The sequence below is a fragment of the Pogona vitticeps genome, chromosome 3, assembly GCF_051106095.1.
Source record: "Pogona vitticeps strain Pit_001003342236 chromosome 3, PviZW2.1, whole genome shotgun sequence".
In the NCBI taxonomy this organism is placed as follows: Eukaryota; Metazoa; Chordata; class Lepidosauria; order Squamata; family Agamidae; genus Pogona; species Pogona vitticeps.
Window position 1 is genome coordinate 78,857,048 of NC_135785.1, and position 144,179 is coordinate 79,001,226.

The window sequence follows — 144,179 nt, forward strand, 5'->3', positions numbered from 1 at the left end:
GTCATACAAGTCGTTAAAGGCACAGCAATGTTACTTAGAAAAAGGCAGCCAAACAGTCAGCAAAACTGCACTGAAAACAAAATTAATCCACTAATCCACATGTACCCAATGGTTTATATAAAAGTAATTTAAGATTAAGAAGCAAAGAACAAGGAAAAATTAGTCATCAGGGCAGTACACCTGAAATTTCCTTTTGCAGGAGTATTGGTAACAGCTTGCATATAAATTAATTTTTAATATCTGCAGAGGCTGCAGTTGTCAGCCAATAAATCTCATGATGGATTAAGGATTTCAAATCAGGGTTCTCTAGTCCTTGTCCAAAACTCTCATTATTCCACATTGACTGTATGAAGGGACAATCTGGCCTGGTTATTTTACCATGAGGCAGAAAATCCTACAAGCACCTCTTCTTCTCCCTGCCAATAACATTGCAATGACAACAAATAGCTAAGAATTTGCTACATGGCTGGACAGCTCAGTGAATTGCACCAGGATTTGGGAGTTTGATTCTCCCAATTGCATCTTCCTAGAGAAGAGCCTTCAGCAAGCTACACAGACTAGATTGGTAGGATTGGTGAATCACTTCTGAGTAGTTTATATTTAGGGAACTCTGCCAAGAGTCACCATAACTCAGAATCAACTTAAGAACACATAATAATTATTAAGAATTTGCTCCCTTTCATAGTAGTAAAAATGCGTTTCCAAGGGTAGGTGTCTCACTGTCCAATGTGTTAAATTGTATTTAAATACAAAATAGCACTGTTGTGTGCATTGAGGGAAGAAGTGAGAGTCAGACCTATAGCTAAAATATCTTAACTGGGGCTGTGTAAAATGAGTGTGGCCAGCACACTTAGAAGCAGATTATATGATCTACTTGTAAATACTTTATTAAGTACATTGTTAAGCCTCCACCAGGAAATAAATATATACCAACAGGCAGAGCTAGTGCAGCCTTCTGATGTCATTGGCCACTTAGTCTGGAAGAAGTGGCAAGAAGGACTTTTGGGGTGGTCAGGCCTCCATGTCCTCGGTGCTGAGGTAGTTTGTCTTAACAGAATAAGGACATGCTGAAGCAAGAAGGGATACAAAATAAAGCACTGGTGTATTAACCACATTTTCATGGTGTTGAATAACAAAGACATGAGCATTTCCCATTCTTTCTATGAATCCAAGTGGGAGCCCTCTGTGTTCCCCAATAGGGCATCTAAAGTAGTAATTCTTCCAGTAAAATGGGTGCCATTTTCTAGAGAATGTAGCTGTACAGGATGTGAAGAAAACAGTGTGAGGGAACAGGGCATGAAACTGAAAGCTGACAGTGGGGCAGCTATTCTTCCTGAGCATCCTCTTCTGTCCATAGGCAGAGCTGTGGCGCCGCATGACCTTTCTAGCTCCCATAAACTAGGCTGCTGTTCTCAGATGGAGCATCATCAGCAGAGAAGGAAGACGCCACCGTTGACATGGGATTGGGAGTGCGGGTATCTTCTCCTTTGTCCCCGGCAGCAAAACATCTTGAGCCAGCGCTGGGAGGGGGAATGGGGGGGGCGGAGGGTCTGCCAGGAAGTAGAGGCGCCGGATCTACAATGGCTTGACGGAATGGCTGTAACTGTAGAGAGTTACAGCCATTCAGAAATACAGCAGAGAGAAGAAAATGAGAAATGAGAGGTGGGGGTGGGCATTTTCTCTATTCCTTTTCCTTTTTCTGCCTTTTTTGTAAAGTGTTTCAGCGTCCCTGTTTGAAATAAGGCGGCGATGAGGAGAAAACGGCAGATGAAAGCAACTCTGCGCTATGCAAAAGCAGGGGAGAATCAAGATCGGGTTGCCCCGCACGGGGGGGGGGAGAGAGGTCGCCGCTCCCCGCTCCTCCCTCCTCTCTTTTCAGAGGCTGGCGAGGCGCAAGAAGGCCGCCCGCCTCCTGCGCTTCCCGGCAGCTTGAGGGTTGCTATGGCGACCTCGGCAGCTGCTGCTCGCGGCCCGTTTGTTGCATTTTGGTCACGACACAAAGCCAGAGAGAAAAACAGACCCGCGGGTGGGGAGGAGAGGGCCCGGCTGAGCTGCAGTGGAGGGTTGGCTCCCTGTGGTGGCAACCGGGCGTCCCCTCGCAGCAAGCCCGGGGACAAGTTGGCGGAAAGTAAGCTGGCTGGGGCAATAAGAACCGGTGAGGGGAACCCTACTGAGCCATCAGGTCGGGGAAGAGAGAAAGGGGGAAAGGGAGATGGGGTGGGGGAGACGGACAGGATGCTGCCTGCAAAATGTGGAAAATCTAAAAACACTAGCTTCCTTGCTTGTCGAAAAGTAAGACTATTCAAACATTTTAACCATACAGTGTTAAAAACACAGGAAAAGAAAGACTGAAGAACTTCAGGGAGAGAAAGAGGAGTCTCTCCCCCCCCCCTTTCTTCCTAGTGAGTTAAACTTAATTATGGGTGGTTTTAATCCCAATGTGTGTAATTGCATTCTTCATTTCTATCTGTGCCCAAATAAGGATCTCTTCCCAAATTACAGATGCCCTAAACAGACAAAATTGGATTGCAAAGGACAATTTTTGTATAGATTGTTATTTGTTAAGATTGCAACTCTGTGCAGATTGTGCTACTTCTATGTATTGCTGAGCAGGTTGTACATTAATTCTTACATGCTGTTCATGTAGGAATTTTGAACTACTGTACTTGAAGAAATTCACAGCAAAGGGAGCAAGAGTACGCTTAAAGCTCTATGGTCTGGAGTATTGCTAACAGTGTTTGGAGATGTGCAGGAATTATCACTGTATTTGTTTGAGAACTTCTGCACCTTGGAAAGAGGTCCTGGAGGTGGGGATGCTACAGTTTTGGGAGAGATTCCAAACTGTTATTCATTCCTGTTTAATAAAAGTCAGGAGTAAGTGGAGATGTTGCTGCCTTAAGAACTACTTCCAGTTAACCTCATGATTTGCATAAAATCCTCTATATCTTAGTAGATATGTCAACATATGAGGAAAGATCCATTCTGATTGGGGTTTTTTTGCCTCCAGCATCCCTAGATGTCACCTGAAAACTGCGTAATGCTTAATAATTGTGTGCCGTCATAACATTTAATAATCATGTGCCATCAAGTCAATTCTGACTTATGGCAACCCTTTTAAGGGTTTTCTAGGTAGAAAGTACTTAGAACTGGTGTATCATTCCTTCTTCTGGGGGCATCCAGGGACTGTGCAGCTTGCCCAAGGCCACACAGGTTGGCTCTTCTCCCAGGAAGGACAGTGGGGAATTGAACTTTCAATCTCTGGTCTCGCAGTCAGATACCCAACTTACTGAGCTATCCAGCCAGCTGCATAACACTAAGGAAAGCCCACTCCAACTAAGTCTGTAACTTGTTTCTACACTGTAACTTCAGACAACAACTAGGGCACATTTTACAGCTTTTTACATCATACCTTAGTTTAATATGGTGAATAGTGCTGGAGAAACTGAAAACTGTTCACTACTGATATTTTGCTTGGTACTGACAGAGATGTTGTACTCTAGGTTTAGATGTAGATAAATACTGTATGGATATGCTGAGACAGAGAATGTTCATGGTCAAATGGCATGTATTACATTTCTAAAACAAACATGCCTACTTAGAATCTCAATAACAGTTTGTCTTTTTAATTGAATAGATTTCCATGCTAAAAATATGAAAAAATAGTTTGCTGGATCAGAGTGATATTACTTGCTCTCACTGTGAGAATTCCTATAGCTAGCTAAGACTAAGTGATTCCTTGGAAACTGATCACTGGTCCAATATGTTAAGTTGTCACAGTATGCTGCAGTACTATCTGGCTTTCTCCATAATACAGCGATGCTGCAGTGTATACCATCCCTTGTTATATCATGAAGAATGTTCTAAGCTAGTCCACCAATCTGCCTAATGGAGTGTTTGTGGCTACAGTCCTATTCATGCTTACTTGGATGTAACCCCAATTGAATTTAATGAGCCATTACTAACTAGACACATGTAGGATTGTTCTGTGATCTACTTAATTTATCTTTTCAGTCAAAAATTTTGCAGGGCAGAACCTTTTTTAATTCTTTCTTTAGGGTATATACAGAGACAAGAAACAGCAATTCAACATGTTTTGGATGAGACTATTTTCTGTTTAAAGACTAAGGTTCCCAGTTCAAATGTTTTCTTAGAATCAGTCCTAAACCTTGATGCCCAGATTTTTGCAGTGCTGGGTAGTTTGCCAAATCCATCATTCCTGGAAATAGCAAATCTTAATTCAGTAACACATGACTTAGTTACATCCTGGTTGGAGTACTGTAAATACCTGCTGGCTGGAATACAGATAGTCACTACATAATGTAAAGTTATGCAGGTGCATTCCCAGGCACAATTGGTTACATGGGACCAACTGTTCAATGTGCTGGCAAAAGTGCTTTGTGGATAGCCCTTCCACCTTGGTGGTGCTGTAGCCATTGCAGGACGAAATTGGCAACTATAGGCCCATCGCCAATGTTTCTTTCTTAAGCAAGGTAGTCGAGAGGGTGGTGGCCGATCAGCTCCAGGCGTTCCTGGATGAAACAGATGCCCTGGATCCATTCCAGTCGGGCTTCAGGCCGCGCCATGGGACAGAAACGGCATTGGTTGCCCTGTGTGATGACTTATTGAGGGAGGCCGACAGGGGCAAAGTGTCTCTGTTGGTCCTCCTCGATATCTCAGCGGCCTTTGATACCATTGACCATGGTATCCTCCTGGGGAGGCTCGCCGAGTTGGGGATAGGTGGCCGGGCTTTTGCTTGGCTCCGTTCCTACTTGGAGGACCGTCCCCAGAGAGTACAGCTTGGGGAGAATGTTTCGGCCCCGTGGTGCCTTAATTGTGGGGTCCCACAGGGGTCGATCATCTCCCCAATGCTGTTTAATATCTACATGAGGCCGCTGGGAGGGGTCATCAGGAGGTGTGGAGCGCAGTGCCATCAATATGCGGATGACACACAGCTCTACATCTCCTTTTTTCCAACTGCAGGAGATGCCGTTCTGTCCCTTCGGCGTTGCCTGGAGGCTGTACAGGAATGGATGCAGGAGAACGGGCTGAGGCTGAACCCGGACAAGACGGAGGTACTGAGGGTGGGCTCCCCCACACCTGGGGACAAGGGAAACTCCCTCATTTTTGGGGGGGTGACCCTGCCCGCCAAGGATGGGGTCCGTAGCTTGGGTGTCCATCTTGACCCGGCGCTCACCATGGAGACCCAGGTGGCGTCCATGGTCCGTTCCGCTTTTTTCCATCTCAGGCGGATAGCCCAGCTGCGGCCCTACCTTGATGTGGGGTCTCTCACCACTCTGGTGCATGCGCTTGTAGTCTCGAGATTAGACCACTGTAATGCGCTCTACGTGGGGCTACCTTTGAGATTGCTGCGGAAACTACAGGTGGTGCAGAATGCGGCGGCCAGACTACTCAGTGGGCTGAGAAGATACCAACATATCTCCCCCACTCTGGCCGCATTGCATTGGCTGCCCATCCGATTCCGCATTGATTTCAAAGTGTTAACGCTTACTTACAAAGCCCTAAACGGTTTAGGACCTCGATACTTGGCGGAACGCCTTCTCCCACCTAGATCTACCCGTGTCACTCGCGCGAGCCAGGAGATAAGGCTGAGGAGCCTAACGCCGAGAGAGGCCCGAAAGGAAAAGACCAAAAACCGGGCCTTCTCGGCGGTGGCTCCTCGCCTTTGGAACAACTTGCCCCCTGAGATTCGCGCGGCTCCCTCGCTGGGCATTTTTAAGAAACAACTAAAAACATTGATGTATAGGCGGGCCTTCCCAACAGAAAACCCTTGACGATCTTTTTTTCTTATTCTGTTCTTTATTCTTTTTTATTATTTACGTTTCTGCTGTAAAGTCTTAAAATTACATTGTTGTTTTTACTGTAAGCCGCCTAGAGTGGTCTAATATGATCAGATAGGCGGGATAGAAATAAAATAAATAAATAAATAAATAAATAATGTCGAATTAATACCACATAGCTATTCAACAGGATTCCAGCCACTATGTGGAACTGTATTCTCAGATTCTTTGGAAACATTAACTGGTCCAGAAATCTGCAACCATACTGTTAATCAGAGCCAGCTACATGGAGCATCCTCTGTGCTGCAAGGTTGGAAGACCTGCAGTCGTAAGATCAAATCCACATGACGGAGTGAGAGTGAGCTCCCGTCACTTGTCCCAGCTCCTGCCAACCTAGCAGTTCGAAAGCATGTAAAATGTGAGTAGATAAATAGGTACCACCACGGTAGGAAGGTAACGGTGTTCCATGTCTAGTTGCACTGGCTACGTGACCACGGAAACTGTCTGTGGACAAACGCTGGCTCTACGGCTTGGACACAGGGATGAACACCACGCCCTAGAGTCGGACACAACTGGACTAAATGTCAAGGGAAACCTTTACCTTACATGGAGCATATGGCTCCTTTGTTATAAAATTTCCACTAACTAAAGATATGTTTCCAGGCATAATGCAAAATGGCGGTCAGTATACACCGAGCTCCTGAGTTTGGGGCCTGAGATATCTGAAAGGATGTATTCCTCCATATAAAAGCGTGCCCAGCTTGAACCTTCTGGGCTAAGTCTTCGTCTCGGTTCCACCATTACCAGAGCTATGTTTCGTGGTGATGCAAGAGCCCACTCAGTGGCTTCCTGCCAAGGTGGGCTAGATTAGTTACCTCTCTGTTGTCCTTCTATGAGAAACTAGCTCCCCCCCCAGACAGACCTTTAATTTACATTGCTGTTAAAATATGTTTAAATGGTCAGGTGTCATTTACATTTCTGTGTATATTTTTAAAATATGCTTTAAACTTATATATTGTAATTTTTTTGCTTATATATATTTGTTCTGCCAAAGTGCACAGGCCTTCTGAAGGCTAGCCAACCTATCTGCCTCCTGTGCCCTTAAGTAACCACTGCCTGGTTTTGCAGTAATTGTCTCCTATCCTGTGCTGGAGGTGCTCTTGTACTGAGTCTGATGAAGCAACATCCACTGGCCTGGGAAGAGTTGAAGTTACAACCAAGAAACGACTGTTCTCCATGCGCTTAGAGGGAAGTGCTAAGCCCTACCCCTTTCATCATCACTTTATTCACACAACAATCAACTATTCCGAAGAGAAGAAATTAATGCTCATGTGGAGGCTTTTAAAGTGAGACGAATGCTCTGAACCAAGATTCTTGCTCATACCAGCAGGAGCTTCTCCTCTTCAAGTGACTGCATGAAGCAAGTGATGATGGAGGGGGCAGGCCTAGGTATTTCCCTGTTTTGAGAAAGCCAGATTTTTTAGAATTATGGTTTTGCTAGTGGTTCCTTTTCCCCTTCTAAGACCCTTCTGCGTGTTTCTCTGTGGTACAGTGTACACTTGAGCCTGAAGAATAAGTTCTTTTTAAATGTTTCATGAGATCCCTGGTAAACTCTGGAACATTGCCTTGGTGGAGGCACAAGCAACTTCATTCTGATAGGTAGTTATGCAGTGTTGTATAAATGACATGCACATATGTTTAACAGTGTCTGACATAACGGATGATGAGATGCCATTTTTTTCTTCTCCTACCATACATATAGTTTGTTACTGTTTTCTAAAGGTCTTTCTATAAATACTGTACATTCATTTTCAGTTTACTTGAGAGTTACATGCTTTTTTTACCACAGAAATGGTAATTCTTTTTCACTTAGTTCTTTCTGTGATCAGTGTACTTATAGATGATCAGAACTGATCTCTCCCACTAATTTCTTCAAAGGGAAAAAGGATATTATGTAAGTGTCCTAAAACCATTTTGCAAAAAGTTCGCCACTCATCAGTTTCTTGATGCCTCCCACATTTTATACATATATCTCAGTACTGGTGCTACTGTATTTCAGTGCAGGTTTGGTTGATGTCCAGAAGTCAGGAGGAGGGTGCAGGTAGCTCTTACACACACACCCCGCCCCTAAACTATTTCCTGCAAAAAAAAGGGGGGGGGGGAGAATTGCTGAAAAGCTCTGTGCACCCTCTAGTGGTCAATTAAAAAAGATTGTATGTATTGTTCAGTACTCCAGGCGGATTAGGATCCTCGAAACATGACAAAATTACCTCCCACACCCATTAGAGGACACAAGGTGATTATGTTGAGCCATTTAAGAAAAATGTACTAGGGACCCAACGAGTGCTGGCTGATATATTTTGGCCCCCAGGGGCTGCATGAAGTCCACAGGAAAAGTACAGTAACTCTGCTTCTAGCTCTAGTTTCCCCCAGAAACTGGTGTTGGTGGTGATAACTTTCAGAATGTGCAGTCAAAGGATATGTGATTCTGCTTCTGGCTTATCAAGATACACAGGTTGTATTTTCCCCACTCCACCCCACTTTAGTGCAAAGAAGGAAGTCATTCATGTTTGGCTGAAAACATTGTGCAAATGCTGAATGAATTCAGATTGTTGATTTTTATCTGCCTTATTTATTTTCTTGTTGCAACTTGTATGTGGATGTGTTTGATGACATTTTCTTGTTTTATTTATTAAAAATTATTTATTTTTCAGTTTATTACCTTTGGATGAAGAGCTTTCAGATTTCTACCTTAGTCCAAGTGTTTTCGTATTAAATGGAGGAAAAAGGGTCTTCCCCAGAAACGGATGCTGGTGGTGATAACCTTCAGAATGTGCAGAACCAAAGTAAATTTAATTCTGCATCTAGTTCATCAAGATGCATCCGCCAGAGTCTTGAGAACCTTGTGTCTACTTCGTCAGTCTCTTTGGATTTGAGTAGAAAGGATCTGCAACATCTAACAGAGGATATATACAAATTATATAACCTTAAAGTAAGCTCTCTTATAGCAGTTGTTAATATATTTGATTACTAAGTAGTTGCATTATAAAGTAAACAACTAGGTTGTAATATTCATCTACTTTTTAAAAGCTTGAAATGGAATGTACAGATATTTAATTTGATTATTCCTATATCCTTTACAATCCTGAAAAAATTACTTTAATTATTATCAGCTAAAAGTTTATCTATTTTGAATATTTCTCAGGAATTCATGATGCATGAATTGTATGCCAAACATTCAGCCATTACAATGTATTCATCTCTCTCTCTCTCTCTCTCTGTTTGTGTGTGTGTGCGTGCACGCGCACATGTGTGTGTGTATATACACATATATCTCTTCATCGTTTGCTTTAGCATTTGCATCTAGAGGGAAATTCCCTATCAGTAATTCCTGAAGATTTCTTTGAGCGCTTGCCAAATCTTGTTTGGCTGGATCTGCGTTATAACAAATTTAAAGAACTCCCCTCTGGAATTGGATGTCACAAGTAAGTCTTCCACTACATTGCTTGCTTAACCTCTTTTTACTATTATTATGCTGCTCATGGAGCAATTCATGTTAATTATGAACTAGTAAAATTTTGTCCTAATTGAGCTCAGAAATGAAGAAAAGCGTAAGCCAGTGAATTGTAAAAACTAGGCTTGACATAGTTAGCTAAGGGCCAAACTACACATTATATTATTGATTTTTTTAAAAAAGTATGCTTAAGTTGAATAGATTTGTTTAAAAAACACGCTTAAGCTGGTATTTTGAAAAAAGAGCAGCCCAGAGTCTTCAAACTAGAACTGCTCAAGTCCAGCATCTAAAGCACATGTGGGGCTTGCCTTCTCCTCCTGAGTAGACCTGAGGGCAGTGAAACCAGAGTTGCTAGTATCACCAGACCTATAATCAGTACTGGTTCTGAAGTCTCAGACAGTCACTGATTATGGTTTAGAGCAATGATTCCCAAACTTGGGTTCCCAGATGTTATTGGCCTAAAACGCCCAGAAGCCTTCAACATTAGTTGTGCTGGGCAAGATTTCTGGGAATTGTAGTCTAAGAACATATAGGTACCCAAGTTTAGAAGGTATGAAGTTTTTCAGGTTTTCTTTTTTGCTAGTAGCCGTACCAGAGTTTGGCTCCTTCTTCAGAAATGGGTTCATTGTCACAGAAATCTTGAGGATTAGTGCATTTTGACACCTCCTTGCATCATTTGGTCAAACTCTTACATTTTCTGGCTGAGATAGAAAAATTTCAGGCTGGTGAAAAAGTGAACTGTGGGAATCATAGATTTACAGATTAATAGAGTTGGAAGGGGCCTGTGATGCCATTGAATCCAACCACTTGGATTCAAATGGTTGAAGAATACTTTTTTTGTTGCTTTTAGTATCTCTTGCTAACCTCCGCTAGTTCTCAGATTTTGTCTTTGTATCATCATATCCGCAGCTCTTTGCTACTTGTCTGTACTCTTCTTTTGTAGCCTAGCCTTCTTTCCACTACCTATATGTGTCATTTTATATTTTCAGAACCTCGCTGAGCTTTTTGTGAAGCCACATTGGTCTTTTTTGCTGTCTTCCACATTTTTTTCTTGTTGGAATTGTTTGTAGTTGTGCCTTTAGAATTTCTTTTTTAAGAACCTCCCACCCATCTTGGACTACTTTTTTTTGTTAGCATCTCCTGCCATGGGACCTTACTTATCATTGCTCTAATTAAAATTGGCTTTCCTAAAATCTGGTGTACAAGTGCAGCTACACTCTGCTGTTGTTTCCTTTGAAATCAAGAACATGGAAGGAGAGAAATATGCAAAGAATTCTGTTCTCCTTATTCAATTTCTCCTTTTCATATTGCAGTTAGACCTTCCCACTCCTCTACTTTTCCAGATTCACATAGCAACACATGAACAAACATGGATATTCTTGTCACTGTTTAGCTTGACTTTTAGGCTAGTGTGCAACCTGCCCATGAACAAATATGCAATCTTGCACTGAATGAGGTACACTGATCTTTACATTTCACACATATTTACACTTTCCTGATATATATACTGTCTTGTTAAATAATAGCGATAACACAAGGATTCTGTAGACCAAAACTGAGGTACTTAATATGGATTGTCAGGCAAAAACAAAACAAAGAAGACAAAATTGTTGTGGTACCTTGAAGACTAACGGCTCTATTTTAATGTCAGCTTTCGTGGACAAGTCCACTTCAGTCTGACATGCGAGCACAGACTAACACGGTTATCACTTTAAAAACTACAACTTGATATGAGTTAGGAACTATTCGTGGTGATGGGGACTCCTCAAGTGATATGACTCAGTGTGTCTTCTAACTGGTTGTCAAATCAAACATAAATATTTCTCTTATATGTATCAAAATATTGACTGATGATTGGATGGTTGTTGTGTGGCCTGACAACTGAGAGACATGATATTTTTTCACTTCTGGTGACCACATAGCATTAATTCATACTTCATAGCACTAATTTTAGAGTCTAGCTAAAATTCTGCTACCTAGAAATGCTGCTTTTCTTTTTTCTTTTTTTAAAATACTGGTAAAAATGGCTGGATTAACTGTATTTACCACAAGATTTATTTTATACTTAAATTTTTTTTGTTTTCTTTTTGATTGCAAAGCCAGCTGAAAACTCTGCTGTTAGAAAGAAACCCTATTAAAAGACTACCTATTGAGCTTGGTAAGTACAGTATTCCCCCACCCCACCCCATGAACACTTAAGGAAGCCTAGCAATTTTTAGTAATTAACTCTATTTTGAATGTTCTGTTGAACAATAGAGAATTTTAGTCAGGCACAATGTGACATGGCTACAGCTTAATTAATAAATAATGGTAACAGACCAGAAGACTGTGACTTCATACTAATTATAGTGCCCAACATGAGCTCCTGGAGAGACAGAGAAATACTATTTGTTTAAGGTTTCCCTCCTTGTAGAAAGCCATAAAGGCTGAGCAGGGTAGTCTGATCCCAGGTCAAGATAATCTGTAGGGTTCAGATGTGTCTGCTGTGCCAGTAACTTCATCTTTTCTAATATATTAGTAATGGTTGTTGTAGGTTTTTTGGGCTATTTGCCCATTTTTGGAGGTTTTTCTTCCTAACGTTTTGCCAGTCTCTATGCCCAGCATCTTCAGAGAACAGGAGTTAGAACTCTTTCTGGTATAGTGTGTGGGATAGACTATCTGAAGATGAACAGCCTGAAAAATCTACAACAACCATCAGATCCCAGCCATGAAAGCCTTTGAGAATACATCTTAGCAATGAATGGTACATTTTGGAGACCAGCCTATGATTCACCAAAACTAGAGTCAAAGCAAGATTTTTTAATAAAAATCTTAGTACTACTTCTTTAAGCAAGAAGGAAGAGTCCCCTCCTGCAGAGAGATACTAATTTCTGCTTTTAACGAAGCAGTAAGTCCTGCCTTGGCTCATTTAATCATCCAGAAAGGGTAACAACAGACAGGTTTTTCCAGACATATCATTTGCACATCCTTGAGATCTACAACTTGAAAGGTATCCAGAACAATTGGACAATATTGCCAGGTTTACTCAACATGCCCTGCTCCAATAATTTCCCCAAGTCAAAGTGAACCCAAGATACTTTACCTGCAAGTAAATTAAATGTTTATTGGAAGCCTAGGGAAGAAGACTCCATGTAATATGAAGAAGCATCATTAGTCTATTTTATGTGGATAAGTAAATTTTCCTTGTTCATTTCAGCTTTCCTCTTTGCTTATTATAGTTTGTTCCTCAAATCTAGAATCACCTCACCCTAAGTATGTCACACATTACCTCAACACACATTTACTGTATAGTGCTTATAATGTATAAACATAATTTATTATTCATTAAGAAGCATTTTACATTTTTGCTATGCAACACTATAGAAGAGTCATGGAGACCACATGCAAATCAATCTATCAATATTTCATGCTGCTACAGTAGAGACTCCTTCACCTGAAAATCATGGTATCCTAGTTGCTTTGCATCTTCCTAAGAAAGGGCTCCTTATTTCTTCCTAAAAAATGAATAAGGGTGTGTGTGTATGTGTGTGATAGATATTGAGAGAGAATGATCTTCACATTATACAAAAGGAGTAGCGTGCTTATGAGAAGGCAGCTAAGTAAGAAGGAAACAAAGAGGCACAAATGAAAATTACCATTGGAAACAACAAGAGTACTCTTTTTACTGCTAGGGTACCATTCTCTAGAGGAAATTTGTTTTACAACATTCATGATAGCTTTTAATTGCTAGTAATTTAGAATTAAGCAAACCTGATCTAGAAAGATATTTGTCTTCCTCCACTGGTTTCGCAGAAACACTTTATGTGCAAATAAGCAATGTAATACAGTCATGAATAAAGTTCAGACTCATACAGAATATTAACTATTGCACTCTCACGAAATGAAGCAAAAAAGAAAAGATGTTCAGTCAAGCTGTGAATGGACTTTTTAAAATGCCATTTTCAAGGCAGCCTGAGAAGTCTGTTATTGACTGCTTTCAGGATCTCAGTATTTTTAATATTTTTCTCCCCAAATTGATGTTAGCTCTGTTTTCATTAAATATCAAAGTGTTTTGTATAAAGAACATTTCTTACCGGAGAGCATATTTATGTGCAGCAAACGTGCAGTTGACAAAATGCTGGCATGTATTTTTAGTCTAGATGCAATGAAAAACAGGAAGGCTACTTCAACAAACTGACTGCAAACACTTGTGCTAATTTTTATTCATCTAAATGTGATATTTGCTGGGGGTAGGGGAAGAACTATAGGTAAAATAATGGATGTTCATCCTCAAGCCAACATAATAATATGTAGCTGCTTTCTCCCTCCTTTTCCCTCTTCCTCTTCGCTCTGTTTCTCAGTGCTGAACGTAATATATGTATTCATCCTGTTAAAATCATAATGTTTTCATTGATGTTGTTGAGGTAGGGAACACCCATTTGTATAGAGCAGGTTACATAAAAGTTGTATTCCGTGAAGATATTCTGTATTTCTACTAGTGCAATGGAAATTTTCTGGCTTCCAACAGAAGTACCTCAGGAGAACAAGGATGGATATTGGACGGTATGGGCCATTCCTGTTCAGAATTTAGATTCACAAAAGCTGCAGGGAAACTCAATGGAGTTTCAGATGTTTAAGTGCTATTAGACTACATTCTGGCTACCAATTAACACTCCCCGTTTGGTGGCTTTGGGATAGCATGTATGATCCATGTGAACTGCTTCCGTAGTCCTCTGGGTCTTTCTTGAATTACCTGCCATGCTCCTATTGTGTTATTAAGTGGGCTAACAGAATGCCATGGTGTTTCTGCCCAACTTTTCTTTCAGATGGTTTCTGTCCCCTAACAAAATAGAGTATGAACCATGGGTTTTAAAATCTGTTATTTATTTGCTAGTGACCAATAAGACAAAGAAGGCAACCACATTGGCAGAAAGATGTGGGAAATACTATGGGTTTGGAGTAGATTGATTCCCTTCTCCCCCCCCCCCCCCCGATAATCACACAACACAACAGGAAGTGCAAATCAGCCTGGAGTCCCCTCCCCATTGGAGTTTTTCCCCTTCACCAGGGAACCTTCTACTTTTTAAAAATATAAATCTTTTCAGATTGGTTCAGACACTTGAACTGATTCAGAAGGGGAGGATGAGCCAGGTACACACTCATACACACAAATTACTGCTTTGCCAAAACACTGACACTCTCGCCTTTTGTTTCATGAGCCAAGCATATGCACAAACATGCACACAACTCCTAGGGATCAGGGTCTCTTTCCAAAGACACTTTTAAAAAAAAGCTCTCCACCATGGGCAGTACTTCTGGTTTTGGTTTTCCAGGTTAAGAACAGATTTTGTCTCCATGAACAAGATTTTTTTTTTGTTTTTTGTTTTTTTTTGTAAAGATAACAAGATAACTATATGAGGAAATTGAATTCGAAGCCCTTTTACTTTTTATAAGTTCTGGGGGGAAACAAAGAAAGCCATGCAGCTCTTACACAATGCAAATACAGAAGAAGGTGATAGCTTTATTAGGCTACTAAAAAAAAATCAAGCAGAGTTTCTGTGAGTCAAATCCACTTCCTCAAGCCATGCACTGACGTTTTGTGAATAGTGCAGAAATCAGAGTTCTAAAAATTCATGGTGGTTGTGCCAGGCTAGCTTCTTAGAGATGAGTTAGAAAAAAAAATGCAGACTGCATTGGAGGTGCGATTTTCAAACGACACCTCAGGTAGCTGTTGGCTGGATGTCAGCTCAATCTGGCAGGAAAAACCAAGTGAGCAGAATTCTCAACAATTCTGGTTTATCACTGTGTACAAATATGGACATGTTTTATCTTATGCAAGCATCTTTAACTGTATTCTGACTTTTACATGTATAGTAACAACAACAAAAACGTTGTATGGATTGTATGTGCCACTTCCTGAGAGGCATGTCATACAGTAGTCAAGCCGCAAGTTTATATACAAGTGCACATGGTTATAAGAATGGGATTGGGATGAAATGAGATACAATTAATGACACACATACTTTAACATTGGTAACAAGCATCTGATTAGCATAACCAAAGAATGCTTTGGGATAGAAAGACAAGTTTGCTGTAGCAGTATGAATATAGGCAGTTCTGGGATAGGAAACAACTGCTGATAATTGCTGAATTTTAATAGTATTCTTTTTCATTTTAAGGTCTAGGAACGGTGACTTCTCCTCTGTTAAATGTTTCCAAATAGTTGTTCTGGTCCTTAATCTGATCGGTACTCTACTATTTTCAAGTTAACTTTTTTCTCTCCCCCCCCCCCAATTTTTTTACTAAACAGGTAACTTGTCCACACTTACAGCCTTGAACCTTAGGCATTGTCCTTTGGAATTTCCACCACCTGAAGTGATACAGAAAGGTCTGCCAGCTATTTTATCCTTTCTTCGAAATTGCAGTAATCAAAATCCTGATAATGCAGAACCCATTACTTCAGGTAAGAGTAGTAATAATTGTATTTTCCTGAGTAGCTGAAAATAAATACGCATTGTCCATTCTGTATATAGTTATATATAATATGTAACTTACTGTATATCTGAAGTTATTATTTTTATGATATAAGGTTAAAACTTCAATTTGTTGAAGAAACAGTAATTGTTTGAGTGTTTTAGTAATAAGTAATAAGAACAGGAAAAGTCATTTTAATATCTTTTTGTTTTGTTTTTTTATTTGCTTGGAGTCTAATTACACTAGAGACATCCTGGCCATTTTGCTTCTCTGTTATATTTTATTGTTTTGTATGTATTGCAATGGCACAAGAGTGGATTTACTTGCCCTTTTTGTATTCTTCCTTGTATGGCAATTGCCATATATAGTACTTCCAACTGTCTCTAGGTGTCATAATGCATTCACATCGGTTCTGTCTGTGTCAGACTGGGTTTCAAGAATGCTATATAGTTAGTAACACTGCATGCTATTTGTGGGGAATAGAGGCTCTGCTGGAAGATAGGATACCAGTGATTGTTAATCTAAAAAACAACACTGTATTTTAATTTGTTAGTGTATAAATGTGGTGTAGTGGACAGAGTGACAAACTAGGACTCAGGAGACCTTGGTTCAGTTCGCTAGCTCTGCCATGGAAATCGACGGGGGTGGGGGTGGGGGGCAAACCACTCCTTAAATGCCACACTTATTTTGAATACCCTAACAGGGTTGCATTAAGTCAGTTCTGACTTGACGACACAGAACAACAGAAGTGGTACAGGGAGGAGTCCTAGTAAGCCTTTAGGGAGGCATCATCTTCCTTCTTTTCTATGGGGACACACATCCACACTTCATGGTAGATTAGGGAGAGATGGTACCACTTTCCCTGGGTGCTAAAATGGCTTGTTACAGCTCCCCCTAGGCAATGTGGTTCTAAACACCCCATCTTTGGGGCTTGTGGTATCTATAATAATTAAATAAATACATGCATCAAATTAATTCAGACATTCTAGAGTTTCCTGGGCGTAAAATAGGTGGAAATGGTTTACTATTCTCTTCTTATTGAGGCACTCTGGTGCTGTACATCTTGACCAAGTCTGAATGAGTTGGCTGTTCTCTCAGGAGACGCAGTGGGGAATCAAACTCCCAGCCTCTAGATTGGCAACCAGATACCTAAGTATAGGTAAAGGTAAAGGTTCCCCTTGACAATTTTTGTCCAGTGGTGTTCGACTCTAGGGGGCGGTACTCATCCCCGTTTCCAAGCCATAGAGCCAGTGTTTTTGTCCGAAGACAATCTTCCGTGGTCACATGGCCAGTGCGACTTAGACACGGAACGCTGTTACCTTCCCACCGAGGTGGTCCCTATTTATCTACTTGCATTTGCATGCTTTCAAACCGCTAGGTTGGCGGGAGCTGGGACAAGCGACGGGAGCTCACTCCATCGCGTGGATTCGATCTTACGACTGCTTGGTCTTCTGACCCTGCAGCACAAGCTTCTGCGGTTTAGCCCACAGCGCCACCACATCCCCTTGCCTAAGTATACCAACCCATTATTTCAATGTAATTTTCAGGTTTCAGCAGCTTAGTACACTGTAGTTGAATTTTCCATAAGCACATGGAAACTCCCTTTATGTAAAAGGAAAATAGATAAATTCAGCATAAAGCGTAATAAATGGGGAAGCTCAATAATAGAATGAATAGAATTGAATAGAACTGAAAATATAAAAGCTAGTAACAATTCAGTTGCTGCCAAAAGCTGAAGGCAGATGTGAATGTCCCATGAGAAAATATGCAGTTTTTTTTTAAAAAAATAAACACTTGTTGCAACACTGTATCAACTGTTCTAGTGACTAGTCATTTTCTGGGTCCTATTCAAAGTGTGTTGCTGCACACCTTTAAAGGCTTACATTAAATAGGACCAATTTGCCTGAAGAGGTGCCTGGGATACATTCTATATGTTCCTGGCCAATTAATAAGATGATCTTCAGAGATTCTTCTCTGGGTGCTATTATCCAGGTGTGTCAGATAAGGCTCTTCCAGCAGACATTCAGTCCTTGATATTTATTGTTGTTTTTACTGTCTAAGTTTGTTTGTTGCTGATTCTTAAATGTCTTAGCATTCTAACATGTTAACTTTTTCAATATTATTTTGGCGTATTTATTTAATTTGTTTTCAAAATCCATGGAGACTTTGTTTGTTTTTCCTGTTTGTAAACTGCCCTAGCTAGGTGGTCTGTCAACTAGGGAGGTGTACAGGCTCCCCCAATCCAACTTCTGGAGACACTCCAACCCAGTCCTTCTCCTGATCCATAATGTATTTGTGTGCTTATAATTCTTTGTGAAGATCCATTCCTACAAATAAGGTAATGACAACAGAAAGGCTCGGTCACAGACTGAACAGTACAGGCAAGACAGAAGGGCAACATTGAAAATCTGCAGAGTTGGGTGATCTGTATTTTGGTTTGCTTTCCCCTCATTTTTTTTCACCAACCAGAAGAAAGTGTCCAGTTGACTTCCAACAGCAGTCATCAGAAGAGGGATGACTGAAGGACATTTAACGGGTAGTGGCCTCAGTTGTCTTTATTTTTTTTTAAAGGACAATATAGGATTCCTGTACTTCAATATTTTCCGTCTGTTCTTTCTGCCCTTGCCCTTATTCCCTACATCTGAAATTAGCTGTGGTCACATGACTTGGATTAGTTGATCAATGGCTTCTTAGCAGAAAAGAGTATTTCTTTTAAAGTAAAGAGCATATCTACCTTAATCTTCCTTAGTTTTTCTTTCTCTTTCTTCACTTCTGATCATGATAAGTAAATGCTGGATTTAACACAAAGAATCTATAAGGGGCTGCTATAGCCTGTTGATATGTTTGGACTCCTTGCTCCACCCAGGGTCGCCTCAGAAATGCATAAATATCCCATTGCAGTTGATTTTTACACATTTATCCAAAGACAGTGTACATACCTAATATAAAAATCTTAAATAAACAAAATCTTCCCTGTTGGTTTTATAACTCAGAACTAGTGATGAAAGTATCATTTTGAACCATCAAATCAGTGATTGTGATACCTGTTGTACTACGAATGAAAAGGATCTTGGCATTGTTGTTGACCGCAAGCTTGAATTTAAACCAACAACTATGTGATTGCAAAAAAAATCTAATGTTATTTTAGGCAGCATTAACAGAAGTATATCCTCTAGATCACATGAAATACTAGTTCCTCTCAATTTGGCTCTGGTTTGGCCTCATCTTAAGTACTGTGTCCAGTTCAGGACACTGCACTTTGAGAAAGATGCTGACAAACTGGAAGAAGTTCAAAGGAGCACAACGAGGATGATCAGGGTACTGGAAACCAAGCACTATGAGGAAGGACTGAAAAAACTTAGCATATTTAGCCTTGAGAAAGAAAACTGAGGGGAGATATAATGATACTTTTCAAATATATTCGCGAAGGCTTTCACGGCCGGGATCTAATAGTTGTTCTGGGTTTTTTGGGCTCTTTGGCTGTGTTCTGAAGGTTGTTCTTCCTGACGTTTCGCCAGTCTCTGTGGCCGGCATCTTCAGAGGACAGCAACCTGTACTTTTCAAATATTTGAAAGATAGTCATATCTATATAAGGGGCTGATTATCCCAGAGTGCATGGAGATGTAATTATGGGCTCAAGTTACAGGACATCATATTTTGATTGAATATCAAGAGAAATTTCTTAACTTTTATATCAGTAGAACAATTACCTCAGCAGGTGGTGAGTGCTCCATTGCTGGAGGCAGTCAAGAGAAAATTAGACAACTATCTCTCAGATATAGTTTGATTTGGATTCCTGAATTGAGCAAGGTGTTGGACTTGATGACCTTATAGGCCCCTTCCAACTCCATTATTCTAATGAGTCTATGATTCTCCCTGTAATAGACTCCATTAAAAGCTTTTATGAAAGAGATTTATTAAAAGACATACCATTTCAGCTTGCTGCTACTAGTTACGTACAGCTTGCACATGGTTTTGGATGGAGATGTACATCCATTTGAAAATAATACTATGTGGAAGAATGCAGTCTAAACTGAAATGCATAGTAAAATGTCCATCCAATCTACACCCATAATTTCCTGTTTAGAAAGAGATTATTTTTCTTTCTGGACTCTGTTATGTGTTACAATTAGAAGCTAATACTCTGCAGGTATTAGAATAATACTCGTCTTGAAAGATAATAGAAACTGACATGAACAATGTCATGTTTTTTAATATGGTAAAATCTTATTATCCTGTTTTGTTTTTTTTCAAGAGAAAGAAATCTACCTGGGATTATGGTGGTGTTCTGTCCTGAAATTATTACATCTAGAGCAACTGGAAAAAATATTAGCTTTTTCTTTGTACATTGAATGTCAAGGCTTAGAAGCACAGGATGCTTTTGTTTAACTTGTTTTGCTAATGCCCTGAATTCTGTATCTTCCAATATTTATCTTACTTATGATAGAATTCATACATTAGATTCCACGTTCAGGAACCAATAGAAATCCTGTTATGAGCTGTATAGGAAGGCCAGTATGGTGAAGTGCAGAGTCTCTCATTACTGTAAAGTGTAAAGGAAAACATTGCATCTGCCAAATGTCTTCCTTCTGTGCAACCATAACAGACAAGTGAGCACAAGTCTGTTTGAGTTTAGCTTCACTGGGCTGTGTCCAGTTCTGGACTTCTACTTGGTCAAGAGAAGAATCTACTGTAAAGAGATGCATTGCCACATCTCCACTGCAAACACTCTTTAAAAAGTGCATTCCAGAGTTGGGTTTTGAGCAGAGCACTTGGTCCAAGCACTTTAGAGAGGAGGGATCAAAAAGCCTCACACACCATAATATGCAATGGTATCTTCATTACCTTTGATGTCATCATTACTTTTTGGTCTCCAAAAAAATGGAAAATATTGTTGCTGATCTGTGAAAAGATACACTGAAAAATATAGAAGATGATGTTCTGGAAAAGAATGAAGAAGGATCCCCTGATGTTTACTTACACAACAAGCTTTGAGTCCCTGCTTTCAATATTCTGTTCTCCATTCATCAACATATTTATATTGCTTCATTTTTTGCATAAACAAATACTGTACACTTGTGATTTATATCCATAAACCCCTCAGGAAAAAGCACATATTTCGTAAAAGTATAATCACTGCTGGATTCTGATATGTTTTTGAACACCAGCCTGTTGGTAGGTCAAAATAGTCTTCACAGTAGATTCTGTAAAGATTTATCAATTATGCTAGTTGTGAAAATAGCATCTACCTTGAAATTCTGTATTTCACAGACTCACCTTCTCCATTAGAACAAGAAGCAAAGGCCATTGTTAGAGAATACAAGAGAAAATGTGACAGACCACCAGATCGAAGGAAAGCTTTCAACGATTTGTGGAAACAGATGAGCTTCCATAGTGAGTTTAGTAGGATTTCAGAGTTTGAAGACAACATCATTTTTTTCTTCAATTTTTTTTTTACAAATCTTAAACATACCAGTCTACTTCATATTTTACAACCAAAATGCTATTTGCACATGGGGGGGGGGTGCCTTAGAAACATGTGCCTCCTCCATTGTTGTTCAAGTTCCATCCTGTACTTCTTGGATTTTAGAAACTATAGTTTACAGTGACAGCAGTCTCTCTTTGGCACAAACCATATTTTACTTTGAAAACCAAAAGTATGGAACTGTTTGCTTCATTTGGATGTCATGAAAAACAATAGATAGCATGAACTAGGAAGCAAGGAAGGGAATTGGAACATACAAAGGATGCAGGGGGCACATGATCTCAAAGAATAACCTTTTTCCTGTATTTCTTGAGCTACTGGAAAATATGTAAGAAATTGTTCTGTCATATATAAATGTTTGGACAGAATTAGCAAATCTAGTAAGTACTGCCTAGATCAGTGGTCCTCAACCTTGGGCCTCCAGATGTTCTTGGACTAAAACTCCCAGAAGCCTTCGCCACCACCTCTGCTGGCCAGGACTTCTGGGAGTTGAAGTCCAAGAACAGCTGGAGGCCCAAGGTTGGGGATCACTGGCCTAGATTGTTTTGTACAGCTGTTACTTATTTACCAGGCAGAATCCATAAAATATCTCCTGCCTTCCCACAAATGCACACACACATTGAGCACACCCATTGCTGGGAAATTCATTTAACCCTGTTGTCAAACTATATTATCAAGCTTTTTGGGACATGCTAAAAATTCCTAATAAGTGGTAGTTTTGCTAATGTCACTGGAATTAGTGGAAAGTTGTCTGTAATGTCTCAGCCCTTTGATGAGTTCATCCTCCTTCAGCTTGTTCCATTTTCTATGTTTTGAAGTTTAGTCAATCATGCTGTTTGCTTTAGTGTTGCAGTAAGCCACTTCCTCAGCTATGTTATAATCAGATAAAGCAAAATTCTCCCTAAACAAAATTATTCCTACTTCCTTCCATTAGTTGGAAATGATGCTGTTTTATAACTAATTGTAGATCAGAACTAGAGATAATTGGACACATATATGTTTTTGATCCCTGGAAAGGGTTGATTTCATAAATATATATATATTAATTTTGTGATTTATAGGTTTAACACGGTTTAAATCCAGAAGCACTGAGAGAATCCGGTCATATACACACTGAATGTTTGAAGCATTTGCTCAATAGAATGAATAGTGAGATAGAAGATAAGGGTATATGTTATTTTTTAAATTACAGTTAAACTAGATTTTCTGATTTATTAGCACGTATAGATACTATATTTAATGTTTTGTATAATTCTTCAATAATGAAATGTATAAGAAAGACATGTTAAAGTAGGATTGACATCCCTCTCATAAGAGAATCTGGATTCTGGAAACAGTTAATTTTACTGTGATATGCAGTACACGCCCGACATGATTCCCAGACTTTCCTTCTCCAGAAAGAAAAGAATCATTTAGCACAATCCCAAAACATGATTTGAAGCAAACGCAGGGCCAATATTGCACAAGCAGAGGTTTCAAACAATATCATTCATTGCCTGTTATAGATACAGTGGGCTAATCCAACATTGGTTGTGTTTAGAGTAGACTGGCAAAAATGAATAGACAATTGCAGCTCACTGAAAGAATTGAAAATTAAATCTGCAGGACAAAAATTAGATTTAGCCCAATAAGTTCAAACAAAAGAGTTCTTAAGATAAGGAGAGTGCACTGTGGACACTGTTCAAACTGAATATGCAGATAAATGAATGCTCCTTATTATATTAGTAATAATTCATTCCTTGTTTAAATCAAATAATGAGGTCATTTGTATTTGAAGTATATTAATGACAGTTCCAGTGTGTGCCTGAGGTTTCCTATTCATTTGCTTGGAGGAGGTAGCTTTGCCTACACAGAAAATGACACTGGTTTAGCAGTTTCTCCACTGAACTGAATGAGAAGTCCACTTATGCAGGAGCAAAGCACATACTTATAGTTCTGAGGATTATTTCTGTTGTAGGCAAATGGATTCTTAAACCTACAACCTGCCATGTGTGCTTTCTTTCTCCTAAAAAGAATAAAGTCTGTTGAACTTTGTATTTCAAGGTATTATGGCCAGTAGTAGGCATAAAGACTGTTAATCTTTTGGTTTAAAATATGTGTTGCCAATGTAAAATGTTGCCAATGCTGAAGATAATGTTGTAGCATTGTATGAAGAGGAAGAGGGGGGAAAATCTGTGCTGATACATTTCATTTAGCACCTGATTTCCTTTGCCTCTTATTCTTTGTATCATCTCCTCACTGCTATTTCCTTTCCACTGCAGATATGTTTTCTCATATTAGAGGGAGGTCCATGACTATTACTGTTATCTCACTCACATTATAAAATGCTGTAACGTGAAATCAGATGTATTTATATCAGATCATTTATATTTATCCTAAAATAATTGTTTTTGTACAGATGTAACACTAGCATTTGTTTTAGAAGCTATTGTAAACATTCATGAACAAACATGTATGTTTTTTTAAAACTCTTGTAATGGTTATGTGTCTGGAAATCAAACAAGGAGTTATCTATTTAAAAATAAAAGGTGTATGAAAATATGTGGTGTCTGATGGTCTAATTGCCTTCCTTTGCACATATGATATTTGTGATAGTTTTGTACAGGGGTACTTGTAATTCTGCCATCTCACCTACAAGCTATAATGTTTGGGAGGTATTTATATCAGAAAAACAACACAGAGAAATGTGGAAAATACTGACCACAAATTTCTAGCATACTTTACCTGGACGCATTCCTGATGACATACCAGTAGTTCTATTATTTCAGTATGGAATAATGAAGTAAAGGATTTAAAGCCTGAATACACGACAACATTTTTAGGAATATTAAGAATGCACATTCTGTTAATGTATATGAACAAATACCCATATTTATGTTGAAATAAAAAATCAACTACTTCTCTGTTCAGGAAGATAATTAGACTGAAATCCAATCTTTCAAGGCTTCTGTGGTGTATGCATTAAGGATTCTTGCCTTGATGGCATTTCATAAGCCAGAAGATTTTTAAGTCCAGGTTCAGTGTGTCAGGAGACTTTCTCAAGGCTCGAAGCATTTAGTATGCTAGCCATTCAAGGAGCTAAACGTACTGTTCTTTCACCTGTTGTATCTTGCCTCTGGCATTTACGTATTATATGTTATGTTATTTGTACACAGTAATTTCTGATGCTAGGGCCCAACCATGCTCCACTGAAGATAATAATAAAGGAGCATAATTAAGCATGTAAAATTAAAAATATGGCAAATATTACTTGTCCAACTTATGAATGAATAAGGCATATAACTGATTTAAGTACAGTAGCCCAATTAATGTTTCAGGCCCTAGCATCTTTCAGGTCATGAGTACACAGCAGCTAAAAGCAATGGTGGCCTAACAGTCCTCAGCAGGGACTTTGACCTAAAAGGCCTGAGAAAAACAGGAAAGAAGCAGGAGCATCAGGTGCCTCGAGGTAATCTGCACATGGTTGCAGGATCCTAAAAGCCTCTATGTTGCTGGCTTCCTCCATTTCTTTCCCAAACCTCAAAAGTGCGTTGGCAAGTCATGAATCTGTATTGTGGGCAATTGGACCACCATGCCATCTGTGAGATGCCTTGCAGAAGTGCTTGATTCTTCTGGCAGACCCCCATTCATATCTTTGAACTGAGAAGGCATTCTTTAGACCTGAGAGCCAAGAACTATAGGATGGTTGATCATGGCCTTCTGCTTCTGAGTTATGCTCAAGTATGGCATTTATCTAAGGACTGGATTGGGCTAAGTTTTCATTATCCTTCTATCCTGCTTTCACCTTGTCTGTGGAACTTGTAACACTACACTGTATTCACGGTCTGAATTACCTGCATTATAGTCTAGTGTTTCTTTAAAGAATAGTCTGCAATTTTCACACTAGTAAGTGGATTTTAAAGTAGCGCAAGATTACTAGACATTATACTGTTAGCAGTATACTATATAAGTGACAGCAGTATTTGTTAACTGAAACATGTTTCACGTTCAAGATCTTCTGTTGTCAGGCGAAGAGATCAAGACTGGGAAGTCATTGGCAGCTTTTTACTTGTCATTCCCACTTACATTTCTCCTTATACATGAACTAAGTCTTTCATCTCTATGCCTCTCACCCTTATTTTAGAGGTGATCCTCACCTTTTGAACTAAGTGAGTACCAATGCTGCACAACTCAGTAATTCTACTGAATATGTGGACCCACCTCAGAACCTTGAATATTGAACCAAGGTTAACCAAGTGGCACATAAATATTGGAATCAGTGGTGCTAATACAGAATCACAGTCACAGATTGTGCTACTTATATTTACTTTTTATGGGTAAAAATGTGCAAACCACAAAAATACCGTATTTGTTTTATAGAATATCACGTAAACTCAAATTCACATATATGACTATTTCATACATGCTTCTGGCCCAAAGCATATGCATTATAGTTTCGAAATTCATAGGTTATGAAAAGACATAGAGGAAATCTGTAAACCTCTATCCCCTTCTGGTTCAAAGCAATGAAGACATGCAACTGATTGGAAACATTCTGTGTGGTCAAAGTGTGGAAGACACCTGGCCCCCAATTTGGGAGTGAAGCATCCCCCCTCCCCTGCTTGGACTAGGAACAATTCTTAGGTTCTGCAAATCTCAAATTCCCTGAGAAAGCACAACATACTCTGTTCACCCCTTTTGCTGCCATGACTACTTCATATATAGGAGGAATGTGCTATAATGTTTCTCACTATACAGTACATATATGCCAGTTTATTATTTAGAGCTGTATTTTTTCATCCAGATACTTCAGGAAGTGTGACATTTGCTTCTAACAGCAAGGTACTCAAAATAGAAAGAAACAAAAATGTAGATTTATTTAACTAAGAGCAATTGTTTTAAGACAGCAGAGGATGTGGAAGAGTTATGCAGGAACTGTTTTCCAGGCATTCCTCTTAACATTTCTGGAGTTTTCTTTCCCTTCTACCCAGGAGGGGTGATAATTAGGGGGTCCTTCCCACATGCCAGATTGTTGAGAAACCGACAGGTGAGAATCAATGGAGCCCTAGTCTCACGGTGCCAAGAATAGGAACAGATACAGTGGGGTCTTGACTTGAGAACTTAATCCGTATTGGAAGGCGGTTCTCAAGTCAAAAAGTTCTCAGGTCAAATCTGCATTTCCCATAGGAATGCATTGAAAACCATTTGATCTGTATCTGCTCTTTTCCGTCCATAGAAACTAATAGGAAGCTGCTATTCCTCCTTCGACCACTAGAGGGGGATATTTTGTTTCTTTTTTTCTTAGGTCAAGAAAGGTTCAGGGAAGGCAGGGAAAATACAGTCCAGGCAGTCCAGGACCAGGCAGTCTGAAGACTGTCTCCCAATCCACTCTCTAAATGCCGGGAGGAGTGAGGAAGCAGACAGGCACCCTTTTCACTGGCCAACAGTTAACTGAAAGTTCACATTTTGCACTTTCCCTGCCTCCCACGTGGGTTTTTTTCAGTTCTTAACTCAAATCTAAGTACTTAAGTCAAGTCAATATTTTCCTTTGAGAGCAGTTCTTAAGTCAAAATGTTCTTAACTCAAGCCGTTCTTAAGTCAAGACCCCACTGTAGGACTCAGAGATACAGTATGAAAGAGAAATTTATTGGTGGTAGACCATTTTTAAGGAGGAGTGTAAAGAGGATTTTCAGGGAGTCCATTTTTTTTATTAATGACCCTTCTGAGAGCATAAGGCATAGATGAAAAGATATAGGTTCTGATGGCTTTCAAGCAGCAAGGTAAAGGGAATTTCAAAAAATATGTTTTTTCCATGTTTTCTTCATGCTTTGTTCTCTGCTCCACTATAGAAAATGTTTCTATTTAGTATGTCATTTTTGTCTTTTATCCTCCTGCATCTTTTTCAAATGATGGCTGCACTATAATAGTGTGGTAGATGCAGGCTGAGGAAAACAAAGCTGTCTTTCAAGTTTAAAGTCAAATTGGTCGTTGTGTTCAAATACAAAAAGAGGGAGTGTGAAATGTTTTGCAATCTTCCCTTGAAGGTTAGTTCTGCTGATGAATATACAGTGATCTCTTTTTGATTTCAATAGAAATGCCTCCTATTGAAAAGTTAAATTTGACGGACATCACGAAATCCAGTTTGGATTTGTCAGATGGATGGCCTAGTGAGGAGGAAATGATCCGATTTCAGAAGCTGAGGAATGAAATTATCCAAGATGAGAGAGAAGAGTATCTGACTAGCAAAATAGTAGCCAATGAATCTATGCCTACCCTAAGGAGAACCAAGAATAATGAGAACATCTCTCGCAAGTCATCCATGGTTTCATCCAGGTAATAAAATATTTGATGCACGTTGTGATGTTTTCATGTTCTTTATGATGGATAATATATAAGCAGTGCAATCCAAACTCAAAGACATGCTGGCTGTAGTGTGTTTGGAATAGGTGGGAGCCTCTTGTGTAAGCACAAACCTCTTGAGCCAGTCCATCAGCTGGCACAGCTGGATGTGCTAGTAGTCAGAGCCTTTATTGGCATACACAAAAAATCACAAATACAAGATACCAAACTATTAATTAACTGGATCTACAACTTTGTTATATCTTAGTCTGACAATTGAAGATACAAGGAAACTAACTATTGATTTAAACTCTGGAAAAGCTCCTGAACCTAATGCTGTTCCACTGGACTTACTAAAATCTGATCCAGATTACTGGGCCTCACTTCTGGCTCCCCTTTTTACAACAATAGACAATTAGACAAATCATGCCTAAAAAGTTGGACTAAGACAGTAATTCCCCCTATTTATAAAAAGGGAGACCACAGATCACCAGATAATTATATTCCTGTTAGCCTATTATCTGTCATTGGATGTACTAGTACAGCTGCTAAGGGGGGGCTGAGATCAGCATAAAAGCCCCCTCGCCTGCCCCCAAAAGAATGGAAAAGGAGATCAAACTGAATTACAACCTCCTCCAAAACTAATCTCATAGCCACTATGCTGGCACAAAATTAAGCCGGGATCAGGGGAGTCTAAAGTAATTTCTGACATCCCTTGGCTGAGAGGGTTCCAGTTCAGCATAGCTCAGCAATACTGGCCAATTAGGTTTGTGCCCTAGCATGTAATTTTAAAAAACCAAAAAAATCTTCATTCAGTAACAGGAAATACAGTATACATTTATCTCCTGTCTTCATAGTGGGGTTTTTTTCACTGTTGAGAATTTCTGTAATTTTCAACATCCTTAAGCACTCCTTAACCTTTGAAAGTTCTCAACGCATCTTTAGAGTTTGCTGTTTATAAGATAATCCTTATGCCAAAGGATTTGGGCCTTTACCATCTCAAATGGAGCCATATAGCCAGCACCCTGCAAACCTTTTCTTTGTGCGGTCCGATAGGTGTCTTCATCAGTGACTTTCAAACTGCATCTCTCTGGAGAATCTGTTGAGGAACCTTTAAGTATTTGAAACAGACACTACGTACATTAGTAAGAATGTTAAGCATGGTAAAACTGAGAAAAGAGCATCCTATGAGAATCTGAAAGGCCAGACAGGATTGTATTGGTTGAATATGTCCCACCTTTCTATTGTTCTGCACGATGGCCATTAAAACAGGTTGATAAATTATACCTGAAACCACTATAGAAAACCTTGAATAATAACTAATATGTTGGAACATTTCCCTTCATATACATGCTTTGTTATGACATCAAAAGCATACTTAGTTCTTTTTGTGTTTTGAAATATAGGGCCCATAACACATTTCATGTGAAAATAACTGAGGGATAAATAGACACAGAAATTGCTATTGAAAATGCTCCTGTTTTTCAGAGCACTCTAGCTGAATTCTTCAAAAGCCAACAGTGCATTTCAAAGAGCAAAAGATTAATTCTACATAGCTTGCTCTTACGGAACAAATAGTACTCTGTGAACTAACTACTTTTCAGCTTGCTCAGATACATAAATTGCTTGGAGTTGATGGGTTCAACAGCCGCCTACTTTTCTTTTGGTAAAGAAATGGATTATGGCACATTTGAAGCAGCAGACAGTAAAATCAGAGTGTTGTGCAGTTCAAAGTTATGGACCACAGAGTGCTATAGGAAAAGGCACTTAACCTGCAGGTGGCATGTGCTATGTATGAGTATATCCCAGGCATATTCAAGAGAATGTACTTAGGGCAGGGTCATCTGGAATTAAAGTAATTCCTGTTATTTTCTTTTCCCTTTCCTGAAAAAATCCAGAAGGTGGCAGGCTGTTCACATCCACTTCAAAATAAGCAGTCCTGAATTTTTTTTTAGGTTCCCTTCTCCTACTCCCAATGAAATGATACGTTGGCAGTGCTATATGCATATATGCAATATTCTTAGCATACAGAAGTAACAACAAGCAAATGCACATCAAAATGATTTCATGAAGATAACATAAATCCTAACTGTCAAACATGGCTATATGCCAAAATACTTCATGGTTGGCCTTTATAAAATCTTTTGATGCACATTCTCTGGCCATTTGATATTGTTGTTAAATTTTCAAAAAAATTCATTTTACAAAAATGGTCCAGGAGTTAAAATGTCATACAAGTTTGTGAATCTGTGTATGTTTCTCAAACAGCAGTTATCCATCTTACAAAATAAACTACCTTTTATGCTCAGAACGATTTAACAAATTTGAGTGAGATGCCACAACAAAAGCAGACCACCACTTTGGGAAGGTGGCAGGGAGGAGTCAGCACCGCCATGCGCATTCTTCATTGCTGCCCACATGCATACATACATTTATTCCACTGTCTTTTACACTATCTTTCTATCCATGTAGATCCTCAAGGCAGCTAGCACCCAGTCAATTACTTTTTAAAAATCTATAACATGTTTTTAAATGGTAATATTACAAATAAAATTGAGGAGCAGTATTTTAAAAGAGAGAGACTGCCACCACCCAGAAGGCCCTGTGTTCCATAGCCAGCTGCCCTCATTCAACCAGCAGTGAGGTACAAAGAAGAATTCCTAATGACCAAAATAGTGTGCAACAGATCATTCATCAGGAGCATCTGTATATTTAGAAGTATAAAAAATTAACAAGAACATATGTTCCTATATTGAAACATTTTTGTTTCCTACTTTTGCAGCTGAATCCAATTTGAACTTTTGCATGAATCTTACCTCCAGTCTTATTTCCTATTGAACTCATTCTACTTCTGTATCAAAGGGGAAGATGATGTTGCTTGGGGGTGCTCTCCTGTTTGTTGCAGGAGATGGGCGTGCCAAATGTAAATCTGTGTATCGTGACCTATATGTGCAAATATGTGAAAACATGATCATAGGTTCCAGCTAGAATTTGTTTAAAAAAAAAGCAGCTTGGAATGTAGGCAAATTTGTCCTGAAAATTGAAGGCACAAGAAAGGAACTCAGTGGGGCAGAAGGGGTGTTCACCTGGATATTATAGCAGGCAGATCCAAGTATTTCCAGTCCTCCCTTACCACAGCAACAGTAAGTGGGAGTCTGCTATAGCTGGCAAGTTTTAATTAGGCCTGTAGGGAGTACAGTGACTTTGGATTAAGATCCTGTTTTAAACTACTACAATGGGTCAGAAGAGCATCTGGCAGCAGCTATTTGTCCCGCTGAGTGGTGATGAGCCTTTCTTCTAGCACAGATCAGTGCAAAGGGTATCAGTGCATCATCCTCACCACACCCAGACCATCAACTTTTGGAGTAAAGATTGCACTCTTAGGCTGCAACTATACTGCAATTTGATTTGCAGTCTGTATTATGAATGAAATTGCAAGCAGTGGTCACACAGGGGCTACGGGTTGATTCAGAAGTTCACCATTCAGACTGGATGTGATGCAAGTAGTGTTCTAGTCCACAACCCCTCTTCTTTCCTTTGGTCCCACCTTTGCCGATCCTCCTTCCTTCCTTCTCTGGTCCTGCCTCTGCTGATCCTTTTATGCAGCATAAATGTGAGAAATAATGATAGGGTGATCTAGTGTTAATCTCATGCATGTTTTTTTTTTAAAATTGGAGGGTGATCAGAGGAGAAGCAGGAGGTATGTTCCCCCCAATCCTGAACATCATACTCTAACTGCCTACATCACAGAAATATCATCTACAGACATGCCCTCCCAATTTATAGGAACATACCACAACTAAGCACATTCCAGCTTGAAAAAGTAGGAGCCTCCCAGCAGCGGAGGGAGCCCAAAGGCTGGACCAATTCCAGTTAGCATTTACATTATTTATTTATTTATTTATTTATTTATTTATTGGACTTATATACCGCCCCATAGCGCTACAAGCACTCTCCGGGCGGTTTACAATTTAATTATGCAGGCTACACATAATTTACATTATGGGGTCAATTAAAAAATACTTCAAAATCACCTATTTTATAAGTGGAGCAAAACTCGTAGTATTTGATCATGTAGTTGCAGCCTTAGTCAAATTTGATCAAAATCAGGTAAAGATGCTCATGAATGTGATTCTTGTGGAAAAAATGAAGGTACAAAGCTAAATTCTAGGCATCTGCTCTAGGCTCTGTGAATAAGGCTGAGGTCAGCACTGTAATGTTGTAGAAGCTGCTGGTTCTAGAGTACTAAGTACTCTACATTGAAAAGAAGGAAGGTGAAGTGTACTGGGAAACGGGATAGATATTTGCTACTTTTAGACCCCACTTCTAAACCACTGGTTTAAAACATTCATTTTGCTTGTCCTTTATTACAAAATTTGATTGACTGTACCAACACATTTTGTTTCAAAAGGGTCAAGAAAAATTTGCTTCCTGCAGTTTCATCCTATGATTTGATCATTCAGAGTAAAAGGGCTGAAGAATGCAGATTGGCAGCACTAAAAGAAATGAAGGAGAAACAGGCTTTATTTGAACAGAGGAGAAAGTAAGTATTGTTGTTGGTGCTGCTGCTGTTGTTATTCATTGCAAGTGTTGTTTTTCTTGTTCCCATCACATTGGTGTTTGTTACATACAGCACTGATGTTACCTGTCTGTCATGGGTTTGGAGGGAAAGTTCCATCCTATGGGGAGTGGAAGGCGGGACATCAGGAGGAGGGGCTGTACTGTATATAAATGTGAAGCCTGTGTGGTGGAAGGGAGACGCTGGGATGTGACGAAGCAGCAGCTGGGAAGAAGAAGCTGGTGTGAGAGTCTGTGTGTCAGACAGGGTACTACTGTGTGTCAGAGTACCAACCTGATAGGTTCAGGTGTCTGTTGGTCAGCCAGAACTGATAGGTTCAGGGTCTGTGCTTCAAGTTAAGGGTTCTGTGTGAACCAAACTGTGTGTATGTATGAGTGAAACTAAGCCACGTTACTTTATCTTATTCACCTAATTATTTTATTTTCCCTGTGTGTATTTAAATAAACCTTATTCTTTATTTGTTTGAAAATCCATCCCTGGTCTGTGTGACTTCTTATAGGGAATGGTTGGTGGCAGCTTAGTGTAACGTGTGGCAGATCCCAGTAGGTCTGGGTTTGTCACATTGATTGGTGTCCAGCGTGTGGGATACGACTGGTCCAGTTGTCCAGTGGTCCAGCAAAGCCTTGGCAAGTGTGCCCAGAGCAAGGGGGGTCTAGTCAGGGACAATCTGAGGCGCGTAGGTAATCTTCTAGGTGTACCTCACGGGGAGGTGCGCTAGTAGAAGAACGTGCCAACTGGGGAGACTAGATTAGAGTGCTCTGAGGCAGCCTGGTTTTGGCGGGAAAAAAGCTGAGGCAAAACTGTGTAGTAGCAGTGATTTAGCCTGCCAGCTGAGAGGCCCAGCAGAGGGGGGTAGTCTCTAACTCGCTACAGTTGCAAGTAGTGCTGAAGAACAGCAGCAATCTATAGAAAGCTGGTTCTGAGGCAAAAGAGAAAAAAAGTGGTCGTTTTATTTTGAGGCTTGACTTTTTAAAGCAGCCTGTTCTGAGGGGGGATTATGCCCTTGACTCGAAGCCAAATGGCAGAAATGGGTGAAGTGAAAGACCCCCAGGTTGACCAAGGTTCTGAGGATGAATTTGGCTCAGTGCAAGGTGACAGCACAGGAGAGCAAAACCCAGAACTCAGAAAAATACTCATAGCCCAACAGCATGAACTGAGGGTGAGGGAAATGGAGGAAAGGGAAAGAGAGAAACAACGGCAATTTGAATTAGAGAGAGAGAGAGAGAGAATGGAAAAAGAAGAAAGATTAGAGAGACAGAGAATTGAATTGGAATTGCAGAGAGAGAAAATGGCGTTTGAATTAAAAAAATTGGAACTGATGAATCAGAACAATAATAACAATAGGGATTCTGAGGGAGGCCAACTGTCTAAAGCTGACCTGAAGAAATTCCCTGTGTACCACAAGGGAGATTGTCCTGAGGTGTTCTTTTCCTTAGTGGAAAGAGCGTTTGTGGACTTCTCAGTGAGGGAAACTGAGAAGATGACCATCATGCGATCTTTAATCAGTGGTAGCCTGGCTGAGGTTTATGCCGAGATGCCTGAGGAACTGATGAAAGATTTTGCAGAGTTTAAAAAACTGGTGTTTGCCAGACATGGGATAAATGCGGAGCAGCTGAGACAAAGATTCAGGTCCCTCACAAAAAAACCGGAGCAGACTTTTACACAAGTGGGGGCCCAATTGGTGAGGCTGCTTGAGAAATGGCTATCGCAGGAGGGGACAGAGACCTTTCAACAGCTTAAAGATTTGATAGCGCTGGAACAGTTCTATTCAGTCCTGCATGGGGAATTGAAATTCCAGGTGAGGGAAAGGAAACCAAAATCTGTGGCAGAAGCAGCCGAGATCGCAGATTTTATTTCCCAAATAAGAAAGCCCTTGGGTGAGGGGAAATCTGTAGGTAAACCCAAAGAAACCTACAGCAAGTACTCTCAGGGACCAGGGAAAAGCCAGCAAGGGGGAGGGGCCCATGGTGAAGGGAAGCCCTCTGACATGAAACCAAGACCTCAGATTTTGGAGGGAAAACCAAAACAAGATGAGAGAGAATCAAAATACACCAGAAAATGTTATTTCTGTCAGGGAAAGGGCCATCTAATCTCAGAGTGTGAGAAATTAAAGCAGCTAAAAGGAATGGTGCCTCAGGATTCTAGTGGAACCAAGCCAAAAGCTGTGTTCTGTGTCCAGAAAGAGCAAGGCTCATTGTCACTGAGGGAGCCTGTTGCCATGGCTGCTCAGTCTGGAACGGCTGCATCTGCTGATCAGGCTGAGGAAGGTGGTCCTCTTGCGGAGGTCAAGCGATGCTTGCTCGTGAGAACAGATTCTCAGTTGTTTGAGACAGCAGGGGTGGACGTAGGAATACTTGACCGTCAGTATCGGGGGCTGCGGGACACTTGTTCTCAGGTGACCCTGTGCCATCCAGATATTATTCCTAGGGAATATCTAATCCCAAATGAGAGCATGAAGGTAGCAGGGATTGAGGGGCAGATAATCTCACTCCCAGTCGCGGAGGTACCTGTCAACTTTCAAGGCTGGAGGGGAGTTTGGCGGCTAGCGATTTCATCGACTCTGCCAGCAGCCGTGCTCGTGGGAAATGACCTGGCTGAACATGTGAAACGGGTGCTAGTGATTACACGCTCACAAGCCACCACGGGGACAGTTCAGGGGGGTAATGATGAGCCCGTGACGGAAGCAGAGGGGAGTTCAGAAGCTGTGGTGGAAACCTTAACCACAGACAGCCGATTTGGACAAGAGCAAAAGGCAGACGCCACTCTCCAAAAGTGTTTTGAACAGGTGACTGACGCCCAGCTAACACCTGAAACCCCAGTGAGATTTCTGGAGAAAAAGGGGATTTTATATAGAGAGACCCTGAGGAATATCTCAAAAGGGGGAGATGGGATCAGAAGTCAGCTAGTGGTACCTGAAAAGTATCGCCCCATGATCTTACAAAGGGGGCACTCTGACATGTTTGCTGCACACTTAGGGGTGAACAAAACACAGCAGAGAATTACACAGAATTTTTACTGGCCTGACATAGGGAAGCAGATCAGGGAGTTCTGTAAACAATGTGATGTGTGTCAAAGGCAGGGGAATAACCGCGACAGGACCAGAGCAAAGTTGTGCCCTTTGCCTGTGATTGACACTCCGTTCAAATGCATAGGGGTGGATATTGTGGGACCTTTGCCCAAGGCCACAAAGAGGGGGAACAGGTTCATTCTCACCATTGTGGACCATGCCACGAGGTACCCTGAAGCCATACCCTTGACTAACATTGAAACTAACACAGTGGCAGATGCCTTGGTGGGGTATATGTCCAGGATGGGATTTGCCTCAGAAATAATCACAGATTTGGGCGCATCGTTCACATCGAAGCTCATGAAACGGTTATGGCAAATCTGTGGAATTAAGCACAAGGAAACCACTGTCTATCATCCTGAAAGTAATGGGTTAACTGAGAAGTTCAATGGGACTCTAATGCGCATGATTAGGGCTTACTTGGCAGAGAATCCAAACAATTGGGACCAGAAGCTGCAATCCCTTTTGTTTGCTTATCGATCAGTGCCACAAGCCAGTACCGGGTTCAGTCCATTTGAACTTTTATTTGGGAGAAGGGTGAAAGGGCCCCTTGATTTGATCAAACAAAATTGGGAGCAGATCACCCAGGATGACCCACAAGACGTTGTGACATATATAGACTCTTTAAGGAAGGACCTAAAGAGAAACCTAGAGCTAGCAGCAGAGACCCTGCAAGCTCAAAAGGTCAGAAAGAAAGTTTGGGATGACCAGAAAGCCGGGGAGAGGCACTTTAACCCAGGGGAGGGAGTGCTTTGGCCTAGGCTCTGCAAAGAAAACAAACTGCAGCTGGGTAGCCCAGAAGTAAAGTGCTTGGGTCACATAGTAGGGGGAGGAGTGATCAAACCCCTAGAGGCCAAGATAGAAGCAGTTCGTGATTGGCCTAGACCAAACACCAAGAAAAAAGTCAAATCATTTCTTGGGTTGGTGGGCTACTACCGAAAGTTCATCCCGAGGTTTAGCGAGATAGCGACTCCGCTGACCGATCTGACGCGGAAGAAGGCTGATGACCGCATCCCGTGGACCAGCGACTGTGAGGAGGCGTTCCAGAGGTTGAAGCAGGCGCTAATCAACTATCCAGTGCTGCGTGCTCCAGACTTCGACCGGGAGTTCATCATCTACACCGATGCGTCTAACAGCGGGGTAGGAGCAGTTCTGTGCCAGGAGGATGAGAATGGTGACCAGCATCCAGTGTCCTACCTGAGTAGGAAACTTCAAAAAGGTGAGAGACATTTGGCAACCGTGGAGAAGGAGTGTTTGGCCATAGTCTACGCGATCCAGAAGGCCAAGCCTTACATCTGGGGAAGACATTTTGTTCTGTGCACTGACCATTCACCACTGCAATGGTTAAAGACAATGAAAACCCACAATAGCAAACTTATGAGGTGGGCTTTAAACCTACAGGACTATGACTTTGAAGTAAAGGTGGTCAGAGGGTCAGTGAACTGTGTTGCTGACGCCTTGTCAAGAAGACCTGAAGAATGAAGACGGCGAAAGAAACATGGACTATGTATATATATTGATGACAAAAAGTTAAATGTACCTGTTTTTTGAACTTGGTTTGTATGAATAAAGATAAATTGATGTAATGTATATGATAAATGTTTAAATGCCTAATTGATATGGTTAACTTAGAATGTAAGTATAAGTAAGTATGATATGGTATGTATAACTGTTGTTGTGTGTTTTATCCAGGTTGTTTTTTGGGAAAAAGCACCTTAGCTTTCCCCCTACAAAACAACTTATAAAGAGGGGAGGTGTTACATACAGCACTGATGTTACCTGTCTGTCATGGGTTTGGAGGGAAAGTTCCATCCTATGGGGAGTGGAAGGCGGGACATCAGGAGGAGGGGCTGTACTGTATATAAATGTGAAGCCTGTGTGGTGGAAGGGAGACGCTGGGATGTGACGAAGCAGCAGCTGGGAAGAAGAAGCTGGTGTGAGAGTCTGTGTGTCAGACAGGGTACTACTGTGTGTCAGAGTACCAACCTGATAGGTTCAGGTGTCTGTTGGTCAGCCAGAACTGATAGGTTCAGGGTCTGTGCTTCAAGTTAAGGGTTCTGTGTGAACCAAACTGTGTGTATGTATGAGTGAAACTAAGCCACGTTACTTTATCTTATTCACCTAATTATTTTATTTTCCCTGTGTGTATTTAAATAAACCTTATTCTTTATTTGTTTGAAAATCCATCCCTGGTCTGTGTGACTTCTTATAGGGAATGGTTGGTGGCAGCTTAGTGTAACGTGTGGCAGATCCCAGTAGGTCTGGGTTTGTCACAGTGTTTACCATTTGACATATAATGATTATATGTCATAAAGTCAATTCCAACTCAAGGCAACCCTTCCCAGCATTTTCTAAGTATAGATTACTCAGAAGTGGTTTACTGTTCCCTTCTTCTGGGAGCATCCTGGAACTCTGTAGCCACACAGGCTGGTTCTTCTCCCAGGAGGCACAGTGGGGAATCAGACTCCCAGCCTCTGGCCACACAGTATGTTTAGATACTCTATACTTAGAAAACCTTGGATAGGGTCACCAAGAGCTGGAATTAACTCCATGGTACTGAACTATTAATTATGAATGATTGTTTGACAGAAGAATATGCAACCTTTCCAGATTGTGTGGCTATATGTAGAGTACATGAATGCTTTGCCTTGCTTTGGTCTTGCTTTCAGTGCTTTGCAATGCTTTGCAGTGATCCAAAATTAGATTTTATGCTGCTGCACATGACTCAGGACAGAGCTCCATGTGAAAGCAGGTGGTCTATGCTATTGGAGCTGTGGGGAAAACCATAATGTGGCCAAAGAGTAACCAAGGAGAAGGCACTCCTGTATGTGCCACTTTTTGCTCCCTTACTCTGTAACCTTTTAGCCAGTGATTTTTCTGCCAGACGGGTCCAGAGTCAAGAAATTAGTCCAGCTGAGAGTGATAGGCAGAGGTGGGGATTTTTAGAGAGCAATTGGAAGTAGCAGATGGAAGGAATGACATTTTCGGTATTGCACGACTATGAGACAAAGCAGGTAATTTCTGCCTTCAGTTAAGACATATGTTGTCTGGGAACTGGTGTCCATTACATTAACATCTCCATGATGGATTGACTTGTGTAACTGAACTCAGGATTGACAGGATGTTTAAGCTAAACAACCCTTTGAAAATTTATGACAAATGTTAGTAATACATTTATCATTTTCTGTATCATTCTGCCCTACCCCCATGAGGGGAACAAAGGTTCGTATAAGCCTGTAGCTTGAAGTGACACAAGCCTCTGCAATGTTTTCAGTCTGATGTAATTACTTTTAGGTGGTTTCATAACATGCCGCAATATAGGATGACATCCATTTGTTAGTTCCAGTTACAGCAAACCCACAAAATGAATGGTACCTCATAAGTCAGTATTTAAGTTTAACTACATTGGAAAATACTTTACAATTTACTCCAGAATTGACATGGGTGAAATTCAAAGCATTTTAAAATGATCACATGATGTAAAGCTCAATGCAAATCATACTGCCCTTTATTTTTCTTTTCAATCTGGACTCCCCCACATTTTGGGGGGGCTTCTATTTTGTTTTAACCACCACAATTTGAAGGGTGTTTTGCTTAGGTCAGTTGATGTTGCAGTAAGCTGGCACATGATGTTTTGGGACAGTGGGAACACTTAGCCCCTTTATCTTTCTCTCTAGTTACCCCAAAGCATTTTTAATTTAGTTTTAAAAACAAACTATTAAGTGCTAGACCTTATCACTACACTGTTTTAGTTCTAGATCACCTCCGAACAGACAAAAAAAAAGAATAAAAGTTAATATAAACTGAAAACCACTCTAATGAACTCCAGCAGACTATGATATTTCCATGGTACATGTGTATGTATACTGAGATATTTTAGCAGTATAACTTGATGACATCATCAGCTTTCAGTGTGCTAAATTATGGAAGTAAGATTTTGGCCAGTACTTCTACTCTAGCTGGGATTAACAATTGGCTTTAGCCAATATGCTTTAATTCTGAAAAAGAATGCATAATGGCAGCAGCAAGAAGAGCAATAGTGCTATACAATCAGTACTAACAAAATTAAGAACATTGTTGTATATCAGATGAATTTCTGTTGGCATAAAAATATTGATACTAAAAGCCATAAGCAATATGCTTTCAACGATAGTGTTTCTCAAATAATAAGATAACAGACACTGACAGACTATTAACAGGCTCATACTGATGCCACATTCCAAACATTTCACCACCTAGATTTCTTCATACAGCATGGGGGCAGGATATGTGAGAGATTGCCTCCTCTAAAATCTTTGCCAGGGCTTATGTTTCCCATTTTCTGAAGACGTGAAGCTGGTGAGAACCCTAGACAAGGGCCTACTGTGTAGCTGTAGCCTGCCCTGGAACTTCCTTCCAAGGAAACTTGTTGGCCACTTGTTCTACCATGCTTTTACTGACTGAAGCTGCTCTTTAATTTCATATTGTACCCCTATTATACTGTCACAAATTTCATCAGTTTAAAACACTTTCAGCAGCTTAAAGCAGTTCTGTGTTTATTACTTTTATAGTCAATCACAAGCGCTTGTTGAGTACGGACGCAATTAAGAAATATTTTAAACTAAGTAAATAGAAATCTTTTTAATCTTGGTTTTTACTATCATTGTGATGGAACATTTATTTTAGTGCCCACAGCATTGTGGGAACTGCTACAAGCAAAATATGCGTGCTGACTGGAGATGTCCAGTGCAAATCTGTGCCTGTTTACAGTGAAATACATTTCTCTAAGTTGAGATTTATGCCTGAGTAAATCAGGTTAGGATGGTCTGATATTTTATAATGCAACCCCGTACAATACCAGTTTTATATTATGTAAAGTAAGGTAGCCACCTCGGGTACTTAAGCTGGGAGGCAGCAAGGAGGTGTTGGAGTTCACATTCTTCAGGTACAGTGGAAGATCCTGTCCCATCCACAGTGTTGAGGGAAGATTCAACTGCTGGTCTTCTTTTGTACCACCTATTTGGTGGGCTTCAATCTTTTTGTTTGCCTCTGGAAGCACAATGTGTTGGGCCAGCTCTGATTCTACATATACAGATGGTTACATGGGAACAATCCCTACTGAATATAGTAGAACTTACTTCTGAGTAGATGCATATGGGATAGTGTTGTTAATCTTCCTCCAAGTCATTTGTCTCTAAATAGTCTAGTATGAGTAAGATCAGCATATGCAATGGTTCGAACACCAGTGGGGTCCAGTTATCTGCAATTGATTTTTATGATGTTCACACAGTGTGTCCCCTGGTTTAGCAGAAGCAGAGATTTGTGCTGCAAGAACTAAATATGCTGTCTCACAGATCTTTTAAATGGGTGACTAATACCTGAGAGGCAGGTATTAATTGTTATTAATCATGCTAGTTTTGCATAAACGCTATACAGGCATACTGTTACATTTGAGAAAACCAGTCTTGCAAAGAAAGAATTGTTTAGATCCAGAAGACTGCTCACAAACCAAAGCAAACTAATTTTCAGACTAGGTGAAGTGAGCAAAGCTCCTACTATAACAATCGCACACAATCAGCACATAAGGAACACTCTAACAGAAAGTTATCTATAACATATGCTTAGGCTCAAGACTCCTTGCTTCCTGGCACAAATATGTGCCAGTACTATTTATTTATTTATTTATTTATTTATTTATTTATTTATTTATTTATTTATTTATTTATATGCCGCCCATCCAGAAATAGTCTACTCTATGGATTGGGCCCACCCATAAAGCAGTTAGGAAAGGGCTTCCCTCCATAGTCACTTAAACGGTGCTTCTACAATGGAGAGGAGTTCTCTCCTCATCTTTTCTAATTCTACCTGAATACAACCCAAATAAAATAGCTAAGCAACTATTAGCATAACAGGAATTTCTGCTCCCCACCCCCAGCAGGTTTCTTGGGTTAGATGAGATATGTAATAATTTGCTCCCTTTTTATTATTTATCAAATTAGCAAACACTGGCTTAATAGTTCAGTGAGTTAAGTATCTGGCTACAAAGCCAGAGTTTGGAATTTAGTTCTGCATTGTGCTTCCCGAAGAAGCAGCCTGTATAGCTTTAGGCAAGCAATAGTCAAATAAATCACTTACAAATACCCTATACCCATAATAATGAATGGCTTTCAAACATATGGTATGAAATAAACAAGATTATTTTAAGGGGTTGTGAGCAAGCATCATATATAGTACTGATAGCATCTGTAAATTGATATACTCAAATTCAATGTGATTCTTTTCCCCAGATTAAATTGTCAATGTGGACCTCAAAGATCAGCACTCTGTTCCATAGCCATTAGTTCCTGTATCTTCCCATAAAACTTATTTCTATGAGCACTACTTCTTTATGATTAATAGTAGTTCCATGTCTGTGGTAATAGTATCATAATTGTGTGCTATCAAGTCAAATGAATAAATAAATGTTGGTAACACATGGTAGAATGTGCTTTATTAAATGTAATAAAAATTTTGAGGATGAGAATAATGATGATTTTTTTTAGAGATAAAGAAGTGCTTCAGAAATGGAGGAAGCAGGCCAGAGTGATGAGAGAGAAAAAAGGACTATTGTACACATTTTCACCTGAAAAAGGAATCGTGGGGGTAAGTAATAGACCGTGGTGGCTTTCTGCTTCTCATCTCTGGCATTGATATTCTATGTAACCCCAGTCTATCTACTCCATCTTTTTGTACATTTTCTCCCAATTCCCACTAAACACTTGCTCCTTTTAACCTCACCAATTATCTTGAGGTCCTACCTTTAAGTACTGGGCCACACATAGATGTTTGTGTTCCACAGCTAAGCAAGATCCTTAAAGCTCTTCTCCACTTTGACCAGATTTTTCTGTTTCGACTTTTGATAAAGCCACAGGTACAAGGTTGCATAGCTGTACCTGAAAGGGAAGCTCTCCGATATCCCGGGGGGGGGGGGGAGACGTTGTTCCCGACTCACCCTTGCCTTGAGTGCCACAGTCTATGATATAGGCAAAGTGCCATGGGACACTATTAAACCAGGGACTTTCAAATTCACATTGGTTGCTGCAAATACTGTTAATGTGTCATTAATAAAACTGAGGTAATAGGTGGTTTATGACCAGATAAGACCACCACCACCCAAAAAAAAAATTGTGGAGTGAGGCGCTCACCCAGCTTGGTCCACAAGCCACCTGCAGCTAGAACTCCTCTATCATATCCAAAATATCAGTACCTGTGAAATCAAACATGTCCCTTGTTATTTCATTATGAAGCATTCAGATCACTGGAGGAGATGTGGGGGAGTGCATGTGACTCACCATTAACACTAACACTTGTTTGCAGATGAGGATAGATAGAAGCAAGCATAGCGATTCTTTAGAGAGGCACTGTTGCAGCTCCAGATGCTTTTCAGCCTTCTCTTACCTTTAACTTTCTTATATTTTTCCGGCTCTCATTTCTTTTTCAGACTAGATTATATCCCAGGATGTTGGTGATGGTGGTTACTGTTTTTGTTAGATGGCTTAGCTATTCAAAGCATGTGTCTGAAAAATCAAACAAACAAACAAAATTCACTGGGGGCAATCACTATGCATACCCACTCGTTGCAGAGTGAGAAGAGTAGAGAGCCTTGTATATTATCCGAAGTGTCACAGTCCAAGATATCCCATGCAGTCTCTCGCCAGGGGCAAGGGCACCAGGACCCAGTCCACCACACAGAGTATCAAGTCCAAAGGCACTCACTGCTCAGTTGGTCATGACCAAGTGGAGGCAGGAGCACCAATGGGCTGGGAGAATGGAGCCAGAACAAGGCGCCAAGATGCAGGAGGCAAGCAGAGCCAAGAGCAGGGGCCAAAGCAGGAACAGAAAAAGAAACACTGGGGTCAAAATGCAGAGATGTAAGAGACAAGAGCAGGGACCAAGGTAGGAAGAGACGCAGAAGTACTGTACTGGAACTCAGAGACTCTGAAGCTAAAGAGCAGCAAGGCAATCAGAACAACAGGACCAAAAACCTTTGTTATTAACACAAATTCCAGGAGGGGGAATCACTCCTTAAATACGCCTTCTTCCAAGTTTCCAGATGAGCCTCATGAGTGGCCCAGCAGCTGCTATGCAGGCCAGAGCCTGAGCCTGCAAACACCAGGCCATTCTTGAGTCAGGCTGGCTCCAATCCTGCAGCTGCCAGGGCGGTATGGGCCAGATCTTGACCTCAAGCTCATTGGAAGAGAAGACCAAAAAAAACACCCAAATAAATAAATCCCAGACCATGGCAGTTGTTATGCAGTGCTTTACTGTAGAAATTGAACAAAAATAATTTATTGCCCCCCAGCATCATATACCAAACTTTTGGTTCTATAAAGTGGGTCCAGGAGAAGTTTCTTTGCAAAAGAGTCAGGTAGAAGGATGGTACTTACAACTTCCCTTGCCAAACATTTTGAAAATATATAGACAGTATCTTCCAAAACCACGGAAATGAGAAGCTCAGAAATTAGGAAGTCCTGAATAATCTACTACATTCTGTCACCTACTGAGTGACTTTCTATAGTTAATATTACCATAATCTGTGATAAATATTTCATTATGTTATGTTATAAATAGTGGTATTGTATATTTTGCAGAAATACTAAAACTCAAAACAGTGCAGTTAAATGTACGGATGCTTGCATACTAGCAAATTGGGTGGGCTATTTAATGTAGTATAATTTGATAGAAGTGGGTTCTGGATTTTCGCCAGTGAATGCTTTCAGATTCTGCCTCTACATCATTTTCTCAACCCTGCTATAATTCAGAAGCAATACAAAGGCATCTTCACAATATTATTGTAGGATTCTAGTAGTGGACATTAGCAGATGATAATCAAGCCCTGTCTTCTGCACCATAGCTAAACCTTCTGTAGAGTTCATCTTCTACAGCATAATCCTCACTGTTAGATTTCACCTTCATGAATACTGTACTAATAAAGATAGTATACTGTCAAGTCAGTTCTGACTTATGCAACCCTTTCCAGGCTTTTCTAGGTAGAGAATACTCAGAAGTGGTGTTCGTACCAATCCCTTCTTCTGGTGGCACTCTGGGATTGTGCAGCTTGCCCATAGCTACACAGGCTGGCTCTTCTCTTGGAAGGCACAGTGGGGAATTGAACCCTTTGATCCTTAGCTCCCTGAGCTATCCAGCCAGTTTCTTAATGGACAGCTTGTCTTAATAATTGCTGCCCACCCCTCCCCCCCAGCTTTTAGGAGGAAGCAGGTGCAAATGTAAGTAAACACTTACACTAGCTCTTCATGGCGCAGGCAGGGCCCATGTGTGCTGTAGGTGTCGAAACATCCTGCATATAGTTATTCAAAAGCTGTGGCTGCCCAAGCTGTTTGGAGGCGTTGAAACAGAAGGGCTTTCATTTAAAATAGGTTTGTTGAAATTGATGGATGCCTCCTGAGGTTTTGCCTTTGCCAAACTGAAGTCAGTGTAGGCTGGATGTTACAATGAACACAGGAGAGAAAAATCTGTTATCCTAATCCTAGGACAAAGAGACTCTCATTTTCTAAAAGGTACTCATGATAAATACAGTTAGTTCCCAGTTTACAATCTGCTTTTGTAAAACCCAAGCATAGTCCCACCCTTCTGAAGTTGTCAGAAGATTTCCCCCCCCCCCAAAAAAAAATAGGGCCTGTATGAAAGAAATAGGTATGTGTCCTAAGGGGACTCTGGAAATGATGTTACTTTGGGAGGAATGCAACTCCCAGATTTCCCCCAGCCAGGATAATTAGCAAACAACTTTTCCAAGCTCTTCTTCTAGCCTAGATAAGGCTGGGAGGGAATGCTAGGAGAGTATGGCAGTTATGAGCACATGGCTGATTCTAGGACAAATAGTGCATTGGCTGAAGATTCCATTCAGTGAAGGTTCCACCCCATTAAGTTTCTTTTTAAAATAGGTAAAGAGGTACAGTGGTGCCCTGCTTGACGATTACCTCATTAGACAAGGAAATTGCTTAACGATGAAGTTTTTGTGATCGCTTTTGTGATTACAAAACAATGTTTTAATAGGGAAAAATCGCTTCACGATGATCGGTTCCCTCCTTCGGGAACTGATTTTTCACTTAACAATGATCAAAACAGCTGATCGTCGGGCTTTCAAAATGGCCACCCGCTGTGTAAAATGGCTCCCCGCTGTGTTTTAGGATGGATTCCTCACTTTACAGGCACCAGAAAATGGCCACCCTATGGAGGATCTTCGCTGGACGCTGAGGTATTTCGCCCATTGGAATGCATTGAACCGGTTTTCAATGCATTTCAATGGGATTTTTGCTTGACGACGATTTCGTTCTACAGCAATTTTGCTGGAACGGATTATCCTCATCAAGCGGGGCACCACTGTAGATAGATGGAGAAAGAGATTGTAGTATTTATACTGGTTAGTGATATACTTTGAAGAAAAGCTCTGCAAATTTTCTAGAATAAATAACATCAAATTGGAAGCTGGAAAAAAAAGCAGTGTCTCCCAACCTTAGTAACCCAGGTGTCCTTTGACTTTTGACTCCATTTCCCAGAAACCCCAGGCAGCACAGCTGGTGGTGAAGCCTTCTGGAAATTGTCTGGAAAAGCATCCAAGAACACCTGGGTTACCCAAGGTTGCGAACCACTGCCTTAAAGCAAAATGACACATTTATTTTTATATTTAATACCCAAAGAACCTTTCAGAGTTTGTAAAATAATGTTAAAGAGGCTTACTAGGTTTTTGAACATAACTGTCTGCAGATATTCCACAAAATCAACACCACATCACTAAGCTCAGTGCAGTAACTCCTTCAGCTCAACATATGGGGTGACTGTCTAGCTCACCTACTCATATAAGGGTAGCCTTGGATCCAGGCTTGCAGAGATAGTTTACACAGAGGGCAGAGGGAATTCAGAGCCTTTTAACACTATCCCCTCTTTACCTATGGCTTTTTACATGTGTCACTGAAGCCTCTCTAGCAGTTGCTGAGTCCATTTCCCAGATTCATTATTGCAGACAGACAGACAAAGAGAGAACCTGATAGGAAGGAGGCCAAGGCTAGGAAAGCCAGCTTTTCTGTTGATCATTGGAATCTTCAGATCTTTGGCAGTTGGGTAAACAAGTCAGATATCTTTTGTCCTTGATCTTCACATAGGAGGCTTGTAGAAAGCCACAGCGTGCATGCCAGTGAAGCCTTAGACTTCTTAAAAATCAGGGTAGAGTTCTTCAATTAATCAAACACAACCCACCTGTTTTTTTCTTTAAATATGGATACTGTACAAGAGGTTAGTTACTTCAGCAAATTTAGATTGAGTGAGCTCAGTATATTAAAGTGGCACTTTATGGATACACTCCATGTTCTTTGAAATGATTTGAATATTCAGCACTGCTAAGTATTTAACCTGATCTTTTCAGATAAGTTATACTGCAGGTACTGTATTATTGCAACCATGGCTTCTGTTCATAAATTATGTTCTTTATTTGGAGACCAGCTTCTAGAGTAGGTTAAATGTCACTTGTTCATACAATCATACATTGTTCTTACTATTCTGATTATTTTGGTTTGAATAAGAACTCTGTATAACTTAAAACATAAGCTACCAGTATTGAATCAATGCTTTGCCAGCATAAGTGCATTAGGGTACGACTACATTGCCCAAATAATCTGGGAGTTGTGTCAAAGTATTAATGTATCCATTCATGTCACATGTTGTTTGTGCTGCTATCCCCATCCTTATGCAACAGCCTCAGTTGAACAGGGTTGATTCAGTGTGGTGGACTACAGCATTCTTTAAATTACCTTAAAGGGAAGCAAGGCTGACACATTGATCGCCCGTGGGTCTGTCCTGACTCTGCCTGCATTCTCTCCTTGTCCATTACCATCTTCTCTGGAATTATCCCCCCCCCTCTTTTTTATTAGAAGTCAGTGGTTCCTAAACTTGAGTCCTCAGATGTTATTGGACTGCAATTCCCTGAAACCTTCACCACTCTCTTACTGACCAGGATTTTTGAGAGTTGTAGTCCAAGAACATCTGGGGACCCAAGGCTGGCAAGCACTGTTCCAAGTGGAATAGTGCTGCATCAGCATTGCAGTCAAAAAGATCCCAGTGCCCATGTGATGTAGTGCTTAAGTCAACTAGTTTATTAAAAAAAATAAAGGGAAAGAGTTTGGACAACAGGCACAATTACTAATTTCCTGATGGAACAGCACCACTTCAGACAGAAGATGGAATGGTGCTGTGAACAGAATACAATGACACAGCCATTCACACAATCAAAAATGGGTCAAAAAACAGCCCAAAGTGGAACAATTTAAAATAAACAACCTCCTGATGGGTGTTCAATAAGAAACAATTCTTCAAAGAAATGTCCCCATGCATCGTGTAGTCAAGAAATTTTGAACTGATTTGCATTGTGCTAAACTCAGAGTAATTGGAGGAGTACAGTAAATTGCAATGTAATTGCATCTTTTTTGTTTGTTTGTTTGTTTGTTTTTTGCTTAAGTCTTTCCCCCAAGTAACTGGAATTATTTTGGTAGGAATCAGATATGCAGGCAACACAAGAGGGCAGTGGAGCACCACACATTCATAGCTGCAGGGATGCTGAAGTTTTGCAGTTTTGGAAGATGCAGCTTGTTAGTTCCTGCAAGTATATCAGGCAAAATCCAAAGAAACAAGACAAGACAAAATAAGGCAAAAACATGCAGCACCTTAAAGACTATTATGTTTTTTCATGGACACATCCACTTCGTCAGACATAAGCAAACAGAATGAAATGTTGAATGAAATATCAGTTTCATGACATATTAGGAAAATGCAAATGAAAAAGCCAGCCATGGAAACATAAATGTGACTCTATAGCCTTGATTTTGGTTTTATCATATTTTTATTTAACCTTTTAATTCAGTTTATCTTGATCTTGAGGAGATCAAGACAAACTGAATTAAGGAGATCTTAAACTCTTTATCTTGAGTTGTTAAAAGTTACTTTATAGTGGGAGATCATTGACTGAAATATGGCATCCTTTGTGGCATTAGGCTGCCATTTTTAGTTGTCGACACTGATTGCTTTAAGCATGTTTTGGAACAGTGACTAGTATGTTTTATAGCTAACTTTAAAAGTGTGACTATTCAACCAATGAGGAAATATTTGTATAGAGAAGACAAAAATTGTAGTTTCTGGTTTTCAGGAAAAACACGTGTAGTAACACCCTACACAGTTTTTTTTTTTTTTGGTTGTTTTTGTTTTTGCTTTAACTGCACAGAGTGTAGTCACAGCATCCACAGGGGGGAAACAGATGGAAGATTCATTTTCTTGCTGCCACAAAGATAAAAAACAGTGTTAGAAAAAGCTTATAAATAGCGACTCATCAGGTGGCCTGTGGGAAACAAGACTCACCTTTAGGAAACCAAACAAGGAACCTACACGTAAACTGGAAGACAGTTTGTCCTCACCTTCAATGTGTGCATTCATTCAGTGCACCAAGGGGGAGCTGAAGTACCCTAGCTGTCCCTGCTCCCAGCCTCCAGGCCAAAGACATTCAGCATTTCTTTTTCTTTCTTTTTTTAGAAGGCAGAAGAAAAGTCTTTTTAAAACTGTAAGTTTTTTCCCTCCACAAAGTCAGAAGTTAAAAGCTGAAATAAACAAAAATATGTGGAGGGCTTAATATGTATTGTTAATGTGTGCATATGTAGGGCAGGAGAGGAACAGGTGTGCTTATGCATACACTTATCTATAACGTAGGGATGAAAGATCTATGGCCCACCAGATGTTCTGGTCTTATAGGTAGGGCTGATGGGAGCTGTAAACCAAGACCTCTAGAAATCTAATTGCATAATTATCACTTATTTGTTATGAGAATTGAAAAAGCCCATCTGAACTAAGAAACTCAAAAGGCACTAAGTCTCTGCATCTTGAGAGATACCCCCAGGCAATAAAGAACTCCTAGATACTCTCAGAGTGACTAAGAATACTCTGCTGACTTTTGCTTCTGCTACTTTAAAGGACTATAAGGACTTCTTGTTCTGACCCTCCCCACCTTCCTAGTCTGATAACTCATAGCCCGTCCCCATTGGGGGAAGTTCGAGTATTATTATTATTTTATTTTATTGGATTTCTACCCCACCCATCTAGACCAAAGGTAGTCTGGTTGGTGCTTTAAAAGTTCTTATCTTTAGTGCAATCTGTTTTAACTCTCACTTCAGCAATCCTTCCTTTCCCACTAATTGACTTTTTCTTCCATGGGAAGGGTTCAGACAGGTCTTTAGCTCACCAGTTTACTCATGAGTAAGGTTTTCCCAGTTTACTCATAAGAAAGGATACAGCAGCAGAGGACAGTGATGGTGCAGCAGTACTGGCATTATTGATGCCACGGGAAAACATTGAGATGAAGGTTGGGGAGATGAAAGGAAGGTAATCCTCCCTTCTCCCCATCTTTCTCATTAGCTGGATCTCTGTTAGGGTTGCACTGCCTTGTGGAGGCAGAGCCCATGAAATCAATTGGTCAGCCCCTCTGAGAGGCAGCAGTGAAAAAGTAAGGATGGCTCCACCAACAGTCTCTAAAAGCCTGAACAGGTGACCCAAATATAGTTGCTTTATTCTTCTGGAGTTTGTGTGTGTGCATGTGGTAAAGGAAGGCCAGTCTCCAATCCAGCTGGTTTTTCCCAGTGATTGCTTTTATTTGCTTTTATTTGCTTTCCACACATCTCCTTCCCCAGCCAAGCAACCACTAAGCCAGAATTAATGGGGGGGGGAGAGAGATTTTCTCATTTGTTGATGAATTTATGGCAGAGGTCGTCAACAACCGGTCCGTGGCCCATTCCCGGTCCTTGGCTTGAGCCCGACCGGGCCGCCAAGACAGACTCCCCTGCATGCACTCCCGTCCCCACAGCTGCTTTGCCCATGCGCGTGCTGACGCCGGCATGAGTCTTCCCTCACCCCTTCCCACAAGCCCCCGCGGGCGCAAAGCAGCTGTGGGGAGGGGATGTTGTGCATGGGGGCGGGGAGAGGTCTGTATTGGCAGCCCAGCCCAGCAGCGGCGACTGGGGTTGGCAAGAGCCAGGAGAGAGAGCAAGGACCAGGTGCTCAGGCTTCTCTCCTCCCGGCAGCAGCAGCGGTGACGGGGGTGGGGGGTTGGCCAGAGCCAGGTAAAATAAAATTAAAAAAGACTTGCAGGCTTCCACCGCCACCGCTGCCAGCACACACTCCCTCACCCCTTCAAGCATGCGGCAGTGCGCAGGAGTGGGGTGGGGGCACAGGTGTGCAGGCACTCCTGCGCATGCGTGAAGCGGTGAGGGAACGCGCATATGCACCTATGGCGCACGCACAATACTTCACCCATGCATTGGAGAGGGCAAGCGTGAAGGGCCGCCCCACCTCCTTCAGAGACTCCCCCGGTCCGCACTAGTAAAAAAGTTGGGGAACACTGATTTATGGGATATGGGACATAGCCCCCTTCCTGACCTTTTCCAGTGGCAGTCATCCAGCGGACCATGGAGACTTTCCTTTTGTTTTCTTACAGAATACCCATAATACCACCAATGTATCAAATTTATCTAGAATAATGCTGCATCTATAGGAAAATGTATTTTTAAAAAATTTAAATGGTAGAGTAGATGAAAATAGAGCAGAGGGATTCTCTGTTGTTCTTTTCAATGCCATAAATCACCAAATATGTCACTGGGTTGTCTGAAAGCACCCATAGGTCTATTTTGGTGTGGACTAATTATCTGAACACACTACAGAATGGGCTAATTAGGAGCACTTTGAATCATGTGAGGAAAAAACTTACAGCCCAAGGCATTGTGCCAAAAAGGAGCAGGATGGCTCTAAAAAGGGGTGGGATGGATAACTCTAAGTCAAAACAAGTATGGATGCTTTAAACCAAGCAGCACTAAAAGTGACCCAAATAACAAGCTATCCTGCCAGTGTGGATGTGTCCTCATCTCTGACAGAAGGCCTTATTACATTTGTCCAAGTACTCTATGAGCAAACTATTAAGGAAAATACAATTTTCATTTTGGATAGTGATACAATCACAATTGGTAAACTTGTAGGGACTTAAGATGTGCCACAATATCTTTTTCTCTCCCCCCCCCCCGCTCCTGTCCAGCAGCCCTGTATCCCCATTACACTTTTTAAAATAAATACAGTAGTTTTGTCAAGGCCATACAGACTAATGCAATAGATTGTCACATGGAAATAATGGAATAAACAATTTGTATATGTTGGGTAATTTCATTCCACTTGCAGTGGAGGTTCATCCATTAGTGTAAATGAGACAGTGATCTACCACAAACTCATCTATGCCATAACTAGCTCATTTCTGCCTGCCCCCTTAATGGTGATAGAGATGTGAGGATTGCACCCATGTTCCCCTTGAATCCCCAGCCTTTGTGGAGAGTTGGAGAAGAGAAACTGGAAATAGAAGTAGACGAGAACATTTCTGCCTTGGGAGTCAGGAATATTTTTCTGCTCTGTAGCTAAATAGTGGAGCGATGAATGGAGTCAGGGAATGAGTCATTGTCTGTCTGACTGACTGACTCTCTGAATGTGAGTGTGTGTGTTTTTGTGTGTGAGAGAAAATACCCCATTTTGCCTCTGGTTCTACCTGTTACATGTGGCTCCATCCACCTTTGGCTGCTGTAGCTCTTGCTTCCACCTTGGGTACCAGCCACCACTGACTCTTGAAAGATCAAATTTGCCATCTGGGAGTGTTCCTGGACCCATTATTCCTACTTCTGAAATTCCAGGTGGTGGCTCTAGCTAGGAAACCATTACTGAGCTTTACCTGGTGTGTTACTTGTTTCCTTTCATGAATGGAACAGACCTTACAGCCCAGGCTAAAGCAGGATGAAGGCTGAACAAAATGGTGCTATAAGATTTCCGACCGGGGCCAAGTAGTACTACAGTTGATTTTAGCCAAAAAGACCAAGAGCTACACCATTAGCATGCTGAGTTCATGGGTTCTCTTTCTGTTTCCTGGGGCAATAGAAAATGTCAGTTATCATTTTAAAGACTATAAATTTGCATAGGCATTTATTACCTGAAGGAACTTCCACAGCCATATCTGAATCTACCTGTTGGTATGCTGGGCTGGACTGTGCCAGAGGGCCTTTTGCAGTACTTTACATGTGGACCATTCTTTTTTCCCCCTTTCTTTCCTTATTAACTAGAGAATTTGTTCTTCTAACAAGCTTTGGGTTTCACTGTGCTTAAGGGTACTGTTCTTTTTCGCATTGCTTCCCATTCACTTTTCATCTGTTGCATTTTTTTAAAAAAAGATGTGATTGTTGACATATTCAATATAGTCATATTATTTACTTAAGCTACTTTGACCCCTTTCATTGTGGAACTGAATACATAAGGAGCAAACTTTGTAAGAAAATAAAAGTAAATAAGCAATATGTTTAATATTGGTTACAGCTCAGTCAGCGTGTCATGGCCACGATAATGACATTAACTTGATTAATTTTTTTTAATTAAATATCTGTGTGCCGGCCGCAGTGCTTTAAAAACAGACAGGGAAGTGGGGAGTACTGGCAAAGCTTCCCTCTTTAGCTATTTCTGCCATTTCATGAAGTTTGATGTATTATTGATTTTGGAGAGCTGGTATGTAACTCTGTGTTAACAAACCTGGCTGTGGTGCCAGAGGTTGGGAGTTCAAATCTGTACTGTGCCTCCCAAGAGAGGGGGCAGCTAAAATCACTTGGGTCATGTGTGACTGATGAGATTGCAGACACGTCACCCGTACAGCCTTGGACAAACTGCATGGTCCCACAGTGCACCAAAAAGGAGGGATTAGCAAACTGTATCTGAGTACTTTATACCTAGAAGACCCTTGGAGGTCACTATGAGTTGGAATTGACTTAAAATCAGAAGTATTATTTTAGTTGTTCCCCAGGGCTATGTGCTCTCCCTTTCCAGCATGCTAAAATACACGTCGCTCCTTTGTTTTCTAAAGCACTGAGCACAATCCCATATACAAACCAGCACTTCCCCCTAACACAAACAGAGACATCAGAAACCTTTCTAAGCTGTGCATTATAACAGGCAAAATATGTCACAACTATTGCTGGAAAGAGACATGCAGGAGTATTGCGCTAAGGGTAAAGTGACATTGGGATCCTCTTTTCTTTGCACAGAGAAGGCTTTCATTTTCCAATCTCACGTAAGACAAATCATACACACAGAGCAGAAAACAGATGTGTTTATACTTCACATTCCCACTGTTTACTAACAGACATTCACATTTGTTACCAAAAGGTTGTTCAACATTTCCCACATTATTAAAGCATTTATACCTTGCCAGGATAGCAGTTCTTCAAAGCACACATAAACTTGTAATTGAACATTTAAAATTGCCCAAGCCATTGCATTCTAAAGCCAACCACAGGGGCAGATTTCAGTGGAGAATGGTTGCCTTGTAATATTCATGATTTACATAATTGTTAACCAATGTGGGAAGTAGCTACTGTACTTACAAATAATGTAGTTGGATGTAACTGGTTTCTTCCAGCTTATGGGTAACTGCAAAGTTACATTTAGGTCCAGTAAGTAACCTAAGTTATTTAGCTGTAACAAGTAACAAGTAGTTACTTTCAAATTTTACCTTTAAGGGTATTTTAGAGGTGCTTTGACAAGAATTGTTCAGGTTTTCTGTTATTATCTTATCAGTCCCAAGTAGGAAGGGAAGTATTCTTCAGTCTTGTATTTTGTACTTTTATAAATATATCCAATGCACATGACCAGAACTGGACACTAGAAGGAACCAGAGAGTATTTCTTTACATTTTTCTATCTTTTAATAATGGCAGCACAACACATTACTAACATACTGTACAATGCAATGAATTACTTGTGTAATGTTTATAGATAGCCTGTCATTAGAAGCTGAAGCCCATTATTTCTCTACATAGGCAGATTTTCAAAACTGAGCAATCATCCTTGACAACAAAGCCTGTGCTTATCTCTTGATAGCCAAAAACAAAACAAAGCAAGTTAGTCTTTAAAAAAAATACAGAGCTGGTAGGAAGAACTTCTGTGGGAAACCTTCATGCTCCAATCATTGTCTTTCTGTCGTCTTCTTGAGCAACAGAATTTATACCCATTTTTCAGAAGAAATTGTTCATATTAAACAAAACCAGCCACCAGAAAAGAATCTGATTACCGTATTTTTCGCTCCATAAGACGCACCTTTCCATAAGACGCACCAGTTTTTTAGGAGAAGAAAACAGGAAAATATAATCTGTTTTCTTCGCTCCATAAGATGCACAGACTTTCCACACCCCTGTTCTGTGGGAAAAAAGTGAGTCTTATGGTGCAAAAAATACAGTAATAATAATATGCATTGTTATTGTTAAAATATGGCAATTGAAGAGAAAGACAGAGAATGTAAGAAGTGGAAAGGGGGAGACTGCTTCAGAGAGAAGATCTGAACCCTGGACTCTGTAGTCTAAAACTAGCAGACTGTCCATTTCACCACCTTGTCTAGGATGGAGACATGTGTTCATGTCTCACTTCTTGCTTATCTGAATTACAGAGTGGAATGATCAAACTACAGTTTGAATCACTGTGTGGTCACTGAATGGCTGTGTTCTGTGCTCTCCGCTGTTCGATGTAGCGCATAGCATAATGGTGGGCTGCAATAGGGTTTTCATTTTACCTAATGTAGATGCCTCCCAAATGTTCATCCTGAAGCCCCTGGCCATTACACCTCCTTTAAAAATCAAGCTATTTGTGCCCCAAAGCCTGATCTGCATCCTTGAATTGATCTGTTGCCTGTAAGAGGACCCTATTGTATCATCAGTAATGAAATGTGGTTCATGGAATGGGAGGGGACATTTTGCTTCTGGTAGGATAAACATAGAATCATAGAATAATATAGAAGGGGCTTCTAAGACCATTGAATGACGGGCTGGCCTTGCAATTAAACAAGAACCAAAAGCCAGAAGTAGAGGCATGCTCAGAAAGGAAGCTGATAATTATTGGCAGTGTGTGGAAATTTACTGCCTAAAAACCTCTAACTACGCAGTGGATAAAAGTCCAGGGACCTACAAAGCAGAATTAGCTTAAAGTCTCCCTTCTGTCAAGGGTTGACTGTATATCCTTTCATGTGACAACACTAAAGAAATAACACTTGGCTACAATGTAAAGCAGTGAGTATACAGCTTGTATAACAGTGTAAATGTGTTGTCCTTTCAAAATAATGCAACACATAGCCATTAATGTCTAAACCGCTGGCAACAAAAGTGACAATGTCCAAATTGGGCATATTTTGTGTGGCCACCATTATTTTTCAGCACTGCCTTAACCCTCCTGGGCATAGAGTTCACCAGAGCTTCATAGGTTGCCACAGGAGTCCTCTTCCACTCCTCCAGGATGACATCACAGAGCTGGTAGATGTTAGAGACCTTGCGCACCTCCACCTTCCGTTTTAGGATGCTCCGCAGATGCTCAATAGGGTTTAGGTCTGCAGACATGCTTGGCCAGTCCATCACCTTTGACCCTCAGCTTCTTTAGCAAGGCAGTGGTCATTTTGGAGGTGTGTTTAGGGTCGTTATCATGTTGGAATAATGCCCTGCGGCCCAGTCTCCAAAGGAAGGGGATAATGCTCTGCTTCAGTACAGTGGGGTCTTGACTTGAGAACTTAATCTGTATTGGAAGGCGGTTCTCAAGTCAAAAAGTCTGTAAGTCAAGTCTCCATTGACCTACAGTGCATTGAAAACCGATTAATCCCGTAACAGGCCGTTTTTGTTCCATTTTGGTTTTTTTCTGGTCTGTAAGTCAATTCTCAGGCTGCAAGTCAAACCTAAATTTTGCTGCCAGAGAAGTCTGTAACTCAAAAAGTCTGTAAGTCAAGCCATCTGTAAGTCAAGGGTCCACTGTATGTCATAGTACATGTTGGCATTCATGGTTCCCTCAATGAACTGTAGCTCCCCACTCATGCAGCCCCAGACCATGACACTCCCACCACCATGCTTGACTGTAGGCACAACAAACTTGTCTTTGTACTCCTTACTTGGTTGCTGCCACACACATTTGACACCATCTGAACCAAATACGTTTATCTTGGCCTCATTGGACCACATGACATGGTTCCAGAAATCCATTTCCTTAATCTGCTTGTCTGCAGCAAACCATATGCGGGCTTTCTTGTGCATCATCTTTAGAAGAGGCTTCCTTTTGGGATGACAGCCCTGGAGACCAATGTCGTACAGTGTGCAGCGTATGGTCTGCGCACTGACAGGCTGTTCCCCCACCCCTTCAGCCTCTGGAGCAATGCTGGCAGCACTCATAGGTCTATTTCCCAAAGCCAACCTCTGGATATGACGCTGAGCATGGGCACTTGACTTCTTTGGTCGACCATGGCAAGACCTGTTCTGAGTGGAACCTGTCCTGTTAAACCGCTGTATGGCCTTGGCCACTGTGCTGCAGTTCAGTTTCAGGGTTTTGGCAATCTTATAGCCTAGGCCATCTTTATGTAGAGCAACAATTCATTTTTTCAGATCCTCAGATAGTTCATTACCATAAGGTGCCATGTGGAATTTCCAGTGACCAGTCGGAGAGAGTGAGAGTGGTAACACCTGCTCCCCTTTTCACACCTGAGACTTGTGACACTAATGGGTCTCATGACACCATGGAGGGAAAATGGCTACTTGGGCCCAATTTGAAAATTGTCACTTAGGGGTGTACTCACTTTTGTTTCCAGTGGTTTAGACACTAATGGCTTTATGTTGCATTATTTTGAGGTGACAGCACATTTACACTGCTATACAAGCTGTATACTCACTGCTTTATATTGTAGCCAAGAGTCATTTCTTCAGTGTTGTCACATGAAAAGATATACTAAAATATTTATGAAATATGAGGGGATGTACTCACTTCTGTGATATACTGTATAAGTTAGTTTAAGCTGCAATCCCCACCCACCCACTCCATGTTTGTGATGTGACATCAAATTGGAACTGACATATAGTCATTGTAATAGGGTTTTCAGGGTGCAATATTTAAGGAGTGGTTTACTGCTTCCCCACCCCATGTGTTTTCATGGTGGACAAGGGATTCAAACCCAGACCTCTTGAGTACTAGTCCATTGCTCAGCCCTGTCCCATGTTAACTCTTCTGGCAGCCTGAGGTAAGGCAAGCACCTACTTCTTTCCCAAGACATACAAATGCCATAGAATCATAGAATCACAGAATCACAGAAAAGTGAAGTTGGAAGGGGCCTACAAGGCCATCATGTCCAACCCCCTGCTCAATGCAGGAATACAATCAAAGCATATCTAAGTGCCAGGTGATTATCTAAGTTTTTCTTGAATGCTTCCAGTGTTCGAACACTCACCAACTGAGGTAACTGGTTCCACTGTTGTACTGCTCTAACAGTTAAGATGTTTTTCCTGATATTCAACCAAATATTGAATTCATTTAACTTGAACATATTGATGTGTGTCCTGTACCCTGGGATGATCGAGAATGGATCTTGCCCCTCTTCTATATGACAGCCTTTCAAATATTTGAAAATTGCTATCATATCACCCACCCACCCAAGTCTGCTTTTCTCAAGGCTAAACATGCCCAATTCTTTCAGCCTTTCCTCATAAGGCTTGGTTTCCAGCCCCCTGATCATCCTTGTCACCTTCCTCTGAACTTGTTCCAATCTGTTAGGATTGTACTCAAAGTGTGGTGTCCAGAATTGGACACAATACTCTGGTGTCCAGAATTGGACACAATACTCAAGGTGAAACCTAACCAGTGCGGAATATAGGGGGACTAGCACCTCACAGGATTTGGAAATCATACTTCTATTAATGCAGCTTAAAATAGTATTTGCCTTTTTTTGTAGCCACATCACACTGTTGTCTCATATTTTGCTTGTGATTTATGACAATTCCAAGATCCTTCTCACTCCTAGTTTTGCTGGGTCAGATATCCCCCACCTTGTAACTATGCAATTGGTTTCTTTTTCTAAGGTGCAGTACTTTGCACTTATCCATGTTGAATTTCATTCTATTCCTTTTGGCCCAGTGTTCCATCCTATCAAGGTCATTTTGAATTTTGTTTCTGTCTTCTAGGGTATTAGCTATTCTGTCCAATTTGGTATCATCTACAAATCTGATAAGCATTCCCTGCACTCCCTCATCCAAGTCATTAATAAAAATATTGAAGAGCACCAGGCCCAGGACTGAGACTTGGGATACCCCACTAGTTACCTCCTCCCAGTTAGAGAAGGACTCATTAATCACCCTCTGAGTATGATTCTGTAGCCAATTGTGTAGCCACCCGACACTTGATTTATCCAGCCCACACCTAATTAGCTTGCTAATCAGGATATCATGGGGCACTTTGTCAAAAGCCTTGCTGAAGTCAAGATGTACTATGTTTACAACATTCCCTCTGTCATTCAAGGTTGTAAGGTATTCCTTGACTATTTGTTTATATATCTCCATTATATGTTGACCTTTGCCTAGGTTTCACAAAATGCACCTTATGCCACTGATGATGTTAAAAATTATGACAAACTGGAAGGCTGGAAAGAACCAACTAACCAAGATGAAAATAGGGAGAGGACACTAAATTTAGATGCAATGAAAGCAATGGAGGATTTAAGGTAAGAACAAAGATCAAAGATTTCTCTTACACTTGCTTTCCGTCTTTTTGCTTTTGTTTTATGCCCAGAATTATACTGAGACATCTCAGAATTCATATGAGTAGCATTTTATTGACATTATACTTATGGCTCCTCACATTCCACAGACCCATCATGTGTTTTGTCTCTCCCTGAACATGGAGGCAGATTTTGTTTCATTTGTATTTGAATATAAGCTTACTTAATTTGTATTTGGATAGGCAATGTGGAATGTGATGACATTTTGGATAATTTCTGCATTTCTCTGAATAATACAATGCATTTCTTCAATAAAATTTCTTATAAAATCATAAATATATCCAGGAAAATTGCAGATAACAATGTTTATGTTAGGAGAAATGGCATATAAAAGCAATATGTACATTAGGTGAAATTGTGTACTTCTCACATTTCATGGTCATTTATCCCTTATGATCTACTCTTTCTTCTCTGTATATGTCCAAATACATGCATGTTTGGGCTGCAAAACCCATTAGTGCACAGTGGCAGAGAAAAAGGCAATTCAAAGGGTGATTAAGACGGCCCAAAACATCATTGGCTGTTCACTCCTCTCTTTGGAAGAATTGCATAAGAACAGATGTAAGAGGAAGATATCTAACATACTGAAAGACTCCTCTCATCCGGGATATCAGCTCTTTAAACTATTACCATCAGGAAGGAGATTCAGGGTATTGAAAGCAAGGCCAAGCAGATTCAAGAACAGTTTTTACCCAAATGCAGTATTGAGTTTAAATGCGGGGCCATAGGTTTTTGGTGGAATTTTAATTGCTGAGAGAAAACGGGGTATCTATATTTGGATGGTGAAAGTTGTGTATATTTTAACTTTTTTTTGTAGTGTTGTCCAGTTTTACCTTGGGGAAGAGCACCACATTTCGTTGCACCCACTTGTGAGCGCAATGACAAATAAATTTCTTATGTCTTATGTCTTATGTCTTAAAATTAGCTGGGTTTTGCTTCAACATAATTTCCCTCTTGAATTTTGCTACATTAATTCTTTTGAAACTTCATGTTTATATTTGGATGCCTTCCGGCTGGAGTGACAGAAAGCTTTCAATTGCCCCTGAGTGTCTGAGGACAGCAGACAAGTCCTGTATGTTTAATTACTTGAAACTATCTTCTCCTTCAGCAGGCAATGATAACAAAGCAATAGATAACCTAATGAGTAGCTGAGCAGGTGGTAATGTTCTTTTGTTTTGGAAAGCAATAGCACAATCATAGACCTCCTATTTCTCCTCAATGGTAGATTGAATGGAATTGAGCTCTGAATTTGCAGAAGATCTGGCATTTTAAACATTCCACAATGAACCTTCATTCACGTTGTTTGTAGAGGTCCTTACATTTACATTTTGAAGGCACATGCAGAGAAGCGGCAACAGAATGTTACCTGCTTGATAATACTGCTGCATTGAAAACAGGGTGCACTGCCTAGAATTGTATGAGAACAGATGCAATGTAATTTCAATAAAATAAAATAAAATAATCAAATATATAGATGATATCTGATTCTATATAACTATGTACTCCAGAGCAGTAGTCCCCAACCTTGGGCCTCCAGATTTTCTTGGACTACAACTCCCAGAAGCCTTCACCACCACCTCTGCTGGCTAGGATTTTTGGGAGTTGAAGTCCAAGAACATCTGGAGGCCCAAGTTGGGGACTGCTGCTCAAGAGGATTTAGAGGGCTGCACCATTTTTAATTTTGTGCCCACTCTGCAGATCAGAGAGTGGCCAGTATGCCTTCCATGGGCTTCCAACCAGGAAGTGAGGTCCTTTGAGTTCTTCTTACTTTGGAACACAGTAGATATACTTGGTTTGTTACTTTCAACCTTGGGGAACCTTAGACCTTGGGACAAGATCCAATCCTCTGAAGTTCCCCAAAGGGCCATAGCCATGATACCCTTGTTCCGTGGTTTCCCTCATTTTGTATAGATTTTCATCCATCCCACATTGTAAAATCCTGACATAGTCCTTTCTATAGGTAGTAAAATATTTAGGATAAAATAATGTCATTATATTTAGCTTCATCTTTTGTCTCTCCTCTCTTGCTGGAGTGAGGTCCTAGAGAAGTTCTGTGAAACTAAATTCAGCCCTCAGTTTGGAAAAAGTTTTCTTCCTCCTGGCATGTTTCTGGACCTGTGAATTCTGCCCCTTGCATAGCCCAGCCTGTGGCGTCATCAATTCAGTTGCCCTCAATTTAGACTCCCATGTCTGGGTTTGACATTTCTTTGCCCCTAAACACAATAATTGTCTGCCTCTGTCTTTGCTACCAGGAATGATGTCCCAGCTCAGGGAGATAGATGTTAGGCCAGGCTGAGAGCCATTCTAAGTAATTTTCAATATATGTTGGGTGGCAAGAGATAAAACTGAGAATAACTTCAGCTAAAGTCGATTCAGCTGGCTCTCAGCCATCTTGGATAGTTAGCATTACACTCTTAACAGTGCAAACTTATATATGCCTATTCCTAAATGAGCTGCACTGAGCTCAATAACTTTCCAAACTTTCTGTCAGATGAGGACAAGCATACTGAATATTCCAATATATGTCAGCACATTAAACTTAATTTTCTTCTGCAGTTTTTTTTTAAATATGCACTCCCCCCAAACATATGTGTGCATTGGGAGGTAGAAAGCGCTTTTTCTATTATTGCTGTTCTTATTGTTACTGGATAATTGCATGGGTTTTCTATTTTTATAGCAGTATTCGTTAGAAATGCAGTAAATTTCTTAAGTCAATCTATAAATGAGATGAGGACAAAATTGGAAATATGAAACTTATCCTCTGTTTCTCTAAGAGCTGCCAAATATAAGGAAGTGGAAAACCGCATTAAGCAGCATACACAGATGATGAAAGAAAGAAGGAAAAAGTTAACGGGGATACCCCAAGAGGATATGCAGAGAGCAAGTCAAGACTTTGAAACTGTAAGCAGCATTTATTCCTTTTGAAATATTTGTTCGCATAGACGTACTGTTCTCGAGTGCCGAAGGCATTCTTTGGAGAATTTGGAGGAATGTCATTTGCACTCACATCTCCCTTTTCTACTTTTTGTCCCCTTTGGCATGTCAAATCCTTATTGCTGGTTTACCATCAACCATATTTTGCTGCTTCATCAGAACTCTATAAACTGGGGACAGCCCAAGATCCGGTCCTTTGCCTTGTCCTGCCATCACCATGCCATGTCCACACACTGTCTGGCAGATGAACCATAATATAGCACTGTCGTATTTAAGGCCAGCAGGGCCATTTCTCGATGGAGGGACGAACTGTGTAGCACATAGAGTTCTGCCCTCTAATAGAGCCAGCTGCTACCACTGTCCACCGGCATTTGCCACCTGAGGTACTCGTCCTGCTCTGACTAATGTTTGGCTAGCACTGGGCTAAAATCCTGTTGCATAGCTCTGCCAATATAATATGGCATCACTACCAACAGCAAATTGCTGCTAATTAAACTTCTTAGTTCCCAGCATCTTCATCTCATTGTGCCTCAGTCATGGACAAACAATATCAAAGCAGAGTCTCTTTAATTAGGAGCAATCAGCCACCACTGGTGACATTGTTCCCATTATGCTAGCAGAGCTCTGCCCAGGTTACTGGAAATTGTGTTCAGTGATACGAACTTAATATTTTTCTATGAAAAATTATTGGGGTGCAGTCAGACAGCACGAAACGTGTATGTCGGATTTCTCCCTTCAAAGTTACTGTTTCCATAGCAATGTCCCTTAAAGTTACCCTTCGGTCTGTCATGGAATTGCTTCAGCCTGGCCCCCAAAAAAGTAGCCCTACAGCTGGACCATAAAGGTCCAGCTTGGGCACATATTGAGGTCAGACTGGAGCACAGTTCCCTGTAGATCACTAGGAAACAGATTGCACAGGATTGCTCTACAAGCAGTGCAAAATGCAGTCTGTTTTCCCATGTCCTTTGTTATGCATCTGAAGAAGTGGGCTATGCCACTAAAAGCTCATGCCAAATACAAGTTGAGAGTCTTAAAGGCTGCACTCATAAGCAAAGTTCCTGCTAAGCTGGGTAAGCGCACGACTCCACTTCCCTCCACGCAGCTCTCTTCCTGCTATGCACAGTGATTGCATTAGGTTCCAGTCATGACAGAACCCAGTGCGTCACATAGGGATGAAGCCGTGAGAGAGAGAGAGAGGTGGAGCCCTGCCCAGCGAGGCTGAAAATGAGAGGGTGCGTTGCTCATAAGCATTTTGACTTGGATGTAAATCTTGTTCCAGTCAGAGGGACTTACTTAATATTAAACATGGATATAATTGGGCCATACAAGCACTTAGGCTGTGACTACAGTGGCAAACTGAATCACTCCAATTCACCTTTACTGTGCTTTGATTCACAGCTTGTATTATGGCTGTATTCACAGACGGTGATCACACAGAGGCTGTGAATTGATTCGGAAGTTCAATGTCCACATTTGATGTAGCTCACATTTCAGCTCACAACTCCCCCTTCTTTCCTTCATCCTTCATTACATTCTTTCCTTCGTCATGCTTCTGCTGATCCTCATATAGTTCATGGTTACGCCACTTGGTTTTGAAAGAGTTGTGCAGAGTTTTGGAAAAGGTGGCAATGTTCCAAGTTCTTCTTAACATGTACAGAAATACCTCATGCCACAGGAATGTCTCTTGTATCTGTTTTGCTAGTAATAAAATAAATAAATTCATCCAAAGTGATCTAGCGCTAAAACAATATGTCAATACTAACTATAAGGTGATAATGTGATGTAGTGCTAATCTCACATATGTTAAAACATTTAAATTCAGAGGATGATCAGGGGGGGGAAAAACTCAGGGGCAGATGTTTCTGCAGTCCTGAACATCACACCCCAACTGCCTAAACCATTGAAACATCACCCACAAATAATGCCCATCTTTAAAAGGATGAATCAACTGATCATAGAGAAAAAAGTCCATTCAAATTGTTCTGACTTGGGGAAAAAAATAGAAACCCCTTCAGCAGAGAAAAAGAGCCACTTTGGGAGCAAAAAGGGCTGGACCAATTCAAATTGGCTTTTGCATCATGTGGTGTTTTTTTTTTTAAGTACTTTGAATCAATCCATAATATAACTGCAGCAGATCCTGTGGTATTTGAGCATGTTGTCACCGCTTAAGAGAAGCTTGGCAAGAAGGCTGGGTTGAGGATGGCTGTTGCACCTCCTCTCTCTCCTCTCCTGATTAAAAATACCCATCTTCCTCAATTGTTCCTGATATGGCTTGGTTTCCAAACCTTTTATCAACTTGGTTACCCTCCTCTGGGCACATTCCAGTTTCTTGGTGTCCTTAAACTGTGGTGCCCAGAACTCAACATGACATTCTAGCTAAGATCTGACCAAATTGAAATAAAATGGCACTCTTACTTCTTTTGATCCAAACATTCCTGCTGATATAGCCCAGTATTGCATTAGCTTTTTTTTTTTTGCTACCACCTTACACTTACTTGATTTATATTTAGCTTGTAGCCCACTATGTCTCCTGATTTTTTTCCCCAGGTACTGTTGCCAAGCCATGTGCATCCATCCTATATTTTGTGCATCTGATTTTTCCTGCTTAAATGTAACATTTACATTTTTCCTTGTTTACACTCATTTTTGTTTTGTTTTGCCCCAGAGTTATGGGCCTCTTGAACCCTGCTTCTGTCTTCTGAAGCATTTACTAACACTCCCAGTTTGGTGTAATCCAAAAATATGATGAACATTCCCTTTCACTTTATATTAATGGTACCCTGATCAATGTGTTTTTATTCTTAATAATTTCTACTGCAGGCTGAAAAATTGGAGGAGGACCTAGCTGACTTGAGAAAAGACCTTCACAAGGAATATCGTTTCACTGCCTTTACAGGAGACCTGCCAACTCCACCTGAGAAATCAGTACCAACACCCAAGCCTCAAAATATATTTTCTAACATGGCATTTTAACTATATAAAAATATTTCTTGTAGAGCGGTCCACTGTTACTGTATACTTTTCAGAGGACTTCCTTTCAGTATGCCTTAATTAAATTGTTCTTTTGCCCCTTTCATTCTTGTTTGTTATATTTTCATAACATGAGAATTAGAATCTTATTATTACACTTCTCCAGATTTTAGTCTCAAGATTTGGCAGTAGCTTTATGTAAGTGTCCCCTATGTTTCCCTCCATGACACACACTCATGATTGCAGGAAAACAGTCAGGAATTTATTCAAACTGGGACAAACACTATAAAGCAGGATAGAACCAAGAAACAACAGAATCAACAGGGTTGCCTTAAGCTAACTCTTCAGGAACTGAGACTTCTTTCTCTTTTCATCTAGACCAGGGGTCTCCAAACTATGTCCCACAGGCCACATCTGGCCCACTTTGCCTTTTTATCTGGCCCGGGGGGGGCAGTTGGGCGCGAGTGCATGCCGGCATGCATGCAGGAGTGTGTGCATGCATGTGTCTGGGAGTGTGTGTGTGCAAGAGTGTGTGTGGGCACGCAGGAGTGCATGCATGTGGGTGGGTGCACAGGTGGGTGGGTGTGCATGCATGAGTGCATGTGAGTGGTGGGGTGGCAGTGCAGACAGGCAGGAGTGCAGGCGTGTGTGTGTATGCACATATGCATCTATTCTGCCCTCAAACAACTGGAACATATATGTTGTGGCCCCTACTCTGAAAAGTTTGGAGACCCCTGATCTAGACCATAGGGGATTAACGAATTGTCTCTCCCCAAGCAAATGGAAGACCTCCCCAAGCAGATGGAAGGTCCCCCTGGTGGTCAGCTAGGCAGGGAGTCCCACAGCAAGGGTGATGGATGGGCAAGGTATGCCATCCCCTCACCATGGTCTCCACCTCTGGTACCTCCAGGTCCAAGAAGAATATAGTGACTGAGCATGGCAGTGGAGCAGCGATTGACTCATTGGGTGGCAAGTTCACAGGGCTCTAGGTGCAGCAAGGCTTTCTCAACAGTCTTGCAGCCTTTCCCTTGTACCCAGCATCTTCTTTCCCAATGCTCTCTCTTCCACCAGAAGGAGGGCTTTCAGTTTCCCTTGGCACACTGCATTCTCTCAGTCCCCTCAGGTGACATATTTAGCTGAACCCACTTGCCGGTCCAAGGATCCCTTTGCTCCACCAGCTTCCAGCCAACCCAAAGATCCAGTCCTGCTTCCTCAGGGGGTCTCTCCTTGGCATACCTTGAAAACAACTGTCTCTCTGGCCTCAGCTCAATGGCCTGCATCTGCCTGCTCATCATCTCTCTTTTTATTCTTCCCCACTTGGGGCTCCTCCTTTCCTTTCTGCCAGCTCTGTCCCACTGGTTGGCTGGCTACTAGGAACTGTTCTCCCAGGTCTTTCTCATGGCCCCAGTCCACAGGGGAGCTGCAGGTAAGGAATTCTCCTAAAAGGGTGTATGGATGGTGTGGCCCACTATTGGCAACTTCGGTGTTGTGGTCAGTGATCTCTGTGCCCCCACTCTTTAGTTGCTGTACTGTGTTTTTAATGCTGATTTTATATTATTTTTTACATTTTACTCTGCATCCCTAACTTTTCACAAGACCTTTCTGCAAGCATTAGTCTATATCAGTGGCAGACGCAATATCTGTCTGAAATCAGAGATTTTGTCATTCTGAAAGAAACAGTGGCCATGTTCACCATCACCTCTGCTGGCCAGGATTTCTGGGGGTTGAAGTCCAAGAACATCTGGAGGCCCAAGGTTGGGGACCACTGCTCTACAGGATTCTAGGAATTATGGTCAGCAAAAGTAACATTTCCAATCTCTGTCCATCCCTTTCCTAATTATGGTAAGAAACAGTAATATCCATTAACGAAGTAATAAGGCCATCAACCCCCTTTCTTGATGAATGGGAGGTATTTGATAGTATTTGGTCTCTTAGGCCAGGGATGGGAAACTATTGCCCCCTACAGATGTTTTGAACTACAGCTCTCATAATTCATTATCATTGTTTATGCTGGAAGAGGTTTCTAGACCAAATGTTCCTCACCCCATTTTAGATCAATGAAGAACTCCACAACTGATTTGAGATGTTTAAAATTTAAACATATTGTTATCCAAGCAGCTACATGTTGTGTCTCTTCAGGGATATCTGTTACTCATTTAGTAAATCACACAAAGCTGTTTGTGTGACAAAGCAACACGAAGCAGGTTTTGCTTCAGAATTTTCCATTGTAGATTAATGTGCAATGTTTATTTCCCTGTCCTTGGGAATATGTAATTTTTTTAAAAAAAAAAAACCTTTTCCTTGAGTGGTGATATTCAAGATTGTTGTGATTACGTAAAAGTCAAGGTTGGTAGGGAATGACAGTCTGAACTTGAGAAACAGTTGGCTATAAAATAAATCTTGCATTTGTAATACACTGTATATATTGTCACATTTACACAAGATAGAATGAATATTTTTAGAAAGGAGCCATTGCTAGACTCCTAGTGCATAATAACAACTCTGTGCGGATGCACACATGCTCTCAGTTCAATTCTGATTTAGGGTGACCCTTTTCAGGGTTTTTGAGGTCTACAGTACTCAGACATGGTTTACTATTCCCTTCTTCCCAGTTGTCCTACGACCCTGCCATTTGCCCAAGGCTACAGAGACAGGCTCTTCTGAGATACAAAGTGGGGAGTTGAGCTCTCAACCTAACTTACTAAGCTGTCCAACCAATCCTCCCACTGTGCAGAGTACTAATAAGAATTATGTGCTGCAAAGTCAATTCTAACATGGTGACCCTTACCACAGTTTCTCCACTATGAAGTCCTCCGAAGTGATTAATCATGCCATTCTTCTGGGGTGCCTTAGGACTCTGCTATAGAGGCTGGCTCTTCTCCTTGGAGGGACAGTCTGGAATTGAACTCCTGATTTCTACTCCAATATACTGAGCTATCCAGCCAGCTAATGAATATACTACATGAAATCATTTTTAAAACAATGACATTTTCCATATGTTTTAAACTTCCAAGTAACCAGTAGCAGAACCTGATCTTTGGACATGACATTTGATACCTGACGTTCCAATACATCCACATTAGTTCAGATAATTAGTTCCATCCAACATGAAACTGTCCCAGCTATTTATCCCTGGATACTGCAAACGCTCCTATTTTTGACTCTTGTCTCCAATTAACATTTGACTTAGGGCAAGAGAGGACTTTGAGACAGAACACACTTCTGTGAAAGCTCCTGTGAGGGTTGTCCTAATGCCAGCCATCTGTCACTGTATCCCCAAATGCATATGTTGAAAGGGAGGGGAGCTGCTGGCCCTCCATCAGGAGAGAAGGTTTCATCTATTAACAAGAGTTTCAGATGTGCATTTTTTTTTCCGGCACCAAAGGAGGATTATATGGTTTTCAGAAGATGAGGAATGGAAGGGAGGGAAAGAAAGAATTTCAAAGGACAGTAAAGTACAAGAGGGGGATCATGGGGTTCTCGTTTGTTTTCTACTAATGATACAGTCTAGTATATATTCACAAAACTAGGAGACCCACATTCCTACAAAGCTACATTATTCATAGAGTTTCTCTAATTCTTTGGAGGTGCTTTGTGGGTGTGAAGGAATGAAAAAGATATATTGTATGAGCATCTTTCCTCTCCTACAACATTTGGATCTAGCACTACTCAGATTAGCATCTCCAGGATCATTTACGCCTGCCATTCTCAATTCTTTTTTGACCACGGCCTTAAACACAGTACTAAAGAAATACGGGCTGAATCTGCATAATAAACCCTATGAGGTGGTGTACGAAGACCTGTTTCCAGTCTATGCCCACCTCCTTCAAATGTGCCAGGGTTTCCTGGGGGAACATATGGCCTCAGCTGAGAATGGCTGATTTAGAACACTTTTTTTCCAAAAATAGGGATAAAAGCCTGAAGACATTCCAAGGGGGTACAAAGAGATGGAAGAAAATGTGTGAAGGAGGGAGGTGAAGGCTAGTGATGGCAGCAGCCTTTGCAACCAGCTGTTTGCACACACACGCACACACACACACATGCCAGTGCCACCTGCCCATCCTTGCCAACAGAGGTGACCTAAAGAAACTGTTTCCTGGGGAAGAGGGAGGTATGCCTGGATTCTCTGGTGGCAGAGGTGAGCAAAGCATGCCTACAACATAGCACACGGACACGGCCTCCACCTGCTGTTTCCCACAGCGGCAGCTTGTCTGTCCCTTTACTTTTCCCCTTTCCTCCCCATATGTAGCTCAGTGCCTCTGAGAGGATCTGAGAACTCAAGCGGCTGTTGCCAAAGGAAACTGAAGCAAATTCAGAGGCTTGTGCTCCAGCTAAACATCTGAGGAATGCTGAGGGAGGGGTTGGAAAACATAGATTTGGTGGACAAGCTAAGACCTGATCCTGGACTCAGGATGTGTCCTTGGCTCTACTCCTGCCGATTTTATCCTTCCCATAACTCTGAGGCCTAGTGAGAAAGTGACCAGCCCAAATTCATTCAGTGAGTTTCTGTTGCAGAGTTTTGAATTTCTGGTTAAAGTCCTCTAGCCCAGGGGTCAGGGAACTTTACCTTTTACCCCCCCCCCCCCCAAAAAAAAAATTATATAAGCTGACATTACCCCCTTGATTTCAAAGGAAGGAAATGACACAGGATTTGAATTCAAAATCTTATTGAATCTATTCAAAATTACTTTGAAAGCATCAACTTACTTGAAAACTTCAGGTTTTGGAGAAAATATGTTGCTTCATCTTGGATACGAGAGCATCAATACTGGAGCATTTTGATGTCAGAGCAATATGGATACAGTCTTCAGGGACCAATCGATTTCTAGCTAGAGTCCAGCTGCATAGCAGAAGTACAGAGAGTCACAGAGCAGAACTTCAAGCTCCCCAATGAGTCCACCCCTTTTTTCATTAACTGGCATTCAGAGTCTCATTAACTCACTCTGAGACCTTAGTGAACGAAATAATAAAATGTTTCATTTACTTACTCTGAACAGATAACAGCAAGCTAAAAGCTTGACAGACTACTTCAACAAACTCCAACGACTCAAAAAGAGAGGGAGAAGTGCTCGGAGCAGAGAGGAGGGGCTCTCTTCGAATTCATGGGGCAGGAAGGAAAGATTGGTTACTGATGGACAGACTGACACCCAGCCACAGCCAGTAGCAGACATATGTGAGGTTGCAAAAGTTCCAAAATCTTCATGGCTTTTTGAGTGAACTCAGCCCTGGGTCTTCCAAGTCTCTGTTCCATAAGCATTAAACCTAATTGGCTCATTACATGATTTGAAATTTCCTAATTGCTGAGAGGCAGAGCCAGTTGGAGCCTAACACCAACCCATTTATGTGTTTCGCTTTTTGAACACTGTATTTCCCTTTCACATGACCTCCCAAATGAAGTAGGCAGCTCAGGACAAAAACAAGAGTGCCACCCAAGGATTCAGATATCTTGGGCTTTGGGGAAGACCTGCGTCCCTTCAACTTTGTGCCTGAGAAAATGTTCTGAGGAACTTGGAAGCTTCCTCCCTCTTCTGAACCATCTCAGTTAGTCTGAATAATAAGAACAGAAGTAGCCAGAACTGAACAATGTGCAAATTCTTCATTCAGCATAACTGAGGCAGCAAACTTGCACATACTGTATATGGTTTCAAATATTCCTGTTCGTTGCTTCATGTATTGAAATGAACGGGGGGGGGGGTAGAACTTGAAGGCACATCTCTTTTGTTTGTAAGATATAAAAAAGGTCTAAAAAACACAGTTCACAGTTTTTCCAATGGCAAGCAAGCAGTCGTCCTGTGTTAATGTCATGGAATGGCTCAATCCTTTACATGTAGGCTCAGAACTGAATCCCACTGAATTCTAGTCATATTCCATGCAAGTATGTATAGGAATAGAGCCTTAGGATATTACTAAGCATGGCTTTCAAATGTCACAGTGTATTTTCTTCTAAAATAAGTTTTCAAAAAACAGAAGAAAGAAAGGCATGTTCTGTACAAATCATTATTATATCTGTGGAGCAATCTGGGCAAGCAGGAAGAGGAAAAAGTGTGTTACATGATGCTCACAATTCCTTATTGCAGCTGCTTCCCTTTGCCCTATATAAAGCAACAAGAGCTGTGAAATTGACTAGATTATACTGCAGGCAATTTCTGGCTTAATTAATGTCACATTTTCTCTTAAGCCAAAACTTCAGGTCAGGGAAGGAAAAGAAGTTCTTGTATGGGCCTCAGGAATCACTGAGAAGGCAGAGAAGTACACATTCTTACATATAAACAAATCTTTTACTTAAAAAGGAACTCAAATATCAGCTGAAGGCATTGGAACGGGTAGCAAAAAGTCTCATAGAAAAAAATAATGCACATCCATTGCTGGCAGCTACTGGAGGAAGAACACTCTTTGGCTCAGCTCTTAATCTGCTTAGAATTTCTGGTTTGTTTTCAATGAGCATTTCAAGGCAAGGCCAGCTGTGTACGTATCTGGGAATTCTCTCTTGGGCTCTAAATGTTTGGCGCAAGCCTCATGCAGCTTCTTGTGTTGCACCCTGGCATTGCCATATCCAGAACCAGCCTAGGAAACTGCCTTACACAAATTGAACTATCTGTCCTTCTAGGGCTGTATAGTGTACTCTGACTAGCAGTGATTCTGCAAGTTTTCAAGAGAGGTCTTTCCCAATAAACTCTTGCTTGTGGGGGAAGGTCCTGTAGATATCAGTGAGAAGATGGTTTCCAACTAGTCAGCATAGTCAATGGTAAGGGTCCATGGGAGTTGCAGTCCAACAAACATCTGGAGGGCCACAGTGACCCATCCCTGCTCTAAGGCAAATACCCTAAAGCTACAAATACCAATGGAGATTCTTATCATGTGTTCTATGTGCTAAGTCCAAGGTGGAAAACTGGCACAAGAACATATTTTAAGGGAGCTCAAACTTAAGCTGCATTCCTATGGTCCTTCCTTCTTGTGGTCTCTTAGGAACATTGTTTACACATCATTCTAGTTGCAAGTTAATAACAAAGAAATGCGCTCTTCTCTAGAGAAGCTATCTTGTTTTCTGCTGCTATGGAGCAGCATTAATGCCTGCTGCTGCACAGCAACCACTGAAGGGTTATTACTGTTAACTGCACAATCCCTGCCAAATAGCTGTGCAGCAACACGGACAGACTTGCAAGGAATGTAATTCCCAACTGCAGCAAAAGAAGGGAAGGCGCAACCAAGTGGTTCAGCTGGAGTAAAATGCCTAACTTATCAGCCTTAGGGCTTAATGACAGGAACTTAGCTTACACAATGCCACTTAAATGTACATTCATTAGTTTCTCTTGATCACATGTTTATCCTCTCCTTGGCAAAAGGCAACATTAAAAGGGGGAGAAAAGAGTCCTTGTCCATCAGCTTGCATATCTAAAGGAAGATGACAAAGAAGGAAAAGGAGATGGGAAGGAAAGAGGTGGGCAAGTAATCTTGCCATAGGCCCCAGGGAATGGTCTTGCTCTCTATCTCACCTACCTCCTGCTGAGACCCCGGGGATGGCAGATCCATGGTAGCAATTGGGGGAATCCCTGAACATACTGATAGCAGCTGAGCATGATCTGAGACATTTTAATGCCTGGGACAAGTGATAAGATAGCGCACACACACGCGCGCGCGCACACACACACACACACACACACACACACACACACACACACACACACGTCTACATATTGCATGCAACTGGTCTGGAGCTGAATTGTATGAGGAAAGGCGTCGCCCCATGCCCTAAGCAGTGGTTTCCAACTTTGGGTATTATTGGACTGCAACTCCCAGAAACTGCAGCCAGCATAGCTTGTGGTGAAGGCTCCTGGGAATTGCAGACCAGGAACACCTGGGTTACCCAATATTGGGAACCACTGCCCTAAAACAACAGGCTCATTTAGGGAGCCACAGGCAGATGCTATGGTGTACAGGCCCATAGGACAGCCAGGGAGATCAGCAGAATTGCTGCCACAGAGGCTCCCTGGCATCTGCTGCCTGGAGCAGTTGTCTCAGACTGGCTAACAAGGAGGGGTGCCTTGCCAAGAGCACAGCTGCTATCTTGCTCAATCCCCATTCAAGTCGATCCAGTGCCAGGGCAGGGCTGAAGAAGAAGATTGCAAGAGACTGGGCTTCACAGTTTACCTGGATTACACCACTCTCTTGGCATCAAGGTCACTTTGCTTTGTCATTTCACAGCAAAGAGCTGAAGAATCTGCACATCATGTACTTGTGTGGGTAGACACTGCCTTAGGGTGGGGTGGGGTGGGTCAAAAATCCCTTTGAAGGATCTAATGAAACCTATAGACCCCCTTTGTGAAACAACACACACAAATACAGGCACATAAAATCCTGTGTATAACTGTCCATCCATGGACCACCTAAGGGGCTCATGCATCCTAGGCTAAAAACTGCTGCTCTAGGAGGGCTTAATTTATTAGGGTGGTCTACTAGCATCTCATGACTGGAATAAGGGTGTTCCTCTTGAACTTTTGGGATGAGACCACACACCCACTTTAGTCCATGTGCTTCCACCTCCATAGCTGATTCCTTCACCTCCAATTTCCCAAATACAAGATACATAAATCATTGCACAGCTAGCCCTGCCACCAGGCAATGGTGATCATGTCAGGCAACAGGTGATGGAAGGTGGAGGGGGCAGGATGCCTGATACTCCAGTATCCTGGCTGTCCTCTGTTGGAGCACATAGTGGTGTGTTTCATTTGGCTGTTCCAGTCCTGCTTATCTAGTCTGCTGCCCTCAGGTGAGGTGGAGGATGCTGTCACATGACCATGATGGGAATAAGATGCAACTGCTGGTCAGGATGGAATGGGTGGGGGTATTTTGTCCTTTGCATCAGGCAGCGAGATGCCTTTAGCCAGGTCTGCCCATCTTGCAAAATTAAGATATTAAAAAAGCCAATCTGCTACAGGGCAGGCACTGCTGGGAAGGGAAACAGGTCTTTCTTCACCTATTGCAACCCTGTCCTCCAAATCACTTCTCCCTCACAGCATTAAAACAAACATTTAATTGCCGTGTAGCGCTAATTGAAAGAGGGGTCCTAGGATGGGACCTTTTTTTTCACTTATTTGATGTATCAAAACTCTTGCATAGGTTATAGAGATGTGTTCTGTAGGCCAAAAGCAGGTAACTTTGAGGCAAAACTTAACCTTTTAGGGTCCTGAGATTGCCAAAACCTCTCCCCCCCCCCCAATACTGTACCATTATGGATCTTTTTCCCTTTCATTTTTCCCAGAGGTTGAAACGGCTCTGCTCAACATGCAGGCTGAATCTGCTGGTATTTTCAGTCCTTGCCTTTTGCCTTCTCATCAGCAGAATGCAGCCCCAATCCCAAGAATATCACAGAAAGTGAGCCCAGTCCTTAGGCTGAGTATGGTTCTCCATAATTCCTCTCTAGACCCCGCACTGCATCTTCATCTGACCCACCTTCAAGCATCTTCTGGTTGCTTTTTGCCCTTCCAAAACAGAGTCATTCCGCAAGTGGCATGGAGTCACCTGCACATCAGTTTAAGCTCGGCCTTCTACTGTACTAACCCTGTTGGCATTGGCACAGTGTTAACGACTTTGTTTTAAACAAAGCAGAAGACAGAACCATCAAAATATAATGTGGCAGGCTCCCTCAGGATCCAATCCTGACTTTCTAGTGCAGGATTGCATTGTTTTTGATGGCAGCAGGAAGGCTGCAAAAAAAAAAAAAATAGCATGGGGGTGTGTGAGAGAGTCTTGGGGCATCTTTAGAACAAAGAGTGCCACCAAACTTTTTTCCTCCGTTTTGCTGTTTCTCTCTGAAACAGACCAAGATGTCTACCTCTCTGAAGACTGTAACATGATCTCTATCTGAAGCTACCTCTCCTTTCTTGCCAACCTTTCTTGCCAAGCAAATATCCCCACAATATGAATGTTTATGAGATTAAGTCGCCTCAGAGCTGACTGTGATGTTAAGACAGAATGAGACAGCCGGATTTTTGATATCATGAAAAGTTATTTGTACTATTTTTTACCACCAGACATGTGCAGAGACTCTTGAGAGATTTTATTTTGATCGATTTCCTCCTGGGGTTTAAAAAATAAAATAAAATAAATTGGCTGGCTGTGGCTCCTGTAACGTTCCAGTGACTGGGCAGGGTGTCGTTTTTCTACCCGGCCTCGGGCAGCATTAGGTCTCGGGACGCCCCGGGATCGCCACTCGGCCTTCACCCTGTTCCTGGTGGGCGTCTACGGGCGCCTCTGCCAACTCGGTGGCCCATAAGACCGCCTGCTGCCTACTCTGGGAAGGTTCGGAGAGGCAACCGGAGAGAAAGGCTGCCCTGCCTTTAAGGTGGCGGGGGCGGCGGCGGCGGCGAGGACTCCTACTGCCGGTTTTGCACGGCTGGGACCCGCCTCTCCTTCGGGCGGCGGCGTCTCCTCTGCCCGCCTCCCAGCTCAGAAGCCCTGCTCCGGCTTGACAACCTTCTCTCCGGCGGGGAAGGGGGCGGCACTTCCTTCCCGGACGAGGCCGGAGAGGTCAGTTTTAAACGGGGAAATGTCAAGAAGCGGCCACTAGGGGGCGCGTGGTGGAAGTGGAACGCCGCACTTAGTAACCTCCGAGGATTGTCAAACATTGTCATGGTTAAAAGGACTGGAGAGAGAGAGAGAGAGAGACAGGAAAAGAGAAACAGTGATCGCTCAGGTAATGTGAGCCACAGACTTTCTTCTCCTCATTATTTCTATGCATTTGCATTGTTCTCATTTATTAGGGTTCAATTGATAATTGGTTGGCTCATCCCTCCTTTCCTTCTTAATGCTTTCTAGCTGGTCTTTTCTTAAAAAAATGATCCAGACTGCCTACAATTGTGGGATAAGTTTAAATTATTTTAAAAACACACACACAATCATTCTCCTTGTAAGCAGTGTTAAATACCCGTGTGTGCAATCTCACCCAATGGCGTTTAGAGAACCCACTAGCATAAAATGTAGCCCTGGAAGCAAAGGGGTTGTCAGACTTGTGCTGAATTTTTGATCCTCTATAAGAATATGTATCTAAACAACAGAGCTTTGGGAAAATGAGAGGGTACAGACAGAAAAGCCTCTACTACTGTTTCATATCATCCACACATTATATTCTAACCACACTTTTTTTCAGGGTTTGCTTCAAATAGTTTTGATAGCATAAGCTAAAAAGTAGAGTGATGGAATTTTTAAAAATGTAAATAAAGAGTCAACAAAGAAAAATACAAATTGATGCCTTTTCTACCTTACTCCTTTTCTTTCCTCATTGTCCCTCCATGCTAAGGAAGCTGGGATTCTGAACAAGCCTGCTCAAAGAAATGAGATTTGCTTTAAGCAGGAAAAATATGGGTGGCTTGTCCCTCTTTTTTTGACCACCCACAAACCTTTAATTATCCCCATGGAATCTGTCTTGCCCCTCTTTCCTATAGATGTGGTTGGAGTTGAAATGCTACATTTCAGCAAACTTCCTTGCCTTCCTAGATGTTGTTCATCTGAGAAAGGCTTCTTTAATATTGTACTAAGGGATGGCGCTTTGGAAAGCATTGCAGTCTTATAGATAAAGAGCTAATGTGCCAGGAGCAGGAGGAGCAAAGTAGCCCTACAGATCCCCTCTGGAATGCAAAGGGGGCAGTTCTCCTCCCTTCTTTGTCACATTCTGCCTAGGCCAGAGGAAATAATTTTACAGAAAATACCTGTGGGATGTTTTGTCATTCAGTTCTAAAGGGTTCTAAAGATTCGAACCATCCCCTCCCCCGATACTCACAAGAACATCAGTCTGTTTTTAATATTTGTTTCTTGCTGTCTTATTTGTTGATCCCTTTGTTTTTACTTTTCGGCGACCTTATAGCCATGGCAGGCCCAGAAAGGGATTCAGGCTGTTGCCTGTTTAATTTTTAATTTGTAACAGAAAGCAAGACTGCAACTGAACTGTTATTCATAGTCTCTTACAAGCATGTTTTTAAAAGTATTTATTTGATCATGACATGATCTGAAGATAGATGGCTGCTTCTGTGTTGCTCTTATATATGTTAGTTGGATGATTCAGCCTCCCCCACCACATGCACCAGAAGCCATGAAGAGTGAGAGCAAGCAGGTTTGCTACTGTAATGAATTTTCTGGCAGATTCACAGTACTGTACTTTATTAGAATACACACTTCTTTACAATAATAATGTAAAAGCTGTGATTGTATATACACTTACTTATGAGTAAGTCCACCTACATCCACATAGGTTTACATCTAAGTGAATGTGCACGACCTTGGGCTGTCCATTCAGAATGCCTCTTTTGAAAATGTCTCTATTCATAAAAGAAGGAAAACATGTTTTTTAAAAAAGCTAAAAATAAGCAAAGTGTGTGACTCTGAGGCTGCAGTCCTATACATAATTACTTGAGAGCAATCTCATTAGGGTCAATGGGATTTTCTTTTGACATGGCATTTATAGGATTGCTTTGTGAAAAATGTAATGTGATCAGAACTTGTTTCCATATACACATATTTTTGAACTGTACTGCAAATATGCCCTTGCAGGCTTCAGTATGCTTACTCTAAAGCAGTCAGTTGTCTAGCAAGATTTAATAGCAACTGCCTTAAGGAGTGCAAGCAACTGTAGTTCTGGCTTCAGTCCAGCACATTTAATAGGAAGTAAGTCCACTGAGCAAAACAGGACCTCCTTTTGAAACAGGCCTAAGGTGGTGTTATTAGTAACATCCCTGTGAAGGAAAACTATCCACACAATGGTATGCATATTTATTTATACATAAGTTCTCTGTTGTTCAGTAGTGCTTGCTTCCATGTCATGAGCACAGGATTATGCTCTCGTGGGGCTTATCTCTAAGTAAAACATTCACTGAAGTCCTGGTAAGAAAAAGTGTTGATACAAAAGACACGTCATGAGGAAGAAAAATAGCCATAAATCTTTATTTTAAAAGGTAGGCTTGTTTGGCAAAAACTAACTTTCGAGATGCCTTTTGAAAAATGTTTGCAAAACATATGGAATATCCTGTAGGGTATTTCTGCATCTGAATTGTCTGACATAAATTGCTTCACTCTGTTCATCTTAACTCTGCAAAAGGGGGGGGGGAGGTGCTCTCCTCAACAAATGAATTGATTAACAGGAGCCAGAAAGGCTGCCTACTTATATGCCCTTTCTTATACTCTGGCCAAGCCAAACTACCATATCCAAGTGCTTCCAGTTGCACTGCAGAGGAAAAGCCTGGCCTTCCGATATGTTTTATTTTGCAGGATTCAGACTCCACACTTTAAAGGGATTTGTGGTAAGGATCTGCAAAATACAGCATATTGGCATGCAAATCTTTCCATTTGCACTGCACATAGAAGAACCTATTGCCAAAGTCTTCACCCAAATGTACTGGACTGCAGTAAGCAGGTAGTACAGCATACAGCTGTCTTCCCTGCAGTGCAATGCAGACATCCTTGTGCACAAGCCCCCCCTCTTTCTTTTTGCAGAAGCACCTATGTATGGCTTGCTTCTGAGCATGCATGAAATTCAACTGTAACAGAAACAAAAGTCGTTTTCTGCCTTTATGGCAGAACACATCAAATGGATCAACTTTAAATGCAAGTTAAATATAAATTAAACCCAATTCCACTTGGAGGAGGGCACAGACAACCTGTGTTTTATCTGCAGAGCAGAACGATTAGCCTTGTTTATCAGAGCCATGTGAGGGCAAAAGAAATAATTGACTTTACTGTGAGCTTGTCTAGCAATCGACTGGTGGGGGGGGAGGTGTAAGCCTGTGTTGCAGCCACGCACTCCAGGTAAATATGTGGTTTGCAGCAGGGGTGGGGAGACTTTCCACGTTTTTGGCCAATCGAATTACCTTGTGAGGGGATGGAGGGGGTGGGTGGGGAAAGGGAAGAAAGGTATTGAATGTAATCACTGCTTTGTCTGTGCTCGTTTGGAAGTGTTACAATTACAGTCAGCAGGGACGGAAACTGTTTAGCCTGCCTGGGTAATCACTTGACCCCTTGACGTAGGCGTTACGCTGGTGCTTCTAACTGGGGGGCAGAGGGCAGCAGACCTGCTTTCTAGGGGTAGTCCTCTTCAGCGAAAGTGTGGGGGCGGGGGTGGGAGGTTTCACAGGAGCAACACTGCGCTCCCTTTCTTTCGTGTGCCCCTAATGGACTCAATTGTTTCAGGATTCCGCCGTGGAATGTTCCCGGGAGGGAAGCATTGTGACGTCAGCCTACCTACTAATCCTGCCTGCTGAGGGGGAGCCCGGAGCCATGAGGTCATCGCAGCGGCCAGGGTAGCTGTCCCGAGAGCAGGAGCAGCAGCAGCGGCAGCAGCGGCCCGCCAGCTTCCACGGCCTGGGGGAGGGGAGCTGGCCCGAGCAAGGCCGCCTGGGAACCCTCCCGGCAGCCTCACACCCCACCAGCTGCAACGGAGGCTGCCACCGCCGCCGAGTCCCTGAGCAAAAAAAGCATGGAGGAAGAGGCGGCCGAGGCGAAGGAGCCGCAGGTCGGCTCCTGGCTGCCGGTGCTGGTGGAGCAGATGGTGAACGACACCTTGGTGGTTACCCTGAGCTGCGGGGAGAAGCGCTTCACCGGGATCCTGCTGGATTGCACTAAAAAGTAGGACCACGAGCTGCTTTCATGATGACGATTAATTAGCAGTCTTATAAGCCTTTCACCCTCACCCACCCACGCGCCTCATTTCCCATCCCACCACTGAAACATTTCCAAAGCCTGTGTGTGTCTGTGTGTGTGTGGGTGTGGAAAGGGGGCAGCGGAGAAGTTGGTTGTCCCCACTGGGGCCTGTTGGAGGGCGAATGCTGAGCAGCTGGGCAGAAGGCAGGATTAGGCCATTAATCAGATTAAAGAGTTAAAGTTGCTGGCAGGGCACATTGCGCTGGGGGAGGGGAGGGGAAGGGAAGGGAAGTCTTGGGAGGGTGGAGAGGTCGAATTGCTCCCCCCCTTCCCCTCCCCCCCAAGGATATTTCTGGTTTCATTTTCTGAATTCAGCTCGGATGGAACGCCCGCCTCTCTGGAAAAAGTCCGCTTCCCACTTGGTTGCAGCCCACGGTCGACTCGTGACGTGGGAGAAGGGGGCTCGCCGGCGGCGGCGGCTCTCTTTTGGAAAAGGCTGCCGAAATTAGCTATACGTACTTTCTATGGGCGTGATAGGCTCTTGCCCCCCCCCCAAAAAGGAAGAAATGTGTGTCGATCGGAGGTGGGGGAGGGGCGCCTTCACCTCTCAGCGGTCCAGTTCGCGAACTTCTCTGTTTCTCGCGGAGAATCCGATACGGCCCGTCCCCCTCTTCAAACGTTGCAACTTTGTTAAGCCTTCTCTCTCTCCCCCCCCCCCCCCGGTCTCCGCCCAGCTTTCTCTTCCTGGTGAGATTCCACTTGGCGTTGCATATGGATGGCTGCTGCTGGTGCAGCACAATGATAATCTCATGATGTCGCGCATGTTACCATAATTATCGCCTTCTTTGTTCAAAAACATTGCACACTTTGAAAGCCTCTTCCTGAGCATGGAGGCTGCCGTACCTTGCTCTTTTTCTGATCTGTTTTTTTTTTTATATTACAGTACTGTATTTAATCGGTCTTAATAAATGGAGTTATTTTGTAATATATATTGTATTTAGGCAAAGTACGGGCCTTCTTCAGAGAGAGAAAGCAGGAGAGAGACAGAAACCTTAACACACACACACACACCACACACACCACACACACGAGAGGACCGCCAGAAAATAATTCTCCCTTCACAGTATACACGTTTTTATTTAGTGGAATCCCTACTCTTGAAAGGTAGTTGGTGTTTGTGCAAATATAAAAAGAGTAATTCATGGGCATCATTTCTAACTGGCAAAATTGAAACAACGTGCATCCATTTAATAAAAGGAATCTCATTAAATAGTGCATTTAAAACTAATAAAGGAGGGTGGGGGTTGTCTTAGAAACCAAATCCTTTGGAACACTTATTAAATAAGAGAAGATTGAATTTAGCAGGGTTATTGCCTTACTGGCTAAAACACTGTTTTCTTAAATAACTCCAAACAATCTTCTTTCTTTCTTCCATGCACCCACTCCTTCTCTTTTGTCCTAAAATAGCTAAAACTTCTGTAGAACACACCCACTGCACAAAAACGGAATTCCAGCACGCCTGTGGCAAAGATTGCAAGGTACTTTTCAAGTGCGGGCTCTCCAGCACTACTTTGTTTTCGGAGTGGAAATTGTAAATAAATGCCTGCCACTTTTAGAGGCCCCAGATTATTTTTCTTTTAACAAATAAGGATCTTGCCTGAATACATGCTTTCTTACACAGAGATCCATGCTCACTCGCTCTCCCTCCCCCAGAGAGTGAGTGAGTAATGTGCAGCCATTAGCTTTTGACAATTATCTTCAGCCATGAATGGTGAACTCATATGGCTTTAACCTATGGCTCCATGTAAATTTTGCGCACATATATCCATTACTTCAAATCTGCCTCCTGCTACACAATATGTTTGGCTCATAGTGGGCTTATCAGAATCTTACTCTCTGCCCCAGCCCCCTCCTCGTTTCCCATATCTAGGCAGCTAAGTTAAGGTGGCTGATCTTGTCAGATAGCCAGCCAAGGCCTTGCACTGTATGGCCAGCCTTTGCTGCAGCTGTATTGATTTCTTTCTGGCACTGGAGGCTCTCAAACACATTAACTGGGACATAGTGCACGGGGGATTTCTGTGTGCAGGTCGGAAGTATGCAAGAACAGAGGCCCTTGCAAAAGGTCCACTCCTTTCCCCCCGGACAAGTGTATGAGCGGGGTGAATTTGATTGCTTAACTAGGCAACAGAACTTCACCAGATGCACCTCCCTGAATATCCTGGCCAGCTAGAATGGTCTCATGGAGTATTCTGTGGCTAAAATCCAGTAATAAGTCAAAACTAAGAGTAGATCCATTGAATTATTGAGGATTTGGTGAGTCAAGGCCTGTGTAAGTTCCCATGAGTCAATGAGCCTACTTTAATGCAGCTTCCTGGTGCCTTCCAGCCTCTGAGTTGTTTTCCCAAAAATGTACTTTTCACCTCTCTCTCTCTGATTAGGCATCATTTTGCTTTTATGCCAGTCTCCCTCCTTTCCTCTGTAAGCACCTTGCACATTGGGACGGTTTAAGGCAGACTTGCTTTCAAGTCCATTTCTCCTTCTTAAGTGGTAACTGCTCTGACGGACAGCATTTCTCCAGAACCTGGGCAGAAGCCTTTCTGATCACCTGCTAAGAGATCCTTGAAACTGGGGCGTTCTGCTATGCTCTGTCATGAAGCTAGGGAATGGCCTTCTCTCTTCTGTGTAAAAATGCAAGTTGTACTTAGTTTCACTTTTTTAAAAAAAGTCATAGTTGCATCTGCACACTTTTGAACTGGTTTTAGATTTTGAAAGAATAAATAGGATTCCCCCCCCACACACACACACACCTCAAATGACAGGGCAGAACTGAGAGGTTTAAGAAACATCTTTGCTGATGTTTTCGGCTTGGCTAGATGTCAGGCTCCCCCCTCCCTTTCCTGGATAAAGGCTGCATAAGCCAAATCTTCAGGCTGATTTTTAGTACAGAGGCTTAAATGGCTTTACCTTTTGCTTTTTTTTTTCCAAACCACCCAACCAGTTCAAAAGTGTAGTGCCTACCCATTTGGGAGCAGGCCCTTATTTTCAGTCCTTACTGTGGTTTTCCTAACTTCTTTCTAGTCCTTCTTTTCTTCTCTCTCTCCTTCTTTCTCTTTTTCTTCCTTGTTTCTACAGCAAGACTAAGACACTTCCCATTTCATTTAATATACTACTTACCACAAAATGTTTTCATAATTGCCCCACAATGTAGCCGTAGGTGGATGCAGTTGGTCTGCTCACTTAACATACCATACCAATTTTGCTCACACGTCTGAAGGTCTTAAAAGTGACTGGAACTGGAGGCAGCAACATGAAGAATTTGAACACAGGGAAGAAAGAAAATTTAAGGAAAATGGAAGGGGAAATATCTCACCAGAGAGCAGACAGTAAAAACAGGCTGATGTTGTCAGACAGTCCCAGAAGGCAGGAGAAAGAGGAAGAGAGAAATATGTAGAAGCCAATGCAAGTAGAAATAAGAAGAATGAAATTGGTATAAATGAGGTAGCAGGGTACTAGTAAAATGTAAAAGTTTTGGAGAAAGGTAGTTGTAAAGAAAATTGGGAGAGAAGGCGGCACACCATATCTCTGCAGAAAGAAATCCCAGTTTAACTGAACAAATATACTGTAGTGTGGATTGGGAAGCAACTGGCCTACCTAGAAAATAGCTGGATTTCCAATGAATCATTTTACTACTTGATTTTCTGTGGTGGACAAATTTGCATGCTTCTGTTGCTGCTTTTCCACAATCGTAGGCCCAGTTTCTGGCTGCTTGTATATTTAATGATGATTTAAAAGCAAAGTGAAAACCTTTGCTTCTGTTACAGGAAGTGGTCGGCTTCTGAGATAGTATCATTCATGGTCAGAGCTTCGATCTAATTGTTTACAAATAAATAGTTACTTGAAATTCAGTTTGCCAGTAACTAAGGTATAGCGACAAACATTAAGACATTTTTATTGTGTGGGGGACCACACAGCCACTTTTCTTCTTCTTCTTCTTCTTCTTCTTCTTCTTCTTCTTCTTCTTCTTCTTCTTCTTCTTCTTCTTCTTCTTCTTCTTCTTCTTCTTCTTCTTCTTATTCTTATTATTCTTATTCTTATTCTTATTCTTATTCTTATTCTTATTATTATTATTATTATTATTATTATTATTATTATTATTATTATTATTATTATTAAACATTAGGACTGTAGGTTTACTTCTTCAGTAGCATAACTCTATTTTGTTGTGTAATCTTGGCAACCACACCTCCTTTTCCTTGTTCTAATTTTTTAGTTGCTTTATAATTGCAGAGCTATTGCCATATTCAGTAGAAGAATAGACATGTCACTTAATTCAGTTGATAATTCATGCTGCTGCCTCATGTTTTGTTGTGGGTGTTGAGACAATAATGTGGCAAAAAGGGAGAAGAATGTTTTGTTGCATTCAATTTTTAAAGAAATAACTAAATGTAATTAAACTTACTTCATTTAAGAAACAGAGAAGTTACTTAAAAATTTTTTAAATAGCAGTAGTTTTTATAATTGTAACTAAATACTTCATAAAAAAACAATATTCACTCAACTTCTTGAAAATAAAAGAGGGAAAAGAAAAAATTTCAATCCCTTTTTGTGCTCACTGCTCTCTGGTAGAGCTAGGAAATGAAAATTCTTGGTTGTTTTGTCCTGGGATGCGAGAATGGAGAACTGCAAAATTATTCTTCTCATCCCAAAAGAGGGCTTCATTCTGCTCTTTACAGAAGAATGAAGATGCTTGTCCTGTGAATTAAGCTAGTTGGTGCAAGCAGTAGTTTAAAAGAGATAATGCATACTGTTCAAAATGATAGTTACTGCTCCTTTGTAGCAGTAATGGATTAGGTAATGGATCTTTACATATTTATTTATTTATTTATTTATTTATTTATTTATTTATTTATTTATTTATTCATTTATTCATTTATTCATTCATTCATTCATTCATTCATTCATTCGATTTATATCCCGCCCATCTGGTATATTACATATGGATTAGAAGCCTGGAAGGGGATCTTTGTTTCCTTTTTCACAATTATCCAGTCATTCTGTGCTTGCTGTGTTTTAGACATGTGCAGATCTGTGGTTTTGGACTGCAGCCTCAGAATTCACCAGGCAGCATCTCTCCCAGAATTGGATGGCAACTCCTAGAGTTTTCCAAGCATTTTCCCACGCAGAATTCTAAAAACACAAATTTGCACACCGATGTTGTTGCCACCTGCAGTGGCGTAAAGGGCCAAAGTGGAAGGCACACCATCAGGAAAGGCAGCTCCCACACCATGTCCTTTTTCTCTCTCAAAGTCTTTCCTAAGCTGAAGTGGAGGTTGTCTTAAGTCAACACATTCAGCAGCTTGCTAGGCATGGAGAGCAAGGAACCACCACATGGTGACACATTGGCTAGGACAGACACAACAGAGGAAAAGGCGGCCAAGCATTTTGCAGATAGGCTACCCACTACCCTGGTCCAAGAAGGGTGGGCTGATCTCTCCCCTGCCCCCTCAGCTTCTTTCTTGCTGGAACGGCTGATAATGTTTGAGTCTAGGCAGTGGTTGTGGTGGCACCTCTGCCTGGAGAGGCTCTTGAAAGAGGGCAAGGTCCTGCCAATGAAGAGCACGTGGACAAGAATAGTCCACCGGTGTTCATAGCTGTGTTTTTGGGTAGCAGCTTTCGGAATTCTGCCTGAGGAATTCTTGGAGAATTCTGGGAGTTGCAGTCCAGTTCTGGGAGGTGCTAATTCTGGGAACCAAATAGAAATCTGCACATGTCTAGTAGGTGTGTGTTTGTGTGTGCTTTACTCCTCATTTGAAACAGTTGTGTGCAGAGATGGTTTATGGAGCTCTTGAGGAGAAAAATAGCGGCCTCTGTTTTGCTTTTGCTTGAAAGCAAAGCATCTTATAGGACATGAATTTGGTCCATGAGAAATTTACACCTTATATTGACAAGAATGAAGAATTCTGTGAGTATTCTTTATATCCGTATATGGCACATAGAGCTGGCTGTATAGCTCAGTGAGATGGAGCACAAGAGCCAAGGTCAAACGTATGATTCCTCACTGTGTCTTGAAGGAGAGTAGTGAGCCTATGTGGCCTTGCGCAAACTGCACAGTCCCAGGATGCCCCCCCCCCAGAAGAATCACTTCTGAGTACTCTCTACCTAGAAAGACCTGGAAAGGTTCCACTTGAGTTGGAATTGACTTGCTGAATTATTATTATTATCATCGTTATAGCACAGAAAGAGGTCCTTGGAGAATAGGAAACTTTTCCTTTGTGTACTGTTCCTGGCAAAGACTTGGAAAATGGCTTTTTCCTGCGATAGGGAACTCAGTCCTGCTTGTATTTCCTAGCCATTAGAATGTCGTGGACATTTTGCTTTGGCAAGCCACAGAGTGAATCGACGGTCAGCTGATCTGTGTGTGAAGGTATGTTGAGCCAGTTTGACAATCTAAAAACAGAGACTTTGCCTGCCAGGCTAAATATTGGATTAAATTGGACACTGCTGAGTTGGATGCAAAGAATCACTAGGTTTAGTGAGACTTACTCCCAGTGACATGTGCATAGGATTGTAACTTGATTGGAGCTCTGTTGTGGATTATAGAGTGTCTCTGGCTCTAGAAAGCCAGCTAGAGTGTGATGAGAGGGACAGCCCTGTTGCAGAGGAGACAAAGGTAGCATTTGCAGCGCTGGGGTAATGGATTGTCATTCAGATGCTGGAGTGTAGCTCTTTTCAACCAAACAAACAGCAGAGACAGATGGTGGGAGTTTTCCAACAACAACATCTGCCCCCCACACACACACATATCTCACCCAAGTATACTCTATTAAAGGTAGGGGGATTGGATGGCAAAGTGGTTTGAATATAGCATCGAAGAGTCTTTTTCCAATAGGAGAGATTCATGCAGTATGTAGGCTAGATGTGTGCAGGCTATGTTTTTGGATTATAACTTCCAGAATCCCTCGGGCACTTGTCATCCAAAAATGGAAAGCTGCACACCTCTGACTTAGGCTATTAAGAGTTACGTAGTTACTACTTATAAGCTTACCACATCGGAAGGGAGTTTTCTGAAGCCCTCCACCACACATTTAACACTATGGCTTCTATCGATTCCGAAGTCGTTGCAGAAAAGTGAATTTGAAGTTGGTCTTTATCGCAAAAAGCTATGGATGACTGCTACAACTATGTGATTATGGTCACTGTATCTCCCTTCAGGTATTCAAAATGTATACAGAGAAGAAGGAGGGGAAAAGAAGCTGGCATCATGGTCATAGCGTCTGTGCTACACTTGTATTCTTTGGAGCATCTGGAGAGAGTTGTTATTTGTTGACAAGTATTTTAATAAATGTGTTTAAAGGTGCAATCTGAGATTCTCCTGCTTCCTTCTTTTATTTATTATATCAATTGTTGAATTCTTGACAGACTAGTAGAAATGCTTTCAAATGCCTATGGGGTGGCTTCCAGTTATCTGACCCCACCCTTTGTTTTGGCCGATCTAAAGGTACTGCAAATCCTTTGCAGCTGAAGAACAACTGCCCAGACCTCTGTTTTCATGTTCAACACCATGAAGTGGCCTTCTGCAGAATCAGACCATTGGTCTTTCTAGCTCAGTTTTGTCTTTTACAGTACCTTGTTGGTTTTGAAGCACCCTAGCAGAAGAGTTCCCAAGACTTTTTTAAATGGGCGATTTTAAAGAAGTTGGACCTGGGAACTTCCTGAGATAAATCATGGGCTTTACTTGAGTTTGCTTGAGGCACTGTATGGTCAGAGGACCCCAACCACAAATGCAGAATTGTAGTGAGAATGTTGAAGTTGGATGAAGGTGTTCTGGTTTTAAGTCCTTGCTCAATTATGCAGCATACTGGATGGCCTTGAGGAAAGTCATTGTCTTTCAAGCCAGAACCAGCCTTTTGTTAGACAGAGTGAATCTCACCCTTCAGGGAGTGGGCTACTATGAGTGGCTAAATCACTGTTATTCTCCTCTGAATCAGACTAGTGATTCAGTTTGTGCAGATATCTAATTATAAAATAATTGGGCTCATCCAGCACTTGCAAATACCAGCTGACAGTGTGGCTATCTTCTGTTCTTTTTTCCCCAGGGATAGGAGGAGTGAAGAAAGGAAGGTAATCCCCACTATCTCCAATCAGTGATTGGAAATGGTGTAAATTCCCTTCAAGAGGATTACTTATATGGCATAACCACAGACCTCCATAGGCCTAATATGAAGTTCTGTGAGCCACATTAGGCCATCAGCTGGAGCAGTCCTTTCATTGATATCAAATTTGCTGTAAGTACCGTATTTTTCGCTCCATAAGACGCACCTTTCCATAAGACGCACCGATTTTTTAGGAGAAGAAAACAGGAAAATATAATCTGTTTTCTTCGCTCCATAAGATGCACAGACTTTCCACCCCCCTGTTTTGTGGGAAAAAAGTGAGTCTTATGGTGCAAAAAATACAGTAATAATTAGGGTGTTACTAGCAGCTCGATCAACATAACAAAGATATTATGTCACCACTGCAAGCATTTATACCAATATTTATCTACATGGGGAGTGGTGTGTAGAACATCATCCTGCAGCTGCCCAGTTATATGGATACCATTACTGTATATTCATTCTTGGAGCGGTAACTTTCTATGTTCTGAGCTGGTGATCCTGCCACTAAAAAGAGTTTCAAAATCCACCATTTTGTAAGCCTTAGGGTGTCAGTATGACAACTAGAGTCCTGTGTGTGTGTGTACTCGACACCTGACGAGGGGAGTGTGCTAGCTTTTAAAGTGCTTTAATGGCTTTTATGTTCCCTGCCTGTGGCCTTTAGTACTGTTTATGTAGGTTGTCCTATCAGATCAGGCCAGTTGTACCGCCTGTGCTTCTTAGTGACATGTAGATATTAAATGTTCTAAAAGCAAACAAGAGAAGAATGTGGCACTGTCATTAGACCACTTTTAAAAAATCAATTAGTGAAAGCTTTTAGTGGATTAATAATCCCTTCTTCATGCATGCAGCAGTAACTTGTGCAGAAAAATTATAAATGAATGTCCCAAAAATTCATGGCAAAAGTTTATCAGGCATCATCTTAAGGCATTGGTTCCCAAACATTTTCAGCTCATGGCTCCCTTGCCTCTGAGATCCTGGGCATGGGGAGCTCTTTCTTCACGCATGGCTCATCCTCCTCCCTGGCTTTGGCTCCCAGCCCCCCCCCCTTACCCGGGACTTCAGTCTAAGGCAGGATCCCTCCGCTTGGGGCGGCCTCCAGGCTGCAGCACCTTGCAAGGAGGCAAAGCCAGAAAGGGCAGGTGCCGTCTCTACCCATTCCCACCTCTGGAGGCTCAGCCTCTTCACCTGCTGTGAGAGGTAGGCCCGAGCCACCTCTTGTGACGGTGGGGACAGGGGGGGTTCGCCTTCCTCCCACCAGCCCCACTTTCCATGGCCTGCAGATTGATAGTCCACAAAGTCTCAGCTGGTGGAGCTTCAGGGTAGGGTCAGTGACAGGCAGCTCATGGGCAGCCGGGAGAGGCAAAAGGCAGTTCAGGAGACAGGCCAGCCTGCTCACATGCAAGCAGCCAGGGTGGCACCAGCCCCAGCCAGGGTGGCCAGCAACCCAAGGAGGCGATCAGAATCAGAACCACCAGGTACTGTGGAGGAGCTGCAGCTGTCGGGCAGAGGCTTTGCTCTGTGTTCCCTTCCCTTTCCCATGACGGCCCTTGGGAGGCTCGGTGGTGCTCCCAAGCGTCACTGCACACACTTTGGGAAAGACTGTCTTAAGGTGTGTGTCTGAATTATTGAGTGGAAATTCCCAGCCTCGTGGTACCCGGGGTGAAGCATTAAACCACACCCCCAAAGCCTGCCTGTAACCAGCTTTACACCCATCTTACGAGGATGTGTGACAAACCTTTGCCTTGAACCTTTGGCACATTCACGTATAATTGTAATGCACTGTTCGCAAGTCACTGGTGGATGCCTGAGGAGGGGCTTTTTAATCCACAACAGCCTGCAATAATTGTTTGATGTTTTGGGGGATGGTCTAATAGATGTGTCACATTCTTCTACCTTTTCTATAGATACTAAATGGTTTTTATTTCTCTGCTGCTCATATGACTGGGTAGGAAAAACAAAAGAAAATCATGGCTCAGCTCTTCTCAATTCCAGGAGCTGCTCTAAAGCATTTGTTGGCAGTAACGATGAGACTGAATATGAGTGTGTGGCACAATTTATTATTCTTATCAGTAGATTGCCATTGCTAGCCTCTGGTAGAGGCAAATCATGTCCAAGTTAAAGGATACCCTACTTCTAAGCACACTCTCATTCAACATTTAACAGTAGAAGATCAGGCCAAGAAGAGAATAATGGAGTCATAGAATAAGTAAGCTGGAAGGTGCTTATAAGGCCAAATCCAGCCCCTTGCTCAATGCAGGAATCCAAGTCAAAGCAGATCTGATGTTGGTTGTCCAATTTTCTATTGAATGCCTCCAGCAATGGAACACTCACCACCCCCTGAGGTAATTGGTTCCATTGTTGTACTGCTCTAACAGTTGAAACATTTTTCTTGATATTCAGCTTCAGTCTGTGCTGTCATATCACTTTTCAAATACTTGAAAGATAGTCATACAGATGAGGGGCAGGGGCTGTTCTCGATCATCCCAGAGTGCAGGACACGTAAAAATGGGCTCAGGCTACAGAAGGCAAATAGATATCAGAAGAATGAAAGTTCCCTTTCTAAAAGAGGCATTTCAATGGCTGTTTTTTTTAGTTTTAATGCTTAATACTACCCATATGTACTGAGTCATCTCTGAAGTAGAAGGAAGTGCTGTTTGAAAAGGCTTGGCCAGGTTATTAGCTTGCTTAGTAATCAGACAGGTAGGAGTTTAGATTCCTTCTTGTTCAACTCTTTCCAGTCGCTTCATAGCAAGGATTCGCATCTGGCCTTTAGCAGGGAAAATAGTGTTCTGAGGACTAACATCTTGTCAAAAGATAATGGCTTCTGAGAGCAGGGTTACACATTACCTTTGTAAAGGCCTATTACACATAGAGAGCTTATCTCTCTGCTCAATGTTTTTCCACATAAATCCTAACTGTTGATAGTTTTCTCCTTCAGATGGTTTTGTTTCCAGCTTCTTTGGTGGAACAGAGGGAACCTTAAAATGCAGACAATACTCAGCAGATGGCGAAAGGGTTAAATCCTGCTATTCCACTGGTTCATTCTCTCTTGTAAATATATCTTATTCCATTCATTTGGGATGGCCACAGTATGACCCTTCAAAATGTCTTTTTGTGACTGCTAGCCTTCCCCTGACAAAGAAGGCTGAACTACAGATCGTGCAGGCCTCCAGGTGTGGTTATTTACTTTATAAATAGGTCTCAGGGGCACCCCACTGTACCAACACCCTAAAATACTATTTTCTAAAGTAGACTTCTAGCTATCTCTAGTTTAATTTTTTGATAGTTTTAGTAATATTTTTGGTGCTTAGAGGGTCCTGCAGGTAGAAATTGGACCTACTAAAGTTGTCCACTCCAGCTGGTAAGGATAACCAGGATCATTAGAAGAGGATTGGCTTTCTGCTTGTCCTCTGTGTGTAAGTGTAAAATAAGCTTTGTTCAGTTTCACAATTGATAAAACATGTTCATGGCCTTGGGGAATAACATTTGGCATGTATCAGTAGAAGCACGTAAAATGACTGACCTGCTCATTTAGTAATTCAGCTTTGATTTGTGTGACCTCACATCTAGTCTATAATGCTTGAATGTTGGGGGTCATATGCTAACTGCTATTGGGCTACTCAGAAAAGGCTTAAGGCAGCGGTTCCCAGTCTTCTTAGATGTTCTTAGACTAAAACTCAAAGCAAAAAAAGCAAAGCGTGCTGCTTATATACCGCCTCATAGCACTTCAAGCACTCTCTGGGCGGTTTACAAGTTAATTATGCAGGCTACACATACCTCCCCCCCCAGCGAGCTGGGTACTCATTTTACCGACCTCGGAAGGATAGAAGGCTGAGTCAACCGTGAACCGGCTACCTGGGATTGAACCCTGGGTCGTGAGCACAGTTTTAGCTGTACAGTGGACCCTCTACTTAAGGAATTAATCCGTATTGGAATGGTGGCTGCAAGTCGAAAAGTCTGTAGGTCGAATCTCCATTGACCTACAATGCATTGAAAACCGATTAATCCCATAACCAGCGGTTTTTATTCTATTTTTGTTCTATTTTGGGTTTTTTCTGGTCTGTAAGTCAATTCTCCGGCTGCAAGTCGAATCTAAATTTTCCAGCCAGAGAAGTCTGTAACTCGAAAAGTCTGTAAGTCGAGCCGTCTGTAAGTCGAGGGTCCACTGTAGTACAGTGATTTAACTCCCAGAAGTCTTCATCACTAGCTGTGCTGGCCTAGATTTCTGCGAGTTGTAGTCCAAGAATATCTGTGGACTCAAGCTTGGGAATCACTAGTTTAAGGCATATGTTGCCTTCTTTTGTGAAGCATTGTGCAATCAGTCAAGTGGGGGGGTCATAATTCAATGGCAGAGGACCTGCTCCTCATGTAAAAAGTTTCTAGGTTCAGACCCTGGTGTCTCTGGTTGAGATTATCAGGTGGGAGCAGGAGCAAATAGTACTTCACTATAAGGAAACATACTCTAATCTAGGCTGATATAAATCTTATCTACTGACTTTTCTAAAAATATGCAAACTCAAAAATCTTAATGGATACCATAAATGCAGAGAATAGATGGGGGGGATACCTACAAAGTGGGTACATTCAAGATTGTGGCCCAAATGTTTTATGGGAAATCTTCTCAACTATGATATATTTAGTTGGTTTCTCTTTGTCATATGTGTACAGCCAATGATTTTAAAGGTGGAATCAGTACCTTCTTCCTATGAGCAAAACAAGTTTTGTGTAATTTTTGTCATGATCTGGGCAATAAGAACCTGTTCTGAATGAAAACAGTACATAAATTAAATTTGATTTACGTCTCTCTCTTTTTTCTCCTCCTCCTTTTTGTAGTCTAAGGCACAACTGAAAGTACTGTTCTCTTCTGTGAAGGAAGTATTGTACCATTAATACCTTCAGAAGCAGGTTGCAGTGCCTTAACGGTCACTTGGTTGCATCATAAATTAGTGCAGTTAGCATATAGGAAGAAGATTCAGAAGCAGGTCCTTTTTTGTGCTACAAAAATTATATTTGTATGTTTAGGAACGAAAGGCATAATTAAATGCCAAAAAGTTTCTCAAGAGCCAGTGAACCATTTCAAATATTATGGGTAGAGGCATTGTACTCGTTTTATCCCAATCTATTTTTCCTGGAATTCCTGGTGGGCAAAAATCCTTCTATTCAGTGAATGAAGGTGCATGGATTACATCCTTCTGTCAAAACGAATGTATTTGAATGCATGCAGGCTTGAGAAAGTGAACATTTGTGTTCTTAAGTCACAGCAGTAGAACCTTGGGCCACCCAAGTGGTCAGATTCCAGTCTTCTGCAGGCACTGTTATCTTGAACCCCATCTCCTCAGAATGGGGGACAGAATTCTTGCAGTATCTAACTAGAGATCCTGTTAACAGGTGAGAATCCCTACTGATTCTTAATTGGAGTAGGATTCTGCTTCAGATCTTCACCAGCTCTCTGTACAGAGGCAACTGAATCTGTCAGGACTAGGATGGCTTTTTGGAAGACTTGATAAAATACTTCAGCGCTTTACCCTCTCAGCTGTGAGAGGGATAGGATAAAGCTATCTACCTCTCATCGAGTGGTTCCAGAAGTTTCTGGAAAAGCCACAGAAAGTGATTTTATTCCCTGTTCCTTTCTCTACACAGGAAGGGGGGCAGAATTCTGAAGCCTGGTTCATGCTGAAACCCTGCATGAAGAAGTGCCACACTGTGCGTTGCCAGCAAACCAATGCCATCAGTGAAAAATAAACATTTTTTCATACCATCTGACTCACTGTGTGTATATATAGTATTATTAAGGTTAATCAATATGTTGGAAGTTCTTGCGCTACAAAACTATTACTCAGTATATTTGGATACATTCTGTTGGTATTTTCTGACATTGATATCCTTCTGCTTGTATATATTTTTAAGGCCATTCATGAAGCTCAGATGAGATTTAAAAAAAAAAAAAAAACAATGCCAGCATTGTGACGCAGATGATTACAGGGAAGCCAAGTATAATTAGATCAAAGAGAACTGAGGTGCTAGTGTAAGTTCTTTGAATGACCTTTCATTGGAGGCCATATAATGTATCTTAGTAGACTAATTTCAAGGTGACATTTTTATGGAGCCCTGTGACCCATGTTGCATACAAATCGTTTCTCCAGGCGCAGAAATAGTACTCTTGAGTGCTGTTTGTGCCTGAATTTGACCTCTGAATCATAGACCTGAGTACAAAGGATTTGGTGCGGTCTCTTAACCAGAATAGCTGAGACTTCAAATACTGGCTGCCAGTATCATTTAGTCTCCTTTCTGCAAGGCTTCAGTCAGCCAGGTGACATATCAGCTACTTTCTTGAAGTCTTGCTAATATTGCAATGCAGAAGTGAGTTCTTCCCTGCAATTTTCTTTATTCTGCAAGCACTTGGGCCTCTTCCCCTGGTTTCTTATCCTATACATATAGGATGCCTTATGCAAAGACTCATACTCTGTTTACGCAATCATAACTAATTAATAACCACATTAATTATGGATGCAGCATGGATAACATGGAAAAAACATTTGATCAGTTAATACGTGTTGGCAATTAATTGATCTGATCTGTCAAAAGTTGCCCATGGTTAAAACTATTTCTCAAGGTACCTCAAAGGCAATGAAATCCAACCTCCACCATGCAGGAAGGTCCTTCTTACAGCAACCCTGTTGGAGGTTTCCTGGGCTCTGCTTTAAAACCTGAAGTAAAGATGAGTCAGTTACTCCCCAGTTTGCTTTTCACTGTAAAGCCAGATTATACTATCAGGAAATTCGTCCTACTGATTAGGCAGAATTAACCGGGTTATTCAGGCAAAGAAGGCACTGTCACAAGGGATGGGGCAAGAGAACAATCAAGTTGTATTAGGCTGAAATCTCATCCAGCCTATAGACACAACCACAATGCTGGCATGAATTTCGGCCTAGGCAAGAGTAGTCTTAGGTAAATTCCGATACCCAGTTTAGACTCAACAGAGTGGGCAATTTTCCTTAGAATGGAATTCAGGAGGAGGTGTTTTAAACCTCACGGAGGACTGAGGAAAGTTATTGTAAGATTTCACATTTTGTCAGAAGGCTTGAACCCAGAAATGTTTTTAAACAAAATGGGTCTCCTTTTTAAATCCACAGACTGTGCACCATGGGCCACTTCATTGCCTTAGAAATTGTTTTTAACTTTGTGGATGTTAAGTACTATTAACTAATGATCCTGAAAATTGCCTCCTTTCCATACACACATCTGTGGAGTGGGAATATTTTGTTGCAGTTGTGAGTGATTATTTTAGGAATTACTTCAAACAAAGGTAGCACACAGAGAGAGGTAGTACATTATGTACAATAAAGGACGTAAGAGCATTTCAAGAAAATGGTCTAGAAGAGGATGACTCAGCTTTTCTAAAGAAAATTAGTTAGTTGGTCACATGTAGAGCAGTCTACAATAAAAGTACATCACACCGGCCCCTCTTGAAACACCCCACCAACCTCCAAACCCTTGAAGGAGGCATCCGAATTGAATCTTCCTCATATACTGTAGTTAAAAAATAGGTAGGCCAATGAATCCAGAGGGCATTTCTGGATTCAGAGAAGCTGACATATAACAAAATGAACAGTGTTGAAGTGAATGAAATTACCCATATTATGGCTTTTCTATTTCATTTGAATGAAAAGCCCCATGTTTACTGACTGAATGAGAGAATCCAAGGTCTGTTATATCATTTCTTTTTAACTGTGAGGAAATAAGTAGTAGTTGCTATACTTTGATGCTTGTTCAAGGTTGAACGTTTCCGACATTCTGGGTGGCATAAAGTTCTTTTGCCAGTTTGGGGCAATTTCTCTTTCTACTACAATATATAGATGCACATTGGAGACAGAACCAGGGCTGTTGGGGGTCCCTCTGCCCCCACCCAACCATCTGGAGAGACTTTTTGTGGGCAAAGGGGCTGTCGAAAGGGGGAGGGAAGAGAGGAAATTACTCATATCTTTACCTCATACAGTACAGTCTTTGTATCCACTGCCTAGCTAGTACAGTGGTTGACAGCAAAGCAGTTATGTTTGATCTGGTTTCTTACAGAAAATTCTCTGCATTTTCCCCCCTGAGAATTGTGAAGCTTTTAAAGCTGACTAAAATTCATGTCAGTAAGATCATGGTCTGGATGTAGATATATGGACTGTAGCTGTTTTATGACAGATATCCAGCAGTTTTGGTTTCTTAAAGCAACACTTGGTATTAAGAGCTTTACCTAAAAGAAGATTATGTCCAAAAGGTTTATTTTATAAGCCTTATTTTCAACAGTCTGGGGCTACTTCCTGTGAGCTAATCTAGCCTGAATGTGAAGGAAAGGAAGGGAGCAACATCAAATCCACAAAAATATGTTCCTAATTCATATAGAACTGCTACGACGTGACCATTTTTATTGTCTATTCTTTATTTGTAATGTTGATTATGGAAGTTGGAGTTACATGTTGAAAGGCCTCATACCCTCAAAAGTGGAATAGCACTGAACTAAAATTGTTTTTTTCCCCACATTAAAACTAACCTTTTTAATATTGTGCATAAATCACAAAAAATAAACACTTGATTTCATTTACAGCGGTGGTGGTGGTTATGCACTTCATTGCTGCTGTTCCCACTGCCTCTAGTGATGCAAAAGATGGGCAGAAAATATGGTATTCCCTTGGTTTTCAACTTGTGATAGTGCCAGTTAGTCAACAATCTTTATCTATGTCATGACTTCTGAAGCTCAACCAGAGTGAAGGGCATGCTTCCTGGACTTAGTCTGACATGCGATGCAGAGCTTGAAAATCCTCAGAATCCTCCATCAGCCATGGCCACATACTGTACTTGATGGATGAGTTTTGAGGGTGTAGTCCATACAAGTACCACTTTGAAGCTCTACCTGGATGTGTCTGGAAGGGGAGTGATGGTGGTAGGACTGGGTTCTGGCAGCTAGAACCAGTACAGACAAGAAATGTAAAGTTAAGCAAGATTTGATTTTAATGAAGGTAGTTCCTTTCCTAATCTGAGCAACGTTTGAGTGAAAAAAATTCCTTGGAGAATTTTCTGCTCAACTATGATTTAGAGTGAGAAAAGCTGGTTTGTTTGTTTGTATTTTGATTTAATCCACATTCATTGGTGAGGTTTCCCATTAGCTTAGTGACACAAAATAGCCAGTAATCTGTGATGTGACGTGGCAACTAGCTGAACCGAAATGCTATGATAGTCAAGAAACCAACTGGCTTATTATGTGGCACAAACTTCAGTTAGCAACAGCTTGGCTTCTGAAGCAGGAGGCTGTTGCCAGTGGCAGCTTCTGTCCAGTAGGATGATATCATCATCATCATCATCATCATCATCATCATCATCATCATCATCATCATAATGACTGCAGAGCTGGAAGGGATCCTATGGATTATTGAGTCCAGTCTTTGGGACTCAGTGGGGAACCGAACTCCCAACCTCTGGCTCTGCAGTCAGATAACTAAATCCAGCAGTCCCCCTGCAAGGTGCTCCAGCACTTTTGTTGACTGTTTTACAGCTTAGTGTCTGTTTTTCGAGTTTTGTGTCTGCATCATACTACATCAGTCTTCAATGCAAGCAGTAACTTAGTAGGTTAAGCGGGCAGAAATTGCCTGTGGGTGATTGAAGAGTGGGGAAGGGGTGGAATGCTGTCCTCTTTCTCAGCACCCAGCCAGGAAGATCAAGGAGATTCTGCAGTAGCAACAGAATTCCTCATCCTTCCTTGACCAGATGACAACTGGCTAGTAAAGAACAAAATAAAAAACGTTGGAGGCTAGTAATCTTTGTGTGCTTGTTTACAAGGTTGTACTGCAATATAACTCCAGCATTCTTGAGCTAGGCTGTGGAATACTTTCTACTGAAAAATAATGCATATATTTCCATATATACCTCTGTATATTGATTGCTGAGGAGACCAAACAATGTGTGTGTGTGCCTGTGTGGTGCTGTTTCTGCTGATGCTTGTAAGTGCCTCATAAGCAACTGGTTGGCCAGAATGCTGACTAGATGGGCCTTTGGTTTCAGCCAGTGAAGTGCTTCTCCAGTTCTCCAAAGATGTGGTTCGAAGTACATATGCCTCTAGTCCTATGTCGTTATAAGCAGCAGGAATAAATTGCAGAAACCCTCTTTGTTGCTACAATGATTGTGCAGATAATTGTGACTGTATCCAGACTTGTACTAGAATCAGCCTTCTGATCTTTTTTTCCTTATAGTGAGGTATCCTTTTTCAGAGGTTAAGTAATTCATGTGGTGAGAGAAATAACTCCATTGCTTAACTCTTACGACTGCAGTATGCGAAAGGCCGACTTTTCCTTGAGAAGAGCCTTGCTTGGCAATGTCTGGAAAAAGATGCAAAGAATAAAACCTGTTTTGAGATTTTAGTGGACATGTGCAAGTTTGTCCTCCCCATATTGTGCTTGTTTTGGAACATACGGGTGTGCCTACCTATGTTCATTTACTAGGAAATGAGGAGAATTTCTAGCACACACCTTGGGTTGGGCTCAGCATATAAAGAATACATCACCTTTCTAAAATACGCAAATGGAGGAGGTGATGTTGCTTCAGGGTTATAGAATGAGTCCTTCAAATTCCATTCTCCATTGGACCACACTAAAAGTGTTTAAGCTTAGTTTTGCCCATATAATTTTGATGCAAAGCACAATTAAATCTGGTTCTAATCTTGTCCTTCTTCCACTTTCTTTCATGATTTCTCTAGATCTGGGCTGCTCTGTGTTCCACCACCTTCATTACCAAAGATGGATGACCCACCTCCTAAAACTTGCACTAACGGGAAGCCTGAAGACTGTACAGCTGGAAAGCTGGAAAGCAAACCATGGTCTTGGGAAGAGAAGTCTTCAGGAGCCAATGGCGAGGAGCAAGTTCCTCCCCTTTTGCCTCCACCCCCATCTGGCGCTGTTCTTCCTTACCCTCCCTATTTTGAGGGAGCCCCTTTCCCCCCTCCATTATGGTTAAGGCACACATATAATCAGTGGGTACCTCAGCCACCTCCACGGACTATAAAAAGAACGAAGAGGCGCTTGTCCCGAAATAGAGACCCAGGCAGGTTCATCATGAGCACCATTAGACTGCGGCCAAGGCAAGTACTTTGTGAAAAATGTAAAAACACATTGAATCCAGAGGAGAGTAATGCAGCCGGGCAGAATGCAAAGACCAGGAGGAAGCTTAGCATTCAGGACAAGGAGCAGAAGAGACACAGTGAATCTGATTTTGTGGAGAAGAGAAGCAAAAGAGAGAAGAGGGAAGAAGAGAAGTTTTCTGGTGAGCTGTTGCATCGGACCCCAGTTATAAAAATATCTTACAGCACCCCACAAGGCAAAGGAGAAGTGGTGAAAATTCCCTCTCGTGTCCATGGCTCGGGGAAGTCATTTTGCCCTCAGCGACTATTGCAGAATGGGGAGGAGGACCAAGAGGAAACTAGAGACTCCGAACAATATCAGGAGTCGAAATGCTTTATGGACAAGTCAGCAAGTGGCCACCTTGCTTCCATTCCAAAGTTAAAATTAACCAGGCCTGTGCATTCCAGCATAGACGTGCCACCTCCAAAAATCCGGCTTAAGCCCCATCGGCTGAACGATGGGGATAGTGTTTCAATTTACAAAGCAGAACTTATTGATGAGATGAATGTCCTTCCTAGAGGCAGAGAGTCTCGTGCTGCTGCTGCTGCATCTGGGTTTTATACTGATGAGTCTGCTGACAGGAGTTTAGCTGAGATGTCTTCAGGAAGCTCCTGTGAAGATGATGACTTCAAGAGGTTTCCTCAAAGTAAAGGTGGACATGATAACTTGGCTTTCCTTATGAAGTACCATAAAAGGAAAGCTGATTCTTCAAGCTTATCTGTGTGTAGCAATGACAGCCTTGATGAATCAAAGTCTTCTTCTAGCTCAGAAATAACATCACCAGAATTGTGTGACTTTTTACCTGGTGATGATGCATCTGTGTCTTCTTCCTCAAAAGATGAACGTAAAATTGTGCCCCCTTTAACCGTTAGACTGCACACACAAAGTGTCTCCAAATGTGTCACAGAAGATGGAAGAACTATTTCCGTGGGAGACATCGTTTGGGGCAAAATTCATGGGTTCCCTTGGTGGCCGGCCCGAGTACTTGACATAAATCTTAGCCAGAAGGAAAATGGAGACCCTTCTTGGCAGGAAGCAAAAGTATCATGGTTTGGTTCTCCAACAACGTCTTTCTTGTCACTCTCAAAACTCTCCCCTTTCTCTGAATATTTCAAATTGCGATTTAATCGTAAGAAGAAAGGGATGTATAGGAAAGCTATTACAGAAGCTGCCAAGGCAGTTGAACATCTGACACCAGAAATAAGAGACCTCTTAACACAATTTGAAACATAATTTTGGCTTCAGTAACAGGTAAGTGTATAGTGGGGCAGGCTGCATAATCCATGTGGGAGCCAGTTTAAATCTGTATGTTGCATCTGTATTTTGCTTGGAGTTTGTTTTTGAAATAACTTAAAAGGGAATAAGACAAGTTGAGACAAAACGGAAAGGTATTGCATAGTGTGTGTGTTTTATATTGCACATTTAACCTACATTATAGCAGATGAGCATCTTGGTCACTAACAAAGCACCCCAAACCATATTTTCTACTATTTGAAATATAACTAGTCAGTTTCTTATTAAACATTCTATTTTTATATAATAGCTTTATTTTAAAAATAATAATAATAATATTGATTAGGGAATATGGATGCATACCTTTTTTAGAAAGCCAGCAATAATTTGGTTACATGTTCCCAACTGCAATTGAATTGTATTGATTCCATCTTTATGAAAAAAGGTGTAATTTATGAAATTCCTTTATGCTGTCTGAAAATACTCACTTTCGGGGTTCTGAAAATGAGAGGTACTATTTACAAATCCTGAATATCTATTTCTTTTGTATAATTAAATATATCAATCATTATTATCACTATGATTTTTTCCTGTTCCCCCCCCCCTTCCCAGAGCTTGGTAAAATTGTAGATATACACTTATTGATTTCTCTCCTTCCACTTGGAAAAAATCATTGTCTGTTCCTTCCAGCTCTCACATTCATAGAGTTCTTTTTTTTTCTCCTTGTCTGGGAAATGGATGAATCTGTCAATTTCTGTGACTCATTTCCCCAGCCTTAAGTTTGCTTCATTCTCACCTGTGTCCATTTGCAATTTTTAAAAAAAGCATACAGAAGTCACACACATTTTTTTCTTCACACACATTTATCCTAATAGAAATGTTATACTTTTTTGCTCAAAATAGACATTTTGCAAACAGTTTTAACAACAGTGTAATTTTCCATTAATTTTTTTTTTAATTGAAGAACTGTATTGCAGAATTTAAGAAAAGGATGAATCTGGAAAAAATGATTGTCTTATGTTTTGCATATTGATTTGGGAGGTGTGCATTAAATCGGTTCACCTTAAAATGTAAAGAAAATAGATTTCCACTTTTGATACTTTTGCCCTCTGTGCAACTTCATCATCAGTGTAAGGATATCTCATCACACAGATTGTCAGCTCAACTCTTTCAAAACAATCTCTGTGCTTCTCCATCTAGTAACACTATTCTTTAGGAGACTTTCAGCACTTACCATTTATAGGTTTATTTCTAGTAAGACATAAAACATTGCACATTCTCTGCCCCTTCCAGCTTGAGAAAAACTGATGTGAGGGCAAATCCCATTGGATTTAGAGGCCCATGTTCTTATCCTTTATGGACAGTACACTTCAAGTTTGAAGGCAGCACCTATGCAGTAGCGGATGTCTTATAAAGCACCATGGTATTTGCCTTCAGTACACTGTCATATTTTATCAGAGTCCAGGTAGTTGGCTTAGAACACATTATGCTGTTATTGTTAGGTGAAGTTATTCAAAGATTTTTTTTCAAACACATAGAAACACCATACAGAACTTCAGAAGCTTGGTTGCAGTAACTGGGGATGTATATATTTATGTTTTTCCTGTTGCTAACTATGTTTACCTATAAGAAACTGTAGTCTGGTTTCTAAGCCATATTCACAGTCTGAAGAGTTCTTTTTTCTTTTTGGAAAGTTCTCATGCACGCACGCACGCACGCACGCACACACACACACACACACACACACACACACACACACACACCAATTGCTAGCTGCCTATATTAAGCTGAGGAATTCTGGGAGTTGTGGTCCAAAAGAGTAAAAATTTCCAAGCTCTGGCAATATTTCTTGCATCTTACCCCTTTGATCATGTGTGTACATAGTTGTCTCTCCCCTTCCACTCAGCATACAGGCCCAGTTTCTGGCATGTTGATGATAGCCTAGCTGCTGAGCAACAGGCAGTAGAAATCTATTTGTTTAGCTTGTTGGCTAGTGAACTGCCACAAATCACGATATAAAGTAAATTCTGTTCTCCATGTTTACAGCTAGAAGAATTGTTAAGCTCTTCGTTGGGCAGTTAATAAAAAAAGGTCAGGATCTTGAGCGATTTCAGGCAGGATCTAATGTTTGCGGCCATGTAATGGATTTTCTTCTTCTCTGTTTTTGCCCTCCTGCTTTGCAGCACGTAATCCCTTACAAACATATGCTGTCTAAAGCAGTTCACCGCATGTCCTTTGAGTAGAAAGAGCTTGCTCAGTTAGTGGAAACCCCTAACTGAGATGCATTGGCATCAATTGATCAGAGCGTGCTCCAGTTTTTAGAATTGAAATCAAGTCCACTAGCCTATACTAGCCGCACCTTGAGTGAGCCTAGAACCACTACAGTGTAGTGCAAAGACAGGCAAAAGGTAAAAGAGGAAGACATACCTACTGGGAGATATTTGGATAATTCCCAGATTTGAAAGGGTTTCTGATTGCCGGTTATTTAACAATAGCATAAATGAAAGGCTCCCCCCCTTTTTTTTGTGTGTGTAGGCTATTAAAGAAAGCTTGGAGGAAAGCCAGGAATAAATTTCTGTATGAAAAATCTTTATATGTCATTTCAATGAGATTGTCCAAAGGCATAGGTAGCACTTCGGAGCACTGATTATCGTTTAGCATGTAGACTAAGACCTGTTCAAGTGTGGAGGAAAAGAGGAAGTTCAAACATGATTGACTCCATAAAGGAAGCCACAACCTTAAGTTTGCAAGAGCTGGGCATGGCTATTAATGAGGTCACTCATTCATAAAGTCATCATGAGTCAGAGGAGACTTGACTCACTAATCTGAGATAACAGAAAACGACACTTGTTGACCAGATGGAGATGGAGATTCCCACTCTTGCTTTAGGTTGAAAAGGGGAGTGTTCGGTCTTTTGTCAGCTGTAATACTGTAGTAGTAATCAAAGCTGTGTGGTTTTCCCCTGTTCTTCCTGGGACGTCTTTAGTTTCTTCCTTACCACGTGTTAAGTGAACTGCCTCCATAACAGCTGCTACCCAACTCTTTCATTAAACTGGATAAATTGATTGCACAATTCCATACTACTAAAAAAAATGGTTTCCAAAGCTAGAGTCAATAAATTAAAAATGCGACAGTTTTCACATGGAGATATAAGCAGCTCAGCTGGGTTAGTATAAACAAACTAATGATGAAGCTCAAGTCACATGGTCTGTCAAGCCTTGGGCATAAGTATGATTCTTAACTAATGGAATTTACGTATTTCCCATGGAGGCTTCAGGCTGTACGGCTCTGACACAGTTCATACAAGTGGATTTTTTTAAAAAAAATCAAGGCTGGGAAGAAAAAGCCTTGATGAGATTAGAATTTAGAAAGTTGGACCTCTCCAAGCCCAGGTCCCTCAGCCCTTCCTGAGTTGGTGTCAGAGATACTGCTGGAATCCTCTAGACTTGCAGTACTGGGGGACTTCAACATCCATGCCGAGGCCACATTATCAGGACTTAGGTCCTCCATGATGACCATGGTTCTGTCCTAAGTGATATTTGACCCCACTCAGATGGCAGGGCACAATCTGGACCTCGTCTTCTGCGCTGGTGATCATGGATGTGGAGGAACTCTTTATTGTTCTGTTCTCATGGACAAATCACTAACTGGTGGGGTTTAGACTTACTGGAACTCACAACCTCTGCAGGGGTGGGGGGGGCTGATCAGGATGATCCACTCCTGTTGAAGCCCTGATTGACCTCTGGGGAATGGGGAAATTGTCAGAGCTGTGGACAGAATCACTCCTAAGCTTCCTCTCCCATGGAGTCAAGCCAGATGAGTCCCCTGGTTTACCAGGGAGCTGGCAGTGATGAAACACATGGGATGGAAACTAAAGTGACAATGGCAGAAAACTCAGAACCAATCTGACTGAACTTGGGCTAGAGCTCATTTGAAGGCGTATTCTGTGGTGCTGGCCAGAGTGAAGAAATAATTCTTCCGCTTTACATCCGCACAGAATCATCTAGCAGAGTTGTTTCAAGTGGCCAGGGGATTAATACGTGCCCCACCAAAAGAACAAGAAGTTGACCACAGCAACCTCTTGTGACGAATTTGGTTCCTGCTTGTCCCATTATAATGGATACATCTCAATTGGTGCAGCTTAAGGATGTGGACAGGATTCTTGGAGGGATGAAAAGCCAATGCATGTATGCCAGACCCTTGCCTCTCCTGGCTTATAAAAACAGCCAGAGGGGGGATGACCAAGTGAGTAAGTGGAGTAGTGAGTGCCTCCTTGCAGCAATTTGGGATCCCAGCATGTTTAAAGAAGGCAGTAATAAGACCATTATGGGGGGGAGGGGACCTCCCCTCCTTGAATCCCACTTTACTGGACAACTATCAGCCAGTCTCAGATATTATATTTCGAGATAAAGTGTTGGAGCATGTGGTGGTTTTCTCACTCCAAGGAGTCCTGGATAAAATGTATTATCTAGACCCTTTTCAACCTGGCTTCGGGCCTAGCTATGGGATGGAGATAGCTTTGGCCGCCTTGCTGGGCTGCAATCAAGAGGGAGAGGGGATAGTGGAAAGAGAGAGAGAACTGGAAAAGCAGAGAGAAAAAAGACGCCCCTCACTTTTAGTTCTGACCCTGCCTGTTATTGGCTTGTGCCTCCCAGCAGAATCTCCTTAAGGGAAGGGAAGCAAAAAGGTTCCCCACCTATATTTTAGGAGGTCACCTTAAATTTCCTGTTAAGTAAGGGGTCTAGGTATTGCATGTTCCCTGGCCCTCTTGATCCAGACTTCATGATTTCTCACAACTTCAGATCATTCAGTAGGGCAGTGGAGATGTAGATACCAAATAGGCTTTGGGCAGGTACAGTGGAACCTCTACTTATGAACTTAATCCATCCCAGATGATGTTCGTTAGTTGAAACATTTGTAAGTAAAAGCTCCATTTTCCCATAGGAATGCATTGAAAACCATTTAATCTGTTCCGGCTGCAGGGCCAGGTCTTCTCTGCCGCCGGCGGCTTTCCCAGGGTTCGCCACAAGTGCCACCTTTCTCCCCTGCTCCACTGTCTCCCCCACTGCAAATTTAAATTTCTCGCCCTTCTCCCCTGCCTTTTTTTCGTTCGTATGTTGAAGCGCCGTTCACAAGTAGAAGCAAACTTTTGCGAACGGAGCTGTTTGTAAGTTGGATTGCTCATAGGTAGGGACGTTCGTAAGTAGAGGTTCCACTGTACTACGTTCCATAAAGGCAGCATCGGGAAAAAAATTGCATCCTGATGTTCACAGATGTTGGCAGAACTTGGGACAGTGCCTCAGAACATGGGAGCAGCCATCACAGTATCTCCATTTTTCGCCTTTATATTTTGCAATCATAATAGCATATATTTCAAAAGCATGCGGGACTAGGACTGTCTCTTCTGCTGCAGCATGTTAAGTGAAAATATTTGATAGTGAGAAACCTGCCATCCATTGTTAATCTTCTCATTGAACAACTAAAATGAACCTAGTTTCAGCAGTTTGAAACCTACAACTCAGAACTGGAGATGCAAACTGAAAAAAAACAAAGCTTAGAAAAGTTATTTCCACAGTCTCCCAGCCAGCACGGCCACTTTTCCAAATTTTCCCCTTGAGGAGTCAAAGCTGATGACTCATGTCATATATGTATGCACTAATACCCTCAATTTATGTGTTTTGTCAGGGCATGAATAATTCTTCTGTATATTTTAAGCTGCAGTTAGGCAGACTTCAGTCTTCTGGGATCTGATTAGTCTGTGTTTCATTTGTATTTTTAATCAAAGCTTCCTGCCCACCAGACAAGTAAGGGACAACTTTGGCAGTTCAGGTGGCAGGCAAATGCTTGGAACAGGGGCAGGCAACTGCAGTATGGCCAGGGACCAATTATCTGTTCCCCCCCCCCCCGATGCTTGCTGAGCCATATCAACCAATCGGATGCAACCCTGCCCCTAGAAAAATCTAAACCTGCAAAGATAGCCAGGGGAGTTCTATGTTGTACACAGGCTTCATTTTGCTCACCCTGACTTAGAATGAAGATACCAGTTGCCTCCGAGCACACGTTTAACCCAGGAAATCTATTTTCAGAACCGGAACTGAACTTGCAGTCCGTTTACAGAGAAATTCACTCCAGATCTTTTTATATTGTTGCTGTTAACTAAGTGGGAACTCTGGCAGAACTACTGCAAACCATCCAAAAATCCACCAGTAGTCCAAAATCTTCATTCTTTCTTCTTCTCCTTTAGGCTGTCATTGATTTCCATGATTATTCAATATATTTTCATAGTATTCTGAAATCTTTAGCCAAGATTTAAAAAATATTTAAAGAGAGAGAGAGTGTGTGTGTGTGTGTGTGTGTGTGTGTGTGTGTGAGTGTGTGTGAGTGTGTGTGTGTGTGTGTGTGTGTGTGTGTAAGAGAGAGAGAGAGAGAGAGAGAGATTCTAAATAAAGATTGTGTTATTTGATACAGTATATCTTGGCAGCTTCAGGGCTTGGCTTATGGCATACAGAAACCCCAAATTATCCTTTTGTTGTCAAAGACAATGGTCTTCAGCTTTTTATTGTAGTTAGATTGTAATACTTTGGACTCTATCCATCTGAGTCAATTTATGAAAGACACATTTGTTTTGGGGGAGTGTCTTGGTTAGTTAAGACACCAAAATAATGTATCATGTTTTATTACCTTCTGACAGTTTTGAATATTTGAACTATATTCTCTCCCTCTAGACACATATGTAACATAAGAGGAAACAACATAAATAGAGTCTATTCAAGGTATCAGAGCACCAACAAAAAAGTTACAAAAATAAATATTTCCAAGATAAATACATTATTGTACTTGGGTTTGTGGAAAAAGCAGTAAAGATTAAATGGAGACAGAAATGTTGGATAGTTTCCTGTTTATGAATTAAGTGAGTGGAGATACCAAAAAAGTCATCCATAATATATTTTCTCTTCTCTTCTTTTGAGTGAATTTGTTGTTATTAAAGGACTATTACTTTAACTGTAATTTTCATGCAAGACGCAGTTAGTTCATTCATAAGTATTTATTGCTTGGTGTGTAGATAATGAAGCTGTCCTCCCGAATATAATGTTATCAGCAGGGCTTATACCTTCAACCTCAGTGCTTCCCTTGGTGTTAACTTCACATATTCAGCATATGTGCAGATGTCAGTCATGTCTTAGATATTTTATTAAAGCCATCTATGTCTTGTCTCTCTGTTGGATACCTTATAGATTGTGATTTTGTCTGTACCCAGTTACAGCCTCCTATTATCCAGATGTCCTTCTTTGACTGTTCCTGTTTTGTACTACCTTTTCCTTGGGAAACAGCCAAACATGTAGCATCTTTCAGATACATTTGTGAGACCTTTTTGTTTAATCTAGTTTTTCAAATTGCCCTGTTCTTGCTTAAAGATGTCCATAAACCTGGGCACAGATTTAATTAATAATATTTTGTCTGGGCATATTTCTTGTGATGTGGGAAATAAGTACTGCCATCCAGTCAGATTCTTACTGGGATTAATATTGTAGGTTCTCTTTCCTATTTGCTCAGGCTGGATATATTTAAACATTCTGAATGCAAAGTAAACTAACCCAATTTTTTATACCTGCAATTCATCAAGTGAAATGTTAATTCATGCATATTTTGTGTCCACGTTTAAAGAGGGATCTGGTTTTTAAGAGCACAGTTCTAGTTAAAGTGCATTCCCATCTTCTAAAATAAGTGTGCTCCCTGTCCTTTCTTGTTTGTACTCTGTGGTTTTGTACTTAGAGGGTGAGAAAAGGAAATGCATGTTGCATATTATTCAAACGTGGGAATCTAGAAAACTGATAACTTCACAGTCTTGCCTTAGTTCTTGACAAAGTTGTTTCAACAGAGCCTTCTTCTGAGAAGTTGCCTTAGAAAAGTTTTCTCATGCACTGAGAATTTCAGTAGAATATCATCTAAGTCTTTGTATTTCGTAACTTTTAAGACAAGAAACAAGGGCAATATGTTTTTGTTATTTTTTTCTAGTTATATAAGTGGAGAACCTGTAATGATTTTGTGTAAAATATTAATGTTCTTGTTGGTGCAGTTTCTAATTATATAGCCCAATTCTATATATGCCTGCTCAAAACTGAGGCTGACTTTTATAGGACATAACTTCCAAGGGAATGAATATAGAATTTCAGCCTTATTTGTGGTTTAATACATAGGAAAACACATTAAACGTTGCTCAAGAAAATGACTGAAGATTTTAAATGAGAGACTCTCCAGGAACATGTAGTAACATGCCAAGGGAAGCATGTGGGGGAGAAATTGACAGATGGAAGGGGCTGACAGATGTTTTCAGACTTGTAGGTCATATTCAAAGAAGGTTCTGCCTTAGCAAAGGATACTGCTTGCACCACTTGGCACAGTTTTCACTCATCATCCCATCCCGTCTATGGTCCCAGTCTCTCCCCTTCCAATAATAGCTACTGTGTTGGAGGAATCTCTTGGGTAGAGTAGGGTTAGTCAGTGAAATTGGTGCAAATTGTGTGTATCGACTTAAGAAGATGGAAATGTTTTCCTTTAAAGCAAAGGCACTGCAACCTGTAGTAATTTCCACAAGAGACAAGATGTGGCACTCCACATTTAACTGCAGACTGGAGATGAGATTTTGTTTCTGTGTTTGATTTCTGTGTGCTGCAGTAGGAAGGAAGCCACGCAACTGACACCACAATAGTAGACTTGCCAAAATATTGGTGCTATAAAAGCAACTACTGATTTATTTGCCTTTTAAAAAAAAAAAAAAACTTCTATCCTGTATTTGTATTTATCCTCTACATTTAGATACAGTAAGGATTAAATAAAGCATCTTTCTCTGTCCTTTCATATTCTGCCCTGAAAGGAAAACAGAAGGTTGAAACAAAAACGGTTGTTAACAGTTTAGCTTTTCTTGCACAGGTGAGGAAGATCATAGAAATATTTCAGCTTTTGGTTGTTGTGGGGTTTTTTTGGGCTCTTTGGCCGTGTTCTGAAGGTTGTTCTTCCTAACGTTTCACCAGTCTCTGTGGCCGGCATCTTCAGAGGACAGCACTCTGTGCTCTGGTGCTGTCCTCTGAAGATGCCGGCCACAGAGACTGGCGAAACATTAGGAAGAACAACCTTCAGAACATGTCCAAAGAGCCCGAAAAACCCACAACAACCATTAGATCCTGGCCGTGAAAGCCTTCGCGAATACATTTGAGCTTTTGCCCTATGTAAGGATGGTTGCTTCTCTCTGCCACCCCATTCTGTTGTTGCACGTGGTTCTTTTAAGTGTGGTTCTTCAGAATGAGCAACTTGCCCAGCCTTTTGGTTTAATATAACAGTAGCCATGACTCTTTAGTTTGCTGAGACAGGTTCAGCCTGTGAAGTTCTCTGCTATATTTAGAAGGATAGCTGTATGTACACACTTTTTCTGGTTGCTGCTGGACTGCATGGTGCCACTATCAGTTAACTGCTATCCTTCTTTCACTTTCTTTAAGGTAACAGAAGATAAGAGTACAGCTGTCCTAGAGTTTCACGAAGTCTGTAAACAGCCTGACACACTTCCCTGGGAGAATCGTAAGGTTTCAGTGCACATGGCAGCAGGATATGTTTCCAGACTGGTCCAGCTCCTTCACCTGTGAACAAAAACCAGCATCTGGATAGCTCAGGAGGCATTCCAGAAGCTAGTCTGACCAAAAGTCATAAGGCTGCTTAATGCAAAGAAGCACGTTGGCGAGTAATATTTTGATGAACTTGAAGACCTGATGAAATACTATGTCTTGGAATGTATTTATTTACTTATAAAATGTTAGCTACTCTTGATAATTCCTACCCCACTTACACACACATTGCTGCTGCTTTTACTTAATGGAATCTCTTACAACCTTTAATTTTAACTCTGCAGAACTGTTTACTCCAATTATGTACACACTTGACAAGGGACATGCAATAGAATCGAATCAGTGTAGTCTTAAAGTGAAAATGGACTCATTTTTGTGTCTATTAAAACTTGGAGAATGTGCAACACATGACCTCTGAATTGCTTTTATTCTAAATAATAAGGCTCGGGCCTTGTTTGCGTTCCTTCTTAGCTTGTGGTCTCCCGCCACATCTCCCTTCAACAAGGGAAAGCAAATTATTAGGGTATAGGCACCAAGCACTTTATATTACAGCTGTAGCGGAAATATAAGGAAACAACTTCTTACATGTATAGTGAAAACAAAAATCATTGTAATAACAACTGAACATTGTATCTTTCTTAGTGAATAACCTGGATATCTGAGCTCCCTAATTTTTATGTGCCTGAAGCTTAGTTATTTACTTTGGCTGTGCCTTAGTCCAATACAGCCTGCTTCACAGAGGCTTTTTTGGTCACAGCTCATCAAAAGTGTCTTCTGCACAGTGTAAACAAGCATCCAGCCGAACAGTTGTCTGGTCAGGTGACTGGCTTAGCCAGGTGATCTGTTCCTTGTAATAACTGGAAATACAAATAATCTGTTATCTTTATAGAAATGATATAGAGGCAGGTACACACCAGGCAAATCCCTTTTGGTTCTCCATTAAAAAATAATAAATGCTTCTGGCTGTTGTAGTTACATAGCTCAGCTTCTAAAAGTTGACAGAAGTGATGTGTCCCACATTCATGATAGCTGAGACGTGCTGTCCCTTTCCCTCCCCTCTTCTCTTTACTTCATTCTTCCCCTGAGGAAAGTCTTGTTTCTTAGGTTGAAAGAGTAAAAATTGCAGCAGTGACCCTACTGTTTCTGCACAAAATCCCTGTTCTGAGCTCATTCTGTTTAGAAGGAGGCAAGCTCACAGTGACAATTCATGCAGAATTATAACAACTGGCCACCTCTAGGCATGAGTAATTCTTCTAGGTCGCTTGTCAGGAGTGACTGACTGTTTGAGGCACAGCTAATGTAGGGAAGGAGTAGAACTGCTTACCCTCAATATAGGACATCCCTTGTGAAGAGGGTGTTTGGGGGCAGAGAAGATTGTTAGGCTGCTTACTTGTCAGACAATAAGTTCTGTTAAAAGTGGGACTTCAGAGTAGAAATGCATTGTGTAGCACTATCACATGTCTATCTGGTTTTTCATTATCTGGATTTCAGCTGTGTACATAAAGGGACAACACAACAGAAAAGCAAGCAGAAACACTTTATACGACACAGAGCATAAAATGTATTATATCTTTGAAGCCTGTCCACAGTCTATTCAGGGTGTTTCCTCAGACAGGTTGAGATTTTTCGATTCAACTGCAGTCATCCCAGCTCTAGAATCAGGCAGACAAAAACAACTGAATGAGGGAAAAGGAGACTTGTTTGCGCATTTGCTAGACGGGATGAGATAATTAAACAGTCAGTATATAGAACAAGACTTAGACTGAAAAGCTGAGAATCAACAATATGGGTTGATACCTTTCCTCTGGCTGATAAAAGAATATGGAAGGAGTGAGTTACCCCATCTTGGAGCTTTATACAGGGCATATATGTATGTAAGGATTCAATATGCCTGCACTGGACTAATTGAGAGCTAGATTAGCTGTTAAAGCAAGAAGCCAACTGATCTCAAACTCTTCGCTTAAAAAAAGTTTTGAATGCATAAACAGTGAATATATCTCATAGAGGAAGGCTGGGTCATACTGGGGTTTTTTTTTTCTGATCAAATATTCATCAAGGTGAGCTTGTTGTAAGATAAACCATATCCAAAGATACATAATGTGATTTTTACAACACACAAAAGGAGTGACTAGCTATGTTTTCTCCAAAAAAAATCGCTGACATATCAGAATGTGACATGTTCCTGTACTTGTGGAGAGTCCCCATGTAAGCAACGACCCAGATTTTCCAGGATTCTTGCATGGGTGGGGAGTGTCCATGTAAGGAGGCACATTGCCCTCTCAAGAAGGCAAGCAGCAACACCGCAGGTAGGGATACATATATTGTCTAAACGTGTGAAAAAAATTGTCTTTTTGAACACAGGGCTATGGTCCCCAAGGGACTTTTTCTAAAACTTACTCAGAAGTGACGATTAGCACACAGTGTTGCAACCAGCTAGTTGTCAGGTACATTACCTGTTACAGGAATTACGTTGCTTTTAGCTATTTAATGGTTCCCACTTCATTCATGACGAGAGTCATTCTCTTCAAAGGTAAGAACAGATGATATCTTTATTGAATCGCAAAAAAAAAAAACAGCCTGCTAACTTTTGACATACCTGGCTGAATAGCTCAATAGTATAGGTATCTGCAGAGCCAACGGTTGGCAGTTCAATTCCCCATTGTGCCTCCTAGGGGAAGAGCCAGCCTGTGTAGCCATGGGCAAGCTGCACAGTCTCCAGATGCCCCCAGAAGAAGGGAATGGAAAGCCATTTCTGAGTATTCTTAAGGATGTAGGTTTCAGATCCCCCCCCCCCCCCGTAGCCATTGGTATTTTCTCTGCCAACTGGTGCTTGCAGCATGCATTTTTGAAATCACCTTTAAGAAATGGGCCTAGCACGGACATCTGACAAGATGTGTGGACTCTCCCCCGCCCCCGGTACACTACAATATACACTCTACAATGTATTGGTGCACAACCTGAAGAGGACTGGTTTACATTGAAAGCTGGCTATTTGTTTCATTTTTTAGCAGTCTAATAAAAAGTGTCACCTACCCTTTTCTAAGAACCACACAACTTTGCTTGTTCATTCTCTTCAAACCTTTGAAGCCCTGAGTAACTGAAGGACTCGCTTGCCCTAGCTGAAACTACTGTAAGTCTGTAATATATTTTTCTGGGGGTTTGCTTTATATCCTGTTACCTCTGGAAGTTTGGTTAGTAGTCATTCAAGACAGGTCTTGCCCAGTAGTGGCCCCTAGGCTGTGAAATTTTCAACTTCACAGATTTTTCTGACCCTCACAGGGCACGTCTTCCATCAAGCTATGAAGACTGTTTCTGACTTTGGCCTTTAGAGATTTCCAATTCTCTTGGTTTTTTTGCCATTAGTAAGCTGTATTGTTTTTGTTTATGGCAGACTTTGCCGATGTGCATTTCTAATCCATGAATTCAATTATTGATGTCATTTTTCTGTTTTTATTCTAACTTATCCTCTTTTTATTCTTTCTGGACAAAAAAGGCCAATAAAATAAGCTTTTAAAACTGATCTTAGGCTTAAAAAATGCAATAACTTTCTGGGTGAATTGAAGGTAATTTTTACAAAGGCATTGTTACACTTGGTACATAACACTCAACCCATTTCTGGCATGTGATAAACTGGTTTTGCAGCAATTTGATTGTTTCAGAAAACCTTGTTAGACCAGAAGTGACTATGGGACACATTCAGTGTAGGTAGAATGCAATCCCAACGGCCGTCTGCTCTTTTTAAAAACTTGGGTCATATCCAGTTGGCATCCCTTGGCTAACAAAAGTTTCCATGAACAGAATTGAGAGACAAATAATATTTGAAGATTCCAGTTCCCACCCTTGGAAGTTTTACATCTTCCTCCACATATCTGCTCCAGGAGGTTTAGGGAAGATTCAGAATAGGGTGGGGACGCCCTGGGATTGCAAGTGAAAGAGAAAACAAAATAATCCAGCTTCTGTGCCCTTTTTTTTTCTATATGAAAGCCTCTCCTGGATCACTGATCATTCTTCAATGGAGGGAAGGCCAGTTGGATATAACTTACTGCAGTTGAGGAGGTTACTGTAGTTTGTTTGAAGTTGGCCAACTGGAGGAGAGCTGCAAAGGTTAAAACGTATTACTTTCCAAGAAAGTTTCATTAAAATGTCTCCTTAAAAAAAAAAACTCTACTGGTGTTTTTAACAGAATTTTTTTTTAAAAAAAGGAGGAGCAAAACCAAAGATACAAACTATAATTCAACTCATAATGAATCAGTCCACAACACTGGATAGAACTGGTTCACAAAAATATTCAGCCCAATATAGGCCACCAATGGTGACAGTTTGGAAGAAATACTGAAAAGTGTATATGTACAGTGACATAAATTTTCAGTCATCAGAACCTTGAGGGGAACTGATATGACAGCATTCATACTAACAAGATTGAGGGAAAACATCTTGAGTGGCAAAGCCAACACGCCAAAAAAAAAGGGAGTTGCTTAGAAGATGAATACCTTCACTGGATGGCAGGGGAGATACAATTAAAAGAATTTTTTTCCAATGGGGTTCAAGTTATCAGAAGATGCATTTGTTGTATATTTGTACTGAAAATACTAAATCTGAGAAGAAAGAGTGTGTGCCCAATAGAACCATTGGTAGATTGTTTAAGTTACATGATGGATGGAAGGAAGGGGATCTCTTTTGTCTGTTTTTACTAGCTACGTAGCTTCTGAAAAATTGATATTCAACGGTGGTATATTATTAAGTCTAAAGGGCCTCCAGGCAGGGGTTCTGTCCTGAACAAGCAAATGTGTCTTTGTGAATACCAATCCAATGAAGTGTTGGTCCTGAGATTGTGATGGGTAGGGAAGGAGTTGCCTCTGATTTTCTGCGTATTTAAATACATACCACTGCTTCAGTTTGGCAAATGGGGCAAAATAGACTCCACTTTGCCTACCAAACTTGAGAATAGGTCCTGCCTGTGCAATAAGATGTAATCTGAATGCAAAAAGCATCCTTTGCAAGTTGGAGTAAATGTCACCTCCCAGAAGCCTCAAAGCTACATAAAGCAGGTTCCAGAAATATTTGTTCAGCTGAGTAAACTTTCCCAACTCTAAAAGTTCTGACCAATTGAAGTTGTGTTTGAAACAGGAACAGATTTGTGTCTAAAGTCTTCCAAGTGTTTTTAAGACTGGCTTCTGCAAAGGAGTTTGTTCTCCTGCCGCCCCCAAAAAACAAGGGCGAGCGCTATTAATAATCCTGGAAAAGATTATGCAGCTTAACATGACATGCATTGAAGTAGTCCTTGGGCTGCTTAGGGTTGCACAAGACTCAAGCACTCTACACTAGAGTTTTTATTCCTCCCCTCTCCCCGCCCCCATGGGAGAGCAACCTTCGAGCAAGCAATTGTACGGCATACAAACTGCCAGCTCTTCCTGTGCTTTCTTTAGCTGCACAAATTAGCTAATATAGTTACAGGAAATAGTCTTGATGCCATCCAGTGTTTGTGGCTCACTTCATTTTTCATTTTATTCTTTTTTTCCTATGCATGACCAAGGAAAGTCAGGGTTGTTTATGAGGGTATCACAGGCTGTGGAAACTTCTCTCTCTCTCTCTCTCTCTCTCTCTCTCTCTCTCTCTCTCTCTCTCTCTCTCTCTGTGTGTGTGTGTGTGTATTCCAAATGAAATATGGGTTGCACTGTATTGATTTGGTTTTGTTTGCTAATAATTCAGCGGAGAGGTCATTGTTTATTATGCCATGTTTAGTTTATTATCTGGAAAAATCAAAGTTCACTGATACACAAATGAAATGGCTGCTTATGAAAGAAGGCAGATGTATCCTCACCCTTATGTACACATTGAATTAGGGCCCAGTTTATTTTAAAAAAATCTTTGTTGAATACAAATTGGCTCAGAAAGTTCTGTTGTACCAATCAGGGGTGTAGAGACCAATTTTAGCAAAGGCCATTAGATGGTGCAAAGGGGCCACCAATGTCTAGGGGTGGGTGGGATGGGGGGCACAGGAATGGGTGTGGCCCTCCAGGGTTAAGGGATGGTTGTGTACAGCTGCTGGACCACTGGAAATTCACCACCCCTGTATTAAATGTGTTCATTATAAAACCTGAACTGCTCCTTTCTATAAGGTTCATTAACAATCTAGCTATGTGATTTTTCTTTCTTACTTGTAATAATTCAGTAAGAATTCAGTAGTTAGACACTGGTTTGTAATATACGTATTGGTTAGTGGGGAGAATGGATTAATTGCTATCTGGAATCTTACTACATGAGTTCATAGGTCCATAGATGACAACAGTGTGGTCGCTGATGTTAATCTTCTTCCCATTAATCCTGATTGTTCTTTGAATATCTGGCACTCTTTGTTTGAACATTTACTTTGTTTAACGCTAACCTATGTGTATGTACAGATCCTGATTAAGGATTCACAGTAAAGTGCAGGATGTTAAATCTGGAATGGAGAACTCAGATTTATACATTCTTGGAAATTACTGCCCGAGTTTATCAAAGTAAACTATACCACACTGTGTTGATTCTTATTGATGGGGATGAGGGCACAGGAGTACAAATCCAATAAATAAACAAATCATGCCTCGAGAGTGGATAACTGTTGACAAGGTACTCTTGTATTCAGTGGTTCATATCCAAAGCTTCCTTCCTCCAATAAAAGGACTCCTTGGAAGGAAGGAATCCCACCCACTGCTTTCTACTTTGGAAATAATGTAAGTGATTCCTTCACCAGAACCCTCTTGTAAAGTAGATCCTAGTTACATTACATAACCATGAAACTATTTACATTATAGAAAATATTACGAGTAAGACACTAATAAAAATAAATGTGTTTCTTTTTCATATAATGGGAAAGTGATCATCAGTTTAGGTTGGTAAATTTGCAAGTGCAGTTGCTTTTGGATGACAGTAATATGTGGGGTTAGATCCTGATATCCCTTTTATCCCTCCAGTTCCCCATGTGCCCTCATAATGTATGGGGATGTCTGGGGAAAAGATAGGAAGAGGGGAAAAAAATCACATTGTGTGAGCAGAAATCTGCTTGCACGACATTGGATTTCACCTTCTGGGTTTAATAAACTGCTGAACAGGTAAAATGCAAATGCAAGTTAAAAGCATTCCCATTGCATATTAACTTTAGTCTGTCAGTGCCAGAGCAGGAGTCGTAAATCTAACCAGAAATACTGGATTGTTAAAATACAATATGTGAGACCTGCATTGTAAAGAACAGCCAGAAGGAACTTGGCTTACTCCACCCTTTTGCTAAAGTACAGTAACAACTCCTCAAATATTTTCACCCAAAGATTTTAGTTCTAAAATAGATATTTTGTCTTGGAAAATGTCTTTATTACTTTTTCTTAATCTATTCCTTAACTTTATCCTATTTCAAATAGAGAAAGAAATATCAAATCTTTGACTGGGAAGACCATTTTTTTCTAACTGTATTCTAGAATCTGGAGGAGATGATTTATGGTTTTAGTGACCGCCAAACCTAGATAAAGTATGTAATAATATTTGTACTAAATGTTGAAACACCTTATTAGATGGTGTGCTGATGAGGAAATGTTTCTGCACCATGCATCAATTTTCTCTTTGCATTACCTCTTTCCCAAAGTGGATTTTTCTTCTCCTCCCTATCTTGGATTTAAATTATCGTCATCACCTTTTCAGCAATGGTTAGGCCTCATCTAAAATACTGTGTCCAGTTCTGGACACCACACTTTAAGAAGGATGCCAACAAACTGGAGCAAGTTCAGAGGATGGCAAGAAGGATGATCAGGGAACTGGAAACTAAGCTCTATGTTTAGTCTTGAGAAAAGAAGACTGAGAAGAGATATGATAGCACATTTCAAATACTTGAAAGGTAGTCATATAGAGGAGGGGCAAGATCTCTTCTTGATTATCCCAGAGTGCAGGACAATTACTAATGGGCTCAGGCTACAGGAAGTCAGATTTAGGCTATCAGGAAAACCTACCTGTTAGAGCAGTACAACAATGGAACCATTAACTCAGGAAGTAGTGACTGCTCCAATACTAGAAGTATTCAAGAGAAAATTGGACACCCATGTCAGATCTGCTTTGATTTGTATTCCCACCTTGAGCAGAGGGTTGGGCTCAACTCCATGATTCTATGATCACTATCTCAGAACTGCAAACCTTCTGTATTTTTTAAGTCCATGTAACACGGCTATAAAAAAATTAATAGGGCAGCCTTCCCTAATAGTTAAAAGTGAAACAAGTTAAAAGGGACGAGAATCAAAATGTATTGTGATGTATTTATTCCCTTTGTTGGAGAGGGTCAGGCAAGGGTAACAGGAGTAAGCAGTTTGTGAGTTTCAGAGATTGTTGGATTGCAACTCTCATCCGCTCTCACTATTGGCTCTGATTGCCAGGATTAATGAGAATTGTAATCCAACGTCAAATGGATGACTTCAGGTTGCCACCCCTCCTTTGTGGTTTCCACCACAAACCTTCCTCTTCTAACAAAAGCAATAGGCAGAGCACTTAAAGACAAGTACTACTCTAGAATCTGTGGTGCCTGTAGTAGGAAGACAGGCTGTATCTTTGCTGTATCTTTTACTATTTTTTTCTCCTCTTTGAAGGTATCCTCCCACCGAAACCAATTAACAGGGTCAAAATGGAACCTGGCAAAGCAATGAGGGCTTTTGAATCAAACACAGTTGAAGGTCTTGTTTTTAGATGATACAATTATTTATCGACAAAATTTCAAGGCCCCCCAAAAAGAAAGAGGCACATTCTTTGACCCTCAACTTCTGTAGTTTTCAGCTGGTATCCATGATTTCTTTTTCCCCTTGCTTTTTAATGCCTGCCATTTTCACTAGGAAATGAGGCAATGTGACATGACTACAAATGGGTATGAAACAGAAAAGCGATGATTCATTCTGATTTGTGATTTGTCAAGGTCGATGAATTAAAAATCTATGATTTTTTTTCTCACAAACCAATGATTCGATTCATTAATATTTTTTTACTTTAAAACCCTATAAAATAGCCCCTGAACACCTAGAGAAAACAAATTCAGAGGAAAACGTCCCCTGACTCTCTGTAAGTTTGGTGAAGTTTGGGTTTCAGATGTCCGCGTTATACATCCATCCAGAGGGCCTTCCAGGAAAGTTCCTCCCCAGGCATCTAGAGACACTAAAATACAGAGAAGCTTCTACTGACTCTCTACAGTCTCTCCAAGTTTGGTGAAGTTTGGGTTTCAGACATCCAAGTTATATGTGGGCCCCCCCCCCGGAAAGTCCCCTTTAGCACATGGCTTGGGGGAACACAATCTTCATCACGCTTGGAGGGATTGTAGAGGAGAGTCATGGGAAACTTCTCTGTGATTTTGGTGTTTCTAGGTGCCGGGGGGGGACTTTCCCGGGCAGCCCTGTTTGTGGGTGTGTACCTCGGATATCTGAAACCCAATCTTCACCAAACTTGGAGGAATTGTAGAGGAGATAAGGAGGGTGCTAACCCTGCAATTTTGGTGTCTCTGTGTGCCTGGAGGCCGTTTTATAACTCATCAAATCAAACGTCTCTAAAAATTCCTTGATTTCTGATTCATGTGGGCATTGATTCATATGAATATGACGAATTAGCGATTTTTGAATGAATTTGGTGATTCATTTTTTAATTTGTGTCCATCTCTAGGCATGGCGTATTAAAATTCTTGGGTAACTTAAACATTTCAGCTTGCCTTTCATATGACCTTGTTGCTGTGTTTTGATCTCTATATGAGTTGGAAGAATCAGTAACTTGTTTTGACTGAACTCTAAGAACAGATCACTTCACACATCACAGAGAATTAGATGTGAAGTTCTGACCACAGTTGTTTTTTCAAGTAAGCCATTCTGTCAGTCCATCAAATGCTTGGCTTCTATTTGGAAGCGGCCACTGGTGCACAAAATCGTCGTTCTGACACGCAAGGGAAAGCGAGAGCATATTTGGCCAGTTTTTCACCAGTTGCACTGTTTGCTGGTTAAACTCTATCTCACTCAGGAAAAAAAATATTTCTGGTGGCACCTTGAGATATAACGTGATATTTGCCATAAGTTTTAATGAACCACACAACCCTCTTCACCAGATGTAGTTTAACTAGTTTTATTTGACATCAGATACACCAGATACAAGCGGACTATCATCTGTGAAAGTTTATGACAAATAAATCCTGTTGTTTATATTTCCACAAGAATTTTCATGTGCTGTATTGCTCTGAGTGACTGTTTCTGATCTTTTAGCAGCCTGGTCCAATATTCTTTAAACTTAGGGAGGACCACTTCATATACCAACCCCTCCCAAACATTCCTCTGAATTCCATCTTTACAGGACCTTGAAGCAAAGGATAATGTCTTTACAACTCTAATCCTTGGGTTGTGGAATGACCTCTACGTGCACAAATGCACATAGTTCTTGGCCCAGGGGGTATTGGTGGGGAAAGAAAAGCAAGAACTAAAGCTCACATTAAAATGTACCAGTCAGTCTTTTAGGTGTCACAACATGTTTATCTTCTTTAATTTGTTTTCCTTTGGGGGGGGAGCTGATATACATGTATATACATACATATATGTATGCCAGCAGAGACTAACAGACAACCTCTTCTAAAATAAGGACTGTTTGTAAAGCTATCTAAATAGGCACTAGTGAATTTGAGAGGCTGCTGCAATCTCCCCCCTTGCCCCTTTTTTCAGTTGCTATTGTGTAAATTATATTGGTCTGCTTTCATCTATTTTAAATCACTTAGTTATGATTAGCCAGCCTTTTGCATGTTTGTGCTTTATATTTGTGTTTGGCATTTCCATAGAAAACTGCACAGAGAGCTAATGATTACAAAGCATAACTTCAGGCCTGTTATCTTGACCACTCTGTCCGTCTGTAATGGTAACATGTTGAACACGGGCTCAATGTTGAGAAAATGCTGATCTGTTTGGAGTTGGCAGGGATGTGCAGGCCTTCCATTCCAACACTGGTCTGGCTGAGATTCAGGGAACTAAGTGCCCATTATTTTCTTCAAAACTGCAAGGTACCGATTTGACTTACAGTGGGGTCTTGACTTAAGAACGGCTCGAGTTAAGAACATTTTGACTTAAGAACCACTCTCATAGGAAAATATTGACTTGACTTACATACTTAGATTTGAGTTAAGAACTGAAAAAAACCCACGTGGGAGGCAGGGAAAGTGCAAAATTTGAACTTTCAGTTAACTGTTGGCCAGTGAAAAGGGTGCCTGTCTGCTTCCTCGCTCTTCCCAGCGTTTAGAGAGTGGATTGGGAGACAGTCTTCGGACTGCCTGGTACTGTACTGCCTGGACTGTATTTTCCCTGCCTTCCCTGAACCTTTCTTGACCTAAGAAAAAAAGAAACAAAATATCCCCCTCTAGTGGTCGAAGGCGGAATAGCAGCTTCCCATTAGTTTCTATGGACGGAAAAGAGCAGATACGGATCAAATGGTTTTCAGTGCATTCCTATGGGAAATGCAGATTTGACCTGAGAACTTTTTGACTTGAGAACCGCCTTCCAATACGGATTAAGTTCTCAAGTCAAGACCCCACTGTAATGTGAAGGCACAGAAAACATTCTTTTTTTTAATCTTTAAGCCAAATTTCTTCAAATTTGGATAAAAATGGGAACTGAGACAGACTGCAGAATTGGAGAAGGGTTTTTGTTCTTTTTAGAACTCTTAATGTGGGTTAAAGCTTAATACCTTCACTATTGAAAGACATATACTGTAACCTATTTCATTATTGGTTCAAAGAAGATTCAATATATCAGATCTCTGGTAGTTTACACTACTCTGACACAAACACAAGACAGAGGCTCAAAACTCATAGAGTTAGAGCATGCATTTCTTAAGTACAATCTTCACTCAGCATGGTGAGAAAGCAAATTGACCAAACCAGACTACGGTCTAGGAACAGCCTGCTAAAACAGCCACTACAGAAAGTGGCAAGATACCATTAGTAGCCACAAACAACTCCCAATGGGGACATATCACCAATGACTTGCATTCTGGATAACAATACTTTCTTCTGTATTTGCGAAGGCTTTCACGGCCAGGATCTAATGGTTGTTGTGGGTTTTTCGGGCTCTTTGGCCGTGTTCTGAAAGTTGTTCTTCCTGACGTTTCGCCAGACTCTGTGGCCGGCATCTTCAGAGGACAGCACTCTGTGCTCTGGTGTAGTTTGCTTGGGAGTGGAGTATTTATGGCTGTGAGATAGGCTTTTGTCCTTTTCTGGAGATGGGTGTTTAGTGTGTCTTGTTGTGGGTGTATTGTTGTGATAAGGAGCAGAAATTATCTGTCACTGTGATTGATGGGTGTCATTAGCTGGTCTTTTGCAAAGGACAGAAGGGACCCCCTCACCACTGCAGGAGTAAACTGGATACTTTGCAGTTGTGGCCAGGTATATATTGGAACCACAAAATGAAGCATCCACACCAGAATCAAAGAACATGAGAGACACTGCAGACTAAAACAACCAGAAAAATCTGCAGTAGCTGAACATGCCCTAAAACAAGCTGGATATGAAATTCTATTTCAAAATACTGAAATACTGGACAACAAGCAATCACTACATCAGACTGCACAAGGAAGCCATTGAAATCCACAAGTATCAGCAGAACCTCAGCAAAAAAGAGGAAAGTTTGAAACTCAACAAAACTTGGCTCCCAGCTCTCAAAAATATAGCATGCAAAAGGTCAAGGAACTCTACCCAGCCACAAGGACCGGGGATCACTACACACAAAAGACCAGCTAATGACACCCATCAATCACAGTGACAGATAATCCCTGCTCCTTATCACAACAATACACCTACAACAAGACATACTAATCACACATCTCCAGAAAAGGACAAAAGCCCATCTCACAGCCTTAAAAACTCCACTCCCAAGCAAACTATGTGGGAGCACAGAGTGCTGTACTCTGGAAATGCTGGCCACAGAGACTGGCGAAATGTTAGGAAGAACAACCTTCAGAAAATGTCCAAAGAGCCCGAAAAATCCACAATAACCAATACTCTCTTCTCCCAAGCTTTTTGCAGGATGGCCTATAATTGCCTACAGACACCCCCAATCTTAATCAATGACTGACAATCCAGCAGCACAACATGGAGACAGAGGCAACAAAAAGATTATGTCACAAAACTGGGTCCCATTTGTACCCTCACATCTACAGTGGCAGCGCTATCAAAGCCCCCAAAAATGTTAGCCATAGCAGCAGGAATGTATTTCCTTGTTCCTATTCTACTATGATTTATGCCATCTTCTGCCAGCTGTGCCCCTTCCTAAAACAAGTAACAACTTAAAACAAACCATTTCCAAAAGCTCATCTAGACTCTGTCATATCACTGCCCTAAACCACTTGGGAGAGATTAACCTCTGTTTGCTTCTGAAGAGCAGGAGAGAAATTTGAATGAGAAATCTACCTGTGCAGTGTTCTGAGGTAGAAACTGTCAGCAGCTTCATACTTTACACAGCACTTGTTTGTATGTTGGCTGTACTAGCATTCATTGCATAGCAAGGGTTGGACAGCAGCAGACATGCTTCAGCAGATACACCAAAGCAACGCTTCCTGGGATGGAGGTATTAAAGGATGAAAGGGAAATGTGCATTCCCAAATATAATGAAAGAGCCCTGATTTAATCTGGCTCCCAGTATAGGCATGTTGCCCTTTTTTTTTTTTAACCTTGTGTGCTTTATGAGAAACAAAGGCAAACATTCCTGGAAAGCCTGACATAATTTTAAAGCACGGGGACACTATTTAGAGTGAGGTCTCCACTATTTTGGATGACAAGGGATTATTTCTCAGAAGTACACGAGGACCCCTGTAGTCATCAGGAATCTATTCCATGATCTATCACAGATATCAGTGAACACCATACATATGCAACATATAGGGAGGTGGGACAAAGGCTATGGACACAGTCCCATAGATAATGGGAGTCCCACTGTATCTCTAGCTTTTCTTAATGGCATTTTAAAAGTACAAAATTATGGACTGGTCCCATATGTTTTGCTGTTGGACACAAAAGAGAAGATGGGAGGTGCACCCTCTGCCATAAATACTGGGGCCATCTAGTCTAGGCAGTTGAATGTTATTTCAGCAAAGGTGATAGGATTTCATATACTACACCTGAAGGTAACCCACTCACCCCTGGTATGGAGGGCAAGTCATAGCCCTGTTTTTCTAAAACTCTGCAGTGGTCCCTTGTCCTTTCCCACAGCTGCTGCCTAAGGTGCCTTACTCTCTCAGAGGGTACACTTTATCCATGTAACTATTATTTTTTTAAATGCTGTGTATCTCCCTTTTCACTTTGATGTTGAACTGATTAAAGATCTAACCTTTCTGTAAACTACTGGACCCCCTTCCCCATTCTACTGCATGGCATGGAACTGTGGCCTGTAAGACAGGCTGCTATGAAAGGAGAGAAGCTTTTTGAAATATGGGTTTATCACAGGATGCCAGGAAAAATTTTGTGGAATGAGAGTGTGACCGATGAAGAAATGCTAAGATGTATTCACGAAAGCTTTCACGGCTGGGATCTAATTGTTGTTGTGGGTTTTTTGGGCTTCTTGGCCGTGTTCTGAAAGTGGTTCTTCCTAACGTTTCACCAGTCTCTGTGGCCGGCATCTTCAGAGGATAATCTCCCCTCCTTATCAAAACAATACAGCCACAACAAAACACACTAATCAACCATCTCCTGATTAGGACAGTAGCCTATCTCACAAACTAGCCTTCTCACAGCCATAAATACTCCACCCACTCTCAAGCCTACCCAGAGCACAGTTTGCTGTCCTCTGAAGATGCCAGCCACAGAGACTGGCGAAACATTAGGAAGAAACACTTTCAGAACACGGCCAAGAAGCCCGAAAAACCCACAACAACCAAATGCTAAGATGAAAGACCAAGAAATCACAGAACACATAAAATGACGAAAGCTAGAAGATGTTGGTCACACAATAAGACATTTTAAAAACACCATAGTTACAGATGATAATTCACAGTAAAATAAATGGAAAAAGAAGCAGAGGAAAGAAAGTAATGTTTTGGTTGAAAAAACTTTACAGGCTGGTTTGGATGAAATACAATATTCTCATTCAGAACTGCTGTGTATAAAGTCAGAATAGCTGTGTTGATGTTCAGCCTCCAGCAGAAGAGAAGGAAGACAGTATCTCCCTGAATGTGGCATTCTGTGAGTCTTCTGCAACTTTTATAGGAATGCAACATTAATTAAAACACTCTGTTGGACCCAGCCTCTACCCTGCTTTTCTTCCCTAGTTCTGGGTGAGAAAGCAGGATATTTGTTTTGGTTTTTTCAAACAACTCACATCCTCCCCACGCACAGCCCAATCCAGGTAGGCTAGATTAATTTAACGCTTCATTGCATATAGTAATCTCAATCTGAGAGCTTGCACCTGGAATTTTCCTTGCTTTTGTCTAGCATCACAAATTTCAAACATGGGAGTGGCATCACAGCTGCAAGAGGACCAAAGAATTAAATCTCCCTTATTATCAGCTGGAATTTCTCAATATCCATGTGGGGAGAGGGCATACAGAAAATGTCTGTAAACAGAACCACTAAACCTCAAGCTGGAACTGTGTGGAAGAAAGAATACGTATGCAGTTTGGAAATGAGTACTGTGAAATGTGGCCTGCATTTCAAGGAGCAGCAGCAACACATAAACTCAAGGCCAAACAAAAATTGTGCAGAGTCTCATGGCTGCCAGGATGTTTTTATGACAGCAGCTTTTGTTGTCTAATAACCAGAAAGAATGACACGTTCTCCTTTTTAATTTCTTGGATCATAGGCAGTGGTGCCCAATAAAGTTTAGGGTTTAAAAAAAAAGACAAAGTCTGCTTTCATACTCCAGTTTCTCTTTGAGATGATGAAGCTTTTGATAGCTAGTCAGATGACAGGATGATGAGCAAGTTAACCCTACATTGATGCTTTTGTTTTATATCCCCCCACCCCAGTTGAATCTAGACTGGAATTTGACAGGCTTTAAACATGGGAGCTTCGTATTCGTATCCTGGGAAATATGAATATGAAGCTTGGCACCACAGATGCCATGGCAGTCCATTCCTGCTCTCCAGAACCCACTGGGCTCCTCACAGTGCGCACATCTGACAACGGGGACATCACACTAATCACAGATGTAATCCCACAGGTGCTGCCCCACTTCCCTCTTCAGCCAACTGCTCAGCAGCTGAGCAGGGAAACTCGCCTTCCCACCTCCTCGCTGGAGCTGTGGGGAGAGGCAGGGCAGAACTGGCAGGATTACATCCGCAACTGGCGCAATGTCACTGCTGTCGGGTGTGTGCACTGGGAGGACCCTGGTGAGCTCTGGGGGCAGGAATGGACTGCCGTGGGATCAGTGGTGCCAAACTCCATATTTGTATCTCCCAGGAGTGGGCTGCTTCTGACTCCTGATTTCTTCTTGGCAAATTAACATTGTACATGCATGTGCATCTTTCCCTTTCTTTCTGCTATTACGGGTTGATACTAAAGCAGTCAGAAGGAAAAAGTTTCCAGCACGTAATGATTAAACATAATAATTGGTAATGTCCTGGTCTAGAAAGCCATTAGCTAGTTTAGCTCAAGGTTCTGAGGCAGAGCAGCAAAGAGCACCCTGCTCTCTCTTCCTTCTTGCTACCAGATCAAAACCAGCCAAGACAGACAGTGTGGTGTAGTGGTTAAAGTGCAGAACTGGGACATGACAGAATCAGGTTCGAGGCCCCACTGAGCCATGAAACTGTCTAGATGGCCTTGAACTAGTCACACTGTCAGCTTAACCAAGCTCAGCAAGTTATGAGGATAAATTGGGGAGGGGTTGAGACATGTGCTTTGCCTGGAGTTCATTAGAAGCAAAGTAGAATAAATACACAACTAATCTGTAAACAAATGAGTTACATTGGCAGAGGAGATGGAAAATCTTTCAAGCACCTCTCCTTATCCCTGACAATAAAAAAACATTATCATTTTTAAATTAATTGCTACCTATTTGGTGCTTTTTGATGATACCCAAAATCAGCAGACCCCTCATTTTCCTACTTTTCCACCTAGAAAGTTTTAAGAACTACCTGGGAGGTTTTGCTCTCTGCTATTCTGATGAGCCAAAGAGAGCATCCAGTTTCTGGGGAAAGGCATAGAAATCTTTAGCATCTACAGGCTCAATGCCTATGATAGAATCATAGAGTCAAAGTTGGAAGGGGCCTGCCTATGAGGCCCTTTAGTCCAACGCACTGGAATCATTCATATCTCTCTCATCTCAAAGCCGTGCCCCCATTGCTTGAACCTAAAGGCCACCCAGAGCAGGGAAGAAGCACAAAACCAGTTAATGAGTACCTTAGCAGTCTATATTGGAGACACTAGTGCTTTATTTCCAGTTAAAAGACAGAAATGCTGCCACAAATCAGATCCAGGAGTGGGAAAGAGTTATAGTATAACTCAGAGGGATTCAGTTTGCAATGGGTAAGGAGTGGTGTTGCTTAGCCCTTCCTTACAAAGTGAGTGTACAAGGGACACCAATTCTGCACCAAAGTTGTAATATGGATCTCACCTGGCCAATTAAAATTGTGAGGTTGTGAGTGTTTCATATGGGAATCATGGAAGGAGTACACAGATCTGTGGCAAGAGCCTTATGGTTGTTTTCTGCTCTGGAAATATCCTGCTACATCTGAGGTGGTCCACTTGTGCCCTCCAGTTGATGTTCAGCTACAGATCCCATCAGTCCTCACTTGGCAGAGGGTGTCTTGATCCAATTGCTTGGAAACTGAAACTGAAACTAGGGTTGAGAGTAAGAGATCTCTTGGTTAAATGCTGTTTTTCCCCCTTAAGAGCCTCGTGGCACAGTAGTTAAACAGCTGTATTGCAGCCAAACTGTGCTCACAACCTGGGTTCAATCCCAGGTAGCCGGCTCAAGGTTGGCGCAGCCTTCTATCCTTCTGAGGTCGGTAAAATGAGTACCCAGCTCGCTGGGGGGGGGGCAATGTGTAGCCTGCATAATTAACTTGTAAACCGCCCAGAGGGTGCTTGAAGCACTATGGGGCGGTATATAAGCAGCACGCTTTGCTATTGCTTTGCTTTACAAATTAGGTCCAGTTGTGTGGACCAAAAGACAAAGGGATCAGGTGCTCACTTTTTCCCCCCTTTCCGTTGTTCCTGGGTCATACCTCATTGTGGCCCCTTCCCCTCTACGATTTACTTGTGGTGTCACCGACCCATGCAGAGAAATAGGGCTGAACTATGGACATCAAAGATGGAAGTTACACTTTCTCAAGAAGATTTTAAAAAATAACACAGCAAGAAGAGGATTGTAAGTTCTAAGGTTTTATGTCTGTAAGACTTTGCTGCTCATTCTGCTTTACTGATTGTGCATACGCAGTACAGGTCGTGGCTGCAATTGGGTGGACATTGTATGAAGATTGACAATCCCACATCAATTTTGTAAATGTCCTGAAATATCCTATGGGATAGGCCAAGATTACCCCTGCAGTCTAAGAGAGAAACCAGGCCTCTACAGTGCTGCGATTCTATAAAAGCTGAGAGAGAGATGCTGGAGATATTCATCAGGTAAATGGGATTGTCAGGAGTCCTCTGTGTTATATCCAAAAAAGGGGGGATAATTTGTACCCATTTTAAAATACTGTAGTCACAAAATCATCTGCAAATGGCCTCATTCACTAGGAGGTCAATGGCCAGCGAATGTCAGGCTTTCATTGTAATTCTTTCCCACCTCTCCCTCTCCTTAATATGCACACTGCTTGTTTGGGCCATGTATTTCATTCTCAAAAGTGCTTAACTATTTCAGAGCTGCAAGATGGGTATTGCCTGGGCTGTGCTGAGCCATGAAGACACCAGCAACCTGCTTTCAGTGACAGCAATTATATTTCGAAACATGCGCTAGTCACAGTCAGTAACTCTATGGAGACCATGTATCAATTGCTAATTAACCCTGCATCCCATCTGCAATTGGATTTGCTTCCTGCTTCATTGCACACCTCATGCATATGTTAATTGCCCTGGTTGTGTTGCTTATTTTCTGCTTAATTTGCCTAAACTATTTACATTGAAACATGCATTGGAGAACTACACTATGTTTCTTTTTTTCCTTCTTGGATGACTTCCAGCTTGTTTTGAGATACATCATATTTCAGAGGGGAAAGGAATAGGGGGTTTGTATTGCAACAAAGTATTCCAGTTCAGGTCTAGGCTCATGGGCTATTTCCAGCTTGTAAAAGAGGAGCTGGCTTACCGTACTTGAGAGGGCCAACACTTGGAAAAGCTACATTTTCAAACTACAACTACAAAAATCTACCAGCCAGTATGGCCCATAGCTATGATTGCTGGGGAAAATTTTGGAAGCTGCAGTTCCCCCATAGTAAACATTTCAACACTCAGTACTGCCCTTTTACACATCTAGTCTGCAAAGTAGAGAATCTTGCATACTCTAGACAGATACATATTTATTTATATATGTGATTAAGGAAGAAAATACTATCAGGCTTTACCTTTCCATTCACCCTCACCTTCAGGATTCATGTACCTCGGGCACACAACCTCCAAATATAGACTCATAGGATAATGATAATGATTTGCTTTGCTGGATAATCTATAGAAAGAATAACCTTGTCTTATCAGGATACATAGTTGCATAAGCTATTTTGTCTTCACAAAATTTCAAATACCATGAGAGAATGAGCATACTGATGAGATACACAGGCAACCTAAAATATGCACAACCTAAGATATGCACAAGCAACTCTTGCTTAGTATCAAAGTTGAATCCAGCTACAGATTTGAGCAACACAGCTGCCAGAAGCAAACTTTCTTATCTTCCAATGTGCAGGAGTCCCACAGATCCCTGAAAAAAAAAATTTAAGAAAGAGTGGGAGGTCCCTACTAAAAGGGAAAGGCTATGGTGCAGAGGAAGAGGTGAACTGCTGAGAATTGACCTCATAGAGCAAGGTCTGCTGATGGAACCTGCATTTGTCTCATTTGGGGGCTGCCCCTCACCGCTTCTGCTGCCTGAGACAGCTGCTTTATTCTGCCCAATAAGGTGGCAGCTCTGATTTGGAATCTTGCACTGCTGGACTAAATGCTGTTACATATTTCCCTTAATTGTTGTTCTGTCTATTTCTTAACTCTATCCCTGCCTAAAATTCCAGATTTATATAAGGATCTGATATGACAACAGCTGCCAGTCTCATTTTTGCTAAGAACAATGATGGATATAAACCTGATTCACCTTTGTTTCAATAACAAACCATTTCTCTTGTTGCAGAAAAGAGTTAGAAATGGCAATTATTTCCCACCTGTGACAACAGATACCTGGATTAGTCATGAGGAGCAAAGTTATGACCTGCTGCTGATCATGCGTGGGAAAGCATTGCAATTCAGTTTCTGTGTGCTTTGCCTACACCTTCTGGCAATTTCCGCGGCATTTACCTTATTACCTCCAAGCAATAGGGCTTATTGTTTCTTATTTCAGCTACTGTGTGTCATCCTCTTTTAGCAAAAGATAGACCAAAGGGACTGATGTGAGACACATTCTTGGCCAATAGATCATTTCCTCTGTAAAGAATGTTCTTCTACCTCCTATCTCTTTTGATGAACTTTTATGGTAGGCTCCTTTTCTCCCTAGTGACTTCTGTCGCCCACAGACAGGCATTCTTGACATTCCAAGCAAAGAGTTGTGAAAGAAACACAAGTAGATCAAGTAGATCATATACAGTGGACCCTTGACTTACAGACGGCTTGACTTACAGACTTTTTGAGTTACAGACTTCTCTGGCTGCAAAATTTAGGTTTGACTTGCAGACTGAGATTTGACTTACAGACCAGAAAAAAACCAAAATGGAACAAAAACGGCCTGTTACGGGATTAATTGGTTTTCAATGCACTGTAGGTCAATGGAGACTTGACTTACAGACTTTTTGACTTGAGAACCGCCTTCCAATACGGATTAAGTTCTCAAGTCAAGATCCCACTGTATAAATACTTGTGTTTCTACTTGATATATATATATATGGTCTACTGCAATCTGCCGATTAAAGAATTTTTTAAAAAACTTGCAAAATGATGTCAATGTCTGCCTATAGATACACAGGACGTTTGTGTAGTTTGTGATTCTGTTTTCATGGGTTGTTGTGGAGTTTGCCTCCATGTTCTCCATGGAAAAACGGAGTTACAATCTAGAACATTTACCTGGGGAAAAGCCCCTCTGAATGCAGTGGGATTTAATTCTGAGTACAGTGGGGTCTCTACTTAAGAACTTAATCCATTTTGGAAGGTGGTTCTCAAGTTGAAAAGTTCTTATGTTGAATCTGCATTTCCCATAGGAATGCCTTGAAAACCATTTAATCCGTATCTGCTCTTTTCCATCCATAGAAACTACAGTGGAACCTCTACTTAAGAACTTAATCCGTTTTGGAATGGTGTTCTTAAGTTGAAACGTTCTTAAGTTGAAGCAAAATTTCCCATAGGAATGGACTGAAAACCAATTAATCCGTTCTGGCTGTTTTTTTGTTATGTAGAGGTGCGTTCGTACATTGAAGCATTAGTTCCCATAGGAACTAATGCAAAGCTGGTTAATATGTACTCTACCACTAGGGGGAGAATTTTTTTTAACCTAGAGTGACCTAAGGTTAAAAAAAGAGCAGGAAAGGTTTTTTTTCCTGTTCTTATCTTGGATTTCTGTTCTCAAGTAGAAGCAAAATTTAGCAAATGGAGCTGTTCTTAAGTTGGATTGTTCTTAAGTAGGGACGTTCTTAAGTAGAGACCCCACTGTAGACATCTATAGGCAAGATATTGATACTGGTGTTTTGGTTTCATGATATGTTTAGAGTGAAGCAGTACTGTCTCAAACATAGCAACAGAAGATCTTGGGATTGATCTCAGGCAAGTTTCAAGTATGTTACATATAAATTGTTTCAAATCCAGTAGAATAAAATGATTGCTAATACTTTTTACAAGGTGGAATGGGAAGCACACGTGTTGAGGAGAAAGCTGAGGTCACAGCTCACTACATGTACAGCTTGATACACATCAACTTTCTTCACTTAGTGAGAAAAAAGTTACAAAATGAACCTGTCCTGAGCAGAGCTTGGAAAAATTACATTTTTCTACTAAAATTCCCCAGATCCTCTAGCCAGGCTGACCAATTCTCTGGGGCAGCCTAGCAGTCTAAAAAAAAAGGTAATTTATTCCCATCCCTAGTTTTGTGGCTATACCACAGTTAAGTGGGAGCCTTTTCTTTTGCAGGGTTGCCAGAGTCTGAACCCAAGATTAGCAAGGGACAGGGGAGCGATGAAAGTTAAAGTCCCTCCTAAGTTTAGCTGCATATCTGAACTCTGCTGTCTTTCCTTTACAAAAGGCAACTGAAAGATGGGACTTATTCAACAAATGGTTATAGTCACCAGACAGTGCGTGAATAACACAGATCAAAATGTGAACTAAAATCTGGAAGGCAGAAAATAGTAGAAAAGCAGAGTTTGAATTTTGATATTGCAACATGAATAGAATGGATGTTAGTATATTTTTGTTTCTCCTCCCCCCCCAACCCCAACCCTTTCCCCCCTCTTACCTTCTGCATCCCACACCCTAAACCAAGTTATCAAAACAATAAAAACAACTGCTGTCTTTCCCATTTCTGCATAATTAGGAGAGAGAGAGAGAGAGAGAGAGAGAGAGAGAGAGCTGTTCTGATCAAGGCTAATGGATAAAATGAGAGAGTGATGCCCTTTTCTTAGCACACAGTACCTATACACTCTTGGTTGCTGTGGCCTGGGAACAGAGTGTTGGTGTTCAGGAATGAGCTAAGTTGAGTTGAGAGCTACAGGATGGAGGAAAAAGGAGAGGCAATGAGCTGTGGTTGAATGTGAAGGGGCAAAGCTTCAAACAGTGAACTGCTTCTACCCATTCTATGATAATGATCTCCTTGTCTCTTGGTACAGTTGGTATCTCTTTCCTTTTACTGCTCTCTTGCTTTAAAAGTATTTCTGAGCTGCTTGGAAAAAGCCCACTTTCCCATGGGGGAGTTTAAGTGTGAACTGAAATTTAGCAGAGCTAAAGTTTTGGAAGCAGGAAGAAGGTTACATTTCTTTTATATTTTTAGTTATATTTCAAAGTTACCTACCTGGAGACTTCAGAATAGGGCAAGGATAAAGTTGATGTTAGTATTTATTCTGGACAAATGGAATACATTTTCAGTCTTTTAAACCGGCATCATGGTGGCAGGAAGGCTAAGTGATTGCCCAAATAGGCAGTGCTCATTGTTGTGAACCAAACTCAGGAATTCTGGGATCTTGAACTCCCCTGTGCTTTACTTTCAGTTATTAAAAGTCATTCCTGGAATATACAAAGTGGTGATGACATCAATACACCATGCTTAATAAAATTACATATGTCTCAATCTCTCTATGTACTAACAATAAATCCCATTTTCTGATAAGAGTTTTTCCCAATTTGGAGCCCTCTAGGCAAATTGAATGATTACATTCGGTCCTGCAGAAGACTGAAGCCTTAGTGAGCAAACACGGGATATATGCTTTCCTATGCTCTCACCCCTATGGCAACTAAAACTTCTTTCTCTTTTTAAGGTAGTAAAACAACATGATCCTCATGAATGAATGGGAAAGGCAAGGGTGGCTGTGCTGGGATGAAAAGCAAACCACACGATGATGCATGAAGATTTCAATTTGATCCTTGAGCACTCTCCATCCCCCAAAACATCCCTAAACTGCATCAACATATCCATGCCAAGAATCAAACATTTCACTTTTAGAAGACACTTTTTCATGAGGATCTGAAAATTAATCAGAGTCTGTGCCATTCTGGGTTACACAAGAGATGAGGAACCTACCCACACCCACTTTCATCAACTTGATCATTTAAAAATGTTTTTTTAAAAAATTAAATTGATTCAGAACTATAAATGAAATACACTGGCAATACTGTGTATACAGTTATAGGTTCCTGTTTCACTATGCCACTTTATTTTTTTTAAAAGAAAGTCACTGCAGCCTACTGAATTATGGCTGCATGAAAAAGCAGGGTAGAGGAGAGTTATTAATCAAAAGCAGGAGGAATTGGAATTATCTGAAGACCTCTCTGGACTCTTCTCATGAGAGAGAGAAAGTCAATCAATGTGAATGGAAAGATGACTCAAGTGAGAGATAAAATTTATCTCACTGAAGATAAGAACTTTTTTTGAGCATGAACCAAACCACTCCAACTTTCCCCTTCTGGACATGCCCTCAGACTGCATAAGACTGCACATTCATGATGGCTTATCCTGAGGTGAACGAGATGAAACAATGGCTGGCTGCTGTTTTTCCAAGAGGTGGAAACTTAGGCATACTTCTGAGTAAACATGGAAAAGATTAGGCTTTGGCAAATATTCATTCTATTCATTCTATCAGACATTCTGAAGTTTGGAGGAATGTCACAGTCAGTCAGCTTACTCTAACATGCTCCGCTCCTGATTTGTTGTAGGACAGGCATTGAACGATAAAAGAATACAGTGTTTAGCAAGCAGAGAAAAATCTTTAGCAATTTATGTTGTTTCAGTACCAGACATACTTGATGCGTGAATAAGAATGTTACAAGAATACATGTGCTTATGTTTTCATCTCTGAAATGTTGGAAAGTAGGAAGTAAAATGATACTGATAAGTACTGATGAGCCTCAATTTTCAGCACAGTTAACCATTATTTAGCATTCCAAAACAGAACTTCTCAAAATAGTTCATCAGAAAACAGAAAAATGTCTACAGAGTCAGGATTAATGGAAACTGATAAAATTATTAGACATGATGCTACAGCCTTCCAGTAAGAACCTGTGAATCAGCAAATGTACTGCTGTAAGACTTAAGTAGCCAGAACAGACAGGTTTGTGTCTAAAATATGGTTATTGTTCCTTTTTTTTCCCCAGAAGAAAAATTTTTGAAGTCTGAAAAACGTAAGCCAATTTGGAAGTGGGGGGGGGGAACAGTCTGGTCACCATTTTTTCATCCCCCATCCTCACCCAACCCATAATTTACTTATTTGGTTCTTATAAGCAGAGGCTTTCTGTGAAGTCAGCCTACTCTTATCACCGTGTGATGTATCCACAGCAGTCTGCACTGCTGTGTACTACATTTTCAGCAGACGGAATCTGCACTTTTGATTTCTCACCAGTGAGAGGTATATGTTACCAAACATACTGGATATAATGTGGAATGGTTGTTGCGGGTTTTTCGGGCTCTTTGGCCGTGTTCTATCCAAAACCTTCAGAACGCGGCCAAAGAGCCCGAAAAACCCACAACAGCCATCAGATCCCAGCCGTGAAAGCCTTCGCGAAATATAATAAGGAAATTTACTCAGACACTAATGTGATTTCCTTGGAAAAGATAGCTGGCTCTGATAACCTATGCAAAAAGCTGCTCTCATGCAGAGTATAAACTGTATAGCACTGAAAATTGAAAATTTTATCAGATTGAAATGTAACGGGATTAGCTGTATTTCCACAACCCTGATGAGAGGAGCAATTTGCCTTTCTCTGCACAGCCCCATCTTCATTGAGCACAGTGCCAACAGCTTTGAATTAGCTTTTTGACATCATTTTTTGTTCCATAAGGCCAGGTCAGAAGCACCCTACTTTCTGTAGAGTAAGAATTTCCACATATGGTTCTTAATTTTGACCAAACATTTGCAAATCACCAGATAGGATGAAAATTTAGAGCCGAGTCCAACATCATCTAAGTAGACGTGAATCACCACTTATACCTTCCTCCTTGTCTTCTAGCCTTCCCCCAAATCTGATGTTCAGGGTTCTTCAATTTTGTTGTTGGGTCCTGGGGCCTGGTTGGACAATAATTTTCTCATCTTGATGGTGGGGGAATAGGGTGGATCATGATCCGGGAAGCTGTATTTTGTCATGGAAATGAAATGATGCTCAAGATTTTACAATGAAGCTTTTTCTTGTACATGGAGTGAGAAAGATTAGATGCTCAGGCTGGGTTCAGAAAAGAAAAAGGCTCTCAAGTGTAAATTGCAAGTACATATTGGCTTAGGGGAGCAGGCCAAATAATTTCAGCAGAAAAGCCATTTGTGGTTTACAGCAATACTTCCAAATACTTCCAGCAAGTCAGCACTGCATTGATGGCAGACAATAGCAATGGCGTGAAACACCTACTGATGGACTTTAAAGAATTAAGTGCAAAAACAGTATTACAGCTGAACGCTATGAAAACAAAAATCATAACTACATAGAATTACATTAATGTAAACAATGAAGAAATCGTTAAAGTTTTTCTATATGTTGGTTCAGTCGTTAATCTAAATGAAAACTGCAAGCATGAAATTAGAAGACTGAGATTCAGAAGGGCAGCTAGGAAGGCCATAGAAAAACTCTTCAAGTCTATGAATGTGTTTCCAAAGATCAGGGCTAACATAATCTAAACTACAATATGCTCAGTTATTACATATGGATGTAAAAGCTGGAGAATGGGAAAAAAAGATGACAGGGAAAAGATTGATTCATTTGAAATGTGCTGTTTGAGGAGAGTTTAAAGAGACCAGGGACTACTAGAAAGTCAAATAAATAGGTTCTAGAACTAATCAAGCCTAAATCAGATCAATGTTGTCTTTGTTAAATTGTAACTTAAATTCAATGTAGTTGTGCTTTTGTTATTGGGAAAAGGAATTAATTACTAGCAGAGGTGGTTTATGAATTGAGCAGGCAGTGGAGTGCCCATCTGCTGTAGTCACAAACTGCTTCTAATTGCTAGTAACTAGTTGATCCCAAACTCTCGGTGTAAGCACAATGATGAAAGTGACACAGTAAATCTTAGGTAAAGCAGGTGGCAGAAAGAAGTAGCAAAAAACAACAACATGTGAGCAGGGCAAATGAGGATTTTGTGTGAAGCCTCTTCTCCATTCTCAGCTGGAATCTTCCCTCTGCTACCCAGAACACAGCTCTGGTGTATCATCTGTGCTGTTTGCCCCCCAGGGTCCCTTTGATGAATAGACTTTAGATCTGGTTCCACAGAGAATTACCTCAATGGACATTGAGAAAGAACGTGATTATCCATAAACCCTTCCTCATTTTCAGCTTGCTTTATGCCCAGTCCTTCTCAAAAATAGTCCCTGGTGATGTTTAAGGAGAAAGAAAAAGGAGAGAGAAAATGTTGAAGCAAATTGAAGGATTGCTACTATAGGATACATGACATATAAAAACACCCTTCTTGCTGTGTTCTCGCTTGTAGCACGTCTTACAGAGAGACGATAGGAGGTGACCAAATAAATCGATAGCTTGATTTGCTGTATACCTTTTATTGCTGTGTGTCAGCAACAAAGGCACTATTCAGGCACAAACATCTGCCTCCGTCTGCTCTCCTCTGGGTAATCCCAAAAACAATGGGCAAACACCATGCATTGATCATTATTGATTCGTCCTTATTACAGAATGGCAGGGGCACCTTATTACTTCACTAGAGGCTGTATATCTTTTTCTGGGTTTTCACAGATAAGGAATAGATGCATTTCACATTGCTGTATCTGTATGTAACTTATACTCATGTCTGTATTTTTATGTCTGTATCTTGATAAGGGTTGTTGTTACTCACCACAAGCCTTTGTCCCAGAAACAATTAGTAATATTTTAAAAAACACATATATTTCAAAGAATAACACAACTACTGTTTAGAACTATGCAATAAATCAACTAACAGCAGCTCATTGGTGAGGTACCAGGGTGCATCATCAGTTGTCTAATCAAATGCATAACCAAGCAGCACATGACCGACATACACCCTGACACCTAGTCAGTTAACCACAATTAGCCACAGCAGGTTGTACAAGATTTACATGAACTGGCTACTAGCCAGGAGCCCTGAACATATTCCATTACCATATGCTAATAACAGTGGAAAGATTGAACCCATGTCTGGAGCTGCTTTGGATGGGATGCAAATGAACAAACATAAGATTAATCCATATCAGACGGACGTTCACTAGCTTGGGAGTCCTGGTGATCTCTCCTCTGGGAGAACATGCAGCTGGAGCCACTTGCCTGTCCAGGGATCTCTTTGTTCAACCACCTCACGATCTGTGCAAGGGTCTGGATCCACTGCTCCTGCTGTCTCCGCTTGGTAGGCCTCCCAATCTGGGTTCTCTTGGGCCTCCTCCAAGAATTCTGCTTTCTCGTGCTCCAATTGCCCCTCTTATCCCCTGCCTCCACCCTCCAGAACGTTCTCCCTTGTTGGCCCACCAGCCGCCTCATGACTTTTGCCTCCATCCTCTTCTTCTCCCCAGTCTACAGGGGAGCTGCAGATGTGAAATTCCTTTGGAGAGGTACAGGGGCCTCATGGCTCACTATCATTGGTCGTTGGGGCCTGGAGGTCACTTTTGCCATCCTCGCATATCTATTATATAATGTTTTGGTTCATGTTTTTATTGCATATTGTGAACTGCCCAGAGAGGGGCAACACTAATGGGGCTGTATAGAAATGGAAACAAACAAACAAACAGACTTATTTTATGATTTTTATATATTTGTTGTCATGAAGGACAGGAAGATCTGCCATCTTTCTTCTTCCTACTTTTGAATGTTTCCAATCTCAAGTCCCCCTCCCCTGGCTCAAATATGTGATCTGTAAATTTTGGCAAATTGTTCAGAACAAGAATCTCCACAAAGAAAAGAAATACTCTCTCTTTTGCACTGCCTTGTTCAATAGGCAGCGCAGTCCTAGTGGGAAGAGGGTCCTTTTGTACCTGCCTGCCATATAGATGTCTAAAAAGGGGACTGAGAACTCTCAGCAGTAACATACACAGAAATTCAAATTCAGACTTTGAGTTCAGCATTCAAAATCCTACGCAAGTCAGGACAGGTGAATCTGCCAGTTTTGCTTTCCTCCACATTTGCTTTTTTTAAAAAAACTCCAGTTGTTTCTGTTCTGAGTGATATGCACATTTTCATAAAGCATGACCCCCTTACAATTATTTTTTTGGGGGGGGCAAACACGAATAAAATTCTCACCCATCCCACATGGAAACTATGACTATTTTATAAAGAAAAGCAAGACACAATCATGTTTAAAGAAAATAAAATGTAGAGTTTGATTTAAGTGCTATTTGTGAAAGCAGCTCAAAGAACAAGTGTCAGTTCTCATGACCCTGTGTTTGGCCTATCTTGCTGGGGGGGGTGTTTATGTGTATTTATGGCCATTCACACAGAGAAAGAGAGAGACGGGGAGGGGGGGGAGGAAGCAGTAAGCCTATATTCCTTATCTGTTTGAGTCTTCACAAAAATGTTTGATATATGAACCACTGATGGCATTCACAGGCCTGCTAAAGTGTTCTCGGGTGACAGATAACATATCAGTTTAAAATGACTCTGCTAGACCATTTTTAAACATTAACCAGTTTAAATGAATTATCAATTAGTTTGTCCACTGAAATAAAATGTATGGTTTTAAAAACAATCTCACCAAACCGCCTGCCCCCTTTACTAAAAAGCAAAAAAATCAATGTTATGTCATAACATTCTCTTCCCTTAACATACATTTTTTTCTGAAACATCCATCTAGCAAAAGTTTAAACCCTACTCACTCCTGTTTTAAGCTGTACTGTGCACTAGAGGCAGCTATATGAAAGATAAATCATTTATATTATTCTCTGCTTGACCCTTCTCTGTGTTTTCCAAATATAAAAGTATATTTTATTTTTGTACTTCTAGATGTCGAACACTGTACATGGGATCCCTAAGAGCTGCTTATATTGAGTCTCACTCTATATCTAGAGCAACATTGTCTGCACTAACAGGAAGTGGCTCTCCATTATTTCATACAGTGTCACCTTCCACATCCCACCTGGCAGTTGCACCTGGGAATTACTGCATACAAAGCATGTGCTTTCCCACTAAGCCATGACCCTCACTCCACCCTCTGGTTTCTCCATGGTTTGTGTTTAATATTAAGTTGTGGGTTTATACTTGTTTGCACTTATCACCAGTCCATTAAAATGGCTGAAGTCACTAAAAACAGTCAGCATCGCTTGATGGCAGAGCAAGGTTCCATCCATCCATCCATCCATGTTACAAAAAGTACATAGGAGTTAAGGCTGCTCTCTTAACAGGATTTTCATGTTTGCTTCAAACCCTGATTAAAAATGGGAGCCCTGTTTGTTTTATGTATTTAGCATGGTAGTGGGGGGGGGGCTGTTAAAGGGAATGTTAATTTGAGATGCAGGAGGCATTTTCTTCTTCAGGATTATGAGACTGTGAGAATCAGTCACTTATCTCTACTATCTAATTTCTTATTTATGATATCCATAGTTAGCACAGTAAACATGATGACTAGATTGTATAGCCTGGCACCAGGCCTGCATAGGTCCTTCTGGGTAGTTGTACCAGCCAGGGATCAGCATGAAAACATAGGAAAAATGATTTTATTCAAAATCAGACCACTGGCTTATGTAGCTCAGTGTTGCTTACACTGCCTTCTGCCACTTCTTTATGGTTTCAGCCATTTCACCAGATGTTGTATCCTGTTACTGATGAGGTTTTTTGTTTTATTTTGCTTTGCTTGTTTTTTGAAAATTTGTCCTGTGAAGGATCCATTAGAATAGGAAAGAACAAGAAGAAGGCCAAGGTGGAGAGAGGAACAAAGGAACAAATATTTAGGAATCTGACAGGAAGTAAAGTGTTCCTTGAGATATCATAGTGTTTCTTTCCAACAAGAAAAAGAGGGGGGGGGGACAAGGATGGCCTCAGGAGTACCTAGAGATGGAGTATTGAATGTAGAGTACTGAATTTGGGGGGCTTCTTTATGTAAAGAAAGTGCTGTCCTACTGAGGTACACTCACTCTCTTCAGTATGAAGTACATCTGAAATGCAGATGGCAGAGCTCAAGTGAACTTGAAAAGCTTAAGCTTTAACTGCTGATGAAGGGCTCTACCTTTCTAAGACTCTGTAGACATGTGTGTTTCTTGAAAATTCTCAGAAAAAGCAGACACAAAGGTATTTGCTTCCCACACAGATTGTATCCTGTGTAGTCCAGAGATATCCAGTCATTCCAGGACTAGAGGGAAAAGCTTGCTGGAATTGCTTCCTTCCAAGTCTGTCTACCATCCGGCCTCCTCTTTCAAACACAACCTTTAAAAACATGCCGTGGCCAGAACAAAATCCTGTTCTACAACCTCCTCCGTCATTTATCAAGCTACTAGATTATTGCAACAGATCTTTTAAAGAAATCTGAATGCACACCCCTAGTTTAAAACCTTGTCTTTTAAAAAAAGGGAAAAAATTCATCACCAGCATCATGCTGGAGAATTGTAACAGCTGATTATTTTGGAAAACTGGAAAATGTTTTTAATTTTGTTTATTGTTATAAATAGGTCTTTAGAATAGATCACTCCCAGCAAAGCAATCCTTTCCAGTTGAGTGGGTCAGATCTTTCACTTTAAGCTTGATCATGTCCTTATAGCTGTCCAAGGTAAAAATGGCAGAAAAACAAGAACAGAAAGCAGAAATTGGTGTTTTATATTGTGGCATTTACTTTACCCTTGTCATATTTATGCTACAGATGTGAGCTGATGATTTCACAAAAATATATAGGTGTTTGGAAACCCACTGGTATTATTGCATAAATATATGCCAGGGTATGAATATTTGTTTAAGGCCAAGAAAATATATTTCTTTAGCCAATTTGGCTACTAGTTTGAATTTCAGTGAGCCCTGTTTACAACCTGGGAAGAATCCTGTTGGGGAATTCTGCAGCATAATGTTTTATATGGGTGTAGCTCTCTGTGCAACCTCCAGTTTGCAGTTCTACATAAAATAGATATTGTCCCATTGAAAGAAGCAGGGTTTCTACGTACAGAATAGTATGTTTTCAACAGTGGATAGTATGTTTTCAACACAAATGGCAGAAAAGGAAGTGAAACAAACAGGATTTTGGCCGCAGGTTCACTCATTATTATTAATTCCTGAAGGGTGCTGCAGTTTGATAGCAGGACAAAAGCTTAGTCAAATAGGATCCACAATTCTTTTCCGGGCTAAATTAGGAGAATGCATTGTTAGGACCAAGCTACCCTTCAGTGCTCATCTAGCCATTGGAGCAGGGGTATGAAACAGCCAGTTAGTATTAGTAGTATCTAACTGATAAATAAAAGCTGCTTTGACAGCTAAGCAGGGAGGTGAGGCCTATTAAAGTCCAGAGCTCACCAGGTTCCACTGTTCTAGAAGAGAATACACTACTTCATCCATTTCAAGGTTTCTTGTTTTTGAAATTATAAATTCTGATATTTGGTCAGTGCTTCCAGGTTGTATCCAAACGGGCCCAGAGAATAAAACAAAACATGGTTCTCCAGATGTTTCTAGATGACACCTTTCATCATTCTTGGCCTCAGGTCATGCCAGTTACAGCTCACTGGAATTGGCATCTAACAACATCCAGCTAGTACAGAGATTATATCCACCTAATCTAGCCATCTCTGGTACATCTAGGAATGTCAAAAAGTCTCAAGCTTGAACTCAATGAGTTTTTACTAATCCCATCTGGATTCCTGTCCTATCTTTTGGTGGTATTCCATCCTCTGTTCTCAATTTGTATATATTTCTCTTTCTAGCTGGTTACAAAGCTTCTGCTTCATTTAAATTGATTGTTCCTGGTGCCCAGATCCAGTTTATACTGATGTAATTACACAAACAGGATTTTGCTGGGTTTGTGTTTTGTCTTTTAACAAATCTTTGGAGATGTGAAATCGATAATTTTGAGGAGAGGCTTGAAATCACTGAAATTCTTTTCTATTCCTTTTCTATACAGCTGTTACATTTGCTTATGCCAGGTGTCCTCCAGATGTGGGAGATAACGAAGGATTAGCAGTCCTCCAAAGTAAATATTTCAGTATTTAAAGCAGAGCAAGCATTCCCATGAAGTGGAATGTGGTGTGTACCTGATTTGGTGGAGTGGGGAGAGTGGGGGCTTCTGCTCCACCTTCCAAGAAGACTCTTACCACTGATCCTGAGAGGCTGGCTAGCAATGCAGCTAGGAAGTAACCCTGCCATTGCAGGTATTTTCACCATTTGGCAATACTTTCAAGAGTGTTACTGTGGCCAGGCTCACAGTACCTGTTTTCTGAGGAATTCTTCCTCAGAGCCAGTCAACCCTTATCTGAACAGCTGTGTGGAAAGCAGTGCTGGCTGTTTTCTGCAGAACCCATCCACTTCCTGTCTTTTCCTCAGAGTGAGGCAAGGTGTGGAGGAAGAACAGCAGGAATTATGCATGCAGTGTTTCTCTTCCTGCCTTACACAGCAGGAGACATCCCACCCACCCCCTTTCAAGAGGCAAAAATAAAACCTACAATAATTCTGAAAATAAAGCAGAAAATCTGTATCTGCCCAGAGATTGGTACTGGTGACTGTTCTTGTATACAGGAACAACTATTTCTGTGTTCCCTAATCTAGGCATATTGTGTTCACAAAGCTTCAGTGGCTGCTACTTGAGCATGCCTCATTGCACTTGAACGTGTTCAGGAGCATAATGTATACAAACCTGGCAGAGATTATGAAAATTAACTGCATCAGTTAATCCTTCCTTTTTTGTTTCTATTGAAATTGCCTTCTCAAGATGTTGTTAGCCTAGCTGGGAAAAAGGTAAGTGTATTTGTATTTAGGAACAGAGAGATAAACAGTGTGGTGTAGTGGATAGAGTGACAGAGTAGACTCAAACGGCCTGGGTTCAAATCCTTGCTCAGCCATGGAAGCTCACTGGGAAAGTGGAGCTGGTAAAACTTAAATACAGTATCTCACTTACCATGGAAGACCTATTACAGTTCCTATAAGTGGCACTTAAGATAATATTTGAGAATTCATCTTGCCATAGTCAGGGAAACACTCTGCCAAATAAATATGAAGAGGGTTGGACAATTAATCTAAACCAAGGATCAGGATTATACAGTTTATATGGTCCCCCTGCAAGCCATATTTTCAACTCCTATTGCCTTGATTTTCTCATTGCCCCAGACAAATCTCCAAAACAAGGAGAGCAGGTGAACTTTCACACTTGATCACACAATGTAAGCATATTTTTGTATGCCTGTCATAAATATATATAGAATAACTTCCTGTTCAGACGTGATTTACATACCATGATTATAAGATAAGAAAACCACTAATATCCGGCTTCCATTCAAATATGATTGGAAGCCACAAAGTAGCAGAAGACCTTTTTTAAACTTCTGTCTGCTGTACAGAGCTGTAGATGCCAATATGTCATCTGTGACAACTAAAGCAGCAGATGATTTTCATCAGAAAGTATCAGGGATGTGTCTTCAGATTTGGAAATATTCACAATTCCTTAAAAAAACACCATATTGAAATAGTTCCAAAAAATCTGGATCCAAATTTGATAAATTCCAAATATCTGTAATAATAATTTCTAATGTTCAGAGATCCTTTTACTCCTGTTTACTCCATTTACTCTCACTGGCTTTCAACACCATCAGCCATGGTATTGCTCTAGGACAGGAGTCAGAAACAGAGATGGGCACACAACTGTAATATTTTTGTGTTATTTTATTAGTTGTCAATGTTATTTTGGAAGCCGCCTAGAGTGGTCGTATAGACCAGATGGGCAGGATACAAA

At 41.2% G+C, this 144,179-nt stretch overlaps 2 protein-coding genes and 1 long non-coding RNA gene across 6 annotated transcripts; all 3 read left to right on the forward strand.

Moving 5' to 3' along the window:
- Positions 1-1,545: 1,545 nt before the first annotated feature.
- LRRC27 (leucine rich repeat containing 27) lies at positions 1,546-64,870 on the forward strand. Its single transcript, XM_072995382.2, has 11 exons — positions 1,546-2,402; positions 8,513-8,790; positions 9,153-9,283; positions 11,412-11,470; positions 15,602-15,754; positions 27,322-27,562; positions 31,980-32,111; positions 41,736-41,835; positions 58,664-58,803; positions 61,635-61,761; positions 64,615-64,870. The coding sequence occupies exons 2-11, from the start codon at positions 8,575-8,577 to the stop codon at positions 64,765-64,767; spliced, it is 1,452 nt and encodes a 483-aa protein (XP_072851483.2). The 5' UTR covers positions 1,546-2,402; positions 8,513-8,574; the 3' UTR covers positions 64,768-64,870.
- Positions 64,871-75,227: 10,357 nt separating this feature from the next.
- On the forward strand, positions 75,228-113,739 carry PWWP2B (PWWP domain containing 2B). 4 transcript variants are annotated; one of them, XM_020795009.3, is made up of 4 exons: positions 75,228-75,457; positions 78,940-79,374; positions 98,281-99,952; positions 109,429-113,739. In XM_020795009.3, exons 2-3 carry the CDS (start codon positions 79,226-79,228, stop codon positions 99,932-99,934), a joined length of 1,803 nt encoding a protein of 600 aa, XP_020650668.3. In that variant the 5' UTR covers positions 75,228-75,457; positions 78,940-79,225; the 3' UTR covers positions 99,935-99,952; positions 109,429-113,739. The 4 variants fall into 4 exon arrangements, with proteins under 4 accessions (XP_020650668.3, XP_072851482.2, XP_020650667.3 ...); XM_072995381.2 differs by lacking the exon at positions 75,228-75,457 and adding an exon at positions 78,543-78,558; XM_020795008.3 differs by lacking the exon at positions 75,228-75,457 and adding an exon at positions 78,663-78,752.
- On the forward strand, positions 80,934-86,749 carry LOC144588399 (uncharacterized). The gene is made up of 2 exons (XR_013543943.1): positions 80,934-85,813; positions 86,602-86,749. It is a non-coding gene; the product is annotated as an uncharacterized LOC144588399 (long non-coding RNA).
- Positions 113,740-144,179: the final 30,440 nt, after the last annotated feature.

Excerpts from the sequence above, each read along its gene's own strand:
- PWWP2B (XM_020795009.3), top strand. The coding sequence starts at position 79,226 with ATGGAGGAAGAGGCGGCCGAGGCGAAGGAGCCGCAGGTCGGCTCCTGG. Across the intron at positions 79,375-98,280 it reads CTGCTGGATTGCACTAAAAA|ATCTGGGCTGCTCTGTGTTC; the intron begins GTAGGACCACGA and ends TGATTTCTCTAG.
- LRRC27 (XM_072995382.2), top strand. The coding sequence starts at position 8,575 with ATGGAGGAAAAAGGGTCTTCCCCAGAAACGGATGCTGGTGGTGATAAC. Across the intron at positions 9,284-11,411 it reads TCTGGAATTGGATGTCACAA|CCAGCTGAAAACTCTGCTGT; the intron begins GTAAGTCTTCCA and ends TTGATTGCAAAG. Across the intron at positions 41,836-58,663 it reads CTGAAAAAGGAATCGTGGGG|GTTTCACAAAATGCACCTTA; the intron begins GTAAGTAATAGA and ends ACCTTTGCCTAG.